Here is a 120,000-nt window from a genome sequence, read left to right as displayed (position 1 = left end):
GTTACAGGAGAGATAAACAGACAGGCAACATACTACAGGAGAGATAAACAGACTGGCAACATGGCCACAGGAGAGATAAACAGACTGGCAACATGGCTACAGGAGAGATAAACAGACTGGCACCATGGTTACAGGAGAGATAAACAGACTGGCAACATGGCTACAGGAGAGATAAACAGACTGGCACCATGGTTACAGGAGAGATAAACAGACTGGCAACATGGCTACAGGAGAGATAAACAGACTGGCACCATGGCTACAGGAGAGATAAACAGACTGGCAACATGGCTACAGGAGAGATAAACAGACTGGCAACATGGCTACAGGAGAGATAAACAGACTGGCAACATGGCTACAGGAGAGATAAACAGACTGGCAACATGACTACAGGAGAGATAAACAGACTGGCAACATGGCTACAGGAGAGAAAAATCCCCATCAAAATCCATCAGTTCAAAATTGAGATATCTGTTTTTTTGCATTGGATGCGTCTCAATCCACCGCATCTGTTTATGTAACACTTCCGCATCTGCAGTGAAAGGTGGCAGAGCTAGAGCGATGTTTGTCAGACTGTGAGACAACACGAAAACGCCTATAGCATCCAAACGGGTTGAACTATTATGACCGTGCTACGGGAAAGGGGAGACTCTCACAAACACGACCTGCTAACTTTCTTTGTTGTTACTTTTAAGGTTGGAACCAACATGCAGTACCTCCAGCAGGAAGAGAGGCAAGAATCATTCGCCCGCCAGCTCAGGGACAAGCTACACTATTCACAACCCTGTGTAATGTTTACTGTAATTACATTGCAGCGACTTTTTGAAACTTCATGTATTTTATATTGTTTTAAAAATGTCAAAGTAGAGTAAAATGTATTTGGTTAAAACATGTCTTTAAAGTTGTTAATACATTTGTGTTTACATCATTAAGCCTTTATGAATGTGTTATGAATGACCGAATGGTGTCTCACTTCAAACTAAGTACTACAGGACGCTACATAAAGTGTCAATAAATAGGTTATTAACTTACTGCTGATTCATGAAGGTTCTCTCATGATCCACAGGTTACTGTAGTGAGACGTATTTAAATGGGTTGATGGACCTGCAAAGCTTGTGTGTGTGTGTCAGAGCCAAGATGATTTGGAGTAGTCCAACCTGAGACGACCGCACCGGGTATTCCTCTTCTGTTCCCATGGAGACCAGGGCTTAATTACATCCTGTTACAATGGTGCCGACATTTTGTGGCTGATCTTTTCAGTGGGTGAATGTGTCAAAGACCTGACTGGACCCAACACCGCACGGTACGGCTCGTTAAATTGTGATGTCAAAGACTTGACTGGACCCAACACCGCACGGTACAGCTCGTTAAATTGTGATGTTAAAGACCTGACTGGACCCAACACCGCACGCTACGGCTCGTTAAATTGTGATGTTAAAGACCTGACTGGACCCAACACCGCACGGTACGGCTCGTTAAATTGTGATGTCAAAGACCTGACTGGACCCAACACCGCACGCTACGGCTCGTTAAATTGTGATGTTAAAGACCTGACTGGACCCAACACCGCACGGTACGACTCGTTAAATTGTGTTGTTAAAGACCTGACTGGACCCAACACGGTACGGCTCGTTAAATTGTGATGTTAAAGACCTGACTGGACCCAACACGGTACGGCTCGTTAAATTGTGATGTTAAAGACCTGACTGGACCCAACACCGCACGGTACGGCTCGTTAAATTGTGATGTCAAAGACCTGACTGGACCCAACACCGCACGCTACGGCTCGTTAAATTGTGATGTTAAAGACCTGACTGGACCCAACACGGTACGGCTCGTTAAATTGTGATGTTAAAGACCTGACTGGACCCAACACCGCACGGTACGGCTCGTTAAATTGTGATGTTAAAGACCTGACTGGACCCAACACCGCACGGTACGGCTCATTAAATTGTTTTGTGCGTGTTTGTGTACTGAGGAACATGTAACTTGGTTCCAGAAGAAAGACACTGTCAATTACCTTAGGTTGTTGGGGGGCTTTCATCAAGGTTAGTGTTTCTGTAGGTTGTTGGGGGGCTTTCATCAAGGTTAGTGTTTCTGTAGGTTGTTGGGGGCTTTCATCAAGGTTAGTGTTTCTTTAGGTTGTTGGGGGCTTTCATCAAGGTTAGTGTTTCTGTAGGTTGTTGGGGGCTTTCATCAAGGTTAGTGTTTCTGTAGGTTGGGGGCTTTCATCAAGGTTAGTGTTTCTGTAGGTTGGGGGCTTTCATCAAGGTTAGTGTTTCTGTAGGTTGTTGGGGGCTTTCATCAAGGTTAGTGTTTCTGTAGGTTGTTGGGGGCTTTCATCAAGGTTAGTGTTTCTGTAGGTTGTTGGGGGCTTTCATCAAGGTTAGTGTTTCTTTAGGTTGTTGGGGGCTTTCATCAAGGTTAGTGTTTCTGTAGGTTGGGGGCTTTCATCAAGGTTAGTGTTTCTGTAGGTTGGGGGCTTTCATCAAGGTTAGTGTTTCTGTAGGTTGGGGGCTTTCATCAAGGTTAGTGTTTCTGTAGGTTGGGGGCTTTCATCAAGGTTAGTGTTTCTGTAGGTTGGGGGCTTTCATCAAGGTTAGTGTTTCTGTAGGTTGTTGGCTTTCATCAAGGTTAGTGTTTCTGTAGGTTGGGGGCTTTCATCAAGGTTAGTGTTTCTGTAGGTTGGGGGCTTTCATCAAGGTTAGTGTTTCTTTACGTTGGGGGCTTTCATCAAGGTTAGTGTTTCTGTAGGTTGGGGGCTTTCATCAAGGTTAGTGTTTCTATACGTTGGGGGCTTTCATCAAGGTTAGTGTTTCTTTAGGTTGTTGGGGGCTTTCATCAAGGTGTTTCTGTAGGTTGGGGGGCTTTCATCAAGGTTAGTGTTTCTGTAAGTTGGGGGCTTTCATCAAGGTTAGTGTTTCTTTAGGTTGTTGGGGGCTTTCATCAAGGTTAGTGTTTCTGTAGGTTGGGGGCTTTCATCAAGGTTAGTGTTTCTTTAGGTTGGGGGCTTTCATCAAGGTTAGTGTTTCTTTAGGTTGTTGGGGGCTTTCATCAAGGTTAGTGTTTCTGTAGGTTGTTGGGGGTTTTCATCAAGGTTAGTGTTTCTGTAGGTTGGGGGCTTTCATCAAGGTTAGTGTTTCTACAGGTTGGGAGCTTTCATCAAGGTTAGTGTTTCTGTAGGTTGTTGGGGGCTTTCATCAAGGTTAGTGTTTCTGTAGGTTGGGGGGGCTTTCATCAAGGTTAGTGTTTCTGTAGGTTGGGGGCTTTCATCAAGGTTAGTGATTCTGTAGGTTGGGGGGCTTTCATCAAGGTGTTTCTATATGTAACGTCGTCTCCAGGTTATTGAACACACAGCACATATCAGCCTGGGATATCAACCATTCAGAATTGGTCTTAGTGGGACTGACTATAGAATTATATCGGGGTGACCTCAATGAGTGAAGTATTTGTCATCAGGCTATGTCCTTTGCTAGCAAAAAACAGTCCCCCTGGTCGTCACTAGTTAACACAGCCACAAAGTCATAATTCTAGCCAAACCCCACCCATTCTATTTGCACAATTGATCTTATTTAAAATGTGATTTTAAAACAAACCCTAACTAATGAACACGTTTGAGGAGTTGGTCCACCAAAACTTCAGCGCATTTGGGCCGAAGTGTCTGGGAATGAGAGTAGATGTCATGTGACTAACATGACTTCCCTTTACAACATGTCACCCTTTATAAAGCACATGTTTACAGTTGAAATCGGAAGTTTACATACACTTAGGTTGGAGTCATTAAAACTCATTTTTCAACCACTCCACACATTTCTTGTTAACAAACTATAGTTTTGGCAAGTCGGTTAGGACATCTGCTTTGTGTCATTTTTCCAAAAATTGTTTACAGACAGATTATTTCACTTATAATTCACTGTATCACCATTCCAGTGGGTCAGAAGTTTACATACACTAAGTTGACTGTGCCTTTAAACAGCTTGGAAAATTCCAGAAAATGATGTCATGGCTTTAGAAGCTTCTGTTAGGCTAATTGACATCACTTGAGTCAATTGGAAGTGTACCTGTGGATGTATTTCAAGGCCTACCTTCAAACCCAGTGCCTCTTTGCTTGACATCATGGGAAAATCAAAAGAAATCAGCCAAGACCTCAGAAAAAAAATTGTAGACCTCCACAAGTCTGGTTCATCCTTGGGAGCAATTTCCAAACGCCTGAAGGTACCACATTCATCTGTACAAACAATAGTACGCAAGTATAAACACCATGGGACCACGCAGCCATCACACCGCTCAGGAAGGAGACGCGTTCTGTCTCCTAGAGATGAACGTACTTTGCTGCGAAAAGTGCAAATCAATCCCAGAACAACAGCAAAGGACCCTGTGAAGATGCTGGAGGAAACCGGTACAAAAGTATCTATATCCACAGTAAAACAAGTCCTATATCGACATAACCTGAAAGGCCGCTCAGCAAGGAAGAAGCCACTGCTCCAAAACCGCCTGTCATGACTTCCGCCGAAGTCGGCTCCTCTCCTTGTTCGGGCGGCGTTCGGCGGTCAACGTCACTGGCTTTCTAGCCATCGCCGCTCCATTTTTCATGTATCCATTTGTTTTGTCTTGTTCCCTGCACACCTGGTTTTCGTTCCCCAATCAATCTACATGTATTTATTCCTCTGTTCCCCCTCATGTCTTTGTGTAAGATTGTTTGTGTTACGTGTTTATTGTTGACGCGCCAGACTGGTTTGTTTTTTCCGTGGTCATTTTTCACGAAGATGTTTATTGCTAAACATAATTCTTGTGACTTTTTTGCGCATTTTGCACTTTTGCCTCAATAAAGTGTGCGCCTGTTCACAAATCTCTGCTCTCCTGCACCTGACTTCCCTACCAGTACGCACACACCTGACACCGCCATAAAAAAGCCAGACTACGGTTTGCAACTGCTCATGGGGACAAAGATCAAATCTTTGGGGAGAAATATCCTCTGGTCTGATGAAACAAAAATAGAACTGTTTGGCCATAATGACCATCATTATGTTTGGAGGAAAAAGGGGGAGGCTTGCAAGCTGAAGAACACCATCCCAACCGGGAAGCAGCATCATGTTGTGGGGGTGCTTTTCTGCAGGAGGGACTGGTGCACTTCACAAAATAGATGGCATCATGAGAGAGGAAAATTATGTGGATATATTGAAGTAACATCTCAAGACATCAGTCAGGAAGTCGCAAATGGGTCTTGCAAATGAACAATGACCCCAAACATACTTTCAAAGTTGAGGCAAAATGGCTTAAGGACAACAAAGTCAAGGTATTGGAGTGGCCATCACAAAGCCCTGACCTCAATCCCATAGAAAATTTGTGGGCAGAACTGAAAAAGCGTGTGCGAGCAAGAAGGCCTTTAAACCTGACTCAGTTACACCAGCTCTGTCAGGAGGAATGGGCCAAAATTCACCCAACTTATTGTGGGAAGCTTGTGGATGGCTACCTTAAATGTTTGACCCAAGTTAAACAATAAAGAGGCAATGCTACCAAATACTAACTGAGTGTATGTAAACTTCTGACCCACTGGGAATGTGATGAAAGAAATAAAAGCGTGGGATATGTCACATTTGACATTGATGATTATGTCACACAGTTATGCGACATTTACGACATACGGTTATAGATGCTCTGTAATATATTTATGTAGTGCTTATGAATTCATTATGAAGGCTTTATGAAGCCTTTATTAGCGGAACGCCATTTAAAGCGGGACCTAAATAATAATAAGAAGAAGAAGATGGAGAACCAGATCTCACCTCGAAGAAGAAGGCTAGAACTGCCAGTCCGTCAGGCTTGTCGCTGGCCTCTTGAAAGCTCTTGTACTTATCAGAGTTATAATGGACAACGTGGAGCTGCAATACAGAGGACAAAGAAAACAAATACATTGTTCACAGGGACGAACTGGGACCAGAAATCTGCCCAGACATTTCTAACACACAGGCCCATTTTTCTTGGTTCTCGAGGCCCACATCATTAGCCAAATAATGATAATTTTGCACAAAACCCCCAGTTTAGACAGGCCTACTAGGCTACAAATTAGTCAGCCCATCTGGCACATGTCCTAATTGACCTATGACCTCATTGTTTATCAGAATTGTCAGTTGCAAGTTGCTCCAATTGACGAACCTGTTGGAAGGGAACCCACCATATACAATGTTTATGCAGCAATAATTCAGTTTGTGAAAATCCGAGTGACTAAAACGAACCTGTACTTTATCCATACAACAACTCAAGAAGATCCACTTGTCATGGCTAGAGGGTGAGGGAAGCAGCCCAAGACCGGCAACGTTCGACAACTTTAGTACAGGCCCTATGTTCCTCTAGGAACCAAGAGGATAACTTTAGTACAGGCCCTATGATCCTCCAGGAACCAAGAGGATAACTTTAGTACAGGCCCTATGATCCTCCAGGAACCAAGAGGATAACTTTAGTACAGGCCCTATGATCCTCCAGGAACCAAGAGGATAACTTTAGTACAAGCCCTATGATCCTCCAGGAACCAAGAGGATAACTTTAGTACAGGCCCTATGATCCTCCAGGAACCAAGAGGATAACTTTAGTACAGGCCCTATGATCCTCCAGGAACCAAGAGGATAACTTTAGTACAGGCCCTATGATCCTCCAGGAACCAAGAGGATAACTTTAGTACAGGCCCTATGATCCTCTAGGAACATCAAAACCAAATAAATTACTCCTTGAATAGAAGAGCACTGTCGAGGTAGCTGCAGCCTGGTCCCAGATCAGTACTACTGAGATGCACTGTTGAGGTAGCTGCAGCCTGGTCCCAGATCAGTACTACTGAGATGCACTGTTGAGGTAGCTGCAGCCTGGTCCCAGATCAGTATTACTGAGATGCACTGTTGAGGTAGCTGCAGCCTGGTCCCAGATCAGTATTACTGAGATGCACTGTTGAGGTAGCTGCAGCCTGGTCCCAGATCAGTACTACTGAGATGCACTGTTGAGGTAGCTGCAGCCTGGTCCCAGATCAGTACTACTGAGATGCACTGTTGAGGTAGCTGCAGCCTGGTCCCAGATCAGTATTAATGAGATGCACTGTTGAGGTAGCTGCAGCCTGGTCCCAGATCAGTATTAATGAGATGCACTGTTGAGGTAGCTGCAGCCTGGTCCCAGATCAGTATTACTGAGATGCACTGTTGAGGTAGCTGTAGCCTGGTCCCAGATCAGTACTACTGAGATGCACTGTCGAGGTAGCTGCAGCCTGGTCCCAGATCAGTACTACTGAGATGCACTGTTGAGGTAGCTGCAGCCTGGTCCCAGATCAGTATTACTGAGATGCACTGTTGAGGTAGCTGTAGCCTGGTCCCAGATCAGTATTAATGAGATGCACTGTTGAGGTAGCTGTAGCCTGGTCCCAGATCAGTACTACTGAGATGCACTGTTGAGGTAGCTGTAACCTGGTCCCAGATCAGTATTACTGAGATGCACTGTTGAGGTAGCTGTAGCCTGGTCCCAGATCAGTATTAATGAGATGCACTGTTGAGGTAGCTGTAGCCTGGTCCCAGATCAGTACTACTGAGATGCACTGTTGAGGTAGCTGTAACCTGGTCCCAGATCAGTATTACTGAGATGCACTGTTGAGGTAGTGTAGCCTGGTCCCAGATCAGTATTACTGAGATGCACTGTTGAGGTAGCTGCAGCCTGGTCCCAGATCAGTACTACTGAGATGCACTGTTGAGGTAGCTGCAGCCTGGTCCCAGATCAGTACTACTGAGATGCACTGTTGAGGTAGCTGCAGCCTGGTCCCAGATCAGTACTACTGAGATGCACTGTTGAGGTAGCTGCAGCCTGGTCCCAGATCAGTATTACTGAGATGCACTGTTGAGGTAGCTGCAGCCTGGTCCCAGATCAGTATTACTGAGATGAACTGTTGAGGTAGCGGTCAGTATTACTGGTCCCAGATCTGGTAATGCTATCAGGTCAACTCCTTGTGATGTGGCAAGGAGTGGCAAAGAGTGTCATGATGGCAGAAACACTGCTGTTGAGGCCCAATATGGTCAAGTCAAGCCCACCTCTATTTGTTTCACTGTTTTACACCCTTCAGAAACAGTATATTAGTCTTGGGGGGGTATCTCTAGCACTAGCCCACCTCTGCCATGTATCTGATGCCGTCCAGGGTGTGCTCTGCCCCGCTCTCCTCCAGGTCCCAGCCGCCCCAGTGGAGGTGCATCTGGACGGCCGTGTAATGCCCGGGGAGACCCTTGGTGATCACCATGCTGGGAGGGAGGACGATTTCAACTGGCCACAACACAAGAAGACATTTTTTAATCATTATGACATAAGCCATTCAGCAGACGCTTTTATCCAAAGCAAGTCATGCGTGCATACATGCGGGTGGCCTCAGCGGGAATCAAACCCACATTTCTTGCCTTTTGCAAGTGCCTTGCTCTACCTGCTGAGTCACACAGGACCATATTTTGAGTAGTCTCGTTGTTAAAGGAAGCAATCCTAACTTAATTTAGATACATTTGTTAAAGATGTTATTGTTGCCATCATTTTTTTTCTCAAAACGTATAGACTGTTCATTCAATATAATAAAACAGTATAGACTAATACTGGGAATATGACGTTTTTTTTGTGTAAAAAAAAAAAAATTCAGACATCATCCCACAACTTTTTTTTTTTTACCTGAGTGTCCGTTGTTTTTCATGAGGAAGTTACCCTTCTGAGCGTCATATCCGGTGAGCTCTAGGTGTATCATGTGGGGGTTGTGTCGCACGTTCTGCCTCTGGATGTCAATGGGGGACTGTTTTCGGCCACCGCACGCAGGATAGTTCTCCGCCCAGTGCACTTGGTCCAGGGCCCCTTCTGACGTCGGGAGAAACGGAATGGCGCGGGTGGATTAGAACGGACGATGATAAAGAAGGCAACAATGTAAACTTGGCCACACTATTTTCATTGGCTGCCCACGCGTCCAACTACAGTCCAAGCAGACAGTTGGGGAAGAGAAGGGGGGGGGGGGGTGGCAAAAGTACCCTGACTGATATTGTATAAAGTCCTACTGTTCTCCCTGTAGGCATACCTTCACAACACCTTGGTGTAATCAGAAAACCTATAAAAAAAAAACAAATATCTGACCGGTGGTTTGTAAGAGAGGTGGTACAGTGTACTCTGCATCATGAACCAAATGACAGGTTGAAGGGCACAGACGTTACACAATACGATAATGACCTACCTATCTTCCATAGCTATAATCACATACAGTGCCTGATCATCATGTTCGCGTTCCTGTTTGTCATCACGATGACTGATTTAAACAGCAATAACACATTGCAAAAACCTTCAGTCACTGTTATTATATTCTCAAACTCTCTATCTCTTCATCATTCTTCAGAGTTAGAGTTCATTATCTTTAATAAATTAATAATGAATTGAAATGATGAACATTTGTTTTAATGAGTTTAAGACTTTTGGGGGTCTTTCTAGGGATTTGGAGTCCAAAAAAAACTACAGATAACTAGGGAATAGGTCATAAATGAATAAATACGTACCTGTATATGTCCAATGTATTCCATCTATCCCGGCAGAGGCAACGCTTACCAACATCAACTGAACCAAAAGACTGAAACACTCCATTTCAATGGAAATCCTCTTGACACAAAAAACCTCTCTCTCTCTCTCTCTCACTGACTGCGACTGAAAGGAGGTATTGAAACTTCTGTGAATCCAACGCCCCCGGGGCCAACTGCTCCCCGCTGCTCAGTCACAGACAGGGTTGGGTGGGTTACTTTCTAATTGTAATCCGTTACTAGTTACCTGTCCAAAACCGCAATCAGTAGCGTAACTTTTCGATGACCCAAACTAAGCAATGTAATCTGATTACTTTTGGATTACTTTACCCTTAAGAGGCATGAGAAGAAGACAAAAAAGGATCCATCAAACTCATTAGGTGTGTCATCAAAGTGGTCTCTGATTGGTGGTCATCATTTGGTATGTCATCATAGTGGTCTCTGATTGGTGGTCATCATGTGGTGTGTCATCAAAGTGGTCTCTGATTGGTGGTCATCATTTGTTGTGTCATCATAGTGGTCTCTGATTGGTGCTCAGACTCAGGTAGAGTAAACTTCAATTTGGACCTTTGTTCAATTCTGAATTGAACGTCATTGAGAATAAAACAAAATGTTGTCAACATCCTTTCTGAAAAGTAATCCAAGAAGTAATCTAGTTTTTCAAATTGTATCTCTGGTTGACTATTGCTAATTCAGCTTTTACCAAATGTTTCACACATGAAATGGCAATGGCACACTGTGTCACGCCCTGACCTGATCACCGGACGTGCTACCTGTCCCAGACCTGCTGTTTTCAACTCTCTAGAGAAGGCAGGAGCGGTAGAGATACTGTCACGCCCTGACCTTAGAGAGCCTTTTTATGTCTCTGTTTGGTTTGGTCACGGTGTGATTTGGGGTGGGCATTCTATGTTTTGTTTTCTATGTTTCTTTATTTCTATGTTTTGGCCTGGTATGGTTCTCAATCAGGGACAGCTGTCTATCGTTGTCTCTGATTGGGAATCATACTTAGGTAGCCCTTTTCCCCTTTCAGTGTGGGTAGTTAACTTTGTTATTGGCACTAATGCCCTGTAAGCTTCACGGTTGTTTTTCATTTGTTGTTTTGTTGGCGACATTATTAAATAAAGGAATATGTACGCTCACCACGCTGCACTTTGGTCTTCCTTCAACGACGGCCATGACACACTGCCCCAATTGTGGCTCATTGTATACACATATTAACATATACATTTTTGGTTTTGAGGTGTGAGAGTTCTATGGACTGAAATGTTATGGTCTGGACTTTCTACTTTAACTGCTCTCTCTCTCTCTCTCTCTCTCTCTCTCTATTATTGTTGTAAATTCTATACGGTGTACATAATATTGTTAAGTTTAGCTTAAAGCTAGAATCCTTCATTGAAACAAAATAACAAAATAAACTCCACACCCTTGTTTTTGCTAAAAAAGCTAAGGCATGGGGCTGGAGAAATGTAACTACTCTCAAATTCACAGACAGCGCAAGGACTGACCATCCATGATATCAACACTATAGTTTGAACCATGTTTTCAGGCTATACATTATTTGTTTACGTTTACATTGTTTACAAACATCGGAGTAAAACAAGCTTCTATGTTGGGTTCTCATGGTGTGTGACAGTGGAACTAAGCTCACAAAGCATTTTTAAGTTATATTCTTCAACAATCAAATGGGTAGATGTCGTTAATTTCTAAGTCCAAAATGGATGGAGTGACTAAGGATTCTAGCTTTAAACTGAGGATTAATTTGGAATGGGCCACGATCATCATACCCAAGGGAATATTGTCCAAGCACATCTTGTTCTTGTTAACATTTGTACATAATCTAAACAGACTAGTTCATTTATTTAGTCTACTTTATTGACTAAGTGTTGAGATAATATTGTTGACACATTTTACGTTTGTATTTGTTAGAGATCCCACATTAGTTCCTGTCAAGGCAGCAGCTACTCTTCCTGGGGTTTATTATGGATCCCCATTAGTTCCTGTCAAGGCAGCAGCTACTCTTCCTGGGGTTTATTATGGATCCCCATTAGTTCCTGCCAAGGCAGCAGCTACTCTTCCTGGGGTTTATTATGGATCCCCATTTTGTTCCTGTCAAGGCAGCAGCTTCTCTTCCTGGGGTTTATTATGGATCCCCATTACTTCCTGCCAAGGCAGCAGCTACTCTACCTGGGGTCCAAACATAAAGCACATTTCACATAAAACAATACATCATATAACATTACTACGCCACTACATATCTACAATGGAGCTGGTTAGCTATAGCTCAGTGAGTTGTTTACATGGAGCTGGTTAGCTATAGCTCAGTGAGTTGTTTACATGGAGCTGGTTAGCTATAGCTCAGTGAGTTGTTTACATGGAGCTGGTTAGCTATAGCTCAGTGAGTTGTTACATGGAGCTGGTTAGCTATAGCTCAGTGAGTTGTTTACATGGAGCTGGTTAGCTATAGCTCAGTGAGTTGTTTACATGGAGCTGGTTAGCTATAGCTCAGTGAGTTGTTTACATGGAGCTGGTTAGCTATAGCTCAGTGAGTTGTTTACATGGAGCTGGTTAGCTATAGCTCAGTGAGTTGTTACATGGAGCTGGTTAGCTATAGCTCAGTGAGTTGTTTACATGGAGCTGGTTAGCTATAGCTCAGTGAGTTGTTTACATGGAGCTGGTTAGCTATAGCTCAGTGAGTTGTTTACATGGAGCTGGTTAGCTATAGCTCAGTGAGTTGTTTACATGGAGCTGGTTAGCTATAGCTCAGTGAGTTGTTTACATGGAGCTGGTTAGCTATAGCTCAGTGAGTTGTTACATGGAGCTGGTTAGCTATAGCTCAGTGAGTTGTTTACATGGAGCTGGTTAGCTATAGCTCAGTGAGTTGTTTACATGGAGCTGGTTAGCTATAGCTCAGTGAGTTGTTTACATGGAGCTGGTTAGCTATAGCTCAGTGAGTTGTTTACATGAATGATGGAAAGACAAGTGTAGGGCACGAGATACAACTGATTTTGGGGTGGGGAGAGAGCAAGAGAAGGTGGAGGAGGAGGCTTGGCTTGACACGCTGGGCATCTTGTGATGACATATATTATCTGAATTAGGCCCACAGAATTATACCTACGGAGGAGTTGCTTCTATAAAATAACTTTGAATGTCTTTGAACTTCAGAGTTGGTTTAACATTGGACCAGAGCTAGCTAGCTAACAAGCGTGTGAATACAGAGCGGAACCAGAATTAAAAACATGTCTTACCTGTTTCTATTTAATAAATCCAATGTGAAATGTGATAACTATAGTATCCCTAACTAGTATTGAAAAAGTGAATCCATTCTTCTCTAATTAAAAATCTCTCTCACTATCTTCTGAATCACGCTTATAACATCAGTAGGCTGCAGTAGACTATGCTTCGGAGGGGAGGGGGCAGGTAGTCTACATGCACACACTGGCAAAGATTTCCAGCTGACAGGCCGACACTGGAAGAAGTTTCTGATTGACATAGGGAGGGTTTAGCATAGGCGTTTTGTTGTGTTTTTTTGTGGGACTGAAAATAAAATGCCAGGAAAATAAAATAACGTTACTGGTTCCCATGCTTTTAAAATAAGGGTTCTGTTCCAGTACAGTATGGATCATTTTCGTTCTTGGTTCTGATTCAGTTCTTTGAAAAATGTCTTCCTTTTCTGGTTTTCAGTTCTGTTCCCTGAACTGGTTCCAACCCCTGGTCATCACATTCGATTTTTTGGTTGTTGAAATGACTTGAAAACAACATTGATTGAGCCAGTCTTTTGCCCAGTGGGAAATGAGTTTGTCAAATTATGAATAGATTATTTTAAAATGCATTCTCAGTTTCTTATTGAATTATTGCTGCTTAAATGGTGTACAATTGCATTCGAGCTGTAAACCTTGTACACAATAATATTTTATTCACATTAAAGCCAGTCCTGTTCATATTCTTCAACCAACAAGCACAGGCAAAACACAGCTATTATGGATTAGGATCATAATACACGTATGAGGTTCTAGTGTTACGTAAGGGAAAACTACAGTGCTACTCGAATATATAATTTGCACAGAATGTTGGCACTCCCCACTGGCCATATATTGTAGTCCAGCTCTATGGTCTAATTAGCATCTACACAATGCTATCTACACGACAGAGGTGTTCCAGAGGAACTATCTACACGACAGAGGTGTTCCAGAGGACCTATCTACACGACAGAGGTATTCTAGAGGAACTATCTACACGACAGAGGTGTTCTAGAGGAACTATCTAGACGACAGAGGTGTTCTAGAGGGACGATCTACACGACAGAGGTGTTCTAGAGGACCTATCTACACGACAGAGGTGTTCTAGAGGAACTATCTACACTACAGAGGTGTTCTAGAGGAACTATCTACACTACAGAGGTGTTCTAGAGGACCTATATACACGACAGAGGTGTTCCAGAGGACCTATCTACACGACAGAGGTGTTCCAGAGGAACTATCTACATGACAGAGGTGTTCTAGAGGAACTATCTACACGACAGAGGTGTTCCAGAGGAACTATCTACACGACAGAGGTGTTCTAGAGGAACTATCTACACGACAGAGGTGTTCCAGAGGAACTATCTACACGACAGAGGTGTTCCAGAAGAACTATCTACACAACAGAGGTGTTCCAGAGGAACTATCTACACGACAGAGGTGTTCTAGAGGAACTATCTACATGACAGAGGTGTTCCAGAGGACCTATCTACACAACAGAGGTGTTCTAGAGGAACTATCTACACGACAGAGGTGTTCTAGAGGAACTATCTAAACGACAGAGGTGTTCTAGAGGAACTATCTACACTACAGTGGTGTTCTAGAGGTACTATCTACACGACAGAGGTGTTCCAGAAGACCTATCTACACAACAGAGGTGTTCTAGAGGAACGATCTACACGACAGAGGTGTTCTAGAGGAACTATCTACACGACAGAGGTGTTCGAGAGGAACTATCTACACTACAGAGGTGTTCTAGAGGACCTATCTACATGACAGAGGTGTTCTAGAGGAACGATCTACACGACAGAGGTGTTCTAGAGGAACTATCTACACGACAGAGGTGTTCTAGAGGACCTATCTACACTACAGAGGTGTTCTAGAGGACCTATTTACACGACAGAGGTGTTCCAGAGGAACTATCTACACGACAGAGGTGTTCCAGAGGAACTATCTACACGACAGAGGTGTTCTAGAGGAACTATCTACACGACAGAGGTGTTCCAGAGGAACTATCTACACAACAGAGGTGTTCTAGAGGAACTATCTACACGACAGAGGTGTTCCAGAGGAACTATCTACACGACAGAGGTGTTCCAGAGGAACTATCTACACGACAGAGGTGTTCCAGAGGAACTATCTACACAACAGAGGTGTTCTAGAGGAACTATGTACACGACAGAGGTGTTCCAGAGGAACTATCTACACGACAGAGGTGTTCCAGAGGAACTATCTACACGACAGAGGTGTTCTAGAGGAACTATCTACACGACAGAGATGTTCCAGAGGAACTATCTACACGACAGAGGTTTTCTTGAGGACTATCTACACGACAGAGGTTTTCTTGAGGACTATCTACACGACAGAGGTGTTCCATAGGAACTGTCTACACGACAGAGGTGTTCCAGAGGGCCTATCTACACGACAGAGGTGTTCCATAGGAACTGTCTACACGACAGAGGTGTTCCAGAGGAACTATCTACACGACAGAGGTGTTCTAGAGGAACTATCTACACGACAGAGGTGTTCCATAGGAACTGTCTACACGACAGAGGTGTTCCAGAGGAACTATCTACACGACAGAGGTGTTCCATAGGAACTGTCTACACAACAGAGGTGTTCCAGAGGAACTATCTACACGACAGAGGTGTTCTAGAGGAACTATCTACATGACAGAGGTGTTCCAGAGGACCTATCTACACAACAGAGGTGTTCTAGAGGAACTATCTACACGACAGAGGTGTTCTAGAGGAACTATCTAAACGACAGAGGTGTTCTAGAGGAACTATCTACACTACAGTGGTGTTCTAGAGGTATTATCTACACGACAGAGGTGTTCCAGAAGACCTATCTACACAACAGAGGTGTTCTAGAGGAACGATCTACACGACAGAGGTGTTCTAGAGGAACTATCTACACGACAGAGGTGTTCGAGAGGAACTATCTACACTACAGAGGTGTTCTAGAGGACCTATCTACATGACAGAGGTGTTCTAGAGGAACGATCTACACGACAGAGGTGTTCTAGAGGAACTATCTACACGACAGAGGTGTTCTAGAGGACCTATCTACACTACAGAGGTGTTCTAGAGGACCTATTTACACGACAGAGGTGTTCCAGAGGAACTATCTACACGACAGAGGTGTTCCAGAGGAACTATCTACACGACAGAGGTGTTCCAGAGGAACTATCTACACAACAGAGGTGTTCTAGAGGAACTATGTACACGACAGAGGTGTTCCAGAGGAACTATCTACACGACAGAGGTGTTCCAGAGGAACTATCTACACGACAGAGGTGTTCTAGAGGACCTATCTACACGACAGAGATGTTCCAGAGGAACTATCTACACGACAGAGGTTTTCTTGAGGACTATCTACACGACAGAGGTTTTCTTGAGGACTATCTACACGACAGAGGTGTTCCATAGGAACTGTCTACACGACAGAGGTGTTCCAGAGGGCCTATCTACACGACAGAGGTGTTCCATAGGAACTGTCTACACGACAGAGGTGTTCCAGAGGAACTATCTACACGACAGAGGTGTTCTAGAGGAACTATCTACACGACAGAGGTGTTCCATAGGAACTGTCTACACGACAGAGGTGTTCCAGAGGAACTATCTACACGACAGAGGTGTTCTAGAGGACCTATCTACACGACAGAGGTGTTCCAGAGGAACTATCTACACGACAGAGGTGTTCTAGAGGAACTATCTACACGACAGAGGTGTTCTAGAGGAACTATCTACACGACAGAGGTGTTCCAGAGGACCTATCTACACAACAGAGGTGTTCTAGAGGAACTATCTACACGACAGAGGTGTTCCAGAGGAACTATCTACACGACAGAGGTGTTCTAGAGGACCTATCTACACTACAGTCGTGTTCTAGAGGACCTATCTACACGACAGAGGTGTTCCAGAGGACCTATCTACACAACAGAGGTGTTCTAGAGGTACTATCTACACGACAGAGGTGTTCTAGAGGAACGATCTACACGACAGAGGTGTTCCAGAGGACCTATCTACACTACAGAGGTGTTCTAGAGGAACTATCTACACGACAGAGGTGTTCTAGAGGAACTATCTACACGACAGAGGTGTTCTAGAGGAACTATCTACACGACAGAGTTGTTCTAGAGGAACTATCTACACTACAGTGGTGTTCTAGAGGAACTATCTACACTACAGAGGTGTTCCAGAGGAACTATCTACACTACAGAGGTGTTCTAGAGGAACTATCTACACGACAGAGGTGTTCCAGAGGAACTATCTACACAACAGAGGTGTTCTAGAGGAACTATGTACACGACAGAGGTGTTCCAGAGGAACTATCTACACGACAGAGGTGTTCCAGAGGAACTATCTACACGACAGAGGTGTTCTAGAGGAACTATCTACACGACAGAGATGTTCCAGAGGAACTATCTACACGACAGAGGTTTTCTTGAGGACTATCTACACGACAGAGGTTTTCTTGAGGACTATCTACACGACAGAGGTGTTCCATAGGAACTGTCTACACGACAGAGGTGTTCCAGAGGGCCTATCTACACGACAGAGGTGTTCCATAGGAACTGTCTACACGACAGAGGTGTTCCAGAGGAACTATCTACACGACAGAGGTGTTCTAGAGGAACTATCTACACGACAGAGGTGTTCCAGAGGACCTATCTACACAACAGAGGTGTTCTAGAGGAACTATCTACACGACAGAGGTTTTCTTGAGGACTATCTACACGACAGAGGTTTTCTTGAGGACTATCTACACGACAGAGGTGTTCCATAGGAACTGTCTACACGACAGAGGTGTTCCAGAGGGCCTATCTACACGACAGAGGTGTTCCATAGGAACTGTCTACACGACAGAGGTGTTCTAGAGGACCTATCTACACGACAGAGGTGTTCCATAGGAACTATCTACACGACAGAGGTGTTCCAGAGGAACTATCTACACGACAGAGGTGTTCTAGAGGAACTATCTACACGACAGAGGTGTTCCATAGGAACGATCTACACGACAGAGGTGTTCCATAGGAACTGTCTACACGACAGAGGTGTTCCAGAGGACCTATCTACACGACAGAGGTGTTCTAGAGGAACTATCTACACGACAGAGGTGTTCCATAGGAACTATCTACACGACAGAGGTGTTCCAGAGGAACGATCTACACGACAGAGGTGTTCCATAGGAACTGTCTACACGACAGAGGTGTTCCAGAGGAACTATCTACACGACAGAGGTGTTCCAGAGGAACGATCTACACGACAGAGGTGTTCCATAGGAACTGTCTACACGACAGAGGTGTTCCAGAGGAACTATCTACACGACAGAGGTGTTCCAGAGGACCTATCTACACGACAGAGGTGTTCCAGAGGACCGATCTACACGACAGAGGTGTTCTAGAGGTACTATCTACACGACAGAGGTGTTCTAGAGGAACGATCTACACGACAGAGGTGTTCTAGAGGAACTATCTACACGACAGAGGTGTTCCATAGGAACTGTCTACACGACAGAGGTGTTCCAGAGGAACTATCTACACGACAGAGGTGTTCCAGAGGACCTATCTACACAACAGAGGTGTTCTAGAGGAACTATCTACACGACAGAGGTGTTCCAGAGGAACTATCTACACGACAGAGGTGTTCTAGAGGACCTATCTACACTACAGTCGTGTTCTAGAGGACCTATCTACACGACAGAGGTGTTCCAGAGGACCTATCTACACAACAGAGGTGTTCTAGAGGTACTATCTACACGACAGAGGTGTTCTAGAGGAACGATCTACACGACAGAGGTGTTCCAGAGGACCTATCTACACTACAGAGGTGTTCTAGAGGAACTATCTACACGACAGAGGTGTTCTAGAGGAACTATCTACACGACAGAGGTGTTCTAGAGGAACTATCTACACGACAGAGTTGTTCTAGAGGAACTATCTACACTACAGTGGTGTTCTAGAGGAACTATCTACACTACAGAGGTGTTCCAGAGGAACTATCTACACTACAGAGGTGTTCTAGAGGAACTATCTACACGACAGAGGTGTTCCAGAGCAAAGAGGCAGACAGTGTGCACACCAGTCTTGTCCTGAAGATGGAGCCGTCTACCAACTAAGGGCCGTCTAGGAAGTTGACGTACATAAACCACTGAACTATCATGCTTGAATCGAAGATGTCACTTTTACCTACAAGCACAATGCAGCTTGACATTGACCACGGGAGTTGGCAAGACAACACAAACAGATCCGGAACCAGGCTATTACCATCCCCAATGCATCTCTAATTAGTGTGTGGGTGAAAACATCATTCACTGAATCATCATATCATCACACTCCATATGTTACAAGTGTCATATTCCAATCCTTTTTTTTTTCTTTTTTTTTTTTTTACTTCAGAAGCCTAACACATTCTACCTGATTGGTTGAAAGAGCCATCACCAAAACTGTAATGAACAGTCTGTATTGTGAGTAAATGGCCTTGCATTAAAACGGTGCTAGGTCTCAAATGACACCCTATCTCCTTTATAGTGCACCCTATCTTCTTTTAAAAATAGTACACTACATAGGGAATAGGGTGCCATAGGGCTCTGGTCTAAAGTAGTGCACTACATAGGGAATAGGGTGCCATAGGGCTCTGGTCTAAAGTAGTGCACCACATAGGGAATAGGGTGCCATAGGGCTCTGGTCTAAAGTAGTGCACTACATAGGGAATAGGGTGCCATAGGGCTCTGGTCTAAAGTAGTGCACTACATAGGGAATAGGGTGCCATTTGGGATAGAGACGTGGTCTGTAAATGCCTGTAGTTCAGGCACCATTTGGCATGACAGACCCCATCAACCAGAAGACAGAATCACTAGTGTTTTAGAGGGTACCGAAACAGGACTTAATGAGTTTTAAGAGGTTTATGAAAACCCTTCCTCTCGAACATGAAGTCAGGACTCAGTGAGAGGTATAGAGAAACACTGTGGTGGTCAGAGGGATCAGAGGCTTCATATGGACGGACAGTTATTCTGGCCAGGCATGGGAACTTTAGCTAAGTCAGGACTGTACAGACTCTGGTAGGTCAGAGCCTACAGGTCAGGGGTCATGTGTGGATTGACTGACCCAGAGGCTCAGGTTTAATGGACGGAGGACCTTAAAGCAAGGTGACATCTTGAATAAATCAATAAATACTACATACTACAATAGGTTCCAGTCACAAGTTAATGAATTAGGTGGACAGAGAGCCAACGACAGAGAAGAGAGGAGAGAAAAACCACATACTGTCCTTAAAAGGGGGATTCTAGAAGCTTTCGTATCATTTCAGCCAGTCGCTTTGAAAGTACTGGCTCACGAGCCAAAACGGGTCCCCGCAGCAATTGCGGCCTGGATCTGGGATCCAGGCTAGGCTAGGGTCTATCCTCAGGGCCTTTGTTGTTTCTATAAAAACTCCTATGGTCATCGTTACATTATAGGAGTTGGCAAGACAGCACAAACAGATCTGGGATCCAGGCTAGGCTAGGGTCTATCCTCAAGGCCTTTGTTGTTTCTATAAAAACTCCTATGGTCATCGTTACATTCTAGGAGTTGGCAAGACAGCACAAACAGATCTGGGATCCAGGCTAGGCTAGGGTCTATCCTCAGGGCCTTTGTTGTTTCTATAAAAACTCCTATGGTCAACGTTACATTATAGGAGTTGGCAAGACAGCACAAACAGATCTGGGATCCAGGCTAGGCTAGGGTCTATCCTCAAGGCCTTTGTTGTTTCTATAAAAACTCCTATGGTCAACGTTACATTATAGGAGTTGGCAAGACAGCACAAACAGATCTGGGATCCAGGCTAGGCTAGGGTCTATCCTCAAGGCCTTTGTTGTTTCTATAAAAACAAACCATCCGTTGTTTGTTGACGCCCATAATAATCCAGTAGGGTGCGTACAAGCAAAGTAGCACCACAGCAGCACCACGTAGGAACTATGATCATAGGAGAAGTGGTGAGTACCGCAATGAGCAGACATGGAAAGTCCTTGCCAATGCACGCCAACAGAGGACCCAGTGGTTTCGTAACCATCCGGTATTACTGTAGTCTGACCGCAGAAGGGGCTAGTTTCACCATGCCAGACACAACAAAGACATCTCTCTGTGAGAGACTAGTCTCTGTCACTGCAGAGGCATAATAAAGGTAGTACGGATCCTTGATGTTCTCCGTATGTTCTCCGTTATATTGTGACAGTAAAACAATGTAGCGCTCTTGTTCACAAGACAAGTCTAATCAACCGATAATTAGAAATACACAGAAAGATCCGTAAATTACCTCGCCGCTAACTTCAATGAGAGACTACGGAACTGGTCACGACCTGCGGAAAAGGTCAACTAAACAATAACCGGTCCTGGATGAGAGCTACTCTAATCAAATCAAAGTTTATTTGTCACGTGCGCCGAATACAACAGGCGTAGGTAGACCTTACAGTGAAATGCTTACTTACCAACAGTGCAAAAAAAAAAAAAGTATTAGGTGAACAATAAGTAAGTAAAGAAACAAAAACAACAGTAAAAAGACAGTGAAAAATTACAGTAACTCACTGTACTCACCCTACAATACAGCAGAACTTCTCTCATCACTGTCCCTATATCTAATATAAATAATTAATCATATTGATTGGGCCTACACACAACAGCCCTAGCAACAGAAGTTAGAACTCATAGAATCCCATTGTGACGTAGAGGCGCATGACAGACCCCATCAACCAGAAGACAGAATCACTAGTGTTTTAGAGAGTACCCGAAACAGGACTTAATGAGTTTTAAGAGGTTTATGAAAACCCCTCCTCTCGAACATGAAGTCAGGACTCAGTGAGAGGTATAGAGAAACACTGTGGTGGTCAGAGGGATCAGTGGCTTCATATGGACGGACAGTTATTCTGGCCAGGCATGGGAGCTTTAGCTAAGTCAGGACTGTACAGACTCTGGTAGGTCAGAGCCTACAGGTCAGGGGTCATGTGTGGATTGACTGACCCAGAGGCTCAGGTTTAATGGAGGGAGGACCTTAAAGCAAGGTGACATCTTGAATAAATAAATTAATACTACATCCTAATAAAGTAATTTTGTTTTTACATTTCATAACAGAAGTATATGCCATTTAGCCGAAACTTTAATCTAAAGAGACACTCAGACATGCATAAACAAGTCTTACGTATTAGTGGTATCAGGAACTGAATAAACGTATGGGTGGTATCAGGAACTGAATAAACGTATGGGTGGTATCAGGAACTGAATAAACGTATGGGTGGTATCAGGAACTGAATAAACGTATTAGTGGTATCAGGAACTGAATAAACGTATTAGTGGTATCAGGAACTGAATAAACGTATTAGTGGTATCAGGAACTGAATAAACGTATTAGTGGTATCAGGAACTGAATAAACGTATTAGTGGTATCAGGAACTGAACCCACTATCCCAGCGCTACAAAGTGTTCTACTGACTGAACTACAGAGGACCATGTTCTACTAACTACAGAGGACCATGTTCTACTAACTGAACTACAGAGGACCATGTTCTACTAACTGAACTACAGAGGACCATGTTCTACTAACTGAGCTACAGAGGACCATGTTCTACTGACTGAACTACAGAGGACCATGTTCTACTAACTGAGCTACAGAGGACCATGTTCTACTAACTACAGAGGACCATGTTCTACTAACTGAGCTACAGAGGACCATGTTCTACTAACTGAACTACAGAGGACCATGTTCTACTAACTGAGCTACAGAGGACCATGTTCTACTAACTGAGCTACAGAGGACCATGTTCTACTAACTGAACTACAGAGGACCATGTTCTACTAACTACAGAGGACCATGTTCTACTAACTGAACTACAGAGGACCATGTTCTACTAACTGAGCTACAGAGGACCATGTTCTACTGACTGAACTACAGAGGACCATGTTCTACTAACTACAGAGGACCATGTTCTACTAACTGAACTACAGAGGACCATGTTCTACTAACTGAACTACAGAGGACCATGTTCTACCAACTACAGAGGACCATGTTCTACTAACTGAACTACAGAGGACCATGTTCTACCAACTGAACTACAGAGGACCATGTTCTACTAACTACAGAGGACCATGTTCTACCAACTGAACTACAGAGGACCATGTTCTACTAACTACAGAGGACCATGTTCTACCAACTGAACTACAGAGGACCATGTTCTACTAACTGAACTACAGAGGACCATGTTCTACCAACTGAACTACAGAGGACCATGTTCTACTAACTGAACTACAAAGGACCATGTTCTACTAACTGAACTACAGAGGACCATGTTCTACTGACTGAACTACAGAGGACCATGTTCTACTAACTACAGAGGACCATGTTCTACTAACTACAGAGGACCATGTTCTACCAACTGAACTACAGAGGACCATGTTCTACTAACTGAACTACAGAGGACCATGTTCTACCAACTGAACTACAGAGGACCATGTTCTACTAACTGAACTACAAAGGACCATGTTCTACTAACTGAACTACAGAGGACCATGTTCTACTAACTGAACTACAGAGGACCATGTTCTAGTAACTGAACTACAGAGGACCATGTTCTACTAACTGAACTACAGAGGACCATGTTCTACTAACTACAGAGGACCATGTTCTACTAACTGAACTACAGAGGACCATGTTCTACTAACTGAACTACAGAGGACCATGTTCTACTAACTGAACTACAGAGGACCATGTTCTACTAACTGAACTACAGAGGACCATGTTCTACTAACTGACCTACAGAGGACCATGTTCTACTAACTGACCTACAGAGGACCATGTTCTACTGACTGAACTACAGAGGACCATGTTCTACTAACTGAACTACAGAGGACCATGTTCTACTAACTGACCTACAGAGGACCATGTTCTACTGACTGAACTACAGAGGACCATGTTCTACTAACTGAACTACAGAGGACCATGTTCTACTAACTGAACTACAGAGGACCATGTTCTACTAACTACAGAGGACCATGTTCTACTAACTGAACTACAAAGGACCATGTTCTACTAACTGAACTACAGAGGACCATGTTCTACTAACTGAACTACAGAGGACCATGTTCTACTAACTGAACTACAGAGGACCATGTTCTACTAACTACAGAGGACCATGTTCTACTAACTGAACTACAAAGGACCATGTTCTACTAACTGAACTACAAAGGACCATGTTCTACTAACTGAACTACAGAGGACCATGTTCTACTAACTGAACTACAGAGGACCATGTTCTACTAACTGAACTACAGAGGACCATGTTCTACTAACTACAGAGGACCATGTTCTACTAACTGAACTACAGAGGACCATGTTCTACTAACTGAACTACAGAGGACCATGTTCTACTAACTACAGAGGACCATGTTCTACTAACTGAACTACAAAGGACCATGTTCTACTAACTGAACTACAGAAGACCATGTTCTACTAACTGAACTACAGAGGACCATGTTCTACTAACTGAACTACAGAGGACCATGTTCTACTAACTACAGAGGACCATGTTCTACTAACTGAGCTACAGAGGACCATGTTCTACTAACTGAACTACAGAGGACCATGTTCTACTAACTGAGCTACAGAGGACCATGTTCTACTAACTGAGCTACAGAGGACCATGTTCTACTAACTGAACTACAGAGGACCATGTTCTACTAACTACAGAGGACCATGTTCTACTAACTGAACTACAGAGGACCATGTTCTACTAACTGAACTACAGAGGACCATGTTCTACTGACTGAACTACAGAGGACCATGTTCTACTAACTACAGAGGACCATGTTCTACTAACTGAACTACAGAGGACCATGTTCTACTAACTGAACTACAGAGGACCATGTTCTACCAACTACAGAGGACCATGTTCTACTAACTGAACTACAGAGGACCATGTTCTACCAACTGAACTACAGAGGACCATGTTCTACTAACTACAGAGGACCATGTTCTACTAACTACAGAGGACCATGTTCTACCAACTGAACTACAGAGGACCATGTTCTACTAACTACAGAGGACCATGTTCTACCAACTGAACTACAGAGGACCATGTTCTACCAACTGAACTACAGAGGACCATGTTCTACTAACTGAACTACAAAGGACCATGTTCTACTAACTGAACTACAGAGGACCATGTTCTACTGACTGAACTACAGAGGACCATGTTCTACTAACTACAGAGGACCATGTTCTACTAACTACAGAGGACCATGTTCTACCAACTGAACTACAGAGGACCATGTTCTACTAACTGAACTACAGAGGACCATGTTCTACCAACTGAACTACAGAGGACCATGTTCTACTAACTGAACTACAAAGGACCATGTTCTACTAACTGAACTACAGAGGACCATGTTCTACTAACTGAACTACAGAGGACCATGTTCTAGTAACTGAACTACAGAGGACCATGTTCTACTAACTGAACTACAGAGGACCATGTTCTACTAACTACAGAGGACCATGTTCTACTAACTGAACTACAGAGGACCATGTTCTACTAACTGAACTACAGAGGACCATGTTCTACTAACTGAACTACAGAGGACCATGTTCTACTAACTGAACTACAGAGGACCATGTTCTACTGACTGAACTACAGAGGACCATGTTCTACTAACTACAGAGGACCATGTTCTACTAACTGAACTACAAAGGACCATGTTCTACTAACTGAACTACAAAGGACCATGTTCTACTAACTGAACTACAGAGGACCATGTTCTACTAACTGAACTACAGAGGACCATGTTCTACTAACTGAACTACAGAGGACCATGTTCTACTAACTACAGAGGACCATGTTCTACTAACTGAACTACAGAGGACCATGTTCTACTAACTGAACTACAGAGGACCATGTTCTACTAACTACAGAGGACCATGTTCTACTAACTGAACTACAAAGGACCATGTTCTACTAACTGAACTACAGAGGACCATGTTCTACTAACTGAACTACAGAGGACCATGTTCTACTAACTGAACTACAGAGGACCATGTTCTACTAACTACAGAGGACCATGTTCTACTAACTGAGCTACAGAGGACCATGTTCTACTAACTGAACTACAGAGGACCATGTTCTACTAACTGAGCTACAGAGGACCATGTCCTACTAACTGAGCTACAGAGGACCATGTTCTACTAACTGAACTACAGAGGACCATGTTCTACTAACTACAGAGGACCATGTTCTACTAACTGAACTACAGAGGACCATGTTCTACTAACTGAGCTACAGAGGACCATGTTCTACTGACTGAACTACAGAGGACCATGTTCTACTAACTACAGAGGACCATGTTCTACTAACTGAACTACAGAGGACCATGTTCTACTAACTGAACTACAGAGGACCATGTTCTACCAACTACAGAGGACCATGTTCTACTAACTGAACTACAGAGGACCATGTTCTACCAACTGAACTACAGAGGACCATGTTCTACTAACTACAGAGGACCATGTTCTACTAACTACAGAGGACCATGTTCTACCAACTGAACTACAGAGGACCATGTTCTACTAACTACAGAGGACCATGTTCTACCAACTGAACTACAGAGGACCATGTTCTACCAACTGAACTACAGAGGACCATGTTCTACTAACTGAACTACAAAGGACCATGTTCTACTAACTGAACTACAGAGGACCATGTTCTACTGACTGAACTACAGAGGACCATGTTCTACTAACTACAGAGGACCATGTTCTACTAACTACAGAGGACCATGTTCTACCAACTGAACTACAGAGGACCATGTTCTACTAACTGAACTACAGAGGACCATGTTCTACCAACTGAACTACAGAGGACCATGTTCTACTAACTGAACTACAAAGGACCATGTTCTACTAACTGAACTACAGAGGACCATGTTCTACTAACTGAACTACAGAGGACCATGTTCTAGTAACTGAACTACAGAGGACCATGTTCTACTAACTGAACTACAGAGGACCATGTTCTACTAACTACAGAGGACCATGTTCTACTAACTGAACTACAGAGGACCATGTTCTACTAACTGAACTACAGAGGACCATGTTCTACTAACTGAACTACAGAGGACCATGTTCTACTAACTGAACTACAGAGGACCATGTTCTACTAACTGACCTACAGAGGACCATGTTCTACTAACTGAACTACAGAGGACCATGTTCTACTAACTGAACTACAGAGGACCATGTTCTACTAACTGAACTACAGAGGACCATGTTCTACTAACTGACCTACAGAGGACCATGTTCTACTGACTGAACTACAGAGGACCATGTTCTACTAACTGAACTACAGAGGACCATGTTCTACTAACTGAAATACAGAGGACCATGTTCTACTAACTACAGAGGACCATGTTCTACTAACTACAGAGGACCATGTTCTACTAACTGAACTACAAAGGACCATGTTCTACTAACTGAACTACAGAGGACCATGTTCTACTAACTGAACTACAGAGGACCATGTTCTACTAACTGAACTACAGAGGACCATGTTCTACTAACTACAGAGGACCATGTTCTACTAACTGAACTACAAAGGACCATGTTCTACTAACTGAACTACAAAGGACCATGTTCTACTAACTGAACTACAGAGGACCATGTTCTACTAACTGAACTACAGAGGACCATGTTCTACTAACTGAACTACAGAGGACCATGTTCTACTAACTACAGAGGACCATGTTCTACTAACTGAGCTACAGAGGACCATGTTCTACTAACTGAACTACAGAGGACCATGTTCTACTAACTGAGCTACAGAGTACCATGTTCTACTAACTGAGCTACAGAGGACCATGTTCTACTAACTGAACTACAGAGGACCATGTTCTACTAACTACAGAGGACCATGTTCTACTAACTGAACTACAGAGGACCATGTTCTACTAACTGAGCTACAGAGGACCATGTTCTACTGACTGAACTACAGAGGACCATGTTCTACTAACTACAGAGGACCATGTTCTACTAACTGAACTACAGAGGACCATGTTCTACTAACTGAACTACAAAGGACCATGTTCTACTAACTGAACTACAGAGGACCATGTTCTACTAACTGAACTACAGAGGACCATGTTCTACTAACTGAAATACAGAGGACCATGTTCTACTAACTACAGAGGACCATGTTCTACTAACTGAACTACAAAGGACCATGTTCTACTAACTGAACTACAAAGGACCATGTTCTACTAACTGAACTACAGAGGACCATGTTCTACTAACTGAACTACAGAGGACCATGTTCTACTAACTGAACTACAGAGGACCATGTTCTACTAACTACAGAGGACCATGTTCTACTAACTGAACTACAGAGGACCATGTTCTACTAACTGAACTACAGAGGACCATGTTCTACTAACTACAGAGGACCATGTTCTACTAACTGAACTACAAAGGACCATGTTCTACTAACTGAACTACAGAGGACCATGTTCTACTAACTGAACTACAGAGGACCATGTTCTACTAACTGAACTACAGAGGACCATGTTCTACTAACTACAGAGGACCATGTTCTACTAACTGAGCTACAGAGGACCATGTTCTACTAACTGAACTACAGAGGACCATGTTCTACTAACTGAGCTACAGAGGACCATGTTCTACTAACTGAGCTACAGAGGACCATGTTCTACTAACTGAACTACAGAGGACCATGTTCTACTAACTACAGAGGACCATGTTCTACTAACTGAACTACAGAGGACCATGTTCTACTAACTGAGCTACAGAGGACCATGTTCTACTGACTGAACTACAGAGGACCATGTTCTACTAACTACAGAGGACCATGTTCTACTAACTGAACTACAGAGGACCATGTTCTACTAACTGAACTACAAAGGACCATGTTCTACCAACTACAGAGGACCATGTTCTACTAACTGAACTACAGAGGACCATGTTCTACCAACTGAACTACAGAGGACCATGTTCTACTAACTACAGAGGACCATGTTCTACTAACTACAGAGGACCATGTTCTACCAACTGAACTACAGAGGACCATGTTCTACTAACTACAGAGGACCATGTTCTACCAACTGAACTACAGAGGACCATGTTCTACTAACTGAACTACAGAGGACCATGTTCTACCAACTGAACTACAGAGGACCATGTTCTACTAACTGAACTACAAAGGACCATGTTCTACTAACTGAACTACAGAGGACCATGTTCTACTGACTGAACTACAGAGGACCATGTTCTACTAACTACAGAGGACCATGTTCTACTAACTACAGAGGACCATGTTCTACCAACTGAACTACAGAGGACCATGTTCTACTAACTGAACTACAGAGGACCATGTTCTACCAACTGAACTACAGAGGACCATGTTCTACTAACTGAACTACAAAGGACCATGTTCTACTAACTGAACTACAGAGGACCATGTTCTACTAACTGAACTACAGAGGACCATGTTCTACTAACTGAACTACAGAGGACCATGTTCTACTAACTACAGAGGACCATGTTCTACTAACTGACCTACAGAGGACCATGTTCTACTGACTGAACTACAGAGGACCATGTTCTACTAACTGAACTACAGAGGACCATGTTCTACTAACTGACCTACAGAGGACCATGTTCTACTGACTGAACTACAGAGGACCATGTTCTACTAACTGAACTACAGAGGACCATGTTCTACTAACTGAACTACAGAGGACCATGTTCTACTAACTACAGAGGACCATGTTCTACTAACTGAACTACAAAGGACCATGTTCTACTAACTGAACTACAGAGGACCATGTTCTACTAACTGAACTACAGAGGACCATGTTCTACTAACTGAACTACAGAGGACCATGTTCTACTAACTACAGAGGACCATGTTCTACTAACTGAACTACAAAGGACCATGTTCTACTAACTGAACTACAAAGGACCATGTTCTACTAACTGAACTACAGAGGACCATGTTCTACTAACTGAACTACAGAGGACCATGTTCTACTAACTGAACTACAGAGGACCATGTTCTACTAACTACAGAGGACCATGTTCTACTAACTGAACTACAGAGGACCATGTTCTACTAACTGAACTACAGAGGACCATGTTCTACTAACTACAGAGGACCATGTTCTACTAACTGAACTACAAAGGACCATGTTCTACTAACTGAACTACAGAGGACCATGTTCTACTAACTGAACTACAGAGGACCATGTTCTACTAACTGAACTACAGAGGACCATGTTCTACTAACTGAGCTACAGAGGACCATGTTCTACTAACTGAACTACAGAGGACCATGTTCTACTAACTGAGCTACAGAGGACCATGTTCTACTAACTGAGCTACAGAGGACCATGTTCTACTAACTGAACTACAGAGGACCATGTTCTACTAACTACAGAGGACCATGTTCTACTAACTGAACTACAGAGGACCATGTTCTACTAACTGAGCTACAGAGGACCATGTTCTACTGACTGAACTACAGAGGACCATGTTCTACTAACTACAGAGGACCATGTTCTACTAACTGAACTACAGAGGACCATGTTCTACTAACTGAACTACAGAGGACCATGTTCTACCAACTACAGAGGACCATGTTCTACTAACTGAACTACAGAGGACCATGTTCTACCAACTGAACTACAGAGGACCATGTTCTACTAACTACAGAGGACCGTGTTCTACTAACTACAGAGGACCATGTTCTACCAACTGAACTACAGAGGACCATGTTCTACTAACTACAGAGGACCATGTTCTACCAACTGAACTACAGAGGACCATGTTCTACTAACTGAACTACAGAGGACCATGTTCTACCAACTGAACTACAGAGGACCATGTTCTACTAACTGAACTACAAAGGACCATGTTCTACTAACTGAACTACAGAGGACCATGTTCTACTGACTGAACTACAGAGGACCATGTTCTACTAACTACAGAGGACCATGTTCTACTAACTACAGAGGACCATGTTCTACCAACTGAACTACAGAGGACCATGTTCTACTAACTGAACTACAGAGGACCATGTTCTACCAACTGAACTACAGAGGACCATGTTCTACTAACTGAACTACAAAGGACCATGTTCTACTAACTGAACTACAGAGGACCATGTTCTACTAACTGAACTACAGAGGACCATGTTCTAGTAACTGAACTACAGAGGACCATGTTCTACTAACTGAACTACAGAGGACCATGTTCTACTAACTACAGAGGACCATGATCTACTAACTGAACTACAGAGGACCATGTTCTACTAACTGAACTACAGAGGACCATGTTCTACTAACTGAACTACAGAGGACCATGTTCTACTAACTGAACTACAGAGGACCATGTTCTACTAACTGACCTACAGAGGACCATGTTCTACTAACTGACCTACAGAGGACCATGTTCTACTGACTGAACTACAGAGGACCATGTTCTACTAACTGAACTACAGAGGACCATGTTCTACTAACTGACCTACAGAGGACCATGTTCTACTGACTGAACTACAGAGGACCATGTTCTACTAACTGAACTACAGAGGACCATGTTCTACTAACTGAACTACAGAGGACCATGTTCTACTAACTACAGAGGACCATGTTCTACTAACTACAGAGGACCATGTTCTACTAACTGAACTACAAAGGACCATGTTCTACTAACTGAACTACAGAGGACCATGTTCTACTAACTGAACTACAGAGGACCATGTTCTACTAACTGAACTACAGAGGACCATGTTCTACTAACTACAGAGGACCATGTTCTACTAACTGAACTACAAAGGACCATGTTCTACTAACTGAACTACAGAGGACCATGTTCTACTAACTGAACTACAGAGGACCATGTTCTAGTAACTGAACTACAGAGGACCATGTTCTACTAACTGAACTACAGAGGACCATGTTCTACTAACTACAGAGGACCATGTTCTACTAACTGAACTACAGAGGACCATGTTCTACTAACTGAACTACAGAGGACCATGTTCTACTAACTGAACTACAGAGGACCATGTTCTACTAACTGAACTACAGAGGACCATGTTCTACTAACTGACCTACAGAGGACCATGTTCTACTAACTGACCTACAGAGGACCATGTTCTACTGACTGAACTACAGAGGACCATGTTCTACTAACTGAACTACAGAGGACCATGTTCTACTAACTGACCTACAGAGGACCATGTTCTACTGACTGAACTACAGAGGACCATGTTCTACTAACTGAACTACAGAGGACCATGTTCTACTAACTGAACTACAGAGGACCATGTTCTACTAACTACAGAGGACCATGTTCTACTAACTACAGAGGACCATGTTCTACTAACTGAACTACAAAGGACCATGTTCTACTAACTGAACTACAGAGGACCATGTTCTACTAACTGAACTACAGAGGACCATGTTCTACTAACTGAACTACAGAGGACCATGTTCTACTAACTACAGAGGACCATGTTCTACTAACTGAACTACAAAGGACCATGTTCTACTAACTGAACTACAGAGGACCATGTTCTACTAACTGAACTACAGAGGACCATGTTCTACTAACTGAACTACAGAGGACCATGTTCTACTAACTACAGAGGACCATGTTCTACTAACTGAGCTACAGAGGACCATGTTCTACTAACTGAACTACAGAGGACCATGTTCTACTAACTGAGCTACAGAGGACCATGTTCTACTAACTGAGCTACAGAGGACCATGTTCTACTAACTGAACTACAGAGGACCATGTTCTACTAACTACAGAGGACCATGTTCTACTAACTGAACTACAGAGGACCATGTTCTACTAACTGAGCTACAGAGGACCATGTTCTACTGACTGAACTACAGAGGACCATGTTCTACTAACTACAGAGGACCATGTTCTACTAACTGAACTACAGAGGACCATGTTCTACTAACTGAACTACAAAGGACCATGTTCTACTAACTGAACTACAGAGGACCATGTTCTACTAACTGAACTACAGAGGACCATGTTCTACTAACTGAAATACAGAGGACCATGTTCTACTAACTACAGAGGACCATGTTCTACTAACTGAACTACAAAGGACCATGTTCTACTAACTGAACTACAAAGGACCATGTTCTACTAACTGAACTACAGAGGACCATGTTCTACTAACTGAACTACAGAGGACCATGTTCTACTAACTGAACTACAGAGGACCATGTTCTACTAACTACAGAGGACCATGTTCTACTAACTGAACTACAGAGGACCATGTTCTACTAACTGAACTACAGAGGACCATGTTCTACTAACTACAGAGGACCATGTTCTACTAACTGAACTACAAAGGACCATGTTCTACTAACTGAACTACAGAGGACCATGTTCTACTAACTGAACTACAGAGGACCATGTTCTACTAACTGAACTACAGAGGACCATGTTCTACTAACTACAGAGGACCATGTTCTACTAACTGAGCTACAGAGGACCATGTTCTACTAACTGAACTACAGAGGACCATGTTCTACTAACTGAGCTACAGAGGACCATGTTCTACTAACTGAGCTACAGAGGACCATGTTCTACTAACTGAACTACAGAGGACCATGTTCTACTAACTACAGAGGACCATGTTCTACTAACTGAACTACAGAGGACCATGTTCTACTAACTGAGCTACAGATGACCATGTTCTACTGACTGAACTACAGAGAACCATGTTCTACTAACTACAGAGGACCATGTTCTACTAACTGAACTACAGAGGACCATGTTCTACTAACTGAACTACAAAGGACCATGTTCTACCAACTACAGAGGACCATGTTCTACTAACTGAACTACAGAGGACCATGTTCTACCAACTGAACTACAGAGGACCATGTTCTACTAACTACAGAGGACCATGTTCTACTAACTACAGAGGACCATGTTCTACCAACTGAACTACAGAGGACCATGTTCTACTAACTACAGAGGACCATGTTCTACCAACTGAACTACAGAGGACCATGTTCTACTAACTGAACTACAGAGGACCATGTTCTACCAACTGAACTACAGAGGACCATGTTCTACTAACTGAACTACAAAGGACCATGTTCTACTAACTGAACTACAGAGGACCATGTTCTACTGACTGAACTACAGAGGACCATGTTCTACTAACTACAGAGGACCATGTTCTACTAACTACAGAGGACCATGTTCTACCAACTGAACTACAGAGGACCATGTTCTACTAACTGAACTACAGAGGACCATGTTCTACCAACTGAACTACAGAGGACCATGTTCTACTAACTGAACTACAAAGGACCATGTTCTACTAACTGAACTACAGAGGACCATGTTCTACTAACTGAACTACAGAGGACCATGTTCTAGTAACTGAACTACAGAGGACCATGTTCTACTAACTGAACTACAGAGGACCATGTTCTACTAACTACAGAGGACCATGTTCTACTAACTGACCTACAGAGGACCATGTTCTACTGACTGAACTACAGAGGACCATGTTCTACTAACTGAACTACAGAGGACCATGTTCTACTAACTGACCTACAGAGGACCATGTTCTACTGACTGAACTACAGAGGACCATGTTCTACTAACTGAACTACAGAGGACCATGTTCTACTAACTGAACTACAGAGGACCATGTTCTACTAACTACAGAGGACCATGTTCTACTAACTGAACTACAAAGGACCATGTTCTACTAACTGAACTACAGAGGACCATGTTCTACTAACTGAACTACAGAGGACCATGTTCTACTAACTGAACTACAGAGGACCATGTTCTACTAACTACAGAGGACCATGTTCTACTAACTGAACTACAAAGGACCATGTTCTACTAACTGAACTACAAAGGACCATGTTCTACTAACTGAACTACAGAGGACCATGTTCTACTAACTGAACTACAGAGGACCATGTTCTACTAACTGAACTACAGAGGACCATGTTCTACTAACTACAGAGGACCATGTTCTACTAACTGAACTACAGAGGACCATGTTCTACTAACTGAACTACAGAGGACCATGTTCTACTAACTACAGAGGACCATGTTCTACTAACTGAACTACAAAGGACCATGTTCTACTAACTGAACTACAGAGGACCATGTTCTACTAACTGAACTACAGAGGACCATGTTCTACTAACTGAACTACAGAGGACCATGTTCTACTAACTACAGAGGACCATGTTCTACTAACTGAGCTACAGAGGACCATGTTCTACTAACTACAGAGGACCATGTTCTACCAACTGAACTACAGAGGACCATGTTCTACTAACTACAGAGGACCATGTTCTACCAACTGAACTACAGAGGACCATGTTCTACTAACTGAACTACAGAGGACCATGTTCTACCAACTGAACTACAGAGGACCATGTTCTACTAACTGAACTACAAAGGACCATGTTCTACTAACTGAACTACAGAGGACCATGTTCTACTGACTGAACTACAGAGGACCATGTTCTACTAACTACAGAGGACCATGTTCTACTAACTACAGAGGACCATGTTCTACCAACTGAACTACAGAGGACCATGTTCTACTAACTGAACTACAGAGGACCATGTTCTACCAACTGAACTACAGAGGACCATGTTCTACTAACTGAACTACAAAGGACCATGTTCTACTAACTGAACTACAGAGGACCATGTTCTACTAACTGAACTACAGAGGACCATGTTCTAGTAACTGAACTACAGAGGACCATGTTCTACTAACTGAACTACAGAGGACCATGTTCTACTAACTACAGAGGACCATGTTCTACTAACTGACCTACAGAGGACCATGTTCTACTGACTGAACTACAGAGGACCATGTTCTACTAACTGAACTACAGAGGACCATGTTCTACTAACTGACCTACAGAGGACCATGTTCTACTGACTGAACTACAGAGGACCATGTTCTACTAACTGAACTACAGAGGACCATGTTCTACTAACTGAACTACAGAGGACCATGTTCTACTAACTACAGAGGACCATGTTCTACTAACTGAACTACAAAGGACCATGTTCTACTAACTGAACTACAGAGGACCATGTTCTACTAACTGAACTACAGAGGACCATGTTCTACTAACTGAACTACAGAGGACCATGTTCTACTAACTACAGAGGACCATGTTCTACTAACTGAACTACAAAGGACCATGTTCTACTAACTGAACTACAAAGGACCATGTTCTACTAACTGAACTACAGAGGACCATGTTCTACTAACTGAACTACAGAGGACCATGTTCTACTAACTGAACTACAGAGGACCATGTTCTACTAACTACAGAGGACCATGTTCTACTAACTGAACTACAGAGGACCATGTTCTACTAACTGAACTACAGAGGACCATGTTCTACTAACTACAGAGGACCATGTTCTACTAACTGAACTACAAAGGACCATGTTCTACTAACTGAACTACAGAGGACCATGTTCTACTAACTGAACTACAGAGGACCATGTTCTACTAACTGAACTACAGAGGACCATGTTCTACTAACTACAGAGGACCATGTTCTACTAACTGAGCTACAGAGGACCATGTTCTACTAACTGAACTACAGAGGACCATGTTCTACTAACTGAGCTACAGAGGACCATGTTCTACTAACTGAGCTACAGAGGACCATGTTCTACTAACTGAACTACAGAGGACCATGTTCTACTAACTACAGAGGACCATGTTCTACTAACTGAACTACAGAGGACCATGTTCTACTAACTGAGCTACAGAGGACCATGTTCTACTGACTGAACTACAGAGGACCATGTTCTACTAACTACAGAGGACCATGTTCTACTAACTGAACTACAGAGGACCATGTTCTACTAACTGAACTACAGAGGACCATGTTCTACCAACTACAGAGGACCATGTTCTACTAACTGAACTACAGAGGACCATGTTCTACCAACTGAACTACAGAGGACCATGTTCTACTAACTACAGAGGACCGTGTTCTACTAACTACAGAGGACCATGTTCTACCAACTGAACTACAGAGGACCATGTTCTACTAACTACAGAGGACCATGTTCTACCAACTGAACTACAGAGGACCATGTTCTACTAACTGAACTACAGAGGACCATGTTCTACCAACTGAACTACAGAGGACCATGTTCTACTAACTGAACTACAAAGGACCATGTTCTACTAACTGAACTACAGAGGACCATGTTCTACTGACTGAACTACAGAGGACCATGTTCTACTAACTACAGAGGACCATGTTCTACTAACTACAGAGGACCATGTTCTACCAACTGAACTACAGAGGACCATGTTCTACTAACTGAACTACAGAGGACCATGTTCTACCAACTGAACTACAGAGGACCATGTTCTACTAACTGAACTACAAAGGACCATGTTCTACTAACTGAACTACAGAGGACCATGTTCTACTAACTGAACTACAGAGGACCATGTTCTAGTAACTGAACTACAGAGGACCATGTTCTACTAACTGAACTACAGAGGACCATGTTCTACTAACTACAGAGGACCATGATCTACTAACTGAACTACAGAGGACCATGTTCTACTAACTGAACTACAGAGGACCATGTTCTACTAACTGAACTACAGAGGACCATGTTCTACTAACTGAACTACAGAGGACCATGTTCTACTAACTGACCTACAGAGGACCATGTTCTACTAACTGACCTACAGAGGACCATGTTCTACTGACTGAACTACAGAGGACCATGTTCTACTAACTGAACTACAGAGGACCATGTTCTACTAACTGACCTACAGAGGACCATGTTCTACTGACTGAACTACAGAGGACCATGTTCTACTAACTGAACTACAGAGGACCATGTTCTACTAACTGAACTACAGAGGACCATGTTCTACTAACTACAGAGGACCATGTTCTACTAACTACAGAGGACCATGTTCTACTAACTGAACTACAAAGGACCATGTTCTACTAACTGAACTACAGAGGACCATGTTCTACTAACTGAACTACAGAGGACCATGTTCTACTAACTGAACTACAGAGGACCATGTTCTACTAACTACAGAGGACCATGTTCTACTAACTGAACTACAAAGGACCATGTTCTACTAACTGAACTACAGAGGACCATGTTCTACTAACTGAACTACAGAGGACCATGTTCTACTAACTGAACTACAGAGGACCATGTTCTACTAACTACAGAGGACCATGTTCTACTAACTGAGCTACAGAGGACCATGTTCTACTAACTGAACTACAGAGGACCATGTTCTACTAACTGAGCTACAGAGGACCATGTTCTACTAACTGAGCTACAGAGGACCATGTTCTACTAACTGAACTACAGAGGACCATGTTCTACTAACTACAGAGGACCATGTTCTACTAACTGAACTACAGAGGACCATGTTCTACTAACTGAGCTACAGAGGACCATGTTCTACTGACTGAACTACAGAGGACCATGTTCTACTAACTACAGAGGACCATGTTCTACTAACTGAACTACAGAGGACCATGTTCTACTAACTGAACTACAAAGGACCATGTTCTACTAACTGAACTACAGAGGACCATGTTCTACTAACTGAACTACAGAGGACCATGTTCTACTAACTGAACTACAGAGGACCATGTTCTACTAACTACAGAGGACCATGTTCTACTAACTGAACTACAAAGGACCATGTTCTACTAACTGAACTACAAAGGACCATGTTCTACTAACTGAACTACAGAGGACCATGTTCTACTAACTGAACTACAGAGGACCATGTTCTACTAACTGAACTACAGAGGACCATGTTCTACTAACTACAGAGGACCATGTTCTACTAACTGAACTACAGAGGACCATGTTCTACTAACTGAACTACAGAGGACCATGTTCTACTAACTACAGAGGACCATGTTCTACTAACTGAACTACAAAGGACCATGTTCTACTAACTGAACTACAGAGGACCATGTTCTACTAACTGAACTACAGAGGACCATGTTCTACTAACTGAACTACAGAGGACCATGTTCTACTAACTACAGAGGACCATGTTCTACTAACTGAGCTACAGAGGACCATGTTCTACTAACTGAACTACAGAGGACCATGTTCTACTAACTGAGCTACAGAGGACCATGTTCTACTAACTGAGCTACAGAGGACCATGTTCTACTAACTGAACTACAGAGGACCATGTTCTACTAACTACAGAGGACCATGTTCTACTAACTGAACTACAGAGGACCATGTTCTACTAACTGAGCTACAGAGGACCATGTTCTACTGACTGAACTACAGAGGACCATGTTCTACTAACTACAGAGGACCATGTTCTACTAACTGAACTACAGAGGACCATGTTCTACTAACTGAACTACAAAGGACCATGTTCTACCAACTACAGAGGACCATGTTCTACTAACTGAACTACAGAGGACCATGTTCTACCAACTGAACTACAGAGGACCATGTTCTACTAACTACAGAGGACCATGTTCTACTAACTACAGAGGACCATGTTCTACCAACTGAACTACAGAGGACCATGTTCTACTAACTACAGAGGACCATGTTCTACCAACTGAACTACAGAGGACCATGTTCTACTAACTGAACTACAGAGGACCATGTTCTACCAACTGAACTACAGAGGACCATGTTCTACTAACTGAACTACAAAGGACCATGTTCTACTAACTGAACTACAGAGGACCATGTTCTACTGACTGAACTACAGAGGACCATGTTCTACTAACTACAGAGGACCATGTTCTACTAACTACAGAGGACCATGTTCTACCAACTGAACTACAGAGGACCATGTTCTACTAACTGAACTACAGAGGACCATGTTCTACCAACTGAACTACAGGGGACCATGTTCTACTAACTGAACTACAAAGGACCATGTTCTACTAACTGAACTACAGAGGACCATGTTCTACTAACTGAACTACAGAGGACCATGTTCTAGTAACTGAACTACAGAGGACCATGTTCTACTAACTGAACTACAGAGGACCATGTTCTACTAACTACAGAGGACCATGTTCTACTAACTGAACTACAGAGGACCATGTTCTACTAACTGAACTACAGAGGACCATGTTCTACTAACTGAACTACAGAGGACCATGTTCTACTAACTGAACTACAGAGGACCATGTTCTACTAACTGACCTACAGAGGACCATGTTCTACTAACTGACCTACAGAGGACCATGTTCTACTGACTGAACTACAGAGGACCATGTTCTACTAACTGAACTACAGAGGACCATGTTCTACTAACTGACCTACAGAGGACCATGTTCTACTGACTGAACTACAGAGGACCATGTTCTACTAACTGAACTACAGAGGACCATGTTCTACTAACTGAACTACAGAGGACCATGTTCTACTAACTACAGAGGACCATGTTCTACTAACTGAACTACAAAGGACCATGTTCTACTAACTGAACTACAGAGGACCATGTTCTACTAACTGAACTACAGAGGACCATGTTCTACTAACTGAACTACAGAGGACCATGTTCTACTAACTACAGAGGACCATGTTCTACTAACTGAACTACAAAGGACCATGTTCTACTAACTGAACTACAAAGGACCATGTTCTACTAACTGAACTACAGAGGACCATGTTCTACTAACTGAACTACAGAGGACCATGTTCTACTAACTGAACTACAGAGGACCATGTTCTACTAACTACAGAGGACCATGTTCTACTAACTGACCTACAGAGGACCATGTTCTACTGACTGACCTACAGAGGACCATGTTCTACTAACTACAGAGGACCATGTTCTACTAACTGAACTACAAAGGACCATGTTCTACTAACTGAACTACAGAGGACCATGTTCTACTAACTGAACTACAGAGGACCATGCTCTACTAACTGAACTACAGAGGACCATGTTCTACCAACAGACCTACAGAGCACCATGTTCTACTAACTACAGAGGACCATGTTCTACTAACTGAACTACAGAGGACCACAAAAAAGGGAACTACAAAGACATACGGTAAAGTAACGTTACATATTTAAGGCAACATCTCTCTTTCAAGAACCGTGACATAGGAGTGTAGGCCTTCCTAGCCATAGTTCAGTCTATCGTGGCTGCTACCCAGTCTACCTAGCCATAGTTCAGTCTATCTTTCAGTCTATCGTGGCTGCTACCCAGTCTACCTAGCCATAGTTCAGTCTATCTTTCAGTCTATCGTGGCTGCTACCCAGTCTACCTAGCCATAGTTCAGTCTATCGTGGCTGCTACCCAGTCTACCTAGCCATAGTTCAGTCTATCGTGGCTGCTACCCAGTCTACCTAGCCATAGTTCAGTCTATCTTTCAGTCGGTTGTTTCTGCTACCCAGTCTACCTAGCCATAGTTGTTTCTGCTACCCAGTGCCAACAATAGATAAATAGTCCTCTTTTGTAAATATTGGAGAAAGGAGTGATATGGTGGTATTTTCAAAATCGTAACGTTCATTTGATATATGAGGTACATTATATTAAAAGCAGTGATGTGGTGGCAGGAAGCCTAGTGGTTAGAGCATCGGGCCGGTAACCGATCGAATCCCCGAGCTGACAAGGGAAAAATCTGTTGTTCTGCCTCTCAACAAAGCAGTTAACACATTGTTCCCTGGTCGGCTGTTCTTAACTGAATAGCCTAGTTTTAAAACATTTCAAAAGATGACCCAGTTTGAAATGTAAGACATTAAACTGGACAGAAAATAAATGTTTTCTTGAAAAACCCTTAAAACAACCACAGTAAGAGACTCCTGAGTGGTACAGTGGTCTAAAGGCACTATGTCTCAGTGCTAGAGGTGTCACTACAGACCCTGGTTTGATCCTGGGCTGTATCACAACCCGGCTGTGATTGGAAGTCCCATAGGGCGGTGCACAATTGGCCCAGTGTCGTCCCAATTAGGGAAGGTGTAGGCTGTCGTAGTAAATACGAATTTGTTCTTAACTGACTTGTCTCGTAAAAACTAAATAAACATTAAATCTCCACTAACACCAATGATCTTCCCATCATCCTTGTGGATCGTCCATCGCTAGTAAAGTGGTATTTTACAAAACGCCAGTCGTGCTTGACGCTTTGATTATCCTCATCACCTAAAGTGTATGGCTAATGCATGAGCCTGCAGAATTTGTGATCCTCCTTGTGGACTGGGGGGGGGGAGGGGGCACTTGTGGTAATGAATGTACTGCAGTGTGGAGGCTTGTTTCAAGCCCTTTCGTGTCAGTCCATAACCCTTTTCACACTACTGTGCTGGCTAAGATATTTTTATTTGATTAGAATTGGTATTTTCCAGCATGATACCAGCTATGGTGGATGAAACACTATCATTCCACTATTACCGCAGATTTATGAAATTACAATGAAAAAAACCCACACAAAAAACACTTTATACACAGATCTCTTTATCAAAATATCACTTTATACACAGATCTCTTTATAGAAATATCACTTTATACACAGATCACTTTATACACAGATCTCTTTATACACAGATCTCTTCATACACAGATCCCTTTAAACACCAATCTCTTTATAAACAGATCTCTTCATACACAGATCCCTTTAAACACCAATCTCTTTATACACAGAGCTCCGCTAAACATATAATCACATGGTTTATCCATCTCTCTGTGAACACTGATAACTTCATAACAAAGTACACATACTGTACACATACTACACACTACACATACTACATACTACACATACTACACACATACTGTACACATACTGTACACATACTACACACATACTACACCCATACTGTACACATACTACATACATACTGTACACATACTGTACATATAGTACACACATACTGTACACATACTGTACACATACTACACACATACTACACACATACTGTACATATACTGTACACATAGTACACACATACTCTACACATACCGCACACATACTGTACACATACTGAACACATAGTACACGCATACTGTACACATACCGCACACATACTGTACACATACTGAACACATACTACACACTGTACACATACTACACACATACTGTACACATACTACACAAATACTGTACACATAGTACACACATACTGTACACATGCTAAACACATACTGTACACATACTGTACACATACTGCGACAGGTTTTGAGAATCATCTGTGAGGATAGAATCTTGATTACTGACTTGGAAATGTGAGAGTACTGGAGATATGCCGACCCAAACTCACAGGTAGAGTAACGAGCACTGGGTTCTGCCTGGTGGGGGAGCACCGGGTTCTGCCTGGTGGGGGAGCACTGGGTTCTGCCTGGTGGGGGAGAACTGGGTTCTGCCTGGCGGGGGAGCACTGGGTTCTGCCTGGCGGGGGAGCACTGGGTTCTGGGTTCTGCCTGGCGGGGGAGCACTGGGTTCTGGGTTCTGCCTGGCGGGGGAGCACTGGGTTCTGCCTGGCGGGGGAGCACTGGGTTCTGGGTTCTGCCTGGCGGGGGAGCTCTGGGTTCTGCCTGGTGGGGGAGCACTGGGTTCTGCCTGGCGGGGGAGCTCTGGGTTCTGCCTGGCGGGGGAGCACTGGGTTCTGGGTTCTGCCTGGTGGGGGAGCACTGGGTTCTGGGTTCTGCCTGGCGGGGGAGCACTGGGTTCTGGGTTCTGCCTGGCGGGGGAGCACTGGGTTCTGCCTGGCGGGGGAGCTCTGGGTTCTGCCTGGCGGGGGAGCTCTGGGTTCTGCCTGGCGGGGGAGCTCTGGGTTCTGCCTGGCGGGGGAGCTCTGGGTTCTGCATGGTGGGGGAGCATTGGGTTCTACCTGACGGGGGAGCATTGGGTTCTGCCTGACGGGGGAGCATTGGGTTCTACCTGGCGGGGGAGCATTGGGTTCTACCTGACGGGGGAGCATTGGGTTCTGCCTGACGGGGGAGCATTGGGTTCTGCCTGACGGGGGAGCACTGGGTTCTGCCTGATGGGGGAGCATTGGGTTCTACCTGGCGGGGGAGCATTGGGTTCTACCTGACGGGGGAGCATTGGGTTCTGCCTGATGGGGGAGCATTGGGTTCTACCTGGCGGGGGAGCATTGGGTTCTGCCTGACGGGGGAGCATTGGGTTCTACCTGATGGGGGAGCATTGGGTTCTGCCTGACGGGGGAGCATTGGGTTCTACCTGACGGGGGAGCATTGGGTTCTGCCTGACGGGGGAGCATTGGGTTCTACCTGATGGGGGAGCATTGGGTTCTGCCTGACGGGGGAGCATTGGGTTCTACCTGGCGGGGGAGCATTGGGTTCTACCTGACGGGGGAGCATTGGGTTCTACCTGACGGGGGAGCATTGGGTTCTGCCTGACGGGGGAGCATTGGGTTCTGCCTGACGGGGGAGCACTGGGTTCTGCCTGATGGGGGAGCATTGGGTTCTACCTGGCGGGGGAGCATTGGGTTCTACCTGACGGGGGAGCATTGGGTTCTGCCTGATGGGGGAGCATTGGGTTCTACCTGGCGGGGGAGCATTGGGTTCTGCCTGACGGGGGAGCATTGGGTTCTACCTGATGGGGGAGCATTGGGTTCTGCCTGACGGGGGTGCATTGGGTTCTACCTGACGGGGGAGCATTGGGTTCTGCCTGACGGGGGAGCATTGGGTTCTACCTGATGGGGGAGCATTGGGTTCTGCCTGACGGGGGAGCATTGGGTTCTACCTGGCGGGGGAGCATTGGGTTCTACCTGACGGGGGAGCATTGGGTTCTACCTGACGGGGGAGCATTGGGTTCTACCTGATGGTGGAGCATTGGGTTCTGCCTGACGGGGGAGCATTGGGTTCTACCTGACGGGGGAGCATTGGGTTCTACCTGGCGGGGGAGTCAGCCAGCATCAGCAGGAAACGCACGGTGCTCCAGATACCCAGGGCGATGAAGATGATGGGGATAAGGGTGAACTTCCTGTTGGCCATATTGGAAAGGAAGTGGGACAGAGGACTGCAGGCCAGGATGGGCCGGTGCTCAGACAGAGCCGCATGCTGGACGACATGGAGAGAAAACAGGAATATTTATCGAGGGATAAATGTGCTTGAGAGCTGCCATGGAAAATGTCTGTGATAGCCAAGAGTTAAGAGTGTAATTAGTGAATTCACCCTGAGAACTCTGTGAAATCCATGTAAAACCAATATAATCAATGTAAAACCACTGTAATCTATAATATATCTAAATATCTATATTACGAAGATCTCCAGAGACCTGGGACGATTTATGCCTGCTATCTTTAGGCTATTCACTGTATTAAACGTAATATGGAATATGGAATTAAAGCCAGACTAAGTCAATGGCACAGAATACTCATTTCTGATTGGCTTGAAGGGCATTCTAGAGTGTACATTATTTCCCTATAACTCACGGTATATCGTCACGGTATATCGTCACTGTATATCGTCACTGCATACCGTCACTGCATATCGTCACTGCATATCGTCACTGTATATCGTCACGGTATATCGTCACTGTATATCGCCACGATATATCGCCACGGTATATCGTCACTGTATATCATCACTGTACATCGTCACTGTACATCGTCACTGTACATCGCCACTGTACATCGTCACTGTATATCGTCACTGTATATCGTCACTGTATATCGGCACGGTATATCGTCACTGTACATCGTCACGGTATATCGTCACGGTATATCGTCACTGTACATCGTCACGGTATATCGTCACGGTATATCATCACTGTATATCGTCACGGTAGAATTGTATTGTTTGTTTTGTTTACAAAAGCTGTTGATAACTTTGCAAACGCTATAACGTCCTACATAGCCTCATTGATGATATGTGTGATAAAGTATGGTTACATTTAATTTGCTCTGTTCAACCTACCCTTTTGAAATGTCTTCGATAGCAACAGTGAATCTATTTAGTTTTTAAGTGGAGATCTCTCAATCATTTTTATGATAGGGAGGTGCTGCCCAGCCTGGATGGGGGACCAAAGGATAGCTGTAGATACATCAATCCTCCAGTAGGAGGTGCTGCCCAGCCTATTGTTTTATTTCTTCTGGTAGTGGATATAAAGTTGAAGATCTGACGTTGTTTTAAAGGTACAAATTCAACTTCGTTGACATTTGGTTACCACAAGTGTACAAAATCTTAGGAACACCTGCTCTTTCCATGACCAAGTGAATCCAGGTGAAAGCTATAATCCCTTATTGATGTCACTTGTTAAATCCACTTCAATCAGTGTAGATGAAGGGGAAGAGACAGGTTAAAGAAGGATTTTTAAGCCTTGTGTCACACCCTGACCATAGAGAGCCTTGTTATTCTCTCTTTTGGTTAGGTCGGGGTGTGACTAGAGGGGGTGTTCCTATCTAGGTTCATATTTTCTATGTTGGCCTGGTATGGTTCTCAATCAGAGGCAGCTGTTTGTCGTTGTCTCTGATTGGGGATCATATTTAGGTAGCCATTTCCCCACTGGTTTTTGTGGGATCTTGTTTGTGTGTAGTTGCCTGTGAGCACTCCATGACTTCACGTATCGTTTATTCTGTATTGTTTTTGTGAGTTTCATTGATTAAACATGTGGAACTCTACGTACGCTGTGCCTCGGTCTGTTAATTCTACAAACGATCGTGACACCTTGAGACAATTGAGACATGGATTGTGTATGTGTGCCATTCAGAGGGTGAATGGGCAAGACAAAATATTGAAGTGACTTTGAACGGGGTATGGTAGGAGGTGACAGGCGCACCAATTTGTGTCAAGAACTGCAACGCTGCTGTTTTTTTAATGCTCAACAGTTTCCCGTGTGTATCAAGAATGGTCCACCACCCAAACGACATCCAGCCCAATTGACACAACTGTGGGAAGCATTGGAGCCAACATGGGTCTTTATCCCTATGGAACGCTCTCCACACCTTGTAGAGTCCATGATCTGACAAATTGAGGCTGTTCTGAGGGAAAAGAGGGTGCAATTCAATATTAGGCAGGCTAGGCCGGTCATGCTACAAACATTTAGCAGGCTAGGCAGCTCAGTAGGCCTACAGTGCAGTGGCAGACAGACAGTACAGCAGGCCTGCAGTGGCAGATAGTGTCATAGATTGTAAAGAGCTGCAGTGTTTCATCTTACAGTACCCAGATCTGAAATCAATGATCCTACCTTATCCTATATCACACCTTCCCCCTATATCACACTTTCCCCTATATCACACCTTCCCCTACACCATGCCTTCCCCTATATCACCCCTTCCCCTTATATTACACAATCCCCTTACATTACACTTTCCCCCATATCACACCTTCCCCTATATCACACCTTCCCCTATATCACACCTTCCCTTATATTACACCTTCCCCTATATCTCACCTTCCCCAATATCACCCCTTCCCCTATATCACACCTTCCCCTTATATTACACCTTCCCCTATATCTCACCTTCCCCTATATCACCCCTTCCCCTTATATTACACAATCCCCTTATATTACACCTTCCCCTATATCACACCTTCCCCTATATCACACCTTCCCCTATATCACACCTTCCCTTATATCACACCTTCCCCTATATCACACCTTCCCTTATATCACACCTTCCCCTATATCACACCTTCCCCTATATCACACCTTCCCTTATATCACCCCTTCCCTTATATCACACCTTCCCCTTATATCACATATTCCTCTATATCACACCTTCCCCTATATCACACCTTCCCTTATATCACATCTTCCCCTATATCACACCTTCCCTTATATCACACCTTCCCCTATATCACACCTTCCCTTATATCACCCCTTCCCTTATATCACACCTTCCCCTTATATTACACCTTCCCCTACATCATACCTTCCTCTATATCACACATTCCCCTATATCTCACCTTCCCCTATATCACCCCTTACCCTATATCACACCTTCCCCTTATATTACACCTTCCCCTATATCTCACCTTCCCCTATATCACCCCTTACCCTATATCACACCTTCCCTTATATTACACCTTCCCCTATATCATACCTTCCCTATATCTCATCTTCTCCTATATAACACCTTCCTCTATATCACACCTTTCCTTTCTATTACACATTCCCCTATATCTAACAATCCCCTATCACATCTTCCCCTATATCACAACTTCCCCTATATCAAACTTTCTCCTATATCATACCTTCCCCTATATCACACCATCCCCTATATCACACCGTCCCCTATATTCCATCTTCCCCTATATCACACCTTCCCCTTGTATTACAACTTCCCCAATATCATATCTTCCTCTATAGCACATCTTCCCCTATATCACACCTTCCCCTATATCACACATTCCCTTATCACAACTTCCCCTATATCACACCTTACCCTATATCACACCTTCCCATATATCACACCTTTCCCTATATCACACCTTCTCCTTATACTACACCTTCCCCTATATCACCCCTTCCCCTATATCACACCTTCCCCTATATCACACCTTCCCATATATCACACCTTCCCCTATATCACCCCTTCAACTTCTCCTTATACTACACCTTCCCCTATGTCACCCCTTCCCCTATATCACCCTTCCCCTATAATACACCTTCCCCTATATCACACCTTATCCTATATCTTACAATCCCCTATATCACACCTTCCTCTATATCTCACCTTCCCCTATAATACACCTTCCCCTATATCCCACCTTCCCCTATAATACACCTTCCCCTATATCACACCTTATCCTATATCTTACAATCCCCTATATCACACCTTCCCCTATCACAACTTCCCTTATATCTCACCTTCCCCTATGATACACCTTCCCCTATATCACACCTTCCCCTATATCTCACCGTCCCTTATATCACACCTTCCCCTATATCTCATTGTCCCTTATATCACACCTTCCCCTATATCTCACCTTCCTCTATATCACACCTTCCCCTATATCACACCTTCCCCTATGTCACATCTTCCCCTATATCACACCTTCCTCTATATCACACCTTCCCCTATATCACACCTTCCTCTGTATCACACTTTCCCTTTATATTACACATTCCCCTATATCTCACCTTCATCTATATCACATCTTCCCCTATATCACACCTTCCCTTTATATTACACCTTCCCCTATATCTTACAATCTCCTATATCACACATTCCCCTATATTACACCATCCCTGTATCTTACAATCCCTTATATCACACCTTCCCCTATATCAAACCTTCCCCTATATTACACCTTCCCCTATATCCTACCTTCCCCTATATCTCACCTTCCGCTATATCACATCTTCCCCTATAGCACACCTTCCCCTATAGCACACCTTCCCCTATATCACACCTTCCCCTATATCTCACCTTCCCCTATATCAAACCTTCCCCTATATCACGCCTTCCCCTATATCTCACCTTCATCTATATCACATCTTCCCCTATATCACACCTTCCCTTTATATTACACCTTCCCCTATATCTTACAATCCCCTATATCACACCTTCCCTTATATCACCTTCCCCTATATCACCCCTTCCCCTATATCATACCTTCCCCTATAATACACCTTCCCCTATATCACACCTTCCCCTATATTACCTTCCCCTATATCACCCCTTCCCCTATATCATACCTTCCCCTATATCACCCATTCCCTTTTATCAGACCTTCCCATATATCACCCCTTCCCCTATATCAGACCTTCCCATATATCACCCCTTTCCCTATATCATACCTTCCCATATATCACCCCTTTCCCTATATCATACCTTCCCCTATATCACCCCTTCCCCTATATCAGACCTTCCCCTATATGACACCTTCCCCTTATATTGCACCTTCCTGGATTCTACTCAGAGTCCCATGAGGTTCAATCCAGGACCAGAAGTAGATCACAATTAGCTCACAAATGGAGGAGGCTCAGTCAGAGAATGTCTTTAGAGAAGAACTGCTCTGTGTATTTTCTCTACATCTCTACATCTTCATATGTCTTTGATTTATTCTGTTTGCAGATTAAATCTCCTAGCTATATGCCTATGTTTGTATAATTTGGGTTTGCCATTTGCTCAATGATAACCTCACAATGCAAACGGGTTAACTGACCCTGACAGTCAAAAACTCAGGTAACTGTTGTACTGTAGTGATTGTGGCCCATTGTTTCTCTGAACTCAAGGTCAGCTTCAAGCCTGTCTGGGTCTGAGCTCAGATGGGACACAGCTGTTTTATAAACACAAATGCAGATCAAACTGGAAATGAGGAACGCTTAGACAAAGTAAAGGTATACACATATTTACTGGTTTAAAAATCTGTATTTTTTTTATTTTTATTTACAAAAAGCCAACGCAAGTGATTATTTAAGGTTTTAGTATTAACTGTATGTCAAAATCCCAAATGATCATTCATTCATAGTTATACATAAACACATACCGGTACGTATGGTTTGTCTCAACTCAACATCTGAGACACAAGATGAAGGATTAAATCTATTTCAAACAGAATACCATACACCAAGAAGCCTAATCCACACAATGTCACCATATCCCAAAAAGCATCATCAGTCTATCATCACACATGAAAAACTTCACCAGAGTCCAGTAGTACTAGTCATACTGAAAATCCTTCCTTCCTTCCTTCCTTCCTTCCTTCCTTCCTTCCTTCCTTCCTTCCTTCCTTCCTTCCTTCCTTCCTTCCTTCCTTCCTTCCTTCCTTCCTTCCTTCCTTCCTTCCTTCCTTCCTTCCTTCCTTCCTTCCTTCCTTCCTTCCTTCCTTCCTTCCTTCTCAATCTCTCTCTCTGGGTGAGTGACAGTTGAGAGCCAGGGGTCAATGGCCTACTTGCTGTTTCTGGGGGGCCTGGGGTCGTAGTGCGAAGAGTTTCTGAGGCAGTATACTTGCTGATTGCTTCGTTCTCTCCCTCACAACAACCAGCTAAGACACTGCCAGAGAAACACTCCCAGTAGCCTCTTCCTCCAGCATCTTCATCTTCATCTTCAGGTTCCTGGTATCCAGTATATCTTTAGTATCTCGCTGCCATGTTTCCCACAGGGAGTCTAAATTAACACACACCCACACCCACTTCTTTAATAACAAAGTGGTCAAACATCAAACCTTACAGTAGATACCTATGTTGCCACAGCGATGTATGACCTCAGAGGAGTATCCACTGTCTTCCCCCACAGTTCAGTTGAAAAGGGTGGGAAAGATTTTCCATTTCAGGGTGAATGGCGTTGTAGTCGTCCTCCTGCGAGGGTCAAAGGTCAAACAATAGGTTCCCCTCTGCCTTCTGATGACAGTGAATACTTTAATGGGTTAACCCTTTGCCTCTGCAGTAGTTTCTGGCAGGCTATGTTAAATACATGAATTACCCTTTTTATTTTTTAATTAGATGAAGATATTTTTCCCCCCCTTTATTTAAAGTCAAGACTTGAATGTAACACTGACGCATCATGAAAAGGAGGTTATTTAGAGACATGAAACCAGACAGAATCTAATGCGTTGAGTAGAAACCTTTCTTTGACAGTGCTGGCAACACGTAGAGCAGAATCACACAACATGAACTACAAACACCCCCCCCCCCCCCTCATCTAAGAATAGCCTTGATGTGACTCATATTCTTGCAACAAAAGATGAGTTAGAATCAGCTCTTATTTTGTTGCATGTGATTTCTATGTGTGTGTGTGTGTGTGTGTGTGTGTGTGGTGTGTGTGTGTGTGTGTGTGTGTGTGTGTGTGTGTGTGTGTGTGTGTGTGTGTGTGTGTGTGTGTGTGTGTGTGTGTGTGTGTGTGTGTGTGTGTGTGTGTGTGTGTGTGTGTGTGTGTGTGTGTGTGTGTGTGTTTGTGCATCGTAAGTTTGTGTAAGCGAGCTAGAATGCGTACAGCATTTTCTTTGCGTGTGTAAGTCTACTGTGTGTGTGTGTTGTGTGTGTGTGTGTGTGACGTCTGTGTTTGTATGTGTGTGTGTTGTGTGGGCTGGACCAGACCATACTGTATTACCACACAGAGAAAGATACAGCCTGTAGTTTCAGTCTGCCTCCCTCACTGCAGAGTTATTTTGAGCAGGCGGACAGAGAACCCATTTCATACAGTACAATACACCCCCACCCCCTCACTGGGACAGATTCTGCTGACAGGACAGTAGGGGTATAAGGGAGCCGTCTACACTAGTCTGTGAGTGAAGGGGGAGTGGCAAAGGAAGAGAAACAGAGAGGACCCGGGATGGGAGGGTATTGCATTAAGCAAGGAAGCTCAACACTCCCTGAAGGGGTGCTCTGTCCTCGGATCCCTGAAGGGGTGCTCTGTCCTCGGATCGCTGAAGGGGTGCTCTGTCCTCGGATCGCTGAAGGGGTGCTCTGTCCTCGGATTCCTGAAGGGGTGCTCTGTCCTCGGATCGCTGAAGGGGTGCTCTGTCCTCGGATCGCTGAAGGGGTGCTCTGTCCTCGGATCGCTGAAGGGGTGCTCCGTCCTTTGGATCCCTGAAGGGGTGCTCTGTCCTCGGAACCCTGAAGGGGTGCTCTGTCCTTCAGATCCCTGAAGGGGTGCTCTGTCCTCGGATCCCTGAAGGGGTGCTCTGTCCTCAGAACCCTGAAGGGGTGCTCTGTCCTCGGAACCCTGAAGGGGTGCTCTGTCCTCAGATCACTGAAGGGGTGCTCTGTCCTCGGATCCCTGAAGGGGTGCTCTGTCCTCGGAACCCTGAAGGGGTGCTCTGTCCCCGGATCCCTGAAGGGGTGCTCTGTCCTCGGATCCCTGAAGGGGTGCTCTGTCCTCGGAACCCTGAAGGGGTGCTCTGTCCTCGGATCCCTGAAGGGGTGCTCTGTCCTCGGAACCCTGAAGGGGTGCTCTGTCCTCGGATCCCTGAAGGGGTGCTCTGTCCTCGGAACCCTGAAGGGGTGCTCTGTCCTCGGAACACTGAAGGGGTGCTCTGTCCTCGGATCCCTGAAGGGGTGCTCTGTCCTCGGATCCCTGAAGGGGTGCTCTGTCCTCGGATCCCTGAAGGGGTGCTCTGTCCTCGGATCCCTGAAGGGGTGCTCTGTCCTCGGAACACTGAAGGGGTGCTCTGTCCTCGGATCCCTGAAGGGGTGCTCTGTCCTCGGATCACTGAAGGGGTGCTCCGTCCTCGGAATATTCAACTAAAATACAGACTTGGAGGAACAGTTAATATTAGTTCCAGCTGCCAAAAGTCCTAAGAGGAAGAAATAGGAAAAGAATGATTGAAGCATAATTCAAATTCATTGCTATGGATTCCCGGTTGACAACCGGGAAACCTAGAATTAGGTTAGGCTGAGATCAGGTTATATAGACTTAGGTTAGGCTGAGATGAGGTTATATAGACTTAGGTTGACAACCGGGAAGGAAGAGTTTTTGTTAAGTTGTTGTTGTTGTTAAGTTGTTGTTTACTTGTGTTCTAGTAACATGTGTTAACCTCCTTGGGCAAGGGACGCTGTCATTTTCCTTTTATAGGAAAAGAAGCTGGGAAAGACATAAAATAGCGACTGAGGAATAAAACCGAATGAACAGACTGTCATTGACCTGCTTCGTGCTGCAGTTGGCTGTGTGTTTGTATGTGTGAATGAGTCAGGCGCTTGCTGCTGCGGCGACAGTAACCGCATGACAACAGGAATTCCTTCCTGCTTTAGTCTTGATGTAATCCCTATACTAATACAGGATTGCAGAACAGAACACTGGTCAGGGGAAACAACCACATCCCAGTCGACCGGCTGGCTGAGACAAACAGTTAGAAACACACACCACGGGCCTCCCGTCAGCTTCATGTGTCTGACACACTCCTCAGACACTTCTCTGTGGAGAGATTCAGCATATACAGGCTTAGGTTAGGCTGAGATGAGGTTATATAGAATTAGGTTAGGCTGAGATGGGGTTATATAGACTTAGGTTAGGCTGAGATGAGGTTATATAGACTTAGGTTAGGCTGAGATGAGGTTATATAGACTTAGGTTAGGCTGAGATGAGGTTATATAGACTTAGGTTAGGCTGAGATGAGGTTATATAGACTTAGGTTAGGCTGAGATGAGGTTATATAGACTTAGGTTGTACAGCATGCTGTGTTAAGACTGTTATCTGTATAGGATAGTTAAGACTGTTATCTGTATAGGATAGTTAAGACTGTTATCTGTATAGGATAGTTAAGACTGTTATCTGTATAGGATAGTTAAGACTGTTATCTGTATAGGATAGTTAAGACTGTTATCTGTATAGGATAGTTAAGACTGTTATCTGTATATGGTAGTTAAGACTGTTATCTGTATATGGTATTAAGACTGTTATCTGTATATGGTAGTTAAGACTGTTATCATAACTGCATAGCGTATAGTTTTGTGGCTTGGTTTATCACCCTGGGTTACCCACAACTGGGTTAAGTAATATTGGTGTGTTTGTTTTGTTGACAGGTCACATGAACTTTGTAGAAGCTTTCTGTGAGTCACAGTTCAACATGTTCTCAGGGAGCTGGGTCAAACTGGTTATTATACAGGTGCTGTTTCCAGGGGAACTGTGAGCCGTCACAACAGACCCATGGCAGTTTCTTTCTTGTCCTTATTTTCTCGTCACTAGGAGTGACGTTTTGTTGTCGTAACCATGCATAGGGCTGTGGCGGCCATAAAATTGGTCAAGCAAATAACTGCAGGTCTCACGGTAATTGACCGTGAGTTAATTGACCGTCAGTTAAGAACAACTTCTTATCTACAATGACGGCCTACCAGGGAACAGTGGGTTAACTGCCTTGTCCAGGGGAACAATGGGTTAACTGCCTTGTCCAGGGGAACAATGGGTTAACTGCCTTGTTCAGGGAAACAGTGGGTTAACTGCCTTGTCCAGGGGAACAATGGGTTAACTGCCTTGTTCAGGGAAACAATGGGTTAACTGCCTTGTTCAGGGGAAGAGAGGAGACAGATTTATTTACCTTGTCAGCTCAGGGATTCAATCCAGCAACCTTTCGGTTACTGGCCCAACCCTCTCTAACCACTAGGCTACCTCTAATCAACCATGTCCTCATCTTAAAGAAAATTCTAGAACGGGTGTATTTCTATAAGGAAGTGTTGGGTTATGAATGGACAGATCAGGGGGATATGAGGAGAAGAACAGGCAGAGGAAATGAAAATAACAGACATGAGGTAATGAGGTCCTTTTGTCAAAAAAGGCCTCTAAAAAGACATGTTACTTACTTACAAGACTTACTGTCTGACCAAACTAAGAGTGCATTCTCTCCCATATCAGTTTTCAGCATTGTCTGTCCCATCTGCCTCACCTTGCCTTGTGTTAATAATTCTACAGCTTTACCTCACAGACACACAATTAGCAAGCTGTAGACTCATAGTTACCAGAAAACACTGTTGCCTCAGTAACAATCTACCTGCTGCTATCGATTAGTTTAGAGAAAATCCATGGATCCCGATATCACATATCTGATCTGTCATTGGTTATTGCAGGACTTCCTGTATATTTGTGTTTTTCCTATTCATACACCAAAGGAAAGATCACTCTTCATTATATCAACACAAACACACAACAAATAGAACAAGTTATAGTGTCTCTTACCCAGTGTCTGTCTGCTCCCTCCTGGATAGGCATTGTGGTTCCTCTGTGTCCAGCAGTGGAGGCTGGTGGGAGAAGCTATAGGAGAACGGGCTCATTGTAATGTCCAGCAATGGAATAAATGAAACAGAGTCAAACATGCCGTTTCCATATGTTTGATATGTTTGATACCATTACAATGAGCCTGTCCTCCTATAGCTCTGCCCACCAGCCTCCACTGGGGTCCAGGTAGTTGATAGGTTGTAGAGAATGACGGAGGTTTCACTGCGAGGGGGAATCCCCAAGAGCTAGGTAGAAGAGCAGAGGGGGAAAAAAGTACCGTTGATTCTTCTAGTACTTTTGTTCCTTCGTTCTGTCATTCACAAACTTCCCCTAGCCAACAGACAAAAGTGTGTGTGTGTGTGTGTGTGTGTGTGTGTGTGTGTGTGTATGTGTGTGTATGTGTGTGTGTGTGTGTGTGTGCGTGCGTGTGCGCGTGCGCGTGCGCGTGCGTGCGTGCGTGTGCGTGTGCGCGCGTGCGTGTGTGTGTGTTTAAGCTGAGCCATAGATGGGAGTCCAGAGGGTGTTAGTGTGGTATTGTTAACTCGCTGTACAGATGTGATGTCACACTTATTTAGAACAAATAGAACCCCTACTGAGATATTACCTGGTCAAATTCGTGATCGTATAGTGGTTAGTACTCTGTGTTGTGGCCGCAGCAACCCCGGTTCGAATCCGGGTCACGGCATAAGGGCATCATTTTGGGGCGGCAGGTAGCCTAGTGGTTAGAGCGTTGGGCCAGTAACTGGATCGAATCCCCGAGCTGACAAGGTACAAATCTGTCGTTCTGCCTCTGAACAAGGCAGGTAACCCACTGTTCCCCGGTAGGCCATCATTGTAAATAAGAATTTGCTCTTAACTGACTTAACTGCCTGGTTAAATAAAGGTTAAATAAAGGTTGAATAAGGGTACAATTTCGAAAAGAAAGTAGCTCCAGTTCCACTGGAAGGTACCTACGGTATTTAATGGAAAATTATGTGCATTCCAGTGGAACAGGAGACCACCATTAAATACTATAGGTACCTTCCATTGGAACAGGAGACTACCATTAAATACTATAGGTACCTTCCATTGGAACAGGAGACTACCATTACATACTATAGGTACCTTCCATTGGAACAGGAGACTACCATTAAATACTATAGGTACCTTCCAGTGGAACAGGAGACTACCATGAAATACTATAGGTACCTTCCATTGGAACAGGAGACTACCATTACATACTATAGGTACCTTCCATTGGAACAGGAGACTACCATTAAATACTATAGGTACCTTCCAGTGGAACAGGAGACTACCATTAAATACTATAGGTACCTTCCAGTGGAACAGGAGACTACCATTAAATACTATAGGTACCTTCCAGTGGAACAGGAGACTACCATTAAATACTATAGGTACCTTCCAGTGGAACAGGAGACTACCATTAAATACTATAGGTACCTTCCATTGGAACAGGAGACTACCATTAAATACTATAGGTACCTTCCAGTGGAACAGGAGACTACCATTAAATACTATAGGTACCTTCCAGTGGAACAGGAGACTACCATTAAATACTATAGGTACCTTCCATTGGAACAGGAGACTACCATTAAATACTATAGGTACCTTCCATTGGAACAGGAGACTACCATTAAATACTATAGGTACCTTCCAGTGGAACAGGAGACTACCATTAAATACTATAGGTACCTTCCAGTGGAACAATAGACTACCATTAAATACTATAGGTACCTTCCATTGGAACAGGAGACTACCATTAAATACTATAGGTACCTTCCAGTGGAACAGGAGACTACCATTAAATACTATAGGTACCTTCCAGTGGAACAATAGACTACCATTAAATACTATAGGTACCTTCCAGTGGAACAGGAGACTACCATTAAATACCATAGGTACCTTCCAGTGGAACAGGAGACTACCATTAAATACTATAGGTACCTTCCAGTGGAACAGGAGACTACCATTAAATACTATAGGTACATTCCAGTGGAACAGGAGACTACCATTAAATACTATAGGTACCTTCCAGTGGAACAGGAGACTACCATTAAATACTATAGGTACATTCCAGTGGAACAGGAGACTACCATTAAATACTATAGGTACCTTTCAGTGGAACAGGAGACTACCATTAAATACTATAGGTACCTTCCAGTGGAACAGGAGACTACCATTAAATACTATAGGTACCTTCCAGTGGAACAGGAGACTACCATTAAATACTATAGGTACCTTCCAGTGGAACAGGAGACTACCATTAAATACTATAGGTACCTTCCAGTGGAACAGGAGACTACCATTAAATACTATAGGTACCTTCCATTGGAACAGGAGACTACCATTAAATACTATAGGTACCTTCCAGTGGAACAGGAGACTACCATTAAATACTATAGGTACCTTCCATTGGAACAGGAGACTACCATTAAATACTATAGGTACATTCCATTGGAACAGGAGACTACCATTAAATACTATAGGTACCTTCCATTTGAACAGGAGACTACCATTAAATACTATAGGTACCTTCCAGTGGAACAGGAGACTACCATTAAATACTATAGGTACCTTCCAGTGGAACAGGAGACTACCATTAAATACTATAGGTACCTTCCAGTGGAACAGGAGACTACCATTAAATACTATAGGTACCTTCCAGTGGAACAGGAGACTACCAAGTACAGTACATTCAGAAAGTATTCAGACCCTTTGACTTTTTCCACATTTTGTTACGTTACAGCCTTATTCTAAAATGGATTAAATTGTGTTCTTCCCTCATCAATCTACACACAATACCCCATAATGACATCACAATACCCCAAAATGACAACATCATTTAAAAAATATATATTTTTTTGCAAAAGTATTACAAAAAAAAACTGAAATATCACATTTACATAAGTATTCAGACCCTTTACTCAGAACTTTGTTGAAGCACCTTTGGCAGTGATTACAGCATCGAGTCTTCTTGGGTTTGACGCTACAAGCTTGGCACACCTGTATTCAGGGAGTTTCTTCCATTCTTCTCTGCAGATCCTCTCAAGCTCTGTCAGGTTGGATGGGGAGTGTCGCTGCACGGCTATTTTCAGGTCTCTCCAGAGATTTTTGAGCGGGTTCAAGTCCGGGCTCTGCCTGGGACACTCAAGGACATTCAGAGACTTGTCCCGAAGCCACTCCTAAGTTGTCTTGGCTGTGTGTTTAGTGTCGTTGTCCTGTTGAAAGGTGAACCTTCGCCCCAGTCTGAGGTCCTGAGCGCTCTGGAGCAGGTTTTCATCAAGGATCTCTCTGTACTTTGCTCCATTCATCTTTCACTCAATCCTGACTAGTCTCACAGTCCCTGCCGCTGAAAAACATCCCCACAGAATGATGCTGCCACCACCATGCTTCACGTAGGGATGGTGGCAGGTTTCCTCCAGTCGTGACGCTTGGCATTCAGGCCAAAGAGTACAATCTTGGTTTCATCAGACCAGAGAATCTTGTTTTTCATGGTCTGAGAGTCTTTAGGTGCCTTTTGGCAAACTCCAAGCAGGCTGTCATGTGCCTTTTATTGAGGAGTGGCTTCCGTCTGGCTTCCGTCTGGCCATTCTACCATAAAGACCTGATTGGTGGAGTACTACAGAGATGGTTGTCCTTCTGGAAGGTTCTCCCATCTCCACAGAGGAACTCGAGAGCTCTGTCAAGAGTGCCCATCGGAACCTTCTCCCCCGGTTGCTCAGTTTGGCCGGGCGGCCAGCTCTAGGAAAAGTCTTGGTGGTTCCAAACCTCTTTTGTTCTGACATGCACTGTCAACTGTGGGAACTTTATTTAGACAAGTGTGTGCCTTTTCAAATCATGTCCAATCAATTGAATATACCACAAGTGGACTCGAAACAAGTTGTAGAAACAACTCAAGGATAATCAATGGAAACAGGATGCACCTGAGCTCAATTTTGAGTCTCATAGCAAAGTGTCTGAATACTGATGTAAATTTTTTTATTTTTTTATTTAACCTTTATTTAACCAGGTAGGCAAATTGAGAACACGTTCTCATTTACAATTGCGACCTGGCCAAGATAAAGCAAAGCAGTTCGACACATACAACAACACATAGTTACACATGGAGTAAAACAAACATATAGTCAATGATACAGTGAAAAAAAATAAGTCTATATACAATGTGAGCAAGTGAGGTGAGATAAGGGAGGTGAAGGCAAACAAATATATGTATAAATAAATAAAAATATAAAAAGGCCATGGTGGCGAAGTAAATACAACACAGCAAGTAAAATAAAAAATAAAAACACTGGAATGGTTGGTTTGCAGTGGAAGAAAGCGCAAAGTAGAGACAGAAATAATGGGGTGCAAAGGAGCAAAATAAATAAATAAATACAGTAGGTAAAGAGGTAGTTGTTTGGGCTAAATTATAGATGGGCTATGTACAGGTGCAGTAATCTATGAGCTGTAAATAAGGTATTTAAGTTTTTTATTTGTAATAAAATTGCAATAATTTCTAAACTTGTTTTCATTTTGTCATTATGGGGTATTGTGATGTCATTATGGGGTATTGTGATGTCATTATGGGGTATTGTGATGTCATTATGGGGTATTGTGATGTCATTATGGGGTATTGTGTGTAGATTGAGAAGAGAAAAAAAAATATTTTCTCCATTTTAGAATAAGGCTGTAACAGTAACAAAATGTGAGAAAAAGTCAAGGGGTCTGAATACTTTTCCCGAATGCACTGTACTATAGGTACATTCCAGTGGAACAGTAGATTACCATACAATAAAGGGACATAAATGCATAACAAACAAATCAAACTGTTGTTTTACAACAATCCCTTTCACCTCTCTTTTCAATTGTGTAGAAGTAAAAGCCAACCAGTTATTTGAGAGACAAACAGTAGATGGTACCGTACAGTATGACAAGTCTAAAAAAAAATCCATTCAGGAGAATGACTATTAAACAGCACACTTACCAGTAAAACAGTGTTATGACTGAGGTCGGAGTATAGACTGGGCACAGCTGAAGATCCATGGTTCTGGTCCAGTCAACTGCTCGTGTTGAGAGCCACCCTGCTGGTCTGATTTCTCTCTCTGAGGGTCTCACCTCTCTTTTCAATTGTGTAGAAGTAAAAGCCAACCAGTTATTTGAGAGACAAACAGTAGATGGTACCGTACAGTATGACAAGTCTAAAAGAAAAATCCATTCAGGAGAATGACTATTAAACAGCACACTTACCAGTAAAACAGTGTTATGACTGAGGTCGGAGTATAGACTGGGCACAGCTGAAGATCCATGGTTCTGGTCCAGTCAACTGCTCGTGTTGAGAGCCACCCTGCTGGTCTGATTTCTCTCTCTGAGGGTCACTTCACACAGGTCAGTGTGAAACTGTCGACCACAGGGCTCAAAGGCTCTCTCTCCTTCCTCAGCCTGGCAAGCCGGTACAAGTCAAGGCATGTTCCAGCACGCACAGCTCAGTTTCAGCCCAGGCAGCCCCCATCTGAGTGAAACTATTCACACAAGCCACAGGGAAGGAGGGGGGAGGAGAGGGGAGGAGGGGGGAGGAGAGGGCAGGAGGGGGGAGGAGAGGGGAGGAGGGGGGAGGAGAGGGGAGGAGGGGGGAGGAGAGGGTAGGAGGGGGGAGGAGAGGGTAGGAGGGGGGAGGAGAGGGAAGGAGGGAGGAGGAGAGGGAAGGAGGGAGTAGGAGGGGGGGAGGAGAGGGTAGGAGGGGGAGGAGAGGGAAGTAGGGAGGAGGAGAGGGAAGGAGGGAGTAGGACGGGGGAGGAGAGGGTAGGAGGGGGGAGGAGAGGGTAGGAGGGGGGGAGGAGAGGGAAGGAGGGAGGAGGAGAGGGAAGGAGGGAGTAGGACGGGGGGAGGAGAGGGTAGGAGGGGGGAGGAGAGGGTAGGAGGGGGGGAGGAGCAGAGAGGGGGGAAACAGTGGGGACACAAAACATGACTCAGGATGTATGGGTATATTCATATTTCAGGCTGACACTATACCGTATGGTTATAAAACAATGTGCAGCATATCACAAATATAGATACACACATAAAGAAACAAAATCAACGAAAGTTGAAAGAAACATCCTGAAATAGCAACTCTGGAATGAGCTTTTCAGCTGCCATATATGTTGACATATATATATATTGTGTAATAAAATCTATGATGTATCGCTAGGTTATAAAGTTGATTTACTTTTCCCCCCTTCAGATAGTTTTCACTAGTTTTGCACCATCTAGTGGAATGACTGCAGTGGAGGTCAGTCACTGCATAGGATGTACGTCTACAGTACTTTATGGAGCAGCCGGTTCATCTCTTACATTTCCAGAAAACAGGCCGTAGCCGTAGGCTATCTTCAACGAACAGTAGCTACAGGAATTATACATTGTTTGGCAAAAATATGGAATTAGCGGTAGAATCTATTTAGTGCAAACTGCATGACTTTGGTCGTCTTCTCTAGGTCACTGTGTAGGAGACGCCTACTCTCTGTGGTCTTCTCTAGGTCACTGTGTAGGAGACACCTACTCTCTGTAGTCTTCTCTAGGTCACTGTGTAGGAGACACCTAGTCTCTGTAGTCTTCTCTAGGTCACTGTGTAGGAGACACCTACTCTCTGTAGTCTTCTCTAGGTCACTGTGTAGGAGACACCTACTCTCTGTAGTCTTCTCTAGGTCACTGTGTAGGAGACACCTACTCTCTGTAGTCTTCTCTAGGTCACTGTGTAGGAGACACCTACTCTCTGTGGTCTTCTCTAGGTCACTGTGTAGGAGACACCTACTCTCTGTAGTCTTCTCTAGGTCACTGTGTAGGAGACACCTACTCTCTGTAGTCTTCTCTAGGTCACTGTGTAGGAGACACCTACTCTCTGTAGTCTTCTCTAGGTCACTGTGTAGGAGACACCTAGTCTCTGTCGTCTTCCCTAGGTCACTGTGTAGGAGACACCTACTCTCTGTAGTCTTCTCTAGGTCACTGTGTAGGAGACACCTACTCTCTGTAGTCTTCTCTAGGTCACTGTGTAGGAGACACCTACTCTCTGTAGTCTTCTCTAGGTCACTGTGTAGGAGACACCTACTCTCTGTAGTCTTCTCTAGGTCACTGTGTAGGAGACACCTACTCTCTGTAGTCTTCTCTAGGTCACTGTGTAGGAGACACCTACTCTCTGTAGTCTTCTCTAGGTCACTGTGTAGGAGACACCTACTCTCTGTGGTCTTCTCTAGGTCACTGTGTAGGAGACACCTACTCTCTGTAGTCTTCTCTAGGTCACTGTGTAGGAGACACCTACTCTCTGTTTTCTTCTCTAGGTCACTGTGTAGGAGACACCTACTCTCTGTAGTCTTCTCTAGGTCACTGTGTAGGAGACACCTAGTCTCTGTGGTCTTCTCTAGGTCACTGTGTAGGAGACACCTACTCTCTGTAGTCTTCTCTAGGTCACTGTGTAGGAGACACCTACTCTCTGTAGTCTTCTCTAGGTCACTGTGTAGGAGACACCTACTCTCTGTTTTCTTCTCTAGGTCACTGTGTAGGAGACACCTACTCTCTGTTTTCTTCTCTAGGTCACTGTGTAGGAGACACCTACTCTCTGTGGTCTTCTCTAGGTCACTGTGTAGGAGACACCTACTCTCTGTAGTCTTCTCTAGGTCACTGTGTAGGAGACACCTACTCTCTGTGGTCTTCTCTAGGTCACTGTGTAGGAGACACCTACTCTCTGTTTTCTTCTCTAGGTCACTGTGTAGGAGACACCTACTCTCTGTAGTCTTCTCTAGGTCACTGTGTAGGAGACACCTAGTCTCTGTGGTCTTCTCTAGGTCACTGTGTAGGAGACACCTACTCTCTGTAGTCTTCTCTAGGTCACTGTGTAGGAGACACCTACTCTCTGTTTTCTTCTCTAGGTCACTGTGTAGGAGACACCTACTCTCTGTAGTCTTCTCTAGGTCACTGTGTAGGAGACGCCTACTCTCTGTGGTCTTCTCTAGGTCACTGTGTAGGAGACACCTACTCTCTGTAGTCTTCTCTAGGTCACTGTGTCAGGAGACGACCTACTCTCTGTAGTCTTCTCTAGGTCACTGTGTAGGAGACACCTACTCTCTGTAGTCTTCTCTAGGTCACTGTGTAGGAGACGCCTACTCTCTGTAGTCTTCTCTAGGTCACTGTGTAGGAGACACCTACTCTCTGTAGTCTTCTCTAGGTCACTGTGTAGGAGACACCTACTCTCTGTAGTCTTCTCTAGGTCACTGTGTAGGAGACACCTACTCTCTGTAGTCTTCTCTAGGTCACTGTGTAGGAGACGCCTACTCTCTGTAGTCTTCTCTAGGTCACTGTGTAGGAGACACCTACTCTCTGGTTACAAATCTGCTGATGATGGACTTCAACGACCTTCATAATCTTGTTTAAATATTCATAAGGCTTCCATTGCGGGAGGCAGGTAGCCTAGTGGTAAGAGTGTTGGGCTAGTAAACGAGTGGTTGCTGGATCAAATCCCGCAAGCTGATAAGGTAAAAAAAAAGCTACTTACAGTTACCAACAGGCCTATGTGAATTACCAACAGGCCTACTTACAGTTACCAACAGGCCTACTTACAGTTACCAACAGGCCTACGACGACAGAGAGTAGGTGTCTCCTACGTGAATTACCAACGTCAGCCGTTCACATGGTTAAAACATAGACTCAATTCACATGAAATATTTATCTTTTAGGAAAAAAACATTGACTTATTTTTCTGAAGTAATAAAAAGCTCTGAGGAAGGCCTTGAGGCCGATACGATACGATACGATACGATACGATACGTACGATACGATACGATACGATACGATACGATACGATACGATACGATACGATACGTACGATACGTACGATACGATACGATACGTACGATACGATACGATACGATACGTACGATACGATACGATACGATACGTACGATACGATACGATACGATACGTACGATACGATACGATACGATACGTACGATACGATACGATACGTACGATACGATACGTACGATACGATACGTACGATACGATACGATACGATACGATACGTACGATACGATACGTACGATACGATACGTACGATACGATACGATACGATACGATACGATACGTACGATACGATACGATACGTACGATACGATACGATACGATACGTACGATACGATACGATACGATACGTACGATACGATACGTACGATACGATACGATACGATACGATACGATACGATACGTACGATACGATACGATACGATACGTAGAGCTTCTTAAAGAACAGCGAGAACAGTGTTCGGGTTTCTTCTTGTTTTCTCTCTCCTTTTATTTCTTCGGAAATGTATCAAGATCTACCTACGGAGGTAGATGGAAGGCTTCCAAATATTAAACAAGATTATAAAGGTCGCATAATATTTCTCCTTTCCTGTTAATTAGGAATATTGCAGCCTTGCAAAAAAAAAGATTTGCAGACAACAGCACATTAATATGACTGGACGCATCATACGTCTTATCATACGTCTTATCATACGTCTTATCATACGTCATACGTCTTATCATACGTCTTATCATACGTCTTATCATACGTCATACGTCTTATCATACGTCATACGTCTTATCATACGTCATACGTCTTATCATACGTCATACGTCTTATCATACGTCATACGTCTTATCATACGTCTTATCATACGTCATACGTCTTATCATACGTCATACGTCTTATCATACGTCTTATCATACGTCATACGTCTTATCATACGTCATACGTCTGATCATACGTCATACGTCTTATCATACGTCTTATCATACGTCATACGTCTTATCATACGTCATACGTCTTATCATACGTCTTATCATACGTCATACGTCTTATCATACGTCATACGTCTTATCATACGTCATACGTCTTATCATACGTCATACGTCTTATCATACGTCATACGTCTTATCATACGTCTTATCATACGTCATACGTCTTATCATACGTCATACGTCTTATCATACGCCTTATCATACGTCATACGTCTTATCATACGTCATACGTCTTATCATACGTCATACGTCTTATCATACGTCATACGTCTTATCATACGTCAAACGTCTTATCATACGTCTTATCATACGTCATACGTCTTATCATACGTCATACGTCTTATCATACGTCATACGTCTTATCATACGTCATACGTCTTATCATACGTCATACGTCTTATCATACGTCTTATCATACGTCATACGTCTTATCATACGTCATACGTCTTATCCACTTTGCGACTGAAATTGAACCAGCGAACTGGTTTGAAAGTGCTGGAATTAGATTTATAATATTAAATAACAACAATATGCCCGTAGTCCTAAATAGAACCAGTTTTAAGTGTGTCAGCTGGAACATGGACACTTTGTCCACAGAGAGAGAGAGAAAGAGAGAGAGGGGGACCGAGAGAGAGAGAGATGAGAGAGAGAGAGAGATGAGAGAGATGAGAGAGAGAGAGAGAGAGAGAGAGAGGGAGAGAGAGAGAGAGAGAGAGAGAGAGAGGGACCGAGAGAGAGAGAGAGATGAGAGAGAGAGAGGGAGAGAGAGGGACCGAGAGAGAGAGGGACCGAGAGAGAGAGATGAGAGAGAGAGAGATGAAAGAGAGAGAGAGGGAGAGAGAGAGAGAGGGACCGAGAGAGAGAGAGAGATGAGAGAGAGAGAAAGGGAGAGAAAGGGACCGAGAGAGAGAGAGATGAGAGAGAGAGATGTGTGTGTGCGTGTCCCAGCACCCCTCTGCAGTAGAGAGAGAGAAATAGATTGAGTCAGAGAGGGGGTACAGCTCCAGTAAGGTACAGTACAGTAGTGAAAGTACAGTCTCTGACAGGACACACTGAAACGTTAGTGTAATGCCAGCAGCATCAGAGAGAGACCAGCGGTGCTGCCACCTGCTATAGTACAGTATAGTGCATTTTTGCTGAGCTAGACTCTCTCTGCTGCTAGATCTGCTGCAGTACAGAAAGCGATAGCACTGCTACCTCTACACTACAGTATAGCACTGTAACACTGTAACACTGTGACAGTGCAGTATAGCACTGTGACACTGTAACACTGTGACAGTGCAGTATAGCACTGTGACACTGTAACACTGTGACAGTGCAGTATAGCACTGTGACACTGTAACACTGTGACACTGTAATACTGTAACACTGTAACACTGTAGTACTGTAACACTGTAACACTGCAGTATAGCACTGTACCACTGTAACACTGTGACACTGTAACACTGTAACACTGCAGTATAGCACTGTAACACTGTAACACTGCAGTACTGTAACACTGCAGTACTGTAACACTGTAGTACTATACAACTGTAACACTGCAACACTGTAACACTGTAACACTGCAACACTGTAACACTGCAACACTGTAACACTGCAACACTGTAACACTGCAACACTGCAACACTGTAACACTGTAACACTGCAACACTGTAACACTGTAACACTGCAACACTGTAACACTGCAGCACTGTAACACTGTAACACTGCAGCACTGTAACACTGTAGCACTGTAACACTGTGACACTGTGACACTGTAGTAGTGTAACACTGCAACACTGCAACACTGCAACACTGTAACACTGTAACACTGCAGCACTGTAACACTGTAACACTGCAGCACTGTAACACTGTAGCACTGTAACACTGTGACACTGTGACACTGTAGTAGTGTAACACTGCAACACTGCAACACTGCAACACTGTAACACTGTAACACTGCAGCACTGTAACACTGTAGCACTGTAACACTGTAACACTGTGACACTGTGACACTGCAACACTGCAACACTGCAACAATGTGACACTGCAACACTGCAACACTGCAACACTGCAACACTGTAACACTGTAACACTGCAACACTGCAACACTGCAACACTGTAACACTGCAACACTGCAACACAGTAGCACTGCAACACTGCAACACTGCAACACTGCAACACTGCAACACTGCAACACTGTAGCACTGCAACACTGCAACGCAGTAGCACTGTAACACTGCAACACAGTAGCAGGCAGGCAGCAGTTTTGCTGAGCTGGTTTCTGCTGCACCAGAATTCAGAATCCTTCCACTAGAGCAGTGACGACCTCACTGTACCCTCCTGTATAGCTCAGAGTGGAACTGCTCCCAAACGGCACCCTATTCGCTGTGTAGTACACTATATAGGGAATAGGGTCCCAAACCACACCCTGTGTAGTGCACTATATAGGGAATAGGGTCCCAAACCACACCTTGTGTAGTGCACTACATAAAGAATAGGGCACCTCTTTCCAGTCAGAAGATACGGAAGAGAATAATCAGCTGAATACTTATGACTGTGATTACATTAAATCTTAACTGTGCAATGATATCGTTGATGAAGTGTTTTCTCTTCTTCGTATAAAATCAGAGGTGGTTTTATAAGTGTATCATGTTTTAATGTACACCACATTACGCCCTTGTACCCTCCAGCGCAGCTCAGCGATCACTCTGTAGAAGCTAGTGGTAGTGTAAACCGGCTGTATATTCCTGCTGACTGTGCTAAAGCAAGGCTAGGATGATGATACAGGACTGTGACTGAACACCATCTTATTTTTATCAAATCAGAGATAGTTGAATCATTTATTTATTTAACTTACTAGAAACTCTTTGGTGGTTTTATCTGTGTCGGAAATGTCGTAGTTTTATTCCTTCATTTATAATCTAAACAAGAATTACAAAAAAAATAAAACGCTTAAATGTTTAAAAAATATATATATATATTCTAACCTCTGTTACAACCTCGTCATCCCAATCCAGCTTTAATGCGGTTATTTCCGGGCACAAACATTGAACGAGGCCCCACAGTAACACACATCTAGCCCTCCCTCTCAGAGGGTAAAGGGTCAGTGGGGGAGAGAGGAGGAAGAAGGAATCCTTACCCCCAGCCAGTTCAACGCTTGCTGCATTGATTACATCATCGGGAAGTGTAGCTAGAGCCTGAATGGGACAATGCACCATTAGGAGGAGAGGAAAGAAGAGAAGAGGGAGAGGGAGATGGAGAGGGAGAGGGATGAGAGGAGAGGAGATGGATGAGAGGAGAGGGATGAGAGGAGAGGGATGAGAGGAGAGGAGATGGATGAGAGGAGAGGGATGAGAGGAGAGGGATGAGAGGAGAGGGATGAGAGGAGAGGGATGAGAGGAGAGGAGATGGATGAGAGGAGAGGGATGAGAGGAGAGGGATGAGAGCAGAGGGATGAGAGGAGAGGGATGAGAGGAGAGGAGATGGATGAGAGGAGAGGGATGAGAGGAGCAGAGAGGAGAGGGATGAGAGGAGAGGGATGAGAGGAGAGGGATGAGAGGAGCAGAGAGGAGAGGGATGAGAGGAGAGGGATGAGAGGAGAGGAGAGGAGAGGGATGAGAGGAGAGGGATGAGAGGAGAGGAGAGGGATGAGAGGAGAGGGATGAGAGGAGAGGAGAGGGATGAGGGGGATGAGAGGAGCGGAGAGGGATGAGGGGGATGAGAGGAGAGGAGAGGGATGAGGGGGGTGAGAGGAGAGGGATGAGGGGGATGAGAGGAGCGGAGAGGGATGAGGGGGATGAGAGGAGAGGGATGAGGGGGATGAGAGGAGCGGAAAGGAGAGGGATGATGGGGGTGAGAGGAGAGGGATGAGGGGGATGAGAGGAGCGGAGATGGATGAGAGGAGAGGGATGAGAGGAGAGGGATGAGAGCAGAGGGATGAGAGGAGAGGAGATGGATGAGAGGAGAGGGATGAGAGGAGCAGAGAGGAGAGGGATGAGAGGAGAGGGATGAGAGGAGCAGAGAGGAGAGGGATGAGAGGAGAGGGATGAGAGGAGAGGGATGAGAGGAGCAGAGAGGAGAGGGATGAGAGGAGAGGGATGAGAGGAGAGGAGAGGAGAGGGATGAGAGGAGAGGGATGAGAGGAGAGGAGAGGGATGAGGGGGATGAGAGGAGCGGAGAGGGATGAGGGGGATGAGAGGAGAGGAGAGGGATGAGGGGGGTGAGAGGAGAGGGATGAGGGGGATGAGAGGAGCGGAGAGGGATGAGGGGGATGAGAGGAGAGGGATGAGGGGGATGAGAGGAGCGGAAAGGAGAGGGATGATGGGGGTGAGAGGAGAGGGATGAGGGGGATGAGAGGAGCGGAGAGGGATGAGGGGGATGAGAGGAGTGGAGAGGAGAGGGATGAGGGTGAGGAGAGGAGAGGGATGAGGGGGGTGAGAGGAGAGGGATGAGGGGGATGAGGGGGATGAGAGGAGAGGGATGAGGGGGATGAGAGGAGCGGAGAGGGATGAGGGGGATGAGAGGAGAGGGATGAGAGGAGCGGAGAGGGATGTGGGGGATGAGAGGGATGAGGGGGATGAGAGGAGAGGGATGAGGGGGATGAGAGGAGCGGAGAGGAGAGGGATGAGGGGGATGAGAGGAGAGGAGTACAACCACGCAGGCAGCTGATCTGGTAAATGAATGGTCGTACACTGCTGCGTCCCCCCTTCCCTCCCTCTGGGGTACCCCCTGATCACACAGGCATCTCCCCCTATCTGCCCTGCTCCCTGCTCCACGTCCTTTCCCCAGCTCACTCACCCCCAGTCCGTACACAGACAGCCCAAAGCCGGCCGGTAGCTGCCTCTCTCTCTCTCTCTCTCTCTCCCTCTCTCTCTCTCTCTCTCTCTCTCTCTCTCTGTCTGCACCGCGTGACTGCTGACTAGAGTGTGCCTGCCTGCTGGCGCGATAGCCCAACCTGCACTGCAGAATTCAGGAACTGAGCTGACTGAGCTGACAGAGCTAACTGCTCACACTGCTGCTGCAGGACACTGCTGCAGGACACACTGCTGCAGGATACTGCTGCAGGACGCTGCTGTGCTGTTCTCTTCTCTGCTGTTCTGCTGGCTCACACACACACACACACACACACACACACACACACACACACACACACACACACACACACACACACACACACACACACACACACACACACACACACACACACACACACACACACACACACACACACACACACACACACACACACACACACACACACACACACACACACACACACACACACACACACACACACACACCGGCTCCCCTTCTTTCCCCCACTCAGGAACAGGACATGTGCTCTACTCTGCTGCTGCATTTTAGGAGGAAGGGGTAGGGGGAAACGGGGTCCAGAATTACACAGGGGGTAGGGGGAAACGGGGTCCAGAATTACACAGGGGGTAGGGGGAAACGCGGTCCAGAATTACACAGGGGGTAGGGGAAACGGGGTCCAGAATTACGTAGGGGAAAACGGGTCCAGAATTACACAGGGGGTAGGGGGAAACGGGGTCCAGAATTACACAGGGGGTAGGGGGAAACGGGATCCAGAATTACACAGGGGTTAGGGGGAAACGGGGTCGAGAATTACACATGGGGTAGGGGGAAACGGGGTCCAGAATTACACAAGGGGTAGGGGGAAACGGGGTCCAGAATTACACAGGGGGTAGGGGGAAACGGGGTCCAGAATTACACAGGGGGTAGGGGGAAACGGGGTCCAGAATTACACAGGGGGTAGGGGGAAACGAGGTCCAGAATTACACAGGGGGTAGGGGAAACGGGGTCCAGAATTACGGAGGGGGAAACGGGGTCCAGAATTACACAGGGGGTAGGGGGAAACGGGGTCCAGAAATACACAGGGGGTAGGGGGAAACAGGGTCCAGAATTACACAGGGGGTAGGGGGAAACGGGGTCCAGAATTACACAGGGGGTAGGGGGAAACGGGGTCCAGAATTACACAGGGGGTAGGGGGAAACAGGGTCCAGAATTACACAGGGGGTAGGGGGAAACGGGGTCCAGAATTACACAGGGGTTAGGGGGAAACGGGGTCCAGGACAGAGGGGGCGAGAGAGAGAGAGAGAGAGAGGGGGCGAGAGAGAGAGAGAGAATGCTATCAGTGCTGGACATACAGAGACAGAGAACCCCCCCTCAGTAAAAACAGAGACAGAGAGAACCCCCCCTCAGTAAAAACAGAGACAGAGAGAACCCCCCCCTCAGTAAATACAGAGACAGAGAACCCCCCCTCAGTAAAAACAGAGACAGAGAGAACCCCCCTCAGTAAAAACAGAGACAGAGAGAACCCCCCTCAGTAAATACAGAGACAGAGAGAACCCCCCCTCAGTAAATACAGAGACAGAGAACCCCCCCATCAGTAAAAATAGAGACAGAGAGAACCCCCCCCCCCTCAGTAAAAACAGAGACAGAGAACAACCACCCCTCAGTAAATACAGAGACAGAGAACCCCCCCATCAGTAAAAACAGAGACAGAGAACCCCCCCTCAGTAAAAACAGAGACAGAGAGAACCCCCCCCCCTCAGTAAACACAGAGACAGAGAGAACCCCCCCCCCCAGTAAAAACAGAGACAGAGAGAACCCCCCCCCCTCAGTAAACACAGAGACAGAGAGAACCCCCCCCCCCCAGTAAAAACAGAGACAGAGAGAACCCCCCCTCAGTAAAAACAGAGACAGAGAGAACCCCCCCTCAGTAAAAACAGAGACAGAGAGAACCCCCCCTCAGTAAAAACAGAGACAGAGAGAACCCCCCCTCAGTAAAAACAGAGACAGAGAGAACCTCCCCTCAGTAAAAACAGAGACAGAGAGACCACCCCCCCCCCCCCCCCCTCAGGAAAAACGGAGACAGAGAGAACCCCCCCCCCCCCCCCCCTGTATTTTATAAATACATTTATACGTCAGCAGTTACCTGGTCTTAACCTTAACCAAACAACTGGGATGACGAAGCAAGTCCATGTATTTACACGGTGTTAGCATAGTAACCTGAAGCAAGGCCATGTATTTACACGGTGTTAGCATAGTAACCTGAAGCAAGTCCATGTATTTACACGGTGTTAGCATAGTAACCTGAAGCAAGTCCATGTATTTACACGGTGTTAGCATAGTAACTTGAAGCAAGGCCATGTATTTACACGGTGTTAGCATAGTAACCTGAAGCAAGGCCATGAATTTTCACGGTGTTAGCATAGTAACCTGAAGCAAGGCCATGAATTTACACGGTGTTAGCATAGTAACCTGAAGCAAGGCCATGTATTTACACGGTGTTAGCATAGTAACCTGAAGCAAGGCCATGTATTTTCATGGTGTTAGCATAGTAACCTGAAGCAAGGCCATGTATTTTCATGGTGTTAGCATAGTAACCTGAAGCAAGGCCATGTATTTTCACGGTGTTAGCATAGTAACCTGAAGCAAGGCCATGTATGTTCATGGTGTTAGCATAGTAACCTGATGCAAGGCCATGTATTTTCACGGTGTTAGCATAGTAACCTGAAGCAAGGCCATGTATTTTCATGGTGTTAGCATAGTAACCTGAAGCAAGGCCATGTATTTTCATGGTGTTAGCATAGTAACCTGAAGCAAGGCCATGTATGTTCATGGTGTTAGCATAGTAACCTGAAGCAAGGCCATGTATTTTCATGGTGTTAGCATAGTAACCTGAAGCAAGTCCATTTATTTTCATGGTGTTAGCATAGTAGCCTGAAGTGAACACAGTCAGACAGACTATGACCTGGATTCACAATGAACCTCTAGGCAGGTGTCCGTGAGTTTAGGAACCTCTAGGCAGGTGTCCGTGAGTTTAGGAACCTCTAGGCAGGTGTCCGTGAGTTTAGGAAACTCTAGGCAGGTGTCCGTGAGTTTAGGAACCTCTAGGCAGGTGTCTGTGAGTTTAGGAACCTCTAGGCAGGTGTCCGTGAGTTTAGGAACCTCTAGGCCAGTGTCTGTGAGTTTAGGAACCTCTAGGCAGGTGTCCGTGAGTTTAGGAACCTCTAGGCCAGTGTCTGTGAGTTTAGGAACCTCTAGGCAGGTGTCCGTGAGTTTAGGAACCTCTAGGCAGGTGTCTGTGAGTTTAGGAACCTCTAGGCCAGTGTCTGTGAGTTTAGGAACCTCTAGGCAGGTGTCCGTGAGTTTAGGAACCCTATTTCACCTTCACTCAGAGACTTTTATAATAAACAAACCATACAAAATAACATGATGGTCTTTAGAACAGTGCACATACCAATGCACTAGCACCATCAATCACTCCAATGTATTTTATAAAGCCCTTTTTACATCAGCAGTCACAAAGGGATTTACAGATTACCCGGCCTCGACCACAGAGCTAACAGTAGCCTAGCGTCCCGGACGGTCATGAGAGAGAGAGCTGCACAGAGATTTGCTGCAAGTGCAAAAGAGACACGTCTAGGAGAGAGATCGTTTTACTCTGCAGTACTGAGAGAATGATGATCCTGTCTTTCTCTCTGTCTCTCTCTCTCTCTCTCTCTCTTTCTCTGTCTCTCTCTCTCTCTTTTGCTCTGTCTCTCTCTCTTTCTCTGTCTCTCTCTCTCTCTTTCGCTCTGTCTCTCTCTCTTTCTCTCTGTCTCTCTCTCTCTCTTTCTCTGTCTCTCTCTCTCTCTTTCGCTCTGTCTCTCTCTCTTTCTCTCTGTCTCTCTCTCTCTCTTTCTCTGTCTCTCTCTCTCTTTCGCTCTGTCTCTCTCTCTTTCTCTGTCTCTCTCTCTCTTTCGCTCTGTCTCTCTCTCTTTCTCTGTCTCTCTCTCTTTCTCTGTCTCTCTCTCTCTTGAGGACAAATAGATCCTGTTAGCAGATAGTACATAATACATAGTCACAAAGACAGAAGCTGTATAAATATCATAAACCGTATATGATATAATGTATTCACTTATACAGACTCTTTCATTTCACCCCTATTCACGTTTCATTTATCTGCAGCTTTCATTCATTCCCCTTTTTCTCTCACTGCAGCAGAAGGTCCCTTTGTCTGTCTGTCCCGTCCAGTGCGGGCCGTTCTTCTAGCTTCATTATGAGGTATCGACTCAAATGGCACCGACTCAAATGGCACCCTATTCCCTATATAGTGCACTACTTTTGACTAGAGCCCTATGGCACCCTATTCCCTATGTAGTGCACTACTTTTGACCAGGGCCCTATGGCACCCTATTCCCTACATAGTGCACTACTTTTGACCAGGGCCCACAGGGGTCTCAGAGTTAACTCCGACAACTCCTTCAGTCCACTGCTCAGCAGTCATATCAACTGTCCAATGAGACAATTAAATAATTGAAGCACCTGTCCTAAGTCAAAGAACCATAGACCTAAATAATATACCTATATATACCTATATAATACACCTATATAATATACTATATAATATATAATACCTATATAATACACCTATATAATACACTATATAATATATAATACCTATATAATATACTATATAATAAACCTATTTAATATACATATAACATACACTATATAATATACCTATATAATATACCATATAATATACTATATAATACTTATATAATATACTATATAATATACCTATATAATATACCTATATAATACACCGATTTAATATACATATAAAATACACTATATAATATACCTATATAATACCTATATAATCTACTATATAATATACTATATAATACACCTATAATATACTATATAATATACCTATATACCTTACAGCTATGAAGCATACAACTCAGAGAGTACCACAAAGTACGCAGAAAGCTGAAACAAGCACATATATTAACCCCTTCCACTGACCAAATCCTGTAAACTCCAGCACACTGAGTTGTAGAATAGAATAGAACAGAACAAAATAGAACAGAATAAAACAGAACAGAACATAATAGAACAGAATAGAATAGAACATAACAGAATAGAACATAACAAAATAGAACATAACAGAATAGAACAAGAATAGAATAGAACATCAAAGAACAGAACAGAATAGAACATCAAATAACAGAACATAATAGAACAGAATAGAACAGAATAGAACATAATAGAATAGAACAGAACAGAACAGAATAGAACAGAACAGAATAGAACAGAACAGAACAGAAACAGAATAGAATAGAACATCATAGAACAGAACATAATTGAACAGAACAGAACAGAACAGAACATAATAGAACAGAATAGAACAGAACAGAACAGAACAGAACAGAACAGAACAAAATATAGTAGAATAGAATAGAACAGAATAGAACAGAATAGAACAGAACAGAACTCCAGCACACTGAGTTTTAGAACAGAACAGAATAGAACATAATAGAATAGAACAGAATAGAACAGAATAGAACAGAATAGAACAGAACATAATAGAACAGAATAGAACAGAAGAACAGAACAGAATAGAACAGAACAGAACAGAATAGAACAGAATAGAACAGAATAGAACAGAATAGAACAGAATAGAACAGAATAGAACAGAATAGAACAGAATAGAACAGAATATAGTAGAATAGAACAGAACAGAATAGAACAGAATAGAACAGAACTCCAGCATACTGAGTTTTAGAACAGAAGAGAACAGAACAGAATAGAACATAATAGAATAGAACAGAATAGAACAGAATAGAACAGAACATAATAGAACAGAATAGAACAGAACATAATAGAATAGAACAGAACAGAACAGAACAGAATAGTGTATCTCTATCTATATCTTGAATCATCACTTAGTGCAGTGCAGAACCCCTCATGGCTGGCCCCGGCCCGGTCAGACCCTGCGACAGACGGCCCCACCAACTGCCTGATATCTGACACACTCCTGCTATTTAAAGCTTCTCAGCCCTGTCTCTGCCATGTGTTAAACAGAGGTGCCGCAGTCCACCACTACCCGCCTGGTGCACTGAGTCTGCGACAGCCGACTACTATAGTAACCGCCTGGTGCACTGAGTCTGCGACAGCCGACTACTATAGTAACCGTTTGGTGCACTGTGACTGCGACAGCCGACTACTATAGTAACCGCCTGGTGCACTGAGTCTGCGACAGCCGACTACTATAGTAACCGCCTGGTGCACTGAGTCTGCGACAGCCGACTACTATAGTAACCGTTTGGTGCACTGTGACTGCGACAGCCGACTACTATAGTAACCGCCTGGTGCACTGAGTCTGCGACAGCCGACTACTATAGTAACCGCCTGGTGCACTGAGTCTGCGACAGCCGACTACTATAGTAACCGCCTGGTGCACTGAGTCTGCGACAGCCGACTACTATAGTAACCGCCTGGTGCACTGAGTCTGAGACAGCCGACTACTATAGTAACCACCTGGTGCACTGTGACTGTGACAGCCGACTACTATAGTAATCGCTTGGTGCACTGAGCCGAACCACTAACTGGCTAGCTGGTGCAACAACTGACTGGGTCACCGATGCTATTAGAGCTTCCTGTGACTGTGACCGCAGACTCTTGAGTCAGACACTCATTCTATTACTACGGTCAGACAGGAATAGACATCAGCTGTAAGGTTCCTTTAACAATCAACGCTGTAGAACGAGAGGTAAGTTGAGGATAAATAATGACAACACCATAATAATACCGTGAGAGGACAATAACACTATCTTAGTATCGGCATTTGTGGTAAATACAGGAATACAGCCCCCCCCCATAAGAAGAGTCTAAAATACAAGCACACAGTCCACGAAGAGAAGTCTATAGAACTAGCTGCATCATCACACACATAGAGAAACTTCTGCATACTCACTGACTGTCTCTTCTTGTCTTCAGTCTCTTCAGTGGAGCTGGGCTGCTGCTACTGATGCTGCTGTCTGCTGGAGGAGTTGATGGTGTGTGAGGCTTCCTTCACGCTGCCGTAAAGTTGACTGCAGCATTGCCTCCTGAACAGAATGACATTGTTTGCTCTCTCCCCCTCCTTTCTATTCCTCTCCCTCTTTCTTTATCCCCCACTCCTCCTCCTCCTCTTATTGCACTCTCGCTCGCTCGCTCTCTCTCTCTCTCTCTCTCTCTCTCTCTCTGTCTCTCTCTCATCCCCCCCTCTCTCTCATCCCCCTCTCTCTCTCTCTCTCTCATCCCCCTCTCTCTCTCTCTCTCATCCCCCTCTCTTTCCATCTATCCCTTACTCCACCTCTTCCTCCTCCTCCTCCTCCTCCTGTTTCGCACACGCTCACTGGCAGCACAAAATGCACCGCTCAGCAGTGTGTTCTCTCCCCCTCTCTCTACCTCTCTCTCTCTCTCTCTCTCTCTCGCTCCCTCTCTCTCTCCTCTCTCTCTCTCTCTCTCTCTCTCTCTCTCTCTCTCTCTCTCTCTCTCTCTCTCTCTCTCTCTCTCTCTCTCTCTCTCTCGCTCCCTCTCTCTCTCCCCTCTCTCCCTCTCCCTCTCTCTCTCTCCCTCTACCCTCTCTCCCTCTCTCCCCTCTCTCCCTCTCCCTCTCTCCCTCTCCCTCCCCCCTCTCTCTCTCTCTCTCTCTACTGCAGCACAGCAGATCCTCCTTCATCCTTCTCTTCATTCATTTTCATAGTACAGCAAAATCATCATCACACCATCCTTTCAGAATTACAGTAATAGAAAGTAATTACAGTAATAGAAAGTAATTACAGTAATAGAAAGTAATTACAGTAATATAAAATTATGGAAGTACTGAATTTGCGATGCAGTTATTAGTAGAGAATACTGTATTATACCATAGAAATTGTTTGTTGAATTGTTGAATCAGTTACAGTAGAGGATAGATCATTACAGGGTAATAACCAGACGTGAAGCTGTGAGCTGTGAATTTTGCTGAGACAGAAATAGACCAAAACTTTTTTTTGTTGATAAATTGGCACAATTGTGAAAGAGAGAGATGTGCTTAAGAAATGCTTGCATTTTCTTTCAAGGTTTCTTGGACAATGAGATTCACTTTATGGGGAATTGATTTAAATGGCTGACGTAGAGCTGTCTTCTCTCTGCAGAAACAGGTCTTTTTCACATGACTTTGTTCTCCTAGCTAGTGAACCCTCTCAACCTTCCCTCTGGAGCTGCTTCACATTAAACCCTAGGACCAGGCATCACTGGAAAGGATGGAGGACAATGGCCTGCCGCCGTGGAAACCAGGAAACCAGGAATCACTGGAGCACAGGGGATCTGCCTCCGTAGAACCAGGCACCACTGGAGCACAGGGGATCTGCCTCCGTAGAACCAGGCACCACTGGAGCACAGGGGATCTGCCTCCGTGGAAACCAGGCATCACTGGAGCACAGGGGATCTGCCTCCGTAGAACCAGGCACCACTGGAGCACAGGGGATCTGCCGCCATGGAAACCAGGCATCACTGGAGCACAGGGGATCTGCCGCCGTGGAAACCAGGCATCACTGGAGCACAGGGGATCTGCCGCCGTGGAAACCAGGCATCACTGGAGCACAGGGGATCTGCCTCCGTAGAACCAGGCACCACTGGAGCACAGGGGATCTGCCGCCATGGAAACCAGGCATCACTGGAGCACAGGGGATCTGCCGCCGTGGAAACCAGGCATCACTGGAGCACAGGGGATCTGCTTCCGTAGAACCAGGCACCACTGGAGCACAGGGGATCTGCCGCCGTGGAAACCAGGCATCACTGGAGCACAGGGGATCTGCCGCCGTGGAAACCAGGCATCACTGGAGCACAGGGGATCTGCCGCCGTGGAAACCAGGCATCACTGGAGCACAGGGGATCTGCTTCCGTAGAACCAGGCACCACTGGAGCACAGGGGATCTGCCGCCATGGAAACCAGGCATCACTGGAGCACAGGGGATCCGCTTCCGTAGAACCAGGCATCACTGGAGCACAGGGGATCTGCCGCCGTGGAAACCAGGCATCACTGGAGCACAGGGGATCTGCCGCCGTGGAAACCAGGCATCACTGGAGCACAGGGGATCTGCCTCCGTAGAACCAGGCATCACTGGAGCACAGGGGATCTGCCGCCGTGGAAACCAGGCATCACTGGAGCACAGGGGATCTGCTTCCGTAGAACCAGGCACCACTGGAGCACAGGGGATCTGCCGCCGTGGAAACCAGGCATCACTGGAGCACAGGGGATCTGCCGCCGTGGAAACCAGGCATCACTGGAGCACAGGGGATCTGCCGCCGTGGAAACCAGGCATCACTGGAGCACAGGGGATCTGCTTCCGTAGAACCAGGCACCACTGGAGCACAGGGGATCTGCCGCCATGGAAACCAGGCATCACTGGAGCACAGGGGATCCGCTTCCGTAGAACCAGGCATCACTGGAGCACAGGGGATCTGCCGCCGTGGAAACCAGGCATCACTGGAGCACAGGGGATCTGCCTCCGTAGAAACCAGGCATCACTGGAGCACAGGGGATCTGCCGCCGTGGAAACCAGGCATCACTGGAGCACAGGGGATCTGCCGCCGTGGAAACCAGGCATCACTGGAGCACAGGGGATCTGCCGCCGTGGAAACCAGGCATCACTGGAGCACAGGGGATCTGCCGCCGTGGAAACCAGGCATCACTGGAGCACAGTGGCTACGCAGCCTTAGAACCAGGCATTCCTGCACACTGACCCTAACTGCCCTGTTACTGGCTTGGAATATTTTATTTTCACCTTGTCCTTTTCAGCATGGTTCCAGGCTCAGCAACTAAAGTGAATGCGTAACCAGGACGGTGCAGTAGGCTACAGCTGGGCTTGGCTCAGTAGTATGAAAAAGGGGTATTAGTGTGTCATGGATGATGCCTCTGTGCCTCAACTCTTATACCTGATAGGTTGCACTTAGAAGGGTGAACAGATGAATATTTTGCCGTCAAGGGATACAAACTACACTGTTACCGTTCACAGACACAAAACAGCCAGCGTTACACAATGGTTGACTGCATGACCGTTGAGCTGCAATGACTGTTGGAGGTCGACTGTATGACGTCACTCATCATACGCTTGTTTGTATATCGTTGTATTTTACATTTGCGTGACTGTTCTTGTCTATCAGTCTATTGGTCTGTTGTTACTTGTCATGTTTAGTGGTTGTTGTTGTTGTTGGTGTTGTTGTTGTTGTTGGTGTTGTTGTTGTTGGTGTTGCTGTTGTTGTTGTTGTTGTTGCTGTTGGTGTTGTTGTTGTTGTTGTTGTTGTTGTTGTTGTTGTTGCTGTTGGTGTTGGTGTTGTTGTTGTTGTTGTTGTTGTTGCTGTTGTTGTTGTTGCTGTTGGTGTTGGTGTTGCTGTTGCTGTTGTTGTTGTTGTTGTTGGTGTTGTTGTTGTTGTTGGTGTTGCTGTTGTTGTTGTTGTTGTTGTTGTTGGTGTTGTTGTTGTTGTTGGTGTTGCTGTTGTTGTTGTTGTTGTTGTTGTTGTTGCTGTTGTTGTTGTTGCTGTTGGTGTTGGTGTTGCTGTTGTTGTTGTTGTTGTTGTTGCTGTTGTTGTTGGTGTTGGTGTTGGTGTTGTTGTTGTTGTTGGTGTTGTTGTTGTTGTTGGTGTTGCTGTTGTTGTTGTTGTTGTTGTTGTTGCTGTTGTTGTTGTTGCTGTTGGTGTTGGTGTTGGTGTTGCTGTTGTTGTTGTTGGTGTTGCTGTTGTTGTTGTTGTTGTTGTTGTTGTTGTTGTTGTTGCTGTTGTTGTTGTTGCTGTTGGTGTTGGTGTTGGTGTTGCTGTTGTTGTTGTTGTTGTTGTTGTTGCTGTTGGTGTTGTTGCTGTTGTTGTTGTTGCTGTTGTTGTTGTTGTTGTTGTTGGTGTTGTTGTTGTTGTTGGTGTTGCTGTTGTTGTTGTTGTTGTTGTTGTTGTTGGTGTTGGTGTTGGTGTTGTTGTTGTTGTTGTTGCTGTTGGTGTTGTTGTGGAAGAGTAACAGCTGCTTCTGTAGAAGCTGATGGAGATAAAATATACCAAAGAAACAAATGAATCACACCAGACATATTATGCTGTTGTGCGAAACATCTCAACTACTGCGTGTCCTTAGAAGAGTCACTGGGAAGGTAAGGAACAGGAACACACGTGGTGAAATGTTTCAGACAATGATCCGCATGGACAGGAAGGATCTCTGTCTCCTTCACCGCGTCTCTCTCACTGCCCCCAGAAGCATATCTTCCACATGTAGGTCTGCGTCTGACATGGCACACTACACCCTATTACCGAAGTGGGCACCTAGTCAAAAGTAGTGGACTATATTAGAAATAAGGTTCCCGTTTTGCACACAGCCTCAGTCTAGCTTACAGTGTCTGGGTCAATCACGTGACGTGTACATAGTGTCTGGATAAAATATTCGACAACTAATATATACAAATGTTATGTTATGTAACCTTTTTCTTTTATTGAGTCCTAAAAGAGTTCACAGTGAAATGTAATTAAAGCGGTCACTAGGGCAACCGTCCGAAGGCCCACATTTAAAAAAATATCTTTATTTAACTAGACAAGTCAGTTAAGAGCATATTCTTATTTACAATGAGGGCCTACCCCAGCCAAAACCTGGACGACGTTGGGCGCCGCCCTATGGGACTCCCGATCACGGCCGGTTGTGATACAGCCTGGAATCGAACCAGGGTTTGTAGTGACGCCTCTAGCACTGAAATGCAGTGCCTTAGTCCACTGCGCCACTCAGGAGCCCCAAATGCAATCCATATAAATATTAAACATCTTAAATCGTCACAAAACGGTTTATTCTGCCATTATTTAATGTTCTGATCCACTATACTGCTATATGGGTACAACATTAAGTCACTATTTTGGATCAAATCACCTGATGATACTCATGTGACCAGATGTGACATCATGAAGATGCACGTGAGAGACCCTCTGGTTAAGAAGGTAAGTCTCTCGTAAATGTTTGATAAATTTACATTTCCACTCCCTGTCAGGTCCCCCCCCCCCCCCCCCCCCCCCAATTTGCCACTGGCCTTGAACCGTTAAAGCAACAAACACCAAACCAACATTGACATGTGCAGACTGACTCAACGCAGATTGTTGTCAAAATATTGTTGATTATTGTACTTTTTTAACTATAATCACATTTGCTTAAAACCCAATGCATTTCAATTTCTATAGACTTAAATGACAACACATGTACATTTGCATAAAATATATGGGTTATCATTTTTATTTTACCTTTATTTAACTAAGCAAGTCAGTTAAGAACAAATTCTTATTTTACAATGACGGCCTAGGCCAAACCCTCCCCTAACCCGGACGACGCTGGGCCAATTGTGCGCCGCCCTATGGGACTCCCGATCACGACTGGTTGTGATACAGTCCGGGATCTAACCAGGGTTTGTAGTGACGCCTCTAGCACTGAGATGCAGTGCCTCAGACCGCTTCGCCACTTGGGAGCCCAATGAGAACAATATGATTCAATGTTCACCATAAGAACACGGTGGTAGACATGTCAAATACTACTGCTCTTTAGCCATTTCAACTCCAAACCTTAAATTAACTTCAACATTTTCAAAACGTAATAAACTATAACTATTTAAATGTAAATAAAAAAATAGAATACAATAACCCAGCAACGATAAAAGCAACTCTAGAACCGTTCAAGCTGAAGCACCAAACCAACATTCACATGTTCAGGCTATGCTATCAACCATAAAAACTTCAAGACAAGATAGCAAGTACACACATTTTATTTTATTAATCTTAAGGCTAGGGGGCACTATTTTCACGTCCGTATGAAAAGTGTGCCCAAAGTAAACTGCCTGCTACTCAGGCCCAGAAGCTAGGATATGCATATAATTGGTAGATTTGGATTGAAAACACTCTAACGGTTCTAAAACTGTTAAAATTATGTCTGTGAGTATAACAGAACTTATTTGGCAGGCAAAACCCCGAGGACAAACCATCCAGGAAAAAAGAAATTTCAGGTCACTCTCTTTTCAATGGGGTTTCTATGTGGATCTAGATTTCTAAGGCACTTGCTTGCAGTTCCTATCGCTTCCACTAGATGTCAACAGTCTTTAGAAATTGGTTGATGTTTTTCCTTTGTGAAATGAAGAAGTAGGGCTGTTCAGAACGAGGGTCGGGTCTAGTGTTCTGTTGTGGTTGGGTCGCACGACCTGAAAGCTCGCTACGCTTTGTTTACGTCCGGTATTGAACACAGTTTATTCCGTCTTAAATGTTATCGATTATTTACGTTTAAATATACATAAAGTTGTATTAGGAAAGTTGTTTGAAATGTTTGGATCAAGTTTACAGGTAACTTATTAGATACTTTGTAGTCATGTTGCGCAAGTTGGAACCGGTGTATTTTCAGAATCAAACGCGCCAAATAAACTGACATTTTGGGGATATAACGACATAATTAATTGAGCAAAAGGACCATTTGTGATGTTTAATGGACATATTGGAGTGCCAACAGAAGAAGATCTTCAAGGGTAAGGCATGAATTATATCGTTATTTCTGAGTTTTGTGTGGCACCTGGCGGGATGAAATATGATTGTCTGTGTTTGTTTGATGGGGTGCTGTCCTCAGATAATAGCATGGTTTGCTTTCGCCGTAAAGCCTTTTTGAAATCTGACACTGTGGCTGGATTAACAAGAGGTTCATCTTTAAACCGATGTATAACACTTGTATGATTTATGAATTATTATTATGAGTATTTCTGTTTTTGAATTTGGTGCGCTGCTATTTCACTGGGTGTTGTCAAATCAATCCCGTTAACGGGATTGGCGCGCGAAGGGATCACTAAGAAGTTTTTAATGTACTTTTTCTAGTTTGTTTTTGTGTCAATACAAGTGTTGGGTACACATCAGAGTGAAGCCAGTCGAACACCACCAGTCCAACAACACCATCCAACACCGCCAGTCCAACACCGTCAGTCCAACAACACCATCCAACACCGCCAGTCCTACAACACCATCCAACACCACCAGTCCTACAACACCATCCAACACCGCCAGTCCAACAACACCATCCAACACCGCCAGTCCTACAACACCATCCAACACCACCAGTCCAACAACACCATCCAACACCGCCAGTCCAACAACACCATCCAACACCGCCAGTCCTAGAACACCATCCAACACCGCCAGTCCAACAACACCATCCAACACCGCCAGTCCAACAACACCATCCAACACCGCCAGTCCAACAACACCATCCAACACCACCAGTCCTACAACACCATCCAACACCGCCAGTCCTACAACACCATCCAACACCGCCAGTCCTACAACACCATCCAACAGCGCCAGTCCAACAACACCATCCAACACCGCCAGTCCAACAACACCATCCAACACCGCCAGTCCAACAACACCATCCAACAACACCATCCAACACCACCAGTCCTACAACACCATCCAACACCGCCAGTCCTACAACACCATCCAACACCGCCAGTCCAACAACACCATCCAACACCGCCAGTCCAACAACACCATCCAACACCGCCAGTCCAACAACACCATCCAACAGCGCCAGTCCAACAACACCATCCAACACCGCCAGTCCAACAACACCATCCAACACCGCCAGTCCTACAACACCATCCAACACCGCCAGTCCTACAACACCATCCAACAGCGCCAGTCCAACAACACCATCCAACACCGCCAGTCCAACAACACCATCCAACAGCGCCAGTCCAACAACACCATCCAACACCGCCAGTCCAACAACACCATCCAACAGCGCCAGTCCAGCAACACCATCCAACACCGCCAGTCCTACAACACCATCCAACAGCGCCAGTCCAACAACACCATCCAACACCGCCAGTCCAACAACACCATCCAACAGCGCCAGTCCAGCAACACCATCCAACACCGCCAGTCCAACAACGCCATCCAACACTGCCAGTCCTACAACACCACCAGTCCAACAACACCATCCAACACCGCCAGTCCAACACCGCCAGTCCAACAACACCATCCAACAGCGCCAGTCCAGCAACACCACCAGTCCAACAACACCATCCAACACCGCCAGTCCAACACCGCCAGTCCAACAACACCATCAAACACCGCCAGTCCAACAACACCATCCAACACCACCAGTCCAACCACACCATCCAACACCACCAGTCCAACAACACCATCCAACAGCGCCAGTCCAACAACACCATCCAACAGCGCCAGTCCAACAACACCATCCAACACCGCCAGTCCAACAACACCATCCAACAACACCATCCAACACCGCCAGTCCAACAACACCATCCAACACCACCAGTCCAACAACACCATCCAACAACACCATCCAACACCGCCAGTCCAACAACACCATCCAACACCACCAGTCCAACAACACCATCCAACACCGCCAGTCCTACAACACCATCCAACACCGCCAGTCCAACAACACCATCCAACACCGCCAGTCCAACAACACCATCCAACACCGCCAGTCCTACAACACCATCCAACACCGCCAGTCCTACAACACCATCCAACAGCGCCAGTCCAACAACACCATCCAACAGCGCCAGTCCAACAACACCATCCAACAGCGCCAGTCCAGCAACACCATCCAACCCTGCCAGTCCAACAACACCATCCAACACCGCCAGTCCTACAACACCATCCAACACCGCCAGTCCAACACCGCCAGTCCAACAACACCATCCAACAGCGCCAGTCCAGCAACACCACCAGTCCAACAACACCATCCAACACCGCCAGTCCAACACCGCCAGTCCAACAACACCATCCAACACCGCCAGTCCAACAACACCATCCAACACCGCCAGTCCTACAACACCACCAGTCCAACAACACCATCCAACACCGCCAGTCCTACAACACCATCCAACACCGCCAGTCCAACAACACCATCCAACACCACCAGTCCAACCACACCATCCAACACCACCAGTCCAACAACACCATCCAACACCGCCAGTCCAACAACACCATCCAACACCGCCAGTCCTACAACACCATCCAACACCACCAGTCCAACAACACCATCCAACACCGCCAGTCCTACAACACCATCCAACACCGCCAGTCCTACAACACCATCCAACACCGCCAGTCCTACAACACCACCAGTCCAACAACACCATCCAACACCGCCAGTCCTACAACACCATCCAACAACACCATCCAACACCGCCAGTCCAACACCGCCAGTCCAACAACACCATCCAACACCGCCAGTCCAACACCGCCAGTCCAACAACACCATCCAACACCGCCAGTCCTACAACACCATCCAACACCGCCAGTCCTACAACACCTCTTCCCCCCAAGCGAGTGAAACAGCGCCCCACTGTCTTACTATATGAAGTATATATAGCTGATACATGCCATAGTCTTTTTGACCCAGACAGCATCAAATACATGGGATACACATACATTGTTTCTGCCTTGACGACGATAACATTATTATCAGCCAACTGTAAAGTTTGGTGGAGGAGGAATAATGGTCTTAGGCTGTTTTTCATGGTTTGGGCCCCGTAGTTCCAGTGAAGGGAAATATTAACACTACAGCATACAATGACATTCTAGACAATTCTGTGCTTCCTACTTTGCGGCAACAGTTTGGGGAAGGCCCTTTCCTGTTTCTTCGGTGTGGAAGAACTTGACTGGCCTGCACAGAGCCCTGACCTCAACCCCATCAAACACCTTTGGGATGAATTAGAACGCCGACTGCGAGCCACGCCTAATCGTCCAACATCAGTGCCCGACCTCACTAATGCTCTTGGGGCTGAATGGAAGCAAGTTTCTGCAGCAATGTTCCAACATCTAGTGGAAGCTGTTATAGCAGCAAAGGGGGGGGACCAACTCCGTATTAATGTCCATGATTTTGGAATGAGATGATATATATATATATCACAGGAAGTTGGTGGCACCTTAATTAGGGAGGACGGGCTGGTGGTAATGGCTGGAGCGAAATAAGTGGATTAGTATCAAATACATCAAACACATTTACTGCGTTCCAGCCAATATTATTATTAGCTTTTTTTAATGCCCAGCTCACGAGGCCCCTTGATGATGTCATTGCCTCTTCTACCTAATGCTACAGAGCCTTCAGAAAGTATTCACACCCCTTTTACTTTTTCCACATGTTGTTGTTGTTACAGTCTGAATTTGGAATGGATTAAATTGAGAATTTGTGTCACTGGCCTACACACAATACCCCGGTAATGTCAATGTGGAATTATGTTTTTAGAAATGTTTACAAATGAATTAAAAATGGAAAGCTGAAATGTCTTGAGTCAATAAGTATTCAACCCCTTTGCTGTGATAAGCCTAAATAAGTTCAGGAGTAAAAATGTGCTGAACAAGTAACGTAATAAGTTGCATGGACTCAATAATAATAATAATAGTGTTTAACATTATTTTTGAATGACTACCTCATCTCTGTACCCCACACATACAATTATCTGTGAGGAAACCTCAGTCGAGCATGGGGATTTCAAACACAGATTCAACCACAAAGACCAGGGAGGTTTTCCAATGCCTATAGGTAGATGGGTAAAAACCAGACATTGAATATCTCTTTGAGCAGAGTGAAGATATTCATTACACTTTGGATGGTGTGTCCATACATCCAGTTACTACAAAGATACAGACGTCCTTCCTAACTCAGTTGCCGGAGAGGAAGGAAACCGCTCAGGGATTTCACCATGAGACAAATGGTGATTTTAAAACAGTTACAGAGTTAAATGGCTGTGATAGGAGAAAACTGAGGATGGATCAACAACATTGTAGTTACTCCACAATACTAACCTAATTGACCGAGTGAAAAGAAGGAAGTCTGTACAGAATAAAAATATTCCAAAACATGCTTCCTGTTTGCAATAAGGCACTAAAGTAAAACTGCAAAAAAAGAATTTTTGGTCCTGAATACAGTGTTATGTTTGAGTCAAATCCAACACAACCAACCCATCACTGAGTACCACTCTTCATATTTTCAAGCATAGTGGTGGCTGCATCATGTTATGGGTATGCTTGTAATTGTTACAAGTTTTCAGGATAAAAAATAAACGGAATAGAGGTAAGCACAGACAAAATCCTAGGAAAAAAACTGGTTTAGTCTGCTTTCCACCAGACACTGAGAGGTGAATTCACCTGTCAGCAGGACAAGAGTTGGTTACCAAGACGACATTGAATGTTGGCCGAGTTACAGTTTTGACTTAAATCAACTTGAAAATCTATGGCAAGACTTGAAAATGGTTGTCTAGCAATGATCAACAACCAATCTGACAGAGTTTGAAGAATTTTGAAAATAATAATGGGCAAATATTGTACAATCCAGGTGTGCAAAGCTCTCAGAGACTTAACCAGGAAGACTCACAGCTATAATCACTGCCAAAGGTTCTTCAACAAAGTATTGTGTCAGGGATGTGAATACTTACGTAAATGATATAATTCTGTATTTCATTTTCATAACATTTGCAAACATTTCTTAAAACACGTTTTCACTTTGTCACTATGGGGTATTGTGTGTAGATGGGTGAGACAAAATAAAATATTGAATCAATTTTGAATACAGGCGGTAACACAACAAAATATGGAATAGATTCTGAAGGTACTGTAAGTCTGCCATTGGCCACCATATCGGACTCCCTGAGACAGGGAGGATAGGATTCAAACTAATCCGTATCATCGTTTATTCAATTTAGACTTACAAATGAGTAAAACCCATTCTCAGGCTTGAATAACACTGGTGGCCCCTTCAGTCTCCACAGAGTTGGGTAAAGCTGATTTTAGTTGTTTTTGTGTGTCCTTTATGTGGAACGACTTCCAGAGCTCTCTGAAATGAGATGTTCTGGTCCCCCATTGGTCAGTTCAGAGTGACGATCAGAGACTATGTTGATGAATGTGTCAGTTTTTCTTAATTTGTTTTGTAATGTTGTATATTGTATGTGTATCATGTACACTGCACAAAAAATTTCAACACAACATGCAAGAATTTAAAAGATTTAAAAGAGTTACAGTTCATATAATGAAATTAGTCAATTTAAATACATAATTTGGGTACAACCAGTGTTTTTTATTGCCTTAAAAATGCAGAGAGAAGCTCGGTCTGTAAAAGAACATTTCAGTTTTGTTAAATTTCATCAGGTTTTCATTTCCCTAACAGAAGTTATAGTTGACAGTCATTCAAAATGGAGGGGTCGATATTCAGAAAGACATTAATAGAAGTTCAACACTAGAGGTTGAATATTTATTAATGTCTTATATATATACAGTGGGGAGAACAAGTATTTGATACACTGACGATTTTGCAGGTTTTCCTACTTACAAAGCATGTAGAGGTCTGTCATTTTTATCATAGGTACACTTCAACTGTGAGAGAAGGAATCTAAAACAAAAATCCAGAAAATCACATTGTATGATTTTTAAGTAATTAATTTGCATTTTATTGCATGACATAAGTATTTGATACATCAGAAAAGCAGAACTGAATATTTGGTAAAGAAACCTTAGTTTGCAATTACAGAGATCATACGTTTCCTGTAGTTCTTGACCAGGTTTGCACACACTGCAGCAGGGATTTTGGCCCACTCCTCCATACAGACCTTCTCCAGATCCTTCAGGTTTCGGGGCTGTCGCTGGGCAATACGGACTTTCGGCTCCCTCCAAAGATTTTCTATTGGGTTCAGGTCTGGAGACTGGCTAGGCCACTCCAGGACCTTGAGATGCTTCTTACGGAGCCACTCCTTAGTTGCCCTGGCTGTGTGTTTCGGGTCGTTGTCATGCTGGAAGACCCAGCCACGACCCATCTTCAATGCTCTTACTGAGGGAAGGAGGTTGTTGGTCAAGATCTCGCGATACATGGCCCCATCCATCCTCCCCTCAATACGGTGCAGTCGTCCTGTCCCCTTTGCAGAAAAGCATCCCCAAAGAATGATGTTTCCACCTCCATGCTTCACGGTTGGGATGGTGTTCTTGGGGTTGTACTCATCCTTCTATTCCTCCAAACACGGCGAGTGGAGTTTAGAGCAAAAAGCTCTATTTTTGTCTCATCAGACCACATGACCTTCTCCCATTCCTCCTCTGGATCATCCAGATGGTCATTGGCAAACTTCAGACGGGCCTGGACATGTGCTGGCTTGAGCAGGGGGACCTTGCGTGCGCTGCAGGATTTTAATCCATGACGGCGTAGTGTGTTACTAATGGTTTTCTTTGAGACTGTGGTCCCAGCTCTCTTCAGGTCATTGACCAGGTCCTGCCGTGTAGTTCTGGGCTGATCCCTCACATTCCTCATGATCATTGATGCCCCACGAGGTGAGATCTTGCATGTAGCCCCAGACCGAGGGTGATTGACCGTCATCTTGAACTTCTTCCATTTTCTAATAATTGTGCCAACAGTTGTTGCCTTCTCACCAAGCTGCTTGCCTATTGTCCTGTAGCCCATCCCAGCCTTGTACAGGTCTACAATTTATCCCTGATGTCCTTACACAGCTCTCTGGTCTTGGCCATTGTGGAGAGGTTGGAGTCTGTTTGATTGAGTGTGTGGACAGGTGTCTTTTATACAGGTAACGAGTTCAAACAGGTGCAGTTAATACAGGTAATGAGTGGAGAACAGGAGGGCTTCTTAAAGAAAAACTAACAGGTCTGTGAGAGCCGGAATTCTTACTGGTTGGTAGGTGATCAAATACTTATGTCATGCAATAAAATGCAAATTAATTACTTAAAAATCATACAATGTGATTTTCTGGATTTTTGTTTTAGATTCCGTCTCTCACAGTTGAAGTGTACCTATGATAAAAATGACAGACCTCTACATGCTTTGTAAGTAGGAAAACCTGCAAAATCGGCAGTGTATCAAATACTTGTTCTCCCCACTGTATATATATATTCTTATTTTACTATTATTTTCTTTAAATAATGCTCCGAAAACAAATTATTTCCAAAACATTCATGGTCGCACCAAAATAAAAAAAATGTAAAGGTAAATTTAACAATCTTATAAAAAAATCAGATTTTTAACAATAATTTATTGCAACAAACCCAGAATGTGCGTAGGTAATACTCAAGGGAACAGAAAAAGTGTTTCACACTTTACATATTTATCTTTTTTTATTTTTTTAAATCACTTTTGAGAACCTTTTTCATCATTGACCCGTCTTGCTGTCTCTCTCACTCAGCTAAAACGACCCCCCCCCCCCCCTCCCCCCAGCAGCATATCCCTCATCCCCTCTACATGCAGCACAGCTCAGTAATGGCATCCCTCTATAAATAACACATGAGGAGTGGCAAGGCCCAGCCCTTTTACATGTCTGATCATATTACTACTATCTCCTTGACTTACCTGACACGGTCAGCAATGTCAGAACGAACAGCTTCTCACTCCGCTCTGCTCTCATCCCCATATCCTCCGGAGATATCTACTACCGAAGGGCAATGTTGTATTGAGTACATAGCTACTATACATCAATGGGTCTCAACTACCTAGAAGCACATGAGGAGGGTGTCCTTCAGGAGGGTGTCCGTCAGGAGGGTGTCCTTCAGGAGGGTGTCCTTCAGGAGGGTGTCCGTCAGGAGGGGGTTCTTCAGGAGGGTGTCCTTCAGGAGAGTGTCCTTCAGGAGAGTGTCCTTCAGGAGGGTGTCCTTCAGGAGAGTGTCCTTCAGGAGAGTGTCCTTCAGGAGGGTGTCCGTCAGGAGGGTGTCCTTCAGGAGGGTGTCCTTCATGAGGGTGTCCTTCAGGAGGGTGTCCTTCAGGAGGGGGTTCTTCAGGGGGGGGTCCTTCAGGAGGGGGTTCTTCAGGGGGGGGTTCTTCAGGAGGGGGTCCTTCATGAGGGTGTCCTTCAGGAGGGTGTCCTTCAGGAGGGGGTTCTTCAGGAGGGGGTTCTTCAGGGGGGGGTTCTTCAGGAGGGTGTCCTTCAGGAGGGGGTTCTTCAGGGGGGGGTTCTTCAGGAGGGTGTCCTTCAGGAGGGGGTTCTTCAGGAGGGGGTTCTTCAGGAGGGGGTTCTTCAGGGGGGGGTCCTTCAGGAGGGGGTCCTTCAGGAGGGGGTTCTTCAGGAGGGGGTCCTTCATGAGGGTGTCCTTCAGGAGGGTGTCCTTCAGGAGGGGGTTCTTCAGGGGGGGGTTCTTCAGGAGGGTGTCCTTCAGGAGGGGGTTCTTCAGGGGGGTGTCCTTCAGGAGGGGGTTCTTCAGGAGGGGGTTCTTCAGGGGGGGTTCTTCAGGAGGGGTCCTTCAGGAGGGGGTCCTTCAGGGGGGGGTTCTTCAGGAGGGGTTCTTTAGGAGGGGGTTCTTCAGGGGGGGGGTTCTTCAGGAGGGGGTTCTTCAGGAGGGGGTTCTTCAGGAGGGGTTCTTCAGGAGGGGTTCTTCAGGAGGGGGTTCTTCAGGAGGGGGTTCTTCAGGAGGGGGTTCTTCAGGGGGGGTTCTTCAGGAGGGGTCTTTCAGGAGGGGGTTCTTCAGGAGGGGTTCTTCAGGAGGGGGTTCTTCAGGGGGGGGTTCTTCAGGAGGGGGTTCTTCATGAGGGGGTCCTTCATGAGGGGGAGTTTCATGAGGGGGTCCTTCATGAGGGGGAGTTTCATGAGGGGGTCCTTCATGAGGGGGAGTTTCATGAGGGGGTCCTTCATGAGGGGGTCCTTCATGAGGGGGAGTTTCATGAGGGGGTCCTTCAGGAGGGGGTCCTTCATGAGGGTGTCCTTCAGGAGGGTGTCCTTCAGGAGGGGGTTCTTCAGGGGGGGGTCCTTCAGGAGGGGGTTCTTCAGGGGGGGGTTCTTCAGGAGGGGGAGTTTCATGAGGGTTGTCCTTCATGAGGGGGTCCTTCATGAGGGGGAGTTTCATGAGGGGGTCCTTCAGGAGGGGGTCCTTCAGGAGGGGGTTCTTCAGGAGGGGGTCCTTCATGAGGGGGTTCTTCAGGAGGGGGTTCTTCAGGAGGGGTCCTTCAGGGGGGGGTTCTTCGGGAGGGGGTTCTTCAGGAGGGGGTTCTTCAGGGGGGGGTTCTTCAGGGGGGGTTCTTCAGGAGGGGTCCTTCAGGAGGGGGTCCTTCAGGGGGGGGGTTCTTCAGGAGGGGTTCTTCAGGAGGGGGTTCTTCAGGGGGGGGGGGTTCTTTAGGAGGGGGTTCTTCAGGAGGGGGTTCTTCAGGAGGGGTTCTTCAGGAGGGGTTCTTCAGGAGGGGGTTCTTCAGGAGGGGGTTCTTCAGGAGGGGGTTCTTCAGGAGGGGGTTCTTCAGGGGGGGTTCTTCAGGAGGGGTCCTTCAGGAGGGGGTTCTTCAGGAGGGGTTCTTCAGGAGGGGGTTCTTCAGGGGGGGGTTCTTCAGGAGGGGGTTCTTCATGAGGGGGTCCTTCATGAGGGGGAGTTTCATGAGGGGGTCCTTCATGAGGGGGAGTTTCATGAGGGGGTCCTTCATGAGGGGGTCCTTCATTAGGTGGAGTTTCATGAGGGGGTCCTTCAGGAGGGGGTCCTTCATGAGGGTGTCCTTCAGGAGGGTGTCCTTCAGGAGGGGGTTCTTCAGGGGGGGGTCCTTCAGGAGGGGGTTCTTCAGGGGGGGGTTCTTCAGGAGGGGGTCCTTCATGAGGGTGTCCTTCAGGAGGGTGTCCTTCAGGAGGGGGTTCTTCAGGAGGGGGTTCTTCAGGGGGGGGTTCTTCAGGAGGGGTCCTTCAGGAGGGGGTTCTTCAGGAGGGGTTCTTCAGGAGGGGGTTCTTCAGGGGGGGGTTCTTCAGGAGGGGGTTCTTCATGAGGGGGTCCTTCATGAGGGGGAGTTTCATGAGGGTTGTCCTTCATGAGGGGGTCCTTCATGAGGGGGAGTTTCATGAGGGGGTCCTTCAGGAGGGGGTTCTTCGGGAGGGGGTTCTTCGGGAGGGGGTTCTTCAGGAGGGGGTTCTTCAGGAGGGGTCCTTCAGGGGGGGGTTCTTCGGGAGGGGGTTCTTCGGGAGGGGGTTCTTCAGGAGTACTCCAGGCAGAGCAAAATGTACTTGGTGGAACAGTAACTGAAAAAGTTTGAGAACCACAGTTATAGATGAATGCACCTTCGTCTTTTCCCTAACATTCCATTATTATAACATGCAGGCCTGTAAGCGGTGCCCTGTCTAATAGCTCTTTTCGTCACAGTATGAGTCTACATTGTAAGCAGATGGTTGCGGGCATAGAAATAGGTATGTCTAGAATGGACATTCCTGGTCATTCTATTAATATGGTTGCAGTGTGGCTTCCTGCTACTAGTCTAATGACTCATTCATTGGTTCGTTCATTGATTCAGCCCTTCAACAGCTTGCTGAGTGTTAACCATCAGGCCAAGCTCGATCTCAATAGTCTTCAATCAAAGCAAGGTGTTAAAGTGCCTCTGGACTCACTGACTCTTGTACGGATCGCCTGTATGGCTGATTTTGCAGACGTTTCAAGTTGTTTTGCCTCCAGCACTACAGCTTTTTCTTTGGCAGTTGTATTACTAATCCTACTCACTGTACTGTCATTTGTCCTTGATTAATCTGTTTTCTCCAGTAGAGAGAGATGTAAAAATGTCTCCGGACTCACTGAGTCCAACATGGATCCTGACGTTTCAAGATTTACTTTGCAGCACAGCCACGGGGCCGAGAGATAATCACCCTCTCCTCATTGTCACGGTTACTGTAACACACTTGTCCTTGATGATTCTCTACTCCCCAGTTGAAAAGGTTACACGACTTCTAGACCCTGTATGACTAAATATGCAAACGTTGTGGTTTTTGTCTTGCAGTTTTTTGATGTAACTTTTTTGTTGTTGCCATACAACTGCTAGTGGACAATTTATTACTTGTATAAGCCTCACTGCGTGTTACTATAATACACTTGTCTGTAAAGAATCGGACAAGCTCTCCAAGCTAACATGACAGTCATTTTCAGACAGACACCTTCAGTGGGCAGAAACGTAGTCATTTCTGAATTACACAAAGCTAGAAAGTTCTATCTTACAGAAAGTTTACATATCTCTATGGGTCTACTACTAGAGAGATTTACATATCTCTATGGGTCTACTATTAGAGAGGTTTACATATCACTATGGGTCTATTATTAGAAAGGTTTACATATCACTATGGGCCTACTATTGTAGAGGTTTACATATCACTATGGGTCTACTACTAGAGAGGTTTACATATCTCTATGGGTCTACTACTAGAGAGGTTTACATATCTCTATGGGTCTACTATTAGAGAGGTTAACATATCTCTATGGGTCTACTATTAGAGAGGTTTACATATCTCTATGGGTCTACTATTAGAGAGGTTTACATATCTCTATGGGTCTACTATTATAGAGGTTTACATATCACTATGGGTCTACTACTAGAGAGGTTTACATATCTCTATGGGTCTACTACTAGAGAGGTTTACATATCTCTATGGGTCTACTACTAGAGAGGTTTACATATCACTATCGGTCTACTATTAGAGAGGTTTACATATCACTCTGGGTCTACTACTAGAGAGGTTTACATATCACTATGGGTCTACTATTATAGAGGTTTACATATCTCTATGGGTCTACTATTATAGAGGTTTACATATCACTATGGGTCTACTATTATAGAGGTTTACATATCTCTATGGGTCTACTACTAGAGAGATTTACATATCTCTATGGGTCTACTATTATAGAGGTTTACATATCTCTATGGGTCTACTATTATAGAGGTTTACATATCACTATGGGTCTACTACTAGAGAGGTTTACATATCACTATGGGTCTACTACTAGAGAGGTTTACATATCTCTATGGGTCTACTATTATAGAGGTTTACATATCACTATCGGTCTACTATTAGAGAGGTTTACATATCACTCTGGGTCTACTACTAGAGAGGTTTACATATCACTATGGGTCTACTATTATAGAGGTTTACATATCTCTATGGGTCTACTATTATAGAGATTTACATATCACTATGGGTCTACTATTATAGAGGTTTACATATCACTATGGGTCTACTATTGTAGAGGTTTACATATCACCATGGGTCTACTATTAGAGAGGTTTACATATCTCTATGGGTCTACTATTAGAGAGGTTTACATATCTCTATGGGTCTACTATTGTAGAGGTTTACATATCACTATGGGTCTACTATTATAGAGGTTTACATATCACTATGGGTCTACTATTATAGAGGTTTACATATCTCTATGGGTCTACTATTAGAGAGGTTTACATATCACTATGGGTCTACTATTATAGAGGTTTACATATCACTATGGGTCTACTATTAGAGAGGTTTACATATCACTATGGGTCTACTATTATAGAGGTTTACATATCTCTATGGGTCTACTATTAGAGAGGTTTACATATCACTATGGGTCTACTATTATAGAGGTTTACATATCTCTATGGGTCTACTATTAGAGAGTTTACATATCACTATGGGTCTACTATTATAGAGCTTTACATATCACTATGGGTCTACTATTAGAGAGGTTTACATATCACTATGGGTCTACTATTATAGAGGTTTACATATCTCTATGGGTCTACTATTAGAGAGGTTTACATATCACTATGGGTCTACTATTATAGAGGTTTACATATCACTATGGGTCTACTATTAGAGAGGTTTACATATCACTATGGGTCTACTATTAGAGAGGTTTACATATCACTATGGGTCTACTATTATAGAGGTTTACATATCACTATGGGTCTACTATTAGAGAGGTTTACATATCACTATGGGTCTACTATTAGAGAGGTTTACATATCTCTATGGGTCTACTATTAGAGAGGTTTACATATCACTATGGGTCTACTATTATAGAGGTTTACATATCACTATGGGCCTTCCAGGACAATTAAGAAAGTCAGATTACAAATACAGTACCGACATCCTCCACGTGTATTACAGTATCAACATCCTCCACGTGTATTACAGTATCAACATCCTCCACGTGTATTACAGTATCAACATCCTCCACGTGTATTACAGCATCAACATCCTCCACGTGTATTACAGTATCAACATCCTCCACGTGTATTACAGTATCGACATCCTCCATGTGTATTACAGTATCAACATCCTCCACGTGTATTACAGTATCAACATCCTCCACGTGTATTACAGTATCAACATCCTCCACGTGTATTACAGCATCAACATCCTCCACGTGTATTACAGTATCAACATCCTCCACGTGTATTACAGTATCGACATCCTCCACGTGTATTACAATATCAACAGCCTCCACGTGTATTACAGTATCAACATCCTCCACGTGTATTACAGTATCAACAGCCTCCACGTGTATTACAGTATCAACATCCTCCACGTGTATTACAATATCAACATCCTCCACGTGTAATACAGTATCAACATCCTCCACGTGTATTACAATATCAACAGCCTCCACGTGTATTACAGTATCAACATCCTCCACGTGTATTACAATATCAACAGCCTCCACGTGTATTACAGTATCAACATCCTCCACGTGTATTACAGTATCAACATCCTCCACGTGTATTACAATATCAACAGCCTCCACGTGTATTACAATATCAACATCCTCCACGTGTATTACAGTATCAACATCCTCCACGTGTATTACAATATCAACAGCCTCCACGTGTATTACAGTATCAACATCCTCCACGTGTATTACAATATCAACAGCCTCCACGTGTATTACAGTATCAACATCCTCCACGTGTATTACAATATCAACATCCTCCACGTGTATTACAGTATCAACATCCTCCACGTGTATTACAATATCAACAGCCTCCACGTGTATTACAATATCAACAGCCTCCACGTGTATTACAGTATCAACATCCTCCACGTGTATTACAGTATCAACATCCTCCATGTGTATTACAATATCAACATCCTCCACGTGTATTACAGTATCAACATCCTCCACGTGTATTACAGTATCAACATCCTCCACGTGTATTACAGTATCGACAACCTCCACGTGTAATACAGTATCAACATCCTCCACGTGTATTACAGTATCAACATCCTCCACGTGTATTACAGTATCAACATCCTCCATGTGTATTACAATATCAACATCCTCCACGTGTATTACAGTATCAACATCCTCCATGTGTATTACAGTATCAACATCCTCCATGTGTATTACAATATCAACAGCCTCCACGTGTATTACAGTATCAACATCCTCCATGTGTATTACAGTATCAACATCCTCCATGTGTATTACAGTATCAACATCCTCCATGTGTATTACAGTATCAACATCCTCCATGTGTATTACAGTATCAACATCCTCCACGTGTATTACAGTATCAACATCCTCCATGTGTATTACAGTATCAACATCCTCCACGTGTATTACAGTATCAACATCCTCCACGTGTATTACAGTATCAACATCCTCCACGTGTATTACAGTATCGACAACCTCCACGTGTAATACAGTATCAACATCCTCCACGTGTATTACAGTATCAACATCCTCCACGTGTATTACAATATCAACAGCCTCCACGTGTATTACAGTATCAACATCCTCCACGTGTATTACAGTATCAACATCCTCCACGTGTATTACAGTATCAACATCCTCCACGTGTATTACAGTATCAACATCCTCCACGTGTATTACAATATCAACATCCTCCATGTGTATTACAGTATCAACATCCTCCACGTGTATTACAATATCAACATCCTCCACGTGTATTACAGTATCAACATCCTCCACGTGTAATACAATATCAACATCCTCCACGTGTATTACAGTATCAACATCCTCCACGTGTATTACAGTATCAACATCCTCCACGTGTATTACAGTATCAACATCCTCCACGTGTATTACAATATCAACAGCCTCCACGTGTATTACAGTATCAACATCCTCCACGTGTATTACAGTATCAACATCCTCCACGTGTATTACAGTATCAACATCCTCCACGTGTATTACAGTATCAACATCCTCCACGTGTATTACAATATCAACATCCTCCATGTGTATTACAGTATCAACATCCTCCACGTGTATTACAATATCAACATCCTCCACGTGTATTACAGTATCAACATCCTCCACGTGTAATACAATATCAACATCCTCCACGTGTATTACAGTATCAACATCCTCCACGTGTATTACAGTATCAACATCCTCCACGTGTATTACAGTATCAACATCCTCCACGTGTATTACAGTATCAACATCCTCCACGTGTATTACAGTATCAACATCCTCCACGTGTATTACAGTATCAACATCCTCCACGTGTATTACAGTATCAACATCCTCCACGTGTATTACAGTATCAACATCCTCCATGTGTATTACAGTATCAACATCCTCCACGTGTATTACAGTATCAACAGCCTCCACGTGTATTACAGTATCAACATCCTCCACGTGTAATACAGTATCAACATCCTCCACGTGTATTACAATATCAACATCCTCCACGTGTATTACAGTATCAACATCCTCCACGTGTATTACAGTATCGACATCCTCCATGTGTATTACAGTATCAACATCCTCCACGTGTATTACAGTATCGACATCCTCCATGTGTATTACAGTATCAACATCCTCCACGTGTATTACAGTATCAACATCCTCCACGTGTAATACAGTATCAACATCCTCCACGTGTATTACAGTATCGACATCCTCCATGTGTATTACAGTATCAACATCCTCCACGTGTATTACAGTATCGACATCCTCCATGTGTATTACAGTATCAACATCCTCCACGTGTATTACAGTATCAACATCCTCCACGTGTAATACAGTATCAACATCCTCCACGTGTATTACAGTATCAACAGCCTCCACGTGTAATACAGTATCAACATCCTCCACGTGTAATACAGTATCAACATCCTCCACGTGTATTACAGTATCAACATCCTCCACGTGTATTACAGTATCAACATCCTCCACGTGTAATACAGTATCAACATCCTCCACGTGTATTACAGTATCAACATCCTCCACGTGTATTACAGTATCGACATCCTCCATGTGTATTACAGTATCAACATCCTCCACGTGTAATACAATATCAACAGCCTCCACGTGTATTACAGTATCAACATCCTCCACGTGTATTACAGTATCAACATCCTCCACGTGTATTACAGTATCAACATCCTCCACGTGTATTACAATATCAACATCCTCCACGTGTATTACAGTATCAACATCCTCCACGTGTATTACAGTATCAACATCCTCCACGTGTAATACAGTATCAACATCCTCCACGTGTATTACAGTATCAACATCCTCCACGTGTATTACAGTATCAACATCCTCCACGTGTATTACAGTATCAACATCCTCCACGTGTATTACAATATCAACATCCTCCACGTGTATTACAATATCAACATCCTCCACGTGTAATACAGTATCAACATCCTCCACGTGTATTACAGTATCAACATCCTCCACGTGTAATACAGTATCAACATCCTCCACGTGTATTACAGTATCAACATCCTCCACGTGTATTACAGTATCAACATCCTCCACGTGTATTACAATATCAACATCCTCCACGTGTATTACAGTATCAACATCCTCCACGTGTATTACAATATCAACATCCTCCACGTGTATTACAGTATCAACATCCTCCACGTGTAATACAGTATCAACATCCTCCACGTGTATTACAATATCAACAGCCTCCACGTGTATTACAGTATCAACAGCCTCCACGTGTATTACAGTATCAACATCCTCCACGTGTATTACAGTATCAACATCCTCCATGTGTATTACAGTATCAACATCCTCCATGTGTATTACAGTATCAACATCCTCCACGTGTATTACAATATCAACATCCTCCACGTGTATTACAGTATCGACAACCTCCACGTGTAATACAGTATCAACATCCTCCACGTGTATTACAGTATCAACATCCTCCACGTGTATTACAATATCAACAGCCTCCACGTGTATTACAGTATCAACATCCTCCACGTGTATTACAATATCAACATCCTCCACGTGTATTACAGTATCGACAACCTCCACGTGTAATACAGTATCAACATCCTCCACGTGTATTACAGTATCAACATCCTCCACGTGTATTACAATATCAACAGCCTCCACGTGTATTACAGTATCAACATCCTCCACGTGTATTACAATATCAACAGCCTCCACGTGTATTACAGTATCAACATCCTCCACGTGTATTACAATATCAACATCCTCCACGTGTATTACAGTATCAACATCCTCCACGTGTATTACAATATCAACAGCCTCCACGTGTATTACAATATCAACAGCCTCCACGTGTATTACAGTATCAACATCCTCCACGTGTATTACAGTATCAACATCCTCCATGTGTATTACAATATCAACATCCTCCACGTGTATTACAGTATCAACATCCTCCATGTGTATTACAGTATCAACATCCTCCATGTGTATTACAGTATCAACATCCTCCACGTGTATTACAGTATCAACATCCTCCATGTGTATTACAGTATCAACATCCTCCACGTGTATTACAGTATCAACATCCTCCACGTGTATTACAGTATCAACATCCTCCACGTGTATTACAGTATCGACAACCTCCGCGTGTAATACAGTATCAACATCCTCCACGTGTATTACAGTATCAACATCCTCCACGTGTATTACAGTATCAACAGCCTCCACGTGTATTACAGTATCAACATCCTCCACGTGTATTACAGTATCAACATCCTCCACGTGTATTACAGTATCAACATCCTCCACGTGTATTACAGTATCAACATCCTCCACGTGTAATACAGTATCAACATCCTCCACGTGTATTACAGTATCAACATCCTCCACGTGTATTACAATATCAACAGCCTCCACGTGTATTACAGTATCAACAGCCTCCACGTGTATTACAGTATCAACATCCTCCACGTGTATTACAGTATCAACATCCTCCATGTGTATTACAGTATCAACATCCTCCATGTGTATTACAGTATCAACATCCTCCACGTGTATTACAGTATCAACATCCTCCATGTGTATTACAGTATCAACATCCTCCACGTGTATTACAGTATCAACAGCCTCCACGTGTATTACAGTATCAACATCCTCCACGTGTAATACAGTATCAACATCCTCCACGTGTATTACAATATCAACATCCTCCACGTGTATTACAGTATCAACATCCTCCACGTGTATTACAGTATCGACATCCTCCATGTGTATTACAGTATCAACATCCTCCACGTGTATTACAGTATCGACATCCTCCATGTGTATTACAGTATCAACATCCTCCACGTGTATTACAGTATCAACATCCTCCACGTGTAATACAGTATCAACATCCTCCACGTGTATTACAGTATCGACATCCTCCATGTGTATTACAGTCTCAACATCCTCCACGTGTATTACAGTATCAACATCCTCCACGTGTAATACAGTATCAACATCCTCCACGTGTATTACAGTATCAACAGCCTCCACGTGTAATACAGTATCAACATCCTCCACGTGTAATACAGTATCAACATCCTCCACGTGTATTACAGTATCAACATCCTCCACGTGTATTACAGTATCAACATCCTCCACGTGTAATACAGTATCAACATCCTCCACGTGTATTACAGTATCAACATCCTCCACGTGTATTACAGTATCGACATCCTCCATGTGTATTACAGTATCAACATCCTCCACGTGTAATACAATATCAACAGCCTCCACGTGTATTACAGTATCAACATCCTCCACGTGTATTACAGTATCAACATCCTCCACGTGTATTACAGTATCAACATCCTCCACGTGTATTACAATATCAACATCCTCCACGTGTATTACAGTATCAACATCCTCCACAAGTATTACAGTATCAACATCCTCCACGTGTAATACAGTATCAACATCCTCCACGTGTATTACAGTATCAACATCCTCCACGTGTATTACAGTATCAACATCCTCCACGTGTATTACAGTATCAACATCCTCCACGTGTATTACAATATCAACATCCTCCACGTGTATTACAATATCAACATCCTCCACGTGTAATACAGTATCAACATCCTCCACGTGTATTACAGTATCAACATCCTCCACGTGTAATACAGTATCAACATCCTCCACGTGTATTACAGTATCAACATCCTCCACGTGTATTACAGTATCAACATCCTCCACGTGTATTACAATATCAACATCCTCCACGTGTATTACAGTATCAACATCCTCCACGTGTATTACAATATCAACATCCTCCACGTGTATTACAGTATCAACATCCTCCACGTGTAATACAGTATCAACATCCTCCACGTGTATTACAATATCAACAGCCTCCACGTGTATTACAGTATCAACAGCCTCCACGTGTATTACAGTATCAACATCCTCCACGTGTATTACAGTATCAACATCCTCCATGTGTATTACAGTATCAACATCCTCCATGTGTATTACAGTATCAACATCCTCCACGTGTATTACAATATCAACATCCTCCACGTGTATTACACTATCGACAACCTCCACGTGTAATACAGTATCAACATCCTCCACGTGTATTACAGTATCAACATCCTCCACGTGTATTACAATATCAACAGCCTCCACGTGTATTACAGTATCAACATCCTCCACGTGTATTACAATATCAACATCCTCCACGTGTATTACAGTATCGACAACCTCCACGTGTAATACAGTATCAACATCCTCCACGTGTATTACAGTATCAACATCCTCCACGTGTATTACAATATCAACAGCCTCCACGTGTATTACAGTATCAACATCCTCCACGTGTATTACAATATCAACAGCCTCCACGTGTATTACAGTATCAACATCCTCCACGTGTATTACAATATCAACATCCTCCACGTGTATTACAGTATCAACATCCTCCACGTGTATTACAATATCAACAGCCTCCACGTGTATTACAATATCAACAGCCTCCACGTGTATTACAGTATCAACATCCTCCACGTGTATTACAGTATCAACATCCTCCATGTGTATTACAATATCAACATCCTCCACGTGTATTACAGTATCAACATCCTCCATGTGTATTACAGTATCAACATCCTCCATGTGTATTACAGTATCAACATCCTCCACGTGTATTACAGTATCAACATCCTCCATGTGTATTACAGTATCAACATCCTCCACGTGTAATACAGTATCAACATCCTCCACGTGTATTACAGTATCAACATCCTCCACGTGTATTACAGTATCAACATCCTCCACGTGTATTACAGTATCGACAACCTCCACGTGTTTCAACTTGAGTAGTGCAGTGTTTGTAGTGTTCCACTGCGTCTCACCAATGCCTATTCTTTTTGCTGACCTGGTTTTTGCTGAAGCAGGGCAGATTTCTCCCATAGCCAAGCCTGCCTACACGGCTTTAAAAAATTGACTCAGTCAATGATGCAGACGGACACGTGAGGTCATTCACTAGCTAAGGAGCAAATTTGTTCTAGACATCGGAAGATTTTGAACTTTGAATCCACAATGTCCCTTTTACTTCCACAAGCATACCTTTGCTTTGAGGTGAAATATTTTCACCTGGAAGCACAACTTTCCTTCTATACATGAATGAACTATATGATGCTTTAAGGTTATTGCTGATATGGACTATAAATCATAATTGTCTTAAATAGGTTAAGTGTCAGGAGCGTTAAATGTCCTGTCAGTGATGTGTGGCGTTAAAAACAGGCCTCTATGTCTCACTCAGCATTGAAGAGATTGGATTTACAGCCCATGTGATGATATATAGGTGTTATGTACTAAGGCTGCAGCTCTGTGACTGGCTAGAGCTGGCTGATCCATGTCATCATGGATATGTAAACCTCTATAATAGCAGGCCTACATAGTGATATGTAAACCTCTATCATAGCAGGCCTACATAGGGATATGTAAACCTCTATCATAGCAGGCCTACATAGGGATATGTAAATCTCTATAATAGCAGGCCTACATAGGGATATGTAAACCTCTATCATAGCAGGTCTACATAGGGATATGTAAACCTCTATCATAGCAGGCCTACATAGGGATATGTAAACCTCTATCATAGCAGGCCTACATAGGGATATGTAAACCTCTATAATAGCAGGCCTACATAGGGATATGTAAACCTCTATAATAGCAGGCCTACATAGGGATATGTAAACCTCTATAATAGCAGTCCTACATAGGGATATGTAAACCTCTATAATAGCAGGCCTTCATCGTAGCTGGGGATTTTAACAAGGCTAATCTAAAAACAAAACTCCCTAAATTCTATCAGCATATCGATTGTGCTACCAGGGCTGGTAAAACCCTGGATCATTGTTATACTAACTTCCGCGACGCATATAAGGCCCTCCCCCGCCCTCCTTTCGGAAAAGCTGACCACGACTCCATTTTGTTGATTCCAGCCTACAAACAGAAACTAAAACAACAAGCTCCCGCGCTCAGGTCTGTTCAACGCTGGTCCGACCAATCTGATTCCACGCTTCAAGACTGCTTCGATCACGCGGATTGGAATATGTTCCGCATTGCGTCCAACAACAACATGGACGAATATGCTGATTCGGTGAGCGAGTTCATTAGGAAGTGCATTGACGATGTCGTACCCACAGCAACGATTAAAACATTCCCAAACCAGAAACCGTGGATTGACGGCAGCATTCGCGTGAAACTGAAAGCGCGAACCACTGCTTTTAACCAGGGCAAGGTGACCGGAAACATGACCGAATACAAACAGTGTAGCTATTCTCTCCGCAAGGCAATCATACAGGCTAAGTCCCAGTACAGAGACAAAATAGAGTCGCAATTCAACAGCTCAGACACAAGAGGTATGTGGCAGGGTCTACAGTCTATCACGGATTACAAAAAGAAAACCAGCCCCGTCGCGGACCAGGATGTCTTGCTCCCAGACAGGCTAAATAACTTTTTTGCCCGCTTTGAGGACAATACAGTGCCACTGACACGGCCCGCTACCAAAACCTGCGGGCTCCCCTTCACTGCAGCCGAGGTGAGTAAAACATTTAAACGTGTTAACCCTCGCAAGGCTGCAGGCCCAGACGGCATTCCCAGCCGCGTCCTCAGAGCATGCGCAGACCAGCTGGCTGGTGTGTTTACGGACATATTCAATCAATCCTTATCCCAGTCTGCTGTTCCCACATGCTTCAAGAGGGCCACCATTGTTCCTGTTCCCAAGAAAGCTAAGGTAACTGAGCTAAACGACTACCGCCCCGTAGCACTCACTTCCGTCATCATGAAGTGCTTTGAGAGACTAGTCAAGGACCACATCACCTCCACCCTACCGGACACCATAGACCCACTCCAATTTGCTTACCGACATAATAGGTCCACAGACGACGCAATCGCAACCACACTGCACACTGCCCTAACCCATCTGGACAAGAGGAATACCTATGTGAGAATGCTGTTCATCGATTACAGCTCAGCATTTAACACCATAGTACCCTCCAAACTCGTCATGTGCAACTGGGTCCTGGACTTCCTGACGGGCCGCCCCCAGGTGGTGAGGGTAGGTAACAACATCTCCACCCCGCTGATCCTCAACACTGGGGCCCCACAAGGGTGCGTTCTGAGCCCTCTCCTGTACTCCCTGTTCACCCACGACTGCGTGGCCATGCACGCCTCCAACTCAATCATCAAGTTTGCGGATGACACTACAGTGGTAGGCTTGATTACCAACAACGACGAGACGGCCTACAGGGAGGAGGTGAGGGCCCTCGGAGTGTGGTGTCAGGAAAATAACCTCACACTCAACGTCAACAAAACAAAGGAGATGATTGTGGACTTCAGGAAACAGCAGAGGGAGCACCCCCCTATCCACATCGACGGGTCAGTAGTGGAGAAGGTGGAAAGTTTTAAGTTCCTCGGTGTACACATCACGGACAAACTGAATTGGTCCACCCACACAGACAGCGTTGTGAAGAAGGCGCAGCAGCGCCTCTTCAACCTCAGGAGGCTGAAGAAATTCGGCTTGTCACCAAAAGCACTCACAAACTTCTACAGATGCACAATCGAGAGCATCCTGTCGGGCTGTATCACCGCCTGGTACGGCAACTGCTCCGCCCACAACCGTAAGGCTCTCCAGAGGGTAGTGAGGTCTGCAGAACGCATCACCGGGGGCAAACTACCTGCCCTCCAGGACACCTACACCACCCGATGTCACAGGAAGGCCATAAAGATCATCAAGGACAACAACCACCCAAGCCACTGCCTGTTCACCCCGCTATCATCCAGAAGGCGAGGTCAGTACAGGTGCATCAAAGCAGGGACCGAGAGACTGAAAAACAGCTTCTATCTCAAGGCCATCAGACTGTTAAACAGCCACCACTAACATTTAGCGGCCGCTGCCAACATACTGACTCAACTCCAGCCACTTTAAAAATGGGAATTGATGGAAATTATGTAAAAATGTACCACTAGCCACTTTAAACAATGCCACTTAATATAATGTTTACATACCCTACATTACCCATCTCATATGTATATGTATATACTGTACTCTATATCATCTACTGCATCTTGCCATCTTTATGTAATACATGTACCACTAGCCACTTTAAACTATGCCACTTTATGTTTACATACCCTACAGTACTCATCTCATATGTATATACCGTACTCTATACCATCTACTGCATCTTGCCTATGCCGTTCTGTACCATCACTCATTCATATATCTTTATGTACATATTCTTTATCCCTTTACACTTGTGTGTATAAGGTAGTAGTTGTGGAATTGTTAGGTTAGATTACTTGTTGTTATTACTGCATTGTCGGAACTAGAAGCACAAGCATTTCGCTACACTCGCATTAACATCTGCTAACCATGTGTATGTGACTAATAAAATTTGATTTGATTTGATTTGATTTGATTTACATAGTGATATGTAAATCTCTATAGTAGCAGGCCTACATAGTGATATGTAAACCTCTATAATAGCAGGCCTACATAGTGATATGTAAACCTCTATAATAGCAGGCCTACATAGGGATATGTAAACCTCTATAATAGCAGGCCTACATAGTGATATGTAAACCTCTATAATAGCAGGCCTACATAGGGATATGTAAACCTCTATAGTAGCAGGCCTACATAGGGATATGTAAACCTCTATAATAGCAGGCCTACATAGGGATATGTAAACCTCTATAGTAGCAGGCCTACATAGGGATATGTAAACCTCTATAATAGCAGGCCTACATAGGGATATGTAAACCTCTATAGTAGCAGGCCTACATAGGGATTTGTAAACAGGGAGTTGGATTAGACTTTAACTTTGTTTGTGCTGCGGTCATATAAAGTTATCTAGTCCAGTCATTAGTAGAACTCAATGTAGAAGTAAACCAGCTGAATAATATCTAGAAGATACAGCCTGAGAAGAAGGACTCACATCAGCTTACAGAATATACAAGGAGATTCAACGTATTGGCAATTCTTGTCTTTGAAAGGTATACCAAGCTCACTCACATTGCAGTGTCATCAAATAAATTGCCACGTTTCAATGGAGTGGAAATAACAGACTAGGACAGTTTGAACACATTCACCCACAGAGCACGGCAAACGAAGAAAGGGTTCATGAACTCTATCATTATTTAAATGGTAAGCAATTACTAATGTACTAGCTATGTAGCAACATTGTTGCTACTGTAGTATTTACAGTGTTACTACACAGTAATAACAATGTAAAGTGTAAACTGAATGTAAAGTGAATGTAAAGTGTAAAGTGAATGTAAAGTGAATGTAAAGTGAATGTAAAGGGAATGTAAAGGGAATGTAAAGGGAATGTAAAGGGAATGTAAAGTTATTGTAAAGTGTCAAGTGAATGTAAAGGGAATGTAAAGTTATTGTAAAGTGTCAAGTGAATGTAAAGTGAATGTAAAGTGAATGTAAAGTGAATGTAAAGGGAATGTAAAGGGAATGTAAAGGGAATGTAAAGTGAATGTAAAGGGAATGTAAAGTGATTGTTAAGTGAATGTAAAGGGAATGTTAAGGGAATGTAAAGGGAATGTAAAGTGAATGTAAGGTGTAAAGTGAATGTAAAGGGAATGTAAAGTGATTGTAAAGTGAATGTAAAGGCAATGTAAAGTGAATGTAAAGGGAATGTAAAGTGAATGTAAAGGGAATGTAAAGTGAATGTAAAGGGAATGTAAAGTGAATGTAAGGTGTAAAGGGAATGTAAAGTGATTGTAAAGTGAATGTAAAGGGAATGTAAAGTGAATGTAATGTGCATGTAAAGGGAATGTAAAGTGAATGTAAAGTGAATGTAAAGGGAATGTAAAGGGAATGTAAGGTGTAAAGTGAATGTAAAGGGAATGTAAAGTGAATGTAAAGGGAATGTAAAGTGAATGTAAAGGGAATGTAAAGTGAATGTAAAGGGTCAACTTAATACAACGTGTTACCAGGGAGAGTGTGAACCACGTGAGGTTCTGTATCCGGTACCTGCCTAATGTTTGTAAAACAGACCAGCTGGACCCACCATGTCATGGATGTTGTCCGGGTCCAGGACCTCTATACCAGGCGGTGTCAGAGGAAGGCCCTAAAAATTGCCAGAGACTCCAGCCACCCTAGTCATAAACTGTTCTCTATGCTACCGCACGGCAAGCGGTACCGGAGTGCCCAGTTTAGGTCCAAAAGTCTTCTTAAACAGTTTCTACCCCCACCATGCCATGGATGTTGTCCAGTGAGCTGTGGAAGCTGAGAATGGTCTACACGAACACCTACGTGAGAATGCTGTTCATTGACTACAGCTCAGCGTTCAACACCCTCAGTGCCCTCAAAGCTCATCACTAAGCTAAGGACCCTGGGACTAAACACCTCCCTCTGCAACTGGATCCTGGACTTCTTGACGGGTCGCCCGCAGGTGGTAAGGGTAGGTAACAACACATCCGCCAAGCTGATCCTCAACACAGGGTCCCCTCAGGGGTGCGTGCTCAGTCCCCTCCTATACTCCCTGTTCACTCATGACTGCATGGCCAGGCACGACTCCAACACCAACATTAAGTTTGCAGACGACACAACAGTATTAGGCCTGATCACCGACAACGATGAGACAGCCTATAGGAAGGAGGTCAGAGACCTGGCCGTGTGGTGCCACTTTACACAACCTCTCCCTCAACGTGATCAAGACAAAGGAGATGATTGTGGACTACAGGAAAAGGAGGACCGAGCACGCCCCCCATTCTCATCGACAGGGCTGAAGTGGAGCAGGTTTAGAGCTTCAAGTGTCCACATCACCAACAAACTATCATGGTCCAAACACACCAAGACAATTGTGAAGAGGGTATGACAAAGCCTATTCCCCCTCAGGAGACTGAAAAGATTTGGCATGGGTCCTCAGATCCTCAAAAAGTTCTACAGCTGCACCATCGAGAGCATCCTGAATGGTTGCATCACCGCCTGGTATGGCAACTGCTCGGCCTCCGACCGCAAGGCACTACAGAGGGTAGTGCATACGGCCCAGTACATCACAGGGGCCAGGCTTCCTGCCATCCAGGACCTCTATACCAGGCGGTGTCAGAGGAAGGCCCTAAAAATTGTCAAAGACTCCAGCCACCCTAGTCATAGACTGTTCTCTATGCTACTGCACGGCAAGTGGTACCGGACTGCCAAGTCTAGGTCCAAAAGTCTTCTTAAACAGCTTCTTCCTCTAAGCCATAAGATTCCTGAACAGCTAATCAAATGGCTACCCAGACAATTTGCACTGCCCTCCCCCCCTGTACATTGTCTCTGTACCGGTACTCCCTCTATATAGCCTCGCTACTGTTATTTTATTGTTACTCTTCAATTATTTGTTATTTTTCCAATTTTTTCATGTTTATTTTTATTTATTTATTTTTTACTTCAGTTTATTTTAGTAAATACTTTCTTAAAATGTATTTTTCTTAAAACGGCATTGTTGGATAAGGGCTTTCAGTCTTTCAGTTTTTATTGTTATTCTTTAGTTTTTTTATCCTCATGTTTTTGTAGTAAATATTTCAGTTTTTATTTTTATTTCAGGTTTTTTTTCTGTGAAGCGCATTGCGTTGCATCCATGTCTGAAATGTGCTATATAAATAAAGCTTGATTTTATTTGAAAGCTTGATAAAAATTAAAGTGAAACAGGTCCCAATACCGACCCCTGTGGTACACCTTTCGTAATATTGAGGAAACTAGACTTGACACCATCAGAAAGCACACACTGGGTCCTGTGTGTCAGATAGTTCTTTAAGCCATTTGCAAGACTCCTTGTCCATGCCCATTTCAGATAGTTTTTAAACGAGCAGGGAATGGGCAACGTTGTCAAATGCCTTGGAAAGGTCTATATATAGGGCAGCAGAAAAGGTCTGCTTTTCGGTATATTATTTTATTGTTATTGTTAGAGCCAATGTGGACATATTTGTATAAAAGACAGAACATACAGAGCTCCATGTACATGTGTGTTTGTGTAAATATATTAAATATGAATGTTTATGATGAAATATTAGGTAAGTACCTTTATGATTTAAATGGACCTGATGGAGATATATTCATTTGTTATTAGTGTAACTTCATTCATTGTACTGTGGTAAGTGTGTCAGGATAAAGGCAGGAAGTTGGGCCTTCGGGGGGGGAGGAGTCCTAGCTAGACACGGGAGCGGTATAGTCTTTTGACCAGACAGACATACAAACAGACCATATGATGTATTTTCCATGTCAAGTAATCTTTGCTTTAATTTGATTGGAGAATAATTTTTTTGTTAGATAGAAGAAGAATGAACCTTTTTGTTGCACCACATCCCTGGATCTCATTGAATGTTTTGGCTGTTTGGGAACTTTAAATGTGGACTGTATGCATACGAAACAACCCCACTTTCAGGCTTAGGCAGTGGCTATGGTCAAGAGGAAAGAGAGCCACTACAGTTATTATTATCTTATTATATTATTTTGTATTATTATTAGGTGAATTCCACGGGTCGACCGGTGTACGGTCGTGGCCAAACGTTTTGAGAATGACACAAATATACATTTTCACAAAGTCTGCTGCCTCAGTTTGTATGATGACAATTTGCATATACTCAAAAATGTTATGAAGTGTGATCAGATGAATTGCAATGCAAATGAACTGAATCGCCAAAAAAAACTTTCCACTGCATTTCAGCCCTGCCACAAAATGACCAGCTGACATCATGTCAGTGATTCTCTCATTAACACAGATCACTCTGTCATGCTGATTGAGTTCGAATAACAGACTGGAAGCTTCAAAAGGAGGGGGGTGTTTGGAATCATTGTTCTTCCTCTGTTAACCATGGTTACCTGCAAGGAAACACGTGCCTTCAACATTGCTTTGCACAAAAAGGACTTCACAGGCATTGCTGCCAGTAAGATTGCACCTAAATCAACCATTTATCGGATCATCAAGAACTTCAAGGAGAGCGGCTCAAATCTTGTGAAGAATGCTTCAGGGCGCCCAAGAAAGTCCAGCAAGCACCAGGACCGTCTCCTGAAGTTGATTCAGCTGCGGGATCGGGGCACCACCAGTACAGAGCTTGCTCAGGAATGGCAGCAGGCAGGTGTGAGTGCATCTGCACGCACAGTGAGGCAAAGACTTTTGGAGGATGGCCTGGTGTCAAGAAGGGCAGCAAAGAAGCCACTTCTCTCCAGGAAAAACATCAGGGACAGACTGATATTCTGCAAAAGGTACAGGGATTGGACTGCTGAGGAGTGCGGTAAAGTCATTTTTTCTGATGAATCCCCTTTCTGATTGTTTGGGGCATCCGAAAAAAAGCTTGTCCGGAGAAGACAAGGTGAGTGCTACCATTAGTCCTGTGTCATGCCAACAGTAAAGCATCCTGAGACCATTCATGTGTGGGGTTGCTTCTCAGCCAAGAGAGTGGGCTCACTCACAATTTTACCAAAGAACACAGCCATGAATAAAGAATGGTACCAATACATCCTCCGAGAGCAACTTCTCCCAACCATCCAGGAACAGTTTGGTGACGAACAATGCCTTTTTCAGCATGATGGAGCACCTTGCCAAAAGGCAAAAGTGATAACTAAGTGGCTCGGGGAACAAAACATCGATATTTTGGGTCCATGGCCAGGAAACTCACCAGACCTTAATCCCATTGAGAACTTGTGGTCAATCCTCAAGAGGCAGGTGGACACACAAAAACACACAAATTCTGACATAATCCAAGCATTGATTATGCAAGAATGGGCTGCCATCAGTCAGGATGTGGCCCAGAAGTTAATTGACAGCATGCCAGGGCAGATTGCAGAGGTCTTGAAAAAGAAGGGTCAACACTGCAAATATTGACTCTTTGCATCAACTTCATGTAATTGTCAATAAAAGCCTTTGACACTTATGAAATGCTTGTCATTATACTTCAGTATTCCGTAGTAACATCTGACAAAAATATCTAAAGACACTGAAGCCGCAAACTTTGTGGAAATTAATATTTGTGTCATTCTCAAAACGTTTGGCCACGACTGTACTGTCATGACCAAAACAAACTCATGGTGAACACCGTGACAGTTCTGTGCTTCACCGGGTGTACCACCATGGAGAATAGGGCTGTACCACCATGGAGAATAGGGGTGTACCACCATGGAGAATAGGGCTGTACCACCATGGAGAATAGGGCTGTACCACCATGGAGAATAGGGCTGTACCACCATGGAGAATAGGGCTGTACCACCATGGAGAATAGGGCTGTACCACCATGGAGAATAGGGCTGTACCACCATGGAGAATAGGGCTGTACCACCATGGAGAATAGGGCTGTACCACCATGGAGAATAGGGCTGTACCACCATGGAGAATAGGGCTGTACCACCATGGAGAATAGGGCTGTACCACCATGGAGAATAGGGCTGTACCACCATGGAGAATAGGGCTGTACTGCTACAATGCACCACTAAAGTCTATCCATTCTGAAACATGCGTGACAAATGTTCTGTAATAACGATTAAATGATAACAATATTATTCATATTTTTGTTTGGATTCTTTAAAACACATACCACATTGAACAAAATACAAACTGAATCGTCCTTTTCATTCAAACATGCTTCCTTCCTTCCAGTGCAGCATTAATCTAATTTTATTCCCCTACCTGACGCCAATGTAGCGGTTTATTCCCCTAACTGACGCCAATGTAGCGGTTTAGGACCCCCAGTCTCTAGATCACCCAAGGAGCCTGTCATTTTGAGATGCACACCACACTAGATCACCCAAGGAGCCTGTCATTTTGAGATGCACACCACACTAGATCACCCAAGGAGCCTGCCTCATCCACCTGGAACCCCCCCCCCCCCCCCCCCCTGGATGTGTAACGTCTCTCACAGCTGATTGCTTCTGTTTTAGCAGCAATGCACCACTCAAGTCTACTCTGCAGGCAACTTGACAAAGGAGTAGCTGTGGGATAGGAGCGGAGCAGAGGAGAGAGGAGAGGAGAGGAGAGGAGAGGAGAGGAGAGGAGAGGAGAGGAGAGGAGAGGAGAGGAGAGGAGAGCAGAGCAGAGCAGAGCAGAGCAGAGCAGAGGAGAGGAGAGGAGAGGAGAGGAGAGGAGAGGAGAGGAGAGGAGAGGGGAGGAGAGGAGAGGAGAGGAGAGCAGAGCAGAGCAGAGCAGAGGACAGCAGGAGAGGACAGCAGAGGACAGCAGAGGAGGTTAGAGCAGAGGGAGAGGGGTGCTTGCACTATACTGCACCACCATTCCATCTCACATTGGAACACCCTTCCCAACTAATGTAAGACGTCCCTGCTGCATGCGCTCTATTTCTCCTGCATACTCAGGGATACACAGAGTTATACACACACACGCACACACACACACACACACGCGCGTGCTCACACACACACACGCAGGCACGCACGCACGCACGCACACACGCACACACACACACACACACGCACACACACACACACACGCGCGCTCACACACACACGCAGGCACGCACGCACGCACGCACGCACGCACGCACGCACGCACGCACACACACACACACACACACACACACACACACACACACACACAACCTCAGTGGTTCAGTGCTCACTGCCCTCTATGGCCTGTTAAAGGTATCAGTGGTCTTCAACCATTTCGCAACGCATTTCGTAAACTCCCTAGTGGTCCGGAGCAAACATAGAAATCTCTGTTTTCATTTATAATCTACACGAAAAGCACACCGTACAGTAGGTGAGAGGAATCATTTCTGTCTGGTTTTACTGCAATGCAGAACGGATCTTTTTTTTCAGCATCATAATTGATTTAATTATGTTCCTAGAACAATGTATTTTTGGTGTAATTTCACAGCCAATTGAAAAAACCGTAACACAAATATTCTGGAATGTTAAAAGAACATCTTGATTTATTGTAAAGTGGCTGTTCCACTGGATGTCATAAGGTGAATGCACCAATTTGTAAGTCGCTCTGGATAAGAGCGTCTGCTAAATGACTTAAATGTAATGTAATGTAAATGTCATATTTTTTGAGAAAACAATTGTCTTGACTTGTGACACTAACAGGAATGTGTCTTGTTAGCTGGGCAAGCGAACCATCTCTGTTGATGAGTCGGTATATTTATTCCTAGATGGAGAACGTACCTGAATACAGGTACCACAGGAACTACTATCGACAGCTGTTATGTACAGCCCCGTCACGCCCATCAAATCTTTTCAAATCTTTTCTTACACGTCCTTCAAAAAAACACCGCGAACGTCAAAAAAAGGGTGGAGACACGGAGACACGGTGTTTCAGGTACACCACCTCTGACTTAGTCACTGTTGTACATTGAACATCAGTGGGATGTACTCTGTTTCTCTAAAACAGAGAAATATAGTCGTGAGCAAAAGGGAAAGGAACATTGCTGCTACTGTACCTCGCTCTCCGACCAAGGTGCATGAAGTGAGGAGGAAATTCAGCAATATAGTTTGTGTGTTTTATAGTAGTAGCCCGCTGTATAAATACAGTAGTAGCCCGCTGTATAAATACAGTAGTAGCCCGCTGTATAAATACAGTAGTAGCATGCTGTATAAATACAGTAGTAGCCCGCTGTATAAATACAGTAGTAGCCCGCTGTATAAATACAGTAGTAGCCCGCTGTATAAATACAGTAGTAGCCCGCTGTATAAATACAGTAGTAGCCCGCTGTAGAAATACAGTAGTAGCCCGCTGTATAAATACAGTAGTAGCCCGCTGTAGAAATACAGTAGTAGCCCGCTGTAGAAATACAGTAGTAGCCCGCTGTAGAAATACAGTAGTAGCCCTCTGTAGAAATACAGTAGTAGCCCGCTGTAGAAATACAGTAGTAGCCCGCTGTATAAATACAGTAGTAGCCCGCTGTATAAATACAGTAGTAGCCCGCTGTATAAATACAGTAGTAGCCAGCTGTATAAATACAGTAGTAGCCCGCTGTATAAATACAGTAGTAGCCCGCTGTATAAATACAGTAGTAGCCCGCTGTATAAATACAGTAGTAGCCCGCTGTATAAATACAGTAGTAGCCCGCTGTATAAATACAGTAGTAGCCAGCTGTATAAATATAACCCGCTGTAGAAATACAGTAGTAGCCCGCTGTAGAAATACAGTAGTAGCCCGCTGTATAAATACAGTAGTAGCCCGCTGTAGAAATACAGTAGTAGCCCGCTGTATAAATACAGTAGTAGCCCGCTGTAGAAATACAGTAGTAGCCCGCTGTAGAAATACAGTAGTAGCCCGCTGTAGAAATACAGTAGTAGCCCGCTGTAGAAATACAGTAGTAGCCCGCTATAGAAATACAGTAGTAGCCCGCTATAGAAATACAGTAGTAGCCAGCTGTAGAAATACAGTAGTAGTCCGCTGTAGAAATACAGTAGTAGCCCGCTGTAGAAATACAGTAGTAGCCCGCTGTAGAAATACAGTAGTAGCCCGCTGTAGAAATACAGTAGTAGCCCGCTATAGAAATACAGTAGTAGCCCGCTGTAGAAATACAGTAGTAGCCCGCTATAGAAATACAGTAGTAGCCCGCTGTAGAAATACAGTAGTAGCCCGCTGTAGAAATACAGTAGTAGCCCGCTATAGAAATACAGTAGTAGCCCGCTATAGAAATACAGTAGTAGCCAGCTGTAGAAATACAGTAGTAGCCCGCTGTAGAAATACAGTAGTAGCCCGCTGTAGAAATACAGTAGTAGCCCGCTGTAGAAATACAGTAGTAGCCCGCTGTAGAAATACAGTAGTAGCCCGCTGTAGAAATACAGTACTAGCCCGCTGTATAAATACAGTAGTAGCCAGCTGTATAAATACAGTAGTAGCCCGCTGTAGAAATACAGTAGTAGCCCGCTATAAAAATACAGTAGTAGCCCGCTGTAGAAATACAGTAGTAGCCCGCTGTATAAATACAGTAGTAGCCCGCTGTATAAATACAGTAGTAGCCCGCTGTATAAATACAGTAGTAGCCCGCTGTATAAATACAGTAGTAGCCCGCTGTATAAATACAGTAGTAGCCCGCTGTAGAAATACAGTAGTAGCCCGCTGTAGAAATACAGTAGTAGCCCGCTGTAGAAATACAGTAGTAGCCCGCTGTAGAAATACAGTAGTAGCCCACTGTATAAATACAGTAGTAGCCCGCTGTATAAATACAGTAGTAGCCCGCTGTATAAATACAGTAGTAGCCCGCTGTAGAAATACAGTAGTAGCCCGCTGTAGAAATACAGTAGTAGCCCGCTGTATAAATACAGTAGTAGCCAGCTGTAGAAATACAGTAGTAGCCCGCTGTAGAAATACAGTAGTAGCCCGCTGTAGAAATACAGTAGTAGCCCGCTGTGTAAATACAGTAGTAGCCCGCTGTAGAAATACAGTAGTAGCCCGCTGTAGAAATACAGTAGTAGCCCGCTGTAGAAATACAGTAGTAGCCCGCTGTAGAGATACAGTAGTAGCCCGCTGTAGAAATACAGTAGTAGCCCGCTGTAGAAATACAGTAGTAGCCCGCTGTATAAATACAGTAATAGCCCGCTGTATAAATACAGTAGTAGCCCGCTGTATAAATACAGTAGTAGCCCGCTGTATAAATACAGTAGTAGCCCGCTGTAGAAATACAGTAGTAGCCCGCTGTAGAGATACAGTAGTAGCCCTCTGTAGAAATACAGTAGTAGCCCGCTGTAGAAATACAGTAGTAGCCCGCTGTAGAAATACAGTAGTAGCCCGCTGTATAAATACAGTAGTAGCCCGCTGTATAAATACAGTAGTAGCCCGCTGTATAAATACAGTAGTAGCCCGCTGTATAAATACAGTAGTAGCCCGCTGTATAAATACAGTAGTAGCCCGCTGTAGAGATACAGTAGTAGCCCTCTGTAGAAATACAGTAGTAGCCCTCTGTAGAAATACAGTAGTAGCCCGCTGTATAAATACAGTAGTAGCCCGCTGTATAAATACAGTAGTAGCCCGCTGTAGAGATACAGTAGTAGCCCTCTGTAGAAATACAGTAGTAGCCCGCTGTATAAATACAGTAGTAGCCCGCTGTATAAATACAGTAGTAGCCCGCTGTAGAAATACAGTAGTAGCCCTCTGTAGAAATACAGTAGTAGCCCGCTGTAGAAATACAGTAGTAGCCCGCTGTAGAAATACAGTAGTAGCCCGCTGTATAAATACAGTAGTAGCCCGCTGTATAAATACAGTATTAGCCCGCTGTATAAATACAGTAGTAGCCCGCTGTATAAATACAGTAGTAGCCCGCTGTATAAATACAGTAGTAGCCCGCTGTAGAGATACAGTAGTAGCCCTCTGTAGAAATACAGTAGTAGCCCTCTGTAGAAATACAGTAGTAGCCCGCTGTATAAATACAGTAGTAGCCCGCTGTATAAATACAGTAGTAGCCCGCTGTAGAGATACAGTAGTAGCCCTCTGTAGAAATACAGTAGTAGCCCGCTGTATAAATACAGTAGTAGCCCGCTGTATAAATACAGTAGTAGCCCGCTGTAGAGATACAGTAGTAGCCTTCTGTAGAAATACAGTAGTAGCCCGCTGTAGAAATACAGTAGTAGCCCGCTGTAGAAATACAGTAGTAGCCCGCTGTAGAAATACAGTAGTAGCCCGCTGTATAAATACAGTAGTAGCCCGCTGTATAAATACAGTAGTAGCCCGCTGTATAAATACAGTAGTAGCCCGCTGTAGAGATACAGTAGTAGCCCGCTATATAAATACAGTAGTAGCCCGCTGTATAAATACAGTAGTAGCCCGCTGTATAAATACAGTAGTAGCCCGCTGTATAAATACAGTAGTAGCCCGCTGTATAAATACAGTAGTAGCCCGCTGTAGAGATACAGTAGTAGCCCGCTATATAAATACAGTAGTAGCCCGCTGTATAAATACAGTAGTAGCCCGCTGTATAAATACAGTAGTAGCCCGCTGTATAAATACAGTAGTAGCCCGCTGTAGAAATACAGTAGTAGCCCGCTGTAGAGATACAGTAGTAGCCCGCTGTATAAATACAGTAGTAGCCCGCTGTATAAATACAGTAGTAGCCCGCTGTAGAAATACAGTAGTAGCCCGCTGTATAAATACAGTAGTAGCCCGCTGTATAAATACAGTAGTAGCCCGCTGTAGAAATACAGTAGTAGCCCGCTGTAGAAATACAGTAGTAGCCCGCTGTATAAATACAGTAGTAGCCCGCTGTAGAAATATAGTAGTAGCACGCTGTATAAATACAGTAGTAGCCCGCTGTAGAAATACAGTAGTAGCCCGCTGTAGAAATACAGTAGTAGCCCGCTATAGAAATACAGTAGTAGCCAGCTGTAGAAATACAGTAGTAGCCCTCTATAGAAATACAGTACTTTAGTTGATGTTGCTCCAGTCTAACCTCTTTCTTCCCACAGCTGCTGTGAGTTTGGGCAAATTAATATTACAATAACTAGCCTCTTACAAAAGTACTAATGCCCTTAGCTCTGGTCCAGGGTGTTACTGCGCATTCCTCCAGGTGAAGCAATGCGTACTAATGCCCGTACCTCTGGTCCAG

General features: G+C 44.3%; 4 protein-coding genes and 1 long non-coding RNA gene across 5 annotated transcripts in view; 1 reads left to right on the top strand and 4 right to left on the bottom strand.

Annotated features, from left to right (window-relative positions):
* LOC139543117 (carbonic anhydrase 6-like) overlaps positions 1–9,682 on the bottom strand; it is a 15,569-nt gene extending 5,887 nt beyond the window's left edge. The window contains exons 1-4 of the mRNA XM_071349297.1: positions 9,537–9,682; positions 8,674–8,853; positions 8,135–8,283; positions 5,784–5,879 (exon numbers count right to left, since the gene is read on the bottom strand). Of these exons, the coding sequence (XP_071205398.1) occupies positions 5,784–5,879; positions 8,135–8,283; positions 8,674–8,853; positions 9,537–9,621 (510 nt within the window). The 5' untranslated portion in view covers positions 9,622–9,682. The remainder of the gene's footprint in view (positions 1–5,783; positions 5,880–8,134; positions 8,284–8,673; positions 8,854–9,536) is intronic.
* Positions 9,683–43,115: 33,433 nt separating this feature from the next.
* On the bottom strand, positions 43,116–53,240 carry LOC139541893 (serine/arginine repetitive matrix protein 1-like). The gene is made up of 7 exons (XM_071346775.1): positions 53,224–53,240; positions 52,080–52,941; positions 44,715–44,881; positions 44,190–44,339; positions 44,040–44,064; positions 43,765–43,864; positions 43,116–43,660 (listed from the first exon to the last, which is right to left on the bottom strand). Exons 1-7 carry the CDS (start codon positions 53,238–53,240, stop codon positions 43,116–43,118), a joined length of 1,866 nt encoding a protein of 621 aa, XP_071202876.1.
* A 1,397-nt stretch (positions 53,241–54,637) lies between these two features.
* LOC139543116 (uncharacterized) lies at positions 54,638–77,159 on the bottom strand. Its single transcript, XR_011668599.1, has 4 exons — positions 76,958–77,159; positions 60,646–60,917; positions 60,383–60,517; positions 54,638–55,664 (listed from the first exon to the last, which is right to left on the bottom strand). It is a non-coding gene; the product is annotated as an uncharacterized lncRNA (long non-coding RNA).
* Positions 77,160–81,936: 4,777 nt separating this feature from the next.
* LOC139541892 (uncharacterized protein DKFZp434B061-like) lies at positions 81,937–86,390 on the top strand. Its single transcript, XM_071346774.1, has 3 exons — positions 81,937–81,972; positions 83,894–85,261; positions 85,374–86,390. The coding sequence occupies exons 1-3, from the start codon at positions 81,937–81,939 to the stop codon at positions 86,388–86,390; spliced, it is 2,421 nt and encodes an 806-aa protein (XP_071202875.1).
* A 5,119-nt stretch (positions 86,391–91,509) lies between these two features.
* Positions 91,510–92,094, bottom strand: LOC139541890 (uncharacterized). Its single transcript, XM_071346773.1, has one exon. It carries the CDS (start codon positions 92,092–92,094, stop codon positions 91,510–91,512), a length of 585 nt encoding a protein of 194 aa, XP_071202874.1.
* Positions 92,095–120,000: the final 27,906 nt, after the last annotated feature.

This window comes from Salvelinus alpinus, chromosome 17 (assembly GCF_045679555.1).
Source record: "Salvelinus alpinus chromosome 17, SLU_Salpinus.1, whole genome shotgun sequence".
Lineage (NCBI taxonomy): Eukaryota > Metazoa > Chordata > Actinopteri > Salmoniformes > Salmonidae > Salvelinus > Salvelinus alpinus.
Note: the sequence above shows the minus strand (reverse complement) of the source record. Positions and strands in the feature narration are given on the sequence as shown.

Coding starts and splice junctions, on each gene's coding strand:
- LOC139541893 (XM_071346775.1), bottom strand. Junction 44,340..44,714: donor CTGGCTGACTCCCCCGCCAG/GTAGAACCCAAT, acceptor CTCCCCCATCAG/GCAGAACCCAATGCTCCCCC. Junction 44,065..44,189: donor ACCCAATGCTCCCCCGTCAG/GTAGAACCCAAT, acceptor CTCCCCCGTCAG/GCAGAACCCAATGCTCCCCC.
- LOC139541892 (XM_071346774.1), top strand. CDS start 81,937: ATGAAGATGCACGTGAGAGACCCTCTGGTTAAGAAG. Junction 81,973..83,893: donor GAGACCCTCTGGTTAAGAAG/GTAAGTCTCTCG, acceptor TGTCAATACAAG/TGTTGGGTACACATCAGAGT. Junction 85,262..85,373: donor CAACAACACCATCCAACACC/GCCAGTCCAACA, acceptor CAACACCGCCAG/TCCAACAACACCATCCAACA.
- LOC139541890 (XM_071346773.1), bottom strand. CDS start 92,094: ATGAAGGACCCCCTCCTGAAGAACCCCCTCCTGAAGGACCCCCTCCTG.